At 37.3% G+C, this 144179-nt stretch overlaps 1 protein-coding gene and 1 long non-coding RNA gene across 4 annotated transcripts; both read left to right on the top strand.

Moving 5' to 3' along the window:
• Positions 1-93471: 93471 nt before the first annotated feature.
• Positions 93472-94758, top strand: LOC118248922 (uncharacterized). Its single transcript, XR_004778897.2, has 2 exons — positions 93472-93646; positions 93986-94758. It is a non-coding gene; the product is annotated as an uncharacterized LOC118248922 (long non-coding RNA).
• A 4553-nt stretch (positions 94759-99311) lies between these two features.
• Positions 99312-142972, top strand: INTU (inturned planar cell polarity protein). Of its 3 annotated transcripts, none has more exons than XM_035548366.2 (16): positions 99312-99512; positions 103629-104215; positions 112815-112900; positions 118291-118494; positions 123184-123302; positions 124154-124243; positions 124826-124903; positions 126008-126197; positions 131354-131407; positions 132839-132901; positions 133555-133776; positions 134346-134768; positions 135287-135384; positions 136060-136249; positions 140176-140327; positions 142097-142972. In XM_035548366.2, exons 1-16 carry the CDS (start codon positions 99334-99336, stop codon positions 142206-142208), a joined length of 2847 nt encoding a protein of 948 aa, XP_035404259.1. In that variant the 5' UTR covers positions 99312-99333; the 3' UTR covers positions 142209-142972. The 3 variants fall into 3 exon arrangements, with proteins under 3 accessions (XP_035404259.1, XP_035404268.1, XP_050566461.1); XM_050710504.1 differs by lacking the exon at positions 99312-99512 and adding an exon at positions 99806-99916; XM_035548375.2 differs by lacking the exon at positions 131354-131407.
• Positions 142973-144179: the final 1207 nt, after the last annotated feature.

The following is a 144179-nucleotide window of genomic DNA, read 5'->3' as shown; positions in this document are numbered from 1 at the left end:
TCTGAACTTAGACTGGGATTTGTGCAAGAGAAAAATGCTCCTGCCCATGCTTTATAATCACCACTATTGTTTTTAAAAGGCTGGCTGTATCCCGCCCAGAGAGCAGCACGCTGATGGTTCATGCAGCATATTTACAATGCCAAGACTTTTCAACTGATTATATTCCCCTTAATATGGTCAGAATTCAGAACACTACCCCTATAAAGCTCCCTTTACTCTCCCTCTGGGTTTGACAAATGAGAAAGCGCAGCAGCCCCTGCCTGTGTAGAGGTGGCAGGCCCAAACAGCTGCAGAGGAAAAGGGCTGGCACAGCTGCGAAAGGGCAAGGAGGGTCAGGGGAGCTAAAAGTGGTGTTAACCTAGGGGTTGCTAGGTTTCTCTAAACTACAGATTGTGTGATAGAAGGGCAGTTTGCTTGCTTTCTTCAAAGCAATGGCCAGTATCCAATCACTGTAATGTGCTCGCCTGTTTACAGCCCTACAACAAAGAAAATAATCTGTGAAGCCAAAAGTACAGAGAAAATGCATTGTGCTTCAACAGTTTGTGCGGTTCCCCAGCAAGACAACCATACATCTCAGGCTCATCTCATACTATTCAGCCTGGATGCTGCTTGGCCCCCTGTGGGCAGCTCCAACACATACAATTAATACTCAAGAAGACTGCTGCTGTCTTGCTTTCTTTTCTGTTTGACTTGCTTGCTATGTATACTGCACATCAGCAGAAATTTAAGAACAACCTCACTCAGTTTATTCCACATCACAACAATCTTCACCATTATTGTAATTATGTCACCTCCAAAGAAAGAAATCACATAGCATCTAAACTCAGCAGCACCCTGATATGGTTACTGTTGTGTAACAGTCAATAAAAAGATAATTGTGTGGACTTCAAAAAAAAAAAAAAACACTAACCAGAAGTATCCCAAATAAACACCGTAATTTGAGTGACTCACAAGCCCTTATGTTTTATAGAGTAAAGGGCAATCAAACCATTAAATTTCCCTTTTCATCTGTTTATCCCAAAGAGAAAATGCAACATATATATAACTTCTGTTCATTTCATTTTCTAATAAAAAAGGAATTGATGCACTGACTCTATAAGCTGGGAGGAAGGAGCATGCAGTATTGCAAATTCAGCGAAGCTTGAAAAGTTTAGGTTGGTGGAGGTTGTTCCGTACAACTGTATGTGGCTAAATTTTCCAAAAACTAACAAACAGCCAGTAAAATGAGTTTGTATCCAGATACACTTGGCTTAGCAGGCTGTGGTTTAGCCCCATAAGAAAACTCAGATTTGACGTGGGTTAAAATAAAATAGTCCTTGGCGACCAGTCATGGTAACTGAAATCTTGCTCTTAGAGGACTGGTTAAGAGGGTCCGGATCCAAGTCTTCCCCAGTCATTGCAGCTGGAACAGACCTGGTCTGTCAGTGCCGAGCTCCATCAATCCAACTTGTCTGATGTGTCTGAGTTTCACTAAGAAAGCAAAGTAAGGGAGCCCTGAGACACACAGACATAACATAAATAAAAAAATACATTCACATTTCCAACTGTCCACACATTCTCAAGAACGTTGCACCTATGTTATATTACTCAGCATGTGGTTTCAATTGTAACAACAATGCACATTTGTTCAACTGCATGCTGGCTGCTAACTACACTGCTAGCTGTGTTTAAACACAGCACAGCCTATGACTGCCTTTCAGGGGTCAACTGTCTGGCATGCTCCTGCTATGTTATGCTTGGTATAATCTTATAGATTACCTAGGCAACAGACCCAGACTCTTTGATGTCATGAAGGTGTATGTATATACAGTATGCATATACTGTGTATTTTTCACAAGGTAGAAGGTCCAAGAAAGAGGGTGCTGGGGAAAAAAGCAAGCAAGGAAAATAAAATTTGACATCTATACAGGTCTTTCCAGCACTTCTTATTCCCTTTGCATCAGATTTACTAAAATAAATAATGATTTCATGCTACTCTCCTAAAACTGTTTTTTTTTTTTAACATCGTGAATTCAGGATATTGCCAACAATTTCACTAATAGCTGCTGGATCTTTACGGCAGAGACAAGTAGAAATCAATAGACCTCACATAAAATGTATACCCAATTTACAACTTCAGTGTTGAACTTAGCAAGAAAGGAGTATGGCATCATTGACCTGCTAGGAAAATAATTTAGTCCATGTTTTCTAGGTGTACCCCAGTATAGGTGTACATACTTTCTAGGTGTACAGTTATTACAGACCTTTCTTAAACTAGTTGATGCTTTATAATGAAGTTTCTTGAGATGCTTCATTATACATCGAAATATCCGTATGTATATGGAAGCTTATACAACTTGTATTTTTAATAAAACCTTGCTGGTATGCATTTGTCTTCAAAAATCTCTTGACCTCACATTTTGGAATGGGGACATGAAATTAAACAAGATGGCCAACATATGTGACAGTATAATCAAAAGCTGCACTGTGATACCTGCCCAGAAATCGAAGCACTGCCATCTATGTTAAGTGTGATATTTTCTAACATTTCAATGTTATAATCTTAACAACATTATTTTTGCATGGCAAGGAGAGAGGGTTGTTTACAGAACTAAACAGTTTGAACTGATTATTCAGGACACTTTTTTTCTTTTTAACTCTTGCTCTGGAAAACAACTTTTGAGTGTATCATTCTCTGGTTGTTACATCACAAAAAGTTGGCATGGAAAAAGTTTCTAACACAATTAGACTTTTAATGAATGAAGCCATTAAAAGTTTCATAGAAAGAAAAAAAGAAAACTCAAAGCTATTTAAAGATTTTATGCCCATCTCAACTGTAAAATATTCCATCCTGTTCTTCCTACCCCACAGGCTTTGGGGCTTGACATGGCCACCACGACGGTGCCACACTTCACAACCACACCCCAAGCTCTCCTGGTGCCACTTAAGGAGCTGCACAGAGATGGTGACACAAGTGATGATCAGGGGCTCTGTTTATATTTAAATTTACACTAAATGTTTCCAGTGAAAGCCCCAGAACAGAAGGATATTTTAAAGGTTTATTCATCTCTGAAGAATGTTCTTTTGGTAACAAAGAGATTTTTTCTTCAAGAGCCTTGTATATAGAACCTGAATACAACAGGAGCTCTTGTTTTGCTAACACTTCTGTTCTCTTGGATTGAAAGAATATAAACTTGATGGATTTTATAGATGATGAAGTATAAACTCTACCAACATTTGAGATGGAAAAAAAAAATCAGGATTTTCTTACTTTCACACTTCTTAGGATATTCCCTCAGATTTACTCCATTTATCTTTTCTACCTCAGCCTGCCTTCCAGAAAGAAGCCCTTCAGTCTGTGAAAGTTTGCAGATCTCCTGTAGAGCAGGGGGCTAGGAGAGAGGAAAAAAAAAGGGGGGGGGGAAATAAGAACCAAGATGAGAGGTCATTAGTAAAGCAAACATGTCTGCTCATTGCTATTACATATTACAGATAAACCTCTGAGAAATAGACAGTTAGTGCATGCATATGGTGGCTGTTATTGTCATCTTCTCTGATAACTGATGATAACCGGGCACTCCAATTGCTCTGGCACTGGGTGAGGTGGCTGGTGGGGGGAATTAATATCCAGCCAGAGTGAAAAATTAATGACTAGCTATTAGAGGAATTTAACTCTGTTATTCCTATTGCTCTAAAAGGTGAATAGAGTAGTTATAAATTAGCAGGTCTTGGCATGTCCAGCAATACTGTCATTTAGCCAAGCAGACAGAGTTTTAAATAGCCCAGAGCTCTGTCCGCATTTTTTTCTTTCTAGGTGGCTCACTATGCACCCCAACCAGACACTGCTGCATCAGAGTTTAAACAGGAGCTGTGGCACATTCTGCATTTCTGAAAGTCAGGCTTGTTTTTACATATCCCAAAAAGGATTCAGGAGCCATAATTTGGACCTGTACGCTTTTTGAAACTGACCTAAATATCCATGCAGACAAACAAATGGGAAAAGATGGGGAAACCTTATGGAGAACCGTTACTGCTTTTGAAGTTCGAAGGGAAGTAGATGGCACAAGCACCTAAAGTTGTTCTGTATTACAAGTCTTTCAAGTGGCAAAGCCATTTTAATACACTTCCACCTCCAGGTACTCCAAGACACTCAAGAGAGATTACTGCTTCCTTAGTTGAAGCAAGTCAAACAGGTATATGACTGGTTAGGATGCCAGGTAATATACTTTTGGTTTTATTCTTCACAAAAAGTTTTCTGTCTTTTAAATCACCTTATTCCAAAGATAAGGATATGGATGGGGATTTGAAACAGCTTAAGATAACACAAGACAGTACAGCTTTCTCAGTGGGTCATCTGTTCATGCTACTCCTACCATATTCCCACATGCCCACTGTCACCCTTGCATTTTCACTAATAACACTGAAAAAAAAATATGTATCTGCAACAACAAGGAGTTTTCAGTCAGCCAGTGACTTTCACTGCAGCCACACTCGTGAGTCCTAACATATGGTATGGGCAACAAGAAGGAAGAAGACAATAAGTGTCATAGTGATGGTGAAATTACTCCTTCAGGCAGCAGAACATTTTCAGATCGCTTAAACTGATCTTAAATCTTTAGAAGACTAAAGACCAATTGGCAAAACTGAGGGGGCACATACAACCAGCAAGGGACAGAAATGAGTAGGGGCAGGGACTCTGAAAATAGCTGCACCACCAGTGAATTTGTAATGTGGAATCATAGCCTCACTATAGAAGTCCCATTTATGGGGACATACCCAGACAAAGAATAAAAACCACTGCTAGCTAATCTGAGGGGTTCAGACCAGCCCCAAGAGCTTTGATAGCACCACAGGGAGTCAGCAAGAGTCACGAAGTATGGAAATGGCAGAAATTGCACCATCATGTCACACAGCCAACATCATGTCACACAGTCCAGCCAACATGCAGAAAGATTTAAGAGAGGCAGAGAAGGCAAGGTAATAGAACAGAGAGGATAGATCAAAGGGAGGTGGGGAGGAAGAAAATGCAGGAAAACAAGAACAACCTTTTGCTTTAATCCAAATAAAAGTATACTACCAACATAGTAATGGTGGAGGAAGGGGGAGAGAAAGCTCAATTTTGCATATGCCTTAATTATAGGCAGGTATTAGAAACACCAAAAATCTTCTATACATCTCAAGGCTGGTGTTAGCAGCTCAGATATACAATAACTCTCTAGAGCCAAAATAAGACTCAGTTACATCAGGTCAACAAAATCAGGTTTACGTGGGTCTAATGGTTGACAAGGCTGGTTCAGAGCCTGTAAAACTGACATACATTTCCTACTGTGAGGGGTTTAGATCCTCTCCTTTAACAAATCAAGCACCTCTGGAAAGAAAATATTGTGATTTCTCTATTTACTTACTGCACTAGCCTGTGGGTAATTCTTTTCATGTGCATATCAGCACCACTAACAAAATATTTTACATCTTCTGTAGCAAAAACTGACAAAAAGCAACAAGGGCAGTGTGATCTGGCAGAGAGCAGTTACAGTGTTCCAACAAAGAGAAATGGGAGAATTTCAAGTGAACCTTGCATCTTTTTCCCCTTACAGTTTTATTCCTGAAAGATCAAAAGATGTATTTATCCTCTCCTACAGCCTCAACGATAAATCAACACACACGCAGTCATCTCCATCCCAGTGTAAATCCAGGACAACCACAAGGAACAACCAAAATCACTTCAAAACCCATACATGTTTCCAAACTAGAAGAGCTTGTTATACTTTTTTACCTCTATGATCTACCTCCTGACAGAATTGGTCAATAAAGTTTGAAAGAGATTTTGTTACTCAATATGTTGAATAGCAGCTCTACATTTAATTGGCCAGGCAGTTACAGAGGTTTTCATGGTTTGGGGTTTTCTCTTTTTACTTCCTGAGTAGTAAACTAGGAGTGATCTTTCTCAACAAATAGAATGTACATTAAAATTAAATCCGTCTGTTTCTAACAGAATAAGGAAAGAAGACAAGGGATCCAACAGAATAGTTCATTTGCTAAATACCAGTTATACCCAGCACCAGCAGCCTTCCAATGAAGTTCTGGTTCCAAGCAGGGGCTCAAAGAAAACCAACTGCCTTCCTGCTAGAAATCCCAATGTCCTGGCTGGCCAGCCCAATGGTTTCTTTTCCTTGGTCAGATGCTAGCTGACCTGCTGCATTTCGCAGCATGTGCTTTCAGCCTGCATGTGGCTCCTTGACATTTCCATTCTTTCAGTGAAGAACCAGACCAGTCATAAGTGTATTGATTCATGCCAAATTACATTTCTCTAAAATAGAAGTGCACTCTGATTTAGCTTTTAAATAGTAGTGCTGAGGTAGATACAAATGATACTTCATCAGTTCCTTTAAAAAACATCCCTTTTTTTTCTTTGACAATTCCAAAATATATCATACATCTCCATCTTTTCCACTGGATTTTTCTCACATTTATTCTCTGCTGATAAAAAGACTTTTCGGGCTGCACAGTGCGTTACGTGCTTACTCAATAGCCTCAGCTGATGGTACAGCTTCCCTCATTTAGGTTAGTCCAATGTCTTTCACAAGTAATAAATAAATCTTCTCACTTCTAGGGTCTCTGCTATTGAATTTCAACTATCTTTAAAATGTCACTGTTAATTTAGAGATGACAGCAGATACACCATCTGCCTCTGCTTGATGTCTCTGCTTCCCTTCAGTAAGATAAGAATAAAACTGCCTCAAGAGGATTTACAAAAACAATGATTTTATGTTTATTGTTACCTTCGTGACAACATTCAGCAATAGTCTTCCCCATCTTTGGCATGTGTCCTTCTAGATTAGATCAGACATTCCTGATAATTCAATCAAGAGTCTTCACTACATCAACTGTGGACCAGAACTATCCCCGTATCCCCTCCCTACTTTGACATCCTGGGGCTTTATTCCATAAAAATAATCAGAATTAGCCCAGAGATCTAAGGTTAATGGACATGCTGAGCACACAAAGCATGTAAAAGTCACATTTTTCATTAAGGAACATTTGGAGCATGATTGATTTTCTGCTTGAAAAACTGCAAGACAACCATTTACTCTTATCTTCTGGGGAAAAAAATATTACAACTTCATAGCTTTCTAAACTTAAAGCTTATTAGACAAGATAGTAAGTAAATAGAGTGTTTGAGCATCCTTTGTCTGAAAGAGATGATGGCAATTAATGTGAGAGGAAAAATATATTTTATTAGAATAAAACTTATCATATGTAATAAAACTTCACTGATCAAAATTTGCTATTTCAGAGAATGGCCAGTCTGTTTAAACACTGAATTAAGGATACTCAAATAAAAGCTGAACCAACCACACTAAGAGCCATCTCTAGAAGGAACATCCTATGATATTTCCAATAATGCAATGCGCTGTGCTAAGTACCATGCTACTGTTATATGCCCAGGTCCATCCTGTAATCAGGAAAATTCTTAATTCTCTATTTCATTGTTGACAGGGATCTTTTTAAATTATTTCATTTCTGCACCATGTTTATTTTTGTAGAAATGGTAGTTCAAGCACTAAAATTTTATAACACAGTGATTTTGTTCTTCCATTGTTGAAAATTAGAAGTAAATAAAAGTAAGCTTTTCAGAAGAGCTATTCTCACAAGATATTTGGGGTTTATAAACTCAGTTTTTAGAACCCTTGAGAAGTCACACTCCTATAGTATTTTGTGTTTTGCATACAATTTATAGAACATTTTTCCCCAAATATATTTTCAGAGAGTAATTTCGTTTGGTTTCTGTCTAAAAGCATAAGCCATCAACAGACAATGCAATATGAAAGGTGCTGTTCTATTTTCTACTATTTTCACTGATGTGCACAGTATATTTAAAAAAAATACTCAAGATTCACAGTCTATTTCTCAAAGCAGAGTCAAACATAACTATTCTCTGTATCATGGGAGAAGTGATTATGTGGCAAGTCTCAAGTGCTAACTCCCCTCGTTCTCCATGTCCCTACAAAAGTTAAAAGTAGTCATAAAATATCTGCTGCTGCTCAGCCTTTCCAACAAACACCTAAGAGGCTACACCACCTTATAACCGGTAGGAACAGGAGATTTTGAGAAGACCTCTGTTAAACAGGTTTGAAGAGATTTAAAACTCATTTGCTGCTTTATAGTTTTCTAGGCACATAGCATGAGGCAGTCATTTGACAGAGTTGCAATTCCTACATTTTGCATTTAAGTTAACTTTAAGCACCTGCACATGAAGCTATCTATTCTGAGCAACTGCAAATCTAACAAGTTCTAAAAATGTACACACACCTGTGACATTTAAGAACACAGCAGTGAGTCTCACACCTGATCTGTTTTTTTTTTCCTGCCATCGAAATCTTCCACCAGTCCTTCTGGACAAACTTGGAGAGTGGATTTACTTTCTGCTCAAGAAGAACGTAGTAGCACCCAGGCAGTCTTTAGAGCATTACACCACACCAAGAGAGAATCAAGCAGATTGGCATTTGAAATACACGGAAAATATAATGCTGACAAAACTGTTACTAGCAAAACTTTTTTCTCCCTTAGCAGAAGGTACGGGTGGTCTTAGCACAAAAAAAAAAAAAAATTAAAAAAAAAAGATTAAGAAAACCTTGGCTGCAGCTAACTCACTGGCAAATGCAAAACCAAATATCTGGCACCAGGTGTGAAAGTAGTGAGACACCCCAACCTCACAGTCATTACAATTTTGCAAGATTTCCAACTCAAGTAAGATTTCCCAGCTCACACCTCCTTCATCAGCCCTCATCACACTGGCTGAAATTATCTTGGCAGTAGGGATAATTATTCATAAGTTACAATAAGCGTTACGGACATTGCTGAATCAAATGCAACGCGCAGGCCGGATACATGGCTTCAAGAACTCCCACTGTGTCTGCTGAACACTCATGTGGGGCAGCTGGAAGCTGTGCCTGCAGTCAAAGGCCCAGCAAAAAATAAATAAATGAATAAATAAAAAATCTTCTTGCTTATCTTTGACTAGAATGGACACTACAGCCTTGCGACTTATCACCAAGTTAGATTATCTACTAGACAGTGAGGTGGACTCATGCAAATACTCCACTTAGGGTACTCATTTTCTTAAGAGAGAATCAAAACCAGAAATCCATAACTAACCCCTCATTGGTCCCTACCCAATAGATACAAGGTTGATCTCCAGCTCCCGTGTCAATAACTATTTGCTTGTCCAGCCAAGCTTTTCCATTCCTCCTTATATCAAATATTACTTCAGCCCTTCATCTAGGTCCCTGTCCTTCATACAGCCCTCCATCTAGGTCCCTGTCCTTCACACAGATAGAAAACAGGGAAACGTTTATCCTGCCATTTGCCATCGGGAGCTTGGGATGACATATCAAATGGCAGGCTTTCATCTGGATATCATTTATTCATTATATCACTACTTTACATTAAAGAAAATGTACCAGTGTGAAAGTATGAACAGAAAACACATTTTGGCTGTTGAATTACCTGGAAATTATTAAAGTTAAAAGCTCCTGAGTCAAACAGAGAAGCATCATATTATCAGAAAAATATGTTAATGTTTCAGTCTTGCAGCCTCTGTGGGTCTTTTGAAACACCTGTGGAAATAAGGTTTGTGCTATTACGATTCTAAGAAACACGCTGAACCTAGTCAGTTTAATTGTTCAAATTATCCATGTGACTGAGTTTTATGAGCTAATAAAGCACATCCTGCTATAAATATAATAAATACTTTGTACTTAATTCTACATCGAGTCTATTTTCAACAAGTTCTTCCTAACTTCTTTACTCTTCTCTGTTTTTCTGTTCCTCAGGTTTCATTCAGTACAACTGCTACTCAGAAGACCCCTGACGTTGCTTGCAGTGGGATGAAGCTGTGAGAGCACATCATCTACGGTACAGTGTGGAGTCTATCTTTAAAAAGAAAAGATGCTGCAGAGCAGATTTAACTCTTTCTGAGGAAACCATGTCAAAAGACTCCAGCTCTGTCTTTCACCACAGAGGATGAAGGACCTTTTCTTCCTATCCCCTTCTCCCTTTGTTATGCCAGATTCATATTCCCAAATATCATCACACCTCAGCATCACATACTCTCTCTTCTCTTTTACTGCCTCCTTTGAGTGTTTTGTCATTGATAATGGAGTCTGGCATACCATTTTCCTTACCTAGCATTAACATCCCTGCTTATTCAGAATTGTGTCATAAAAGTGAATGATGGCAAAGTTTTATGATGTCTAAAAATGGGCCTAAGTGGTGAAACCTGCACACTAAGAGAAAATTTTCCCAACTTGGGAGGTGTAGGGTTTCAAGTTCTTCACAGCTTTTCCCTGTTTTAAATGAATTACATATTCTGCTACTTTATTATGAATATACTAAAGCATTTTCATTTCTAGTTTCTGATCATAGAAAAAAGCGTAGCCATTAGAGGTAAGAAGCTTAAGATGTGATAGTTTATCATTTGGTTCAAAAACAGAGAAAATGTTAGAAAACAATTATTGTATTAATGAATTTGTTATGTATTTTTTCTACATATTTTCTATGTATTTTTTTCTAGATCTAAGTGTTGAAAAGAGAGAATTCATTCAAAATAAAATGTAAACACTAGCTAATTTAGCCACAGTTTCAGAAAGGATTTATGGCCCTCACAATATACAATTAAATCATTTTCTTCACACCCTGAAGTTAAAATTAACAACTACATGAATCTTTGTCTGTTAAAGTAGAAAAGTAGTCCATATATACAACATAAAATTGGCTGAGATTGTTCTTGCACTATGCAGGTGGTTACCCTTCAGCAGAGAAATGCAACAGACAGCTAGAGTCCTGTTTTAAGCACTGCAGCCAGATCTACTGGAGATGTTCTGTCCAAACACTATCCAAAAAAAAAAAGGGGCAGGGGGAGGGACCTTTTAATTCTAGCAGTGGATTATAATGCAAAATAAAATAATTACTCAATAAACAGCCCAGAGAGCATCTTTCCTAGTTTTAAACTAGCAACTATACTTGGAAGATACCATGTAGGTATCTAAGAGGAAAAAAAAAACATGCTCTCTTATGTAAGATGGTCATTAACATATATGACAAATTGGTGAGCTTGAACCACAGAAAAAAACATCTTCTTAATAGCATTGCCCAACAGTTTATGGAAAATACAGGGCACCTTTCTCAATTGCTAAGTCTTCAGCTAAGACCAACATGGCAGCCACAAAAAGAAGATGTCCTTGCTTAGGCAAACAAATAAAAGATGATGGAATCTTACAGTAGTTGTCCTACAGATAAGTTTTCCTCATGGGCCCTTGACTTCACAGAGAAAGAAGCAACTGCAAATATCATCTATGGCTGAAATTTTAAAACCTCTTACACTACTATGACCTGTATCACAATAGCTATACTGGAATATTAAGGAAAATTAGTTTCTGAGGTTTTCCCCAGAGCTTGGTGGCATGCTCAGGCAGCATAAGTGGCATTTTACAGCCATAATAATGATTTGCATCCAGTACTTTTGCATTCACCTAACAATGCCAAAACTGTTTCTAAACGGATTGCACAGCAAGCATAAAAAGGACTCTGCAGCATCCACAGCATCGAATTCATGGAAGTTTTGCACTCATTTCCACAGTGAATATAGTGATGCCATAGTCTCAGCAGGAATTTATCTTCAAAACGTTTACAGCAAGGAATTAAAACTATACAATAACTTACTAAACAAACAACTAGGAGAACCTTGGAAATGACCTAATGATAACAAGTAAGTGACAGACCATTTCTGAAGCCACACAAATTTCACTTCTTTCTCATATGATGCCTTCCTGTACAAAGAATACCTGGGGTGACAACAACATCGGATATCTTGAGCTCCAAGCCATTTCCCATTCTCATAAATTCATGTAACACATCCTGCTTTGTTTACTTAATAGAAACCTCTAAGGAGCTATGAACACCAAATCACTTTAATGAATATTAATATTATGAAGAGTAGCAAAATAAATAACTGGAACAAGACTGGAAATATATATTTGTATATCATAGGAGTATATATGTGTATATGCATATATATAGAGTGAGGTATAAAGATACTACATTTTGAGGTACGGGTTGTTTTCTTCCTATTGAGGAAACCAGGATGTCCATATGGGCAACCCAGGAGTAATGTTTATTGGAGAATGCTATAAAGTGGAAGTGATCCCACTTTGAAAACATCAACTCTACTTGACCCCCCCAGCCCCATACTAATTATATTATTTTGAGCATCTTAAAGCTATAAGCAAATTCAGCCACTTCTGCAAAAGATTTAAATGTAAACACATCATCAATTTAACAGAAATTACTTGCATCAGGCTGGTGTTAGTTCTCCTTCCTTTTACACATATGTTAAAATAATCATGTAAAAGCATTCCCGTACTGTGTCTTCAAATCTTTCAGAGGATGATTCATTCTCTGTATTCATTTTTGCTAGGCGCAGTACTAGGCACAGTGCTTAACTTTAACTGAACATACCTTTTATATATTTAATATGGATTCAGACCAAGGTGCAGAGACTGAATGACTCTTTGCTAATAATGCCAACAGACTGAAACAAAATACACGTGTAGGAAAGAAAGCATGGGTGAGAGGGAAGTGCTTGGCAGAAAGAAAGAAGCTTTTGGTGATTTGGTGGTATGTGAAAGGAACTGGGCAGCCTCCCACTGAATTACCTCTTTCCATCTGCCCTGTCTCCGCTCATCAGCATACTGGGCCTATACACTTCTCCCCTGAGTAAGTCATTTGGAAAGCAATAGGAAAAATGCAGTAGCTCAGTCAGTAACATTCAGGGATTTGGGGACTGGGAAGCAGGAAATTGGCCTGCTAAACCATGACTCCATCTGTAGGGAGGATACCTACATATATGGAAGGGATCTGCCCACCCCTGAACAAATCTCTCCCCAAACAGGGCAGGATTTAGGCAGCAAGCTACCCCTAACTACACCATGAAGGTACACAAGGTCTTTTGGTGGGAGCTAATTCTTCCACAGGTAGCATTCAGTCTTTGCCAGTCTTGCCTAAGGATTGATTTCCTGTCACTTTCATATTTTAAGAGGCTCACACGCAAGTTGCAATGAAAATCATAGAGCTTTGCATCACAAGGGTGTTCCAATCAGTCATTTTCCTCCTCTGAAGCTGTTTTACAGCTGTCAGCAGGCCTGTACAGTCACTGAAGCACGCTGAGACAAAGTGGGTGCAGAAGGAAAAGCTGAAATTTGAAAGTTAATTTGAAACTCAGATGCATCTGTGCCGGGGCTATTTTAGTTTATCTAATCTATACTAATTTCACATGATGAGGGCAAAGAAAATCTGTCCCGTAATTTATCACACTCCAAGATTACACGCAAGACTCTCATAGCAATTGAAAGAGATGCAGTGATAAGGTTGATGGAGGGAGAGACAAGTTATTCTGTGCATGAAAAGCACACCAAGACATCTTCACCAGCTGCCAGTTCCTAATTTTATGGTCCTTATAAACACAAACTTTGTCTTCCATGAAGATCATCCAACTGATTGTTGATGCCACATCCTCCTAGTATCACTTCAGCTGTATCAGGAACATAATACTATTTCTTGGCAAATAAAAACAGCTTTGAGGGGAACAAAAGGACAAATAAAACTCCAGACCAGCAGCAAGCTGGACAATGACAGAAATGTCTCAAATCTCTCAATGACAAACCCACTCCCTACTCACATACCTACTGTGGTCCATAACCAGCCCAGTCCAGGTTTTGGCTACGCAATATAAGGAACAGAACTGACAGCAGGTCCTCAGCTTCTTGCCAGCAAGGCTCAGTCTGACATTTCAAACTGAAGATGAAATTCAATATGTTACAAAGTCCTTTTCTAGAAAGCTTTCCTTCAGAACCAGTGCTCTCAATAAAAATCTCACATCCAGAGAAACTCAGGGAAGGAAAGAAGCTTCTCTGCTGTTAGTAAAACATTGCCTTTATTTTTTCCCCTGTAACAATGAGGCTACAGGCACCATGAAAGTCTATAATATAAAGAATATGCATTTGAATAGTTACTTCCCAGGTCACATCCTAGGGAATCAATGAGACTGGTTCATATCAGAAAAATCAAAGGATTTCCTTTTATTTCTCAGGATGTACAAACAAACTTAAACTGGAAACAGAGTAAAGGAAGGCTTTGCTTCTGCTAGGTATTAAGTCAGAGACGTCATGGATGGAAATGTCTCAAAATGCTCACTGATTTATTTTTGCAGTTCTCCCAACTGTCTTCACACGTTTATTTGTGATCCAGATACTTATGTAACACTCTGGATTTCATCAGAGACCAGTGAAATATTGTCACAGGGCAGCCAAACCACCTCAAGATGCCTCGCTAGAATTCTAACTTACATACTACATAGAAACTTCTTCTAGCAGGCTTTACAGGAGGGACTGGACAAAGCTGCCAAAGAAGATGGAATTTAACAGCCAAAAGTATGTGAAAATAACCCCCAGAATTGTGCACTTTATCTCTACTGGGGAAACGGTAAACATTTTATTTTTCTTTCCTTCTTAATTCAATTTACTTTTATTTCCATTGTACTTTAGAAAGTCATGTCGCACCAAATCATTATTATTTCTATCAAGTTTTAGACAGACTTATTTTTACTTCATTAAATCACGTAGCAATAGCACTAACATGAATCAAGGGACTTAGGCAATTTCATCTGTTAGTACAAGCAGGCAATGTCCCACTTCTTATAAAACACCCCAGCATCTCTTGGATTTATCACTGCTGTGATCAGTAAGAGTTACACCATACAGACTATTCCAGTACCAATGGACTGTGATTACTGTTGTTCCTGCTACTCAACAGTCACATTTAGGAAATGCTTAATGTCGTTGCAGCTACAGAGTCCACTGATCTGTCAGTTCAATGATGAACAAGTTTACTCTTCTACTTTACCTCCCCTGTGTTTAGGAAATGCTGAATGCCATTCCACCTTCTTGTCTTATCACTAACCCTACACCTAGAAACTCTTCTCCCCTTCTAATGGGGACCTCAAAGAAGAGAACAGCAATTTACAGACCTGCTTCATTTACCCTATCCTGCCATATTCTTTCCCCTCTATTGTAAAAAGAGTCCACTGTACCTGTCAGCTCAATAAAGAACCAACCTACTCTACTTTACCTCACATTCATTTACATAAATACCTAGACCCTCCTTGATTCACCTGTAATTGTCTTCTTTTTCCACAATCCTCATAAAGAAAGCCTCCATCCACTGATTGTTTATCCGTAACATGTTTATTTTATCCATAATATGGTTATAACATTCTTTTCCATCAGTAAATGTGAAGATTCACAGTGGACTCTACTCTTAGGCTCAGTTGCAGACTGGTTCTCCATGTTTTAAATGGACTAAAACCAACAGAAAACAGCTTCTCAGCCTAGAAGAAAAATTTATTAGAATGAAAAAAGTTGCCGTACACACACTGCTGTAGCATAATAGTTCTTGTAGTCATGCCCAAATGTCTGATAATTATGAACAAGCCTGTCAAAAGTACCTAACTATTTAATATTGCTGTCTTATTCTATTAGTAGTGAGGACTCTTACCTGGAGTCATAAATGTTTTTATGCCTTTAGAACCTGAGTTTCTCAAGTCACCTTCTTTTTGCTAGTAACACTTGCAAGCAAACTAAAAAGTAAAGTTCGGCTTTATTTTAGTGGGGCTGTACTCCTAGATGGCTAGAGGATGTCATAAAATCCCTCAGTACCTCAATCATCTATGCTTATCCCCGGCGCTTGGAAACACAGTCCTTGAAGAGCTTCCAGTGCCCACGACAGGCAATAAAGAGGAGTGAAGCACTGGCCCAGTGATGCACAGCCTTGGCTCACAACCACTAATCAGCTCTCAGAGACATAATCAAAATTTACAATGGAAACCACTACACCAACCAGACAGCCAAAAATCCCCATTAGCATTAAAAAACACCCCTGAAATGGCTATCCCTGGCTCCTGAAAATTAACCACAGCTGTTGCTAAAAACGAGTCCAGTTCCACAGGAAACCCACAGAACTGGCAACTTGAAAACAGTAACAAGCTTCCCTGAGCAACTTTTAATCATGATCCCTCAAGAGCTGTGGAGCCAGAACGGATGCATCATCCATTCTCCAAGCAAACCCCATCAGAGGTCTCTGTGCTGGCCTTCTCCACTGTCGCTCACAGGTCTCTCCAGCATGCAATGGTCAAAAAGGAGTCATTGAAACTTTCCAGTATGGTTTTCAAGAAAAACACATTTCAACATACTTAGGTACACAGTCCATGAACAAATGTACAGCAGTTTATATGCAAATACTTACTGTTTTCCCAGACATTTTGGGCCAAATTGTGAACTAATTGGAACCTTATGCAGCTTGACTCTAGTGAGAACAGGTGTTATATCAATTATCACAGATTATCTCAGTGAAATAGCCCTAGTTTGGGGTTGCATGATGACAACTTTGTACAGCTGACATAAAAGGTCTTATAACCAGGCACAAGAGGCTCATCAGTGTTACAGGGAGGAGTAGTATACAATCAAAGGAAAAGTAAAAAAGGCCAAGGTTTCCTCCAGTCCAGAAAATCCCAATGACTGTTATCTCTAAGGAATATTTAACAACTTGCACAAGTTAGAGCAGGCATAAGACTGCTCTAGTATATGCCAAGTAAATGCTTCAGTGCATGGCTGTGATAAAAATTGCCTAATGTAAACCACTCTTATCCAAGATGTTCTTTTATTTTAGGAGGGTTCACTCATTTTTTGCATAAATAGGAGAAACGATTGCTTCATGCCCAGAAAATCAATTGAAACTCCCTCTACTCTACAGAATTAGTGTGTCTTCCTCCAGCACTAAACAGGACTTTTGTCTAAATTCTACTCAAAGTCCTACACCGCACTTCATTTTCTAAAGGAAAAAATTACCTGCAGCAGCTCTTACACTGCTTGACCTGCCAATTACTGAAAAGTAGCCAGAACTCCTAGTTTTTTTTTCTATGCATGTACACCCTTTTATCCATTTAGTTGTCAAAAAAGCTGATGCCATGCTTGCTTCTCCTGACTACAAAGGAAGCATCAAGGAGTTCAGGATTTTCTAAGACACAGAGGATGCTGGCAGTTGAGGATTTCTAAGAGAGAGGACGCTGGCTCTCAATCAGTTATGTAGTGGTTTGGGGCTTTAAAAACCTGTCCAGGAATCCCAACTGTTTATATTTAAACTTAACTGGCTGTTTTGATTAAAGATGATGGAACATAAAAAACTTGATGGGACAGTAAGATGTAGGAAATACAATTTACATTACTTGTTTGAATACAAGGGTGATTTCTACACCCCTTAGCTTTAAAACATGAATCTTCAAAGGACAGAGGGAGTGGGAATTCAGCTTGATAGCCTATTTCCTGAGCACATACAAAGATAAGTCTTTAATATTGTTTCACCTGTTTATCAGTTTGCTGAAGACATTTTTAGAGCATTTCTCTTACCCGTAATTCAGAAAGAAAAGCTCCCTACTTACAGCTTGAAACCAGATCAAGCTTCTTGAAAATATTTAGGGAGATGTTCACATAGGCAGCACGAAATTCTGACATCATCCATAGTTATACCACCTCAGAAGACCACAGGAGCTTCAGAAATGGAGAGGTAGCATGCCAGTACCTGCCTTGACATATAACAAATGTGTAGCAAGCTGTATAACTTTGGCAGGTACATGAATGTTCAGTAAACAATTTAGCACTGGTAGCTGCTCCAGATACTTTCAAGGCTAGCAGCACAGAAATATGTTTATATGTGTATGACATAATCAGTCTCGGACAATATTTAAAACACAATCTTTACTTGTTCTTAAAACCAGACACTATAATATACAGCTGTATTTGCAGCCTTTGGACTCTGGCACATGTACTAGATGGACTTCCTGCATACAGATGAGTGCTGGAAATGTTGCCTCATTAGGAGAAACTCTTCCCACATGCACTGGGACTGTTTGGAATTCCAGTGCTTGAGAAATTACCTCACTGTTAGGCATCACCTAATTTGAAACACAATCATGCCAGACATCTTTCCATTATCACTTTAAGAAAATTTGCCAGCTCTTTATGGGATTAAGAGACAATAAAGGGAGTAGTTGCATCATGCCTCCCAAAGCCAAAAATATTAATCCATGAGTGAAACCCTCTGATGTTCCATTACTCAATGCTTGAGGTACCTGTACTAATCATCTTTCATGGGCATACAGAGAGATGAACATTAGAACAAGTTGATAACCAGAAGGCTCACAATATGGGGTTTCTTTGTATTTAAAAAATAAAATAATAAACAATCAACTTTTAATAAAAATATCTCTTTTCCACATTTCCATTAGTCTTTAAATATTTCCCCTCAACATCACAAAATAATAAGAAGAAGAAGCAGCAAAAAACATCTGGTGTAGTTACATTAAACATCCTGAAGAATTAAAATAGTGTCTAATTTAGTCCCCTGAGGAAAGATGGAAAAAAAAGTTAATACATGTAATGACTGTGTATATTGAGTCAGTGTATTTTAAGAATATGAATCTTCCCTGGAACCTATTCAATAACAAAAAAGAAACTCATTCTTCAAGCAATTCTGGTTAACCTAAGAGTTGCACTTGGGATGGTGTTGGTCCTGCATTTTTCTTAGAATCACTTAACATTGTTGTTATGCAATCATCCACAGAGCTATTTCCAGGTGGCTTAAAATAAATTGGACTCAAACATAGTGTATCAGATGTAAAAATGAAGGTAATTCTCTTGTCATTTCATTCATGAAGTCACATGCACAAAGTTTATGGTGGAAAAGTCAAGGGGAAATAGTTAAGGCAAATTAAAATACTTATCCTATGCCTTCTCCTACCACCACATATGCTGAATATAACTGGAATCTAAATTATTAGTTAGGACAATGTTCACCAAAATTTTCTCTTACATGTTAAATGTTTCCACATCACTATCAATTTCACTCAATAAAAAGATCAGACTTAGCAGACCTCAATTTTTTACTAGCTCAGCATCTGATCCATTACTCACAGCTTCTGAAAAAACAATCAGTAGATTAAAAATAGTTCCACAGATACATGTATCAAAAACACAGTCATCCACTAAAATGTTGGTTACATAAAAGCACATAGACATTTTATATGAATTATTATGCAACAATAAAAGGTCACTTATGAAAGATTTAGAAACAGATCCAAATGCAGTCAAACAAAACAAGAGTCTTTCTATTACTTTCAATAGTCTTTGGATCAGCTCCTGATTTATTTATCTGCATCTATTTATAAAGACCCTCGGGGTGCCAATTGACTCATTAGACCGAATATAGATCAGCAAAAAATATCCTTGTGATTCTCATTTCCTCCATATTAAGGAAACAGATTATCCTGAGTGAAGTGATTAGTTGGAGAGTATAACTATTGATTTCTAATGAATAATGTCTGGTTTTGAACATTTTTCTGCATCTCCTGCCAAGCCCCATGGAGATATTTTATGAGATATTATTCAAAAACTGTACGTCTGCTAAATTAAACACGGGGCTCTGGGGTATTTGAAAATTAAGTTTGGAAAAATCAAGGACTTTTACCTACACAACTTAGTGAAAATAAGCAGCTACAAAGCACACTGCACTTCATTGTTTTGAGTTCTTCATGCCATTACTAAAGTTAAAGCCAGCAGTTGGGTTTATAGCTTATTTCCACAGATTTCATATTTCTCATCTTTCTCATTTTTCAGTGCTGGTTAGAACTAGAACTTTTTTCTGTCCTTTTTGTAAATGAAAGCTAAGAATAGATTTCTTCATAGCATGTTATTAATATTGCTGCTTTGGTCTATGATACTCTTTGTTTTTCTATGTCACTTTGAAGTTAAACTCTGTTCATTATTTTTTGACATTTGCTTTATTCTGCTTTCACCTCAAAGAAACTCCAGACACTTGAAAGCTATTTGAGATAACGATATTTAGATGAATCATTTTGTTCACCCTAATATTCTTTTTTGGTCTTTAATATACACAGGGACATCTGCAGTTAGATTTGTTCAGAGTATAGTTCAGTGAGTCAGTCCACTTTTCTTACTTGTCAAAATAGTTCAGTCAGGCTCTACACTGATTTCAGAACCAATTACAGAGATAATTCCTAGCAAGTATCTCAGTCACCCTGTTTCCAACTAGTTAATATTTTATTTCAATTCTCTTTGAAGTTTTCTCTGGGTAAACTCTTACATTATTTACCAACAGAGATACTTTATAATAGTTGTAAAAGACATCAGCAAAGGACATCTTCATTGTGGCCTTTCTCATTTTCAAAGAAATGGTATCCTCTGTGCATTTAAAATAATGCTAATACATCACTTCTTTTGCTTTCGGGGGGGTGGGGGGGGAGGGGAGGAGGAGGAAGAGGGAAGGAAGAGGAGGAGACACCTCCTTTCCAGAATATCAGTGCAAGGCTCAGACAACACTTAAATCCCACTTATGGTCATGGCAATTTTCATGCTCAGACAGCTACACAGAGGGAACTGATTTCTTTCTTTGACTTTTTCTCCCACTTCGCGAACATTCTGTCTACTTTACTTCATTGTGTAGCTGGACTTTCTCCTCAAACGTGATCTGCAAATGACAGGTGCCCCCAAATTACAGCTGTGTGACAAACATGAACTCAACTATAAAACAACAAAAACCACTAGAGATCCACTGACTGAAAAAAAGAGTATTTGCTGGCACTTGGAATGTGATTATATGATGGATGGGCTGCAGGTTTGCGTTTACAGCACTGTTCTTTGGTACCATATGGATCATAACTTTGTTGCCTATGAAAATTTGGACAAATATCTGTAAATAGCAAGAGCCCTGGTCTTAGGTAGTAATGTGTCTCCAGCCCCTGTCCCAGCTTGCCTTAAAGACAATGTATCCATGTCTTAAAGACAAAAATATTTGTCCCAGATTTGCTCTTTCTAGAAACAGGAACAAGACAAATTCCTCCTTGCTTCTATTTTCTACAGTTGAGGAGGAAATTATCAAAGTCTGTCAAATAAACATTTAACCATTCCCTGTATTCTACTGTTTTCTGAATGATTACTTTTTCCCTGAACGAATACCAGCCAAAAGTATTATGCATTCCATAGGAAGACAAGTAATCAAGAAGAACAAGTTCTTGAGCTTGTCTCTAAAAAAAGCTACTAAGCCACTTTTGTAGTGCAACCTCACAATATAAGGCATGTTCACCTGTCCTCCAGTAATCTCCAGAGACCTTCATATTACTCGCAGAATCTTGTTATGGGCAAAAGAGAGCATACGTCATACATCATACATCGAGCTCATAAATTAGTTAGCATATGTGAAGTCTTAATGATTTAATCCAAACACAACCAATTATTATTAGTCCAGTTGCATTAATACACACATATAGTTACCATAGTAAAGACTGATACACCCAGACTTAGTATCTATCCTGTTTATTTACGTCTTCCTCTGGCTCAGCCTTCTTGGGGCAGCAGGCTTCATCCTCCAGAGCAGAGTAAGAGAACTTCATAGCAGCCCAAGTTCTCTTAGGAGCAATGCCAGTGGGAAGGGGAGAGCTATCTTAGGTATGGGGTCCACTTGGGGTTGTTCAAATGTTCTTTCTTTTCACTGCTTCCCAGCTGAAGTCTGAAAGCTGCATCAGAGCCTCCCCAAGCCAAGGGGACCCGAGGGCTGTTTCTTATGCAGGGATCACCCAGGGGCAAGTCATGACCAGCGTTTTCACAGAGTACCATACCAAAAGTACTGCCACTGTTTTGAAATTAGTTTAAAAGCACTCTTGCTATCAAACAGGCTTGATAATGAAGTCTTTTTATATTGTTAACCACACATTTTCTATGTTAACTGGACCATATTTTCAATATGATGTGTGGCTAATAGAATATGAAGAAAACCACACAGACAAGTATTTAACACAATAATCTAAACTGAGAAACTGAGAGGGTGGGGAGGGAAGTGCTGCTAATTAAAAGCTAAATCCATGCATTCGTGTTCTAGTGACAAGGAAAACATCTAATGGTGTAGCATAAGCTTATCCTAAACTAAATTCCATTTAAGTGGGTAACTTATACTAACACCAGAAAAGGCAAAGCTATAACATTCAGGATAGGAACATCAATTGTTTTAAAAGCAAGCATTTAGACTAATGAAAAATGTTTCCCATTATTAGACTCTTATAAATACTTACTGAGCAACATTAACAACATTGGTAAAAGAGTCATGTATAATATAACATATGCTGTGTATCATGTATTTGCCTCTGCTTATGTTATGTGAATGTTATTTATGAACAGTGAAGTTGTAAGTTTAAAGACCCATTTTGGGGAACAAAGTTAGATTAGGCACACTCAATATAGGCCACATTGTTTTTCATCAAGTCTTGTAACTTAGAATTACAGCACAGTGACTCATGTCACATACAGCCACATTTCAGCACTGTTTACTGCACTCTGCGGCCTCTCCCTGTCAAAGGTGAGAAACATGGTACCAAATTTACATGGGCTTTCAACTAGCTTTCAGACTCATATTTCAAAACATGTGGGACTAATTTTGAAGCCAAAGTCAACCTTTAAATCAAGTGACAACAAAGAATGAATCACTTTAAACAAGGTCTTTAACCATCACAATGGGAGAAGCCATCAAACAGTCCTTGCTTTGTTGGTGAAGTACAGCTTAGGTACATGGTGGGCCAATAAACTCTGAACCAACTTTACTGGTGATTAAATATGCTCCCTCTGGTTAAGTATGTGCTTTATTTAATTTCAGTAACTTTTCTTCACCTATCCATCCCCACACAAACACACAATCTCACTGAAATATCAAAAATAAAGCCTCACTCCAATATAAAATAAAGCCTGACTCCAATAATACCTACCCAAAAGTACCCTTGCCTGCACTAGGCTTACTGCTCTAAAGACATAAGTCTTTAGATACATGTATTCCAAATGCTCAGAGGCATAGTACAGTAAATATCAAAAAACAAGCATCTAAAATCCACTTTTATTTATTGGAACACTCCAACAGGAATGCTCGTTCTTTCAGGGAAAACATCAGAGGTATTTAAACCTCCTCCCCTAGAGCTATTTACTATAGTCAAAATTTATTACTATATCAGTCAAAATACACTGGAATGGGACATATAAAATGGGACATATAAATGCCCACATCTATACTAGGGTCACGCAAAGTGAAAGACCCCACTACTCTTGCTTTGCAGAGGCTAAATCAAGTAGTGCCACCTCAGAGCTAGAGGTGCAGTCTGTGCATGACACACCACGTGAGAGACACCAAAAAAAAAAAGAAAGACAGTAAACTCATTAGATGTTGCAGCCTAACACAATGCTACCAACAGAGCAGAAATTCCTAATTGGTAACATACCATTGCTTAAAACAAATTACCCACAAAACCTGATAATGGTGAATGCATGGAGATAATGATCAGTTTATGACAACGTAATAAGAACCAACTTAGTTTGCCCTGTTGCCTGTTCCTTTTTGAAGCCCATTTAAGAGTCCGGTTTATGTTTAGACCCTCATTTCAGAAGCTTTTCATTCTGAACCTTCAGCGTCAACTCAGCTAAAAGTAGTACACAAACCATAGGGCTACAGGGAACTGCAGATTTATCTATCCCTCTGTTACAAAATAAAGACATTAAGAGATGCTGAATATTTTGAGGAGAATCTACTTTAAAAGGCAGGTATACTGTGCCTATCAAGATATAATAGATTGCAAAATTAAAGTTGCAATAAATAGCTTAATGAATTGCCACTTTCTCTCTGGAACATACTACCCTGCAAAAAGAAAAGTCAGTCGTCTGTTTTCTGGGCTGACAAAAAATATTCCCCAGGATGTTTAAACTTCCATTTTCCATTCCCCTGTTGTGATTTGAGTCAGCTGAACTAATAGCTAATGGGTGGACAGCAATGAATAACTGACTCACAGCATGAGTTTCAGCAAATTAAACTTTCTGACTAATTTGCTGCATTTGCAGACTTGTGTTACCATTATCTACCTTGTGGGACACTGAAGGGATTAGATAGCTTGTTTAACACTTGAGAGCAGATTACCATGTTATCTGTGTAGCACGCAGATCATGGAAAGTTAAGGCCCATACAAGTATACTACCAGAGGGCAGTGGTTGGAAAGCTCTACCTGTTATGAACACAGAAGGTTCTCCAGTAGCAACAACTTTCAGAGCTTAACTGAAGTTCATGGTGCTAGGAGAACTTACACCAGCTGAGACCTGCCAAGATGCAGAGAGATTAAAACAGAAAAACTAGTTTTGTGCTTGGAAACCCATAAAGCAGCAAGAAGGCAACTTAAATCTATACCATTTCTGAGAGTGCTCCCGCTGAGATTCCTGCTGTGCCATGAATGAGGCCAGAGCTGAACAGGCCAACAGGTATTTCAGCACCAGCTTCAAAAGTTGCACAAATAGACTCAACGTTATCAAATGTAGGTCTAATATGCTTTATAAAAGACAAAGGTAGTTTGACAATTTTTTTCTGGGCTCAAAAATAAACATAGAAATGGTAAACAAAAAGATATACTTTAAATAAAAGCGTTGAACCTGCATAACAAGTAACACATCGAGCAAAACAAATGATGTGACGTTACCACCACCAGTATGAGTCATTCGTTTAGTTAAAATCCTAGTAAGGGCAGAAAAACTGAAAACTATTAAAACACAATAGTACAGAAAGTCCCATTCCAGTAAAGTCCACACAAATTTGAAAACCTGGAAGTAATTCTTCATCAGATTTGACAGAAGGAAAAAAAAATAAGCTAACCTGTTCAACAAATAAGTAAAATGCGATAATGTTATTGTCAAAATTTCATGAAAATGTGATAAATATGAATATATCTATATCGTTTCAATTTATTCTAAAATGATTTTTTGACACAGAACATTCAAGTTTTATTAATGACATGCAGCTAACAGCAATTGCTACACTTTTAGTTTTAACTACTTAGAATCAAGATGAAAAACTATTAGAATCAAGGGTATAAACTGCTGTATATTTTTTTCCATATAGGATATCATGACTTATTACAAATAATATATTCATCTTTTTCTGAGCTATTAGCTTTGCAAACATATAATGATGAGTTTTACAGTATACATACACACTTCATATTATTTAGTGTAGCTGCAGATATTTCTTAACCATAAGCTTTTTGGCATTGGTAAAATGTTTTAATTACAAATTGTATCAAAAAATGTCACTCTGTCACTTTTAACAGGAACAGAAGTTAAAACACAGCCAAATTTTACCAAAAGCAGGTGAGCACTGCAGTCAAGGAAAACCAGAAACCTGAAGGATAGTAACTAACATATCTTAGAAAATCCCCTGTAACTCTAAGTTTTCAGGATATCTGAAGTAGGGATGAACTGAAAAAATGTATATATATACTCTTCTCTGTTAGTTATTAATAGATGCACAGGGCATTCCTGAGACATCAAGAGGAACAGATTAAGTGAGTGCATTTCTATTTTGTGCAAACAAAGCAAAAAATCACTATTTTACTTTTTACCCTATGTATTGTTTTCCCAGACAAATCTGCTGTCTTTTGCATGGAAATAGCCTACTAGCAAAGCTGTTTGGAAGCAAATCTACATGCTACCTACCAACCATTTCAAGTAAATTATAATTATTTTCTTTGGCACTTCGTGAAATGTGACTGATTGTACATGGGGTTTGATGTCCTCAGGATTGGTGCTGTCATGCCCCGCTCACAGTACCGCTCCTATAAAAACACCCTCTGCCAAGACAAACAATGGCCTGAAATTTGGTGAATTTTTCTCAGCAGAGATAATGAGGTGTGGCTGACTCTCATCAAGCTCAACTGGGCAAGTGCAACTGGGTTATTCCAGAGGCAGTGGGAAGGGCTGGCTGAAAACCAAAAACCACTTTATTTGCAAAAGGGGGGGGAAGCGGAGGACATTATTAAAAAGAGCCTGAAGAGATCTCAGAGTACCCACTTCAACTGAAAATAAAGCAGAGAAGTCAGCAGCAACTCGCAGGGTTTATGAACTGGGATGGTCTTTCACAAGTCTTCTGCATCATTCATCCTACACAAGCTCTCAGAGACAACTGCTGGTGATGCTGAAACTTCTCATCCAATTATCTAAGTACTTAGGGAGGAATTCTATCACTCCCAGATGATCTGAAAATAACTGATTTGATTATCATTCGGCTCCTTTCTTTCTTTTACGCTGAGTACTTTTCCCTTTGCTGCTGATACTATGCGAGCTTTCTTATCCTCTTAGTGAAGGCTGAAGGAAAAAGACATCTAATATTTGAAAATTCTTGCTAGCATCTATCATTAGCTTTCCTTCCTTATTTGAACAGTGGACAAGCTCTGTCCTAGGTCTTCCTCTTAATATTAAAGTGTCTATAGAATGCCTGCTTGTTAGCTATTGTGCGCCTTCTTTCTATGTTATATCATGCCTTAGACTTTGATTGAATCCTTGTTTGTTCATCTGATCTCCCGTAGTACTCATTCCCATTCCTATTTCCTTACTAGTATTTTCACTAAGTCACTGTTGTTCTGTGAATAAAGGATTTCAGGTTCCCATTCACCAATTCAGATGATTTCATCAGAAAATCAGATCTGATATGCTACAAAAAGAATAGATTCCTTGCTGTTCATTATAACCATTTCCTTCATTCTCGTGATTTACAGTACTAATACAAGACTGTTGCTTTACCTAGATGTTTGTCTTTTGTTGTAGATAACTCAAATATACGTAAGTATTTCTTTTTGTGACCCATAACCTAGGAAGAGAAAAAATTTGGATTCAGCAACCATCAAGTATATAATTTGGACTAATAATAAAAGTAACTGAACTTCAGCTTTGAGGGTTGTGTTCAGTTCCCTAAAGGGACATGAAATGTATCTTTGTACTAATGGTATTTTGTCTGCAGTGTGTCATATTAAATTAGCAGTAAAACATTACCCATCTGTCCTGCTCAATTCCAAGTCAATATTCATTTAGCAAATGCTTTCACAAACAAGTGAATGATGAACAGGCAAAAATGATGAATAATAGTTAATAAAGAAATAGCAATAATAAGAAGTTCATACAACTTTACATCTACATAAAAATCCAGTTCTAATCATTCATAATTTTGGTAAAAGTTTTCCAGGGCAGAAGCTTTCTTTGTTTGGTCTCAGTCTGAAAAGATCTTTGCCAAGTATGACAAAATATGATTCAGACATCTTATACGTTACCAGATCACAACATTGTTGAAGATGCTTTTCGTTTTTCAGATAAAATAACATGTCTGGGAGTTTTTTTAACCTCAAACTTGGCAGGTGATGCTATCTTGAATTAAAAAAATATATATATATCATATTTTAATCTGTCATTCACACAATGTTGCCATTGACATCAAAACCTTATATCAATAAGAACATTCAGGTCAAAATGGCTGCCAAATATTATTTCAAAGAAGTCACGTTCATTTTTACATCTAAAAAAGCTTCTTCAAGTACTTGACAAATATTTCTTCAGCTCTTCAATTGCACAACACAATTTTTAAGCACTGAAACTAGTAAGGCAACCAAATAAGTGACTGAAAAAAGCTATATCTCCACATATGATTGTTTACATCACTCAGACATCTCTTTTTTTTTTTTTCCCTGGGTCAATATATTTGTACTGGATATCCATCTGGGAACTCAGAAATACAGTTTACCTTAGGATGCAAAGTATAAGCCAATACATGGCTTTGCTGTATTCTTCTCTAAATAATTGTTTCCATATTTTTGGCTTCCTTTGGAAATAGTGTCAAATTGTTTTGATTATTAGCTGATGAAAATGAGAAGACTTTCTTTTCATTATGCTGCCATGCACATCTCACCTAATTCAAACTATTTCCTTTTATGTCATGATGCACAAGTGCTGTTAGCCACTTCATTCAATAAATTTATTTTGTTTCCTTTCTTTATTCACTAGATTCTCAGGGTTATAAAGAACTTTGAAACTTACAAGCATACTGCTCACACATACATCCAGAACCTTACAGGCATAGAAGCATGAAATCGTCTCCAATGGTAACATAAAGCAGCAGATATTCCTCATACTTCAAACCTTTTTGAATCTATAAACTAAGCCTCCTTACTGTTCAGGGAACAACTGTGGTAGATGATCACCTCCTTTCCCAGAAGCTAAAATGTCATTCCGTTTGAAAGCATGGCTTGCCACTGTCGAAGTGTTTTGCTTTGTTTTTTGTCCAGGCAACTGTAACAAAGCTGTCATGACGGGTTTGTAATATACAGTTGAGTGCTGTTTTCTAAAGAATCTTAGTATTCAGTTTTGTTCTGCATTTATCGGATATTTTGTGCAGAAGCAATTCTCTTCTGATGTGAATGCAGCTAAATCAATTTGCAGCAGTTGAGAAGCTGGCTCTGATTTCTTTACTGTTCTATTAATTTAAAGGATTACTGACAAGAAAATTGAGTAAGAGTTGCACAGCGCTGACTTTCACTTTATTCTCTTTCTCCAAGTATTTGCTTCCTCTAAAGAAAGGGGTAATGAAAGACCTCTGAAGGGTTATGAAAAAATATACATAGCATTCCTCTTTTCTAATTAGGCCATTAGTGGTATATTTCAGAAAAAGTTATGTCTGGAAAGTTAGGGTATTTTTTGAGCACTGTGAAATGAATATATGCTGTACTCAAAAAACAGAATTTACATCCCTAATGATTCTATTCTATTGTCATGGGGAAAAAAAAAAAAGTGGATTATAGGAAGAAAATATATGAGAAATGATGAGATACAGAAAAGATATGGTTTTATTCTCCATTTGGCACATACATGTCCCAGCAAATGATTCTGAAAAGGCTTGGTCTATTTAGGTAAATTGCGCACAAAACCCTTAGACTAGAGCATTTGCCTAAGATATTGTGTAACTATATGCTCCTAAGCTTCTAATTTTTGGAGCAGAAAAACAGATTTAGAATGAAAATCAAAACAGCAAAGATTCAAAGTATTTTAATTACTGCCTATACCAAACTGTTAATTACCCAAATCTGCAAAAGGTTTTCAGTGTTTGACACCCACATACAAGTCTAAAGCACCTTCAATTCAGCTTTCGTCAGGTCTAAGTTTGACCTGTGTATACAGTGGCTCATGTATAAAAAGTACCAGTAACTGACAACAGACATTTGTCATACCTGTAAAAAGCAACTGGTTTGATACCAGTTTCAGTAGAGTACAAACAAGGCCTTTGGCTTACAGGTATAAACTGATATCCAGTTTGGGAGATCAAAACTGAGAATTAAAAATGAGTCAAGGAGACTGTCTTGAAAACAAGCCTTTAAGAGTCAGAAAGAACCCATGATATATGCTGATTCAAGTGATAGTTGCCCAACAGGAATTTCTGGAGTGATTTTCTACATTATATAGATTTCTGTGGATTTTTCTACAACTGAGAAGCAAATCCACATGTCAGGTTGGGCAGATGTACTCAAAATTCCCACCTCTAACTATTTTGGCCTTCTTCTTTTGTGGTTTTGTAATCCACAAATCGCCATAATACCTCACACAAATCATTTCAAGAGACACATGGTTTATGGAGAGATCTACAGCCAACTCAAGGAGACATTATTTTCATTTCATTATTCATTTTTTCTTTTTACATCTCTGGTAGAGCGGTTCAGATTCTGTATTCTATTGACGTCAATTGGAGTTACACGTATAATACTCAAAAACAGGATTTATGTTCCAGCATATTACGTCTGATTTTGAAAGGTTATATACACTATAGTTAGACTATAGTAGGAATCAGGGAACATATGTTCAACTTTCTAATTCTAAGGTATGACATTCCAGTGCATTCAAGACTATTTTTATTAAGAATTCCTCCCATTTCATTTCTCTATCTAAGCATAAAAAAGATTACCAAATTTCCAGCATTTTCTAAACTTACCACATCCAAAATATTCCGGATTTAGAAGAAGCCAAATACTATTGTTTGCACTTTGAACAGAAATTCTGAGCTATAAGCCATGAATACAAAAGATATGATCCTGCTTTTTGTATTTTTTGCTAGTCCACAGTCTAGTCCCCAGTGTATTTCAGAATGTATCAAAATAGCATCCGTAGTCTTCTGTCAATAAATAAAGCATAGTGTAGACTTCCCACCTAATGATGACAATGCCATTTGCTTTCATCTAGTGTTCAAAGCAGTAACAGTCTCCAGGCCTTGTCTGCTATCTTTGCCTTTGGCAGATCCTCTCTGATCTTCAGATTTTATAATGGTAAACCCCAATCAATTCATAAGCTTTTCACAAGGAAGAGAAGCAGACCAGTCATATTTTTCCAACCAAACACAGAAGACAAGGACATTGTGTGAAGAATCTAACACAGACTTTTCTCTCCTATGCTAGTCTTTCCTGCAAAGTCATTCACACCTCCTGTCCCAATGCCTGACAAATGGGATCCATCCATTCCTACAGATAATATGTAGAGGTGACAGCTATTTACCAGCAGCAGAATAATATAAGTGGAGCCAAAAAAAGTTCCCAATTTCCCAATCACTTACTGGACTGCACATATGATGCTCTAGTCTTCTGAAGAGAAAATACAGAAACAAATTCAACTTAGCAGAAGCAAAGCGAATATATCCCACAGTTCTTTTGCAACAAAGTCAAAAATGAAGGCTGGAATTTCCCAGTGTTTCTCCTTCGCTATCACTAGGAATTCAATAAAAGTAGAACATATTACTGATAGATTCATGGTCTTGCTTAACATAATACTTTTTGCCTAGCAGAGAAGGACCTGGGAGTATTGGTTGATAGTCAGCTGAATATGAGCCAGCAGTGTGCTCAGGTGGCCAAGAAGGCCAACAGCATCCTGGCTTGTATAAGAAACAGTGTGGCCAGAAGGACTAGGGAAGTGATTGTCCCCCTGTACTCGGCTCTGGTGAGGCTGCACCTTGAGTACTGTGTTCAGTTTTGGGCCCCTCGCTACAAGAAGGACATGGAGGTGCTCGAGAGAGTCCAGAGAAGGGCGACCAAGCTGGTGAGGGGTCTGGAGAACAAGTCTTACGAGGAGCAGCTGAGGGAGCTGGGATTGTTCAGCCTGGAGAAGAGGAGACTCAGGGGCGACCTTATCACTCTCTATAGGTACCTTAAAGGAGGCTGTAGAGAGGTGGGGGTTGGTCTGTTCTCCCACGTGCCTGGTGACAGGACAAGGGGGAATGGACTAAAGTTGTGCCAGGGGAGGTTTAGGTTGGATGTTAGGAAGAACTTCTCTACCGAAAGGGTTGTTAGGCATTGGAATGGGCTGCCCAGGGAAGTGGTTGAGTCACCATCCCTGGAGGTCTTTAAGAGACATTTAGATTTAGAGCTTAGTGATATGGTTTAGTGGAGGACTTGTTAGTGTTAGGTCAGAGGTTGGACTTGGTTATCTTGGAGGTCTCTTCCATCCTAGATGATTCTGTGATTCTGTGATTCTGTATCTAAATGACAGTCTTTATAAGAGCTTTGTTATTCATGTTCCTTGGTACATCACAGTGTGTGAGATCATTTAGTTACTGATGATTTCTCAGTAACTTCTTAAATTTTTTACCTGGAAAATATATTTGTCACCAAAATAACCCACTCACCAGACAATATGGCTGAGAGCTCTTTCCATTGCTTTGCCTGGAAATGGTAAATGGAATGGTAAAAAGTTATTTCTGATTACCTATCCACAAAAGGGGGTGATTTAAGGAGTCTTAAAGGATTACAGGAAACATCTAAAAAGAAAGGTCATAGAGGATTTTTATTTCCAGCTTCAGTTCTGGTAGCTCTTCTTCACCCCACTCCTCCCAATTGAATACCAATGTTTCCTTGGGTTTCAGCAGTCTGACAGGAGGGTTGAGTTCTGCCTTTTAGTCTCTGTGTAAATGTTTATGTCTAAATAGATACACCAGCCTATATTCTGGGCTGTGTTCCAGCACTTCTATTCAGTAGAAGCAAGCTGGATATCCCCAGTGGATAGTTCATTCCTGCAGATGACACAAGCTTAGTGGAATGGTTGTAGGCTTGTCTCCCCTGGTTCCTCTGGGGATGGTGAGAAGCAGTGGCAAAGAAAAAGACACGAACTCAAAAGAGAGACAAAAGAGACTTTTATGAGGGCGTAATGAGTTCTGGTTGATTCCACTGACTGTTCAGTTGTCCCTAAGACCACTGCAACGGTCACTCTCCTGGAAAGTGAGTCCCCAGAATTGTCTTGCATATGTTTGCAAAGATGAGCTAGTATGGACAGAATATTTGACTGATAGCCACTAAAAATTAATATTGATCAAATACCATGGAAAATATATTTTTTTCATCCATTTCCCTCTTTGATCCCTCCTTTTTTTATATCTATATCATTTTTCATAGCAACTGCAAAACAAAAGTTCAGGATTTAGGTTTAGCTTTGACTTTTATAGAAGCAGGATCTTTGTTAGACAGTCTTACTACATCACCTGTTAGCATCAGGAAGTGTTTTTCTTTTAATTCAGAGCCCTACACTTACAAAATGAGTTAGTATTTTTTTTATTCACTTTAGAATAGCCATTTACTGCAATAAGCTTACTTCCCAAACCGGAATCAGCAAGACAGAAGCCTATGAAGAGCAGCAGAGCAGAGAATCTATCCTAAATGCACATGAGTTAAGTATATCACCAGTTCCTGGAATCAGGCTACAAAACCATAATTGATAGAGCAGGCTTGTTCCACCTTCCACCCCCTTCTCCCCCCAGCACATACACTATACACTACTCAGAAAAGTTCAAGAATGAGGACTTCAGACACAACCATTTCTCAAATAGGTTAAGTCTTGGGAATTCACAGCAAGAGGAAAGGCTAAGGTGTCACTAGCCACCTGAGGGAAACGTTACATTATCAGAGTGACACATTTCAAGAGCTCTTTAATCATATGGTAGTCCCAGTAAGACTGAAAAGAAGCCTCATTGTGGAGTGAGGATAGCTTTAAAAAGTCAGCTCCCCCACTTCAGCACAGCACCGCAGAGTGCCCAATCAACAGCTGTAACACTTGCTCTGAACACCAGAGCACCCATGCTTTGGCCACATGTTCTCTGTTGCATCAAGAGATGATTGGGGTCTCCTAAGTATTAATTCACATGTGGAGAAATTGTAGGATTTGGCAGATTGGATGGAAAATGATCACATTTGCACCAGCCATAAAAAGAATTAAAAAAAATAAAAAATCTAAACTTTCTCATTTCTGGATCTGTCAGTAAAAAGCTGCATGTTTGACAAAGCACCCGACTGACTTCAGAAATTTGCAGCAATAGACCATTATATGCTAAGAACTAAAAGAACTTATTTCGAACCTGTTCGTGCTTCAGCAGGAAGCCTGGGAGGAATCTGTGTCCTTAGAGGACAACTGCCAGACTATTCACAACAGCCTCTGCATTGTTTACATATTAAGAATGTTTTTAAGACAAATAACGTGTTTCATTTTTTCTCTCTATCGTGTTTTATAGCTTTTCCTTTTGTTTTATTCCCAAGAGATTGTGTCTGGAGCTGCCTTGAATTCAGGGAGGTAATTAAATCATGCAATTTAACTTCCGCAAAGAAAGTGTTGCCCTGGGTTGATTTTGAAGGAAGGGGAAGGAGGCTATGTTCCATGCAGGGGCTCTAAGCCAAATAGATTTGAGATGGAGAAATGCCCAGCTTTCTTACAGCATGTATTCACTAACCATACTAACTCATTGTGCGCTGCAATACCACAGAATTTATCAGATGCCTTGAGAATAATGCTCTGTGAGTTTGAAGCCCTCTGACCCCCTCTGGCCCTGCTCTGTAGAATAGGGGGGTCAATGCTCCCATGGCAGCACAGGTTGGATGAGTTCCTCTTGATTGTCGGGGGGAAAATAAAATCCTGACTCCTGTACTCTAGTTCCAGCAGTGCTCATACTTCTTAAATACTATGCACATCAAAAAAAGCGTCATGCTGGCAGTTTTCAATAGCTCTCACCTCCATAACCACGGACTATTACTGGCATTTAAAACTCTCTGGACTGATGAACAAACCAGTCACTGAAATAGCTAGTCCATGCAGCTGCCTTTGCTTAGCTGTAACTCAGTATGACTACAATCTCATCATTCATTCATGGAGACACTCTTGAACAGGATTTTTCTCTGCCAGTGCTCACTCATTTTCAAGATGCTAAAATACAAGTCATACTCCTACAGAAAGACAAGGTTGACTTTGTTTGTAAATCTATTGGAATGTTGATCTGACCTTTTCTCTCTCATCCATATGCAACCATGTTCACAAAAGACCAACCAACACATCTATTTTCCATCACAAGGAAACTTCAATGTCACCTAGCAAGATCCTGATGATGTAATTTTTCAGATGCCTTTGATATGGTTGCATCAGAAATATGAATTAAGCTCTGTATACAATAAACATTAAACCCATTAAAGAAATAGTTTTCATCAAGCCATGCCCTTAACTGTCATATACGTGACTGACAAAGTTGCAAAAACACCATTACGTTGGTTGCAGGTAAATCAGATGACTTTTCCTATTATATCTGTAAGTGAGAATTTCTTCAAATCTGGCATGTATCTTTTATATCCCATTTTCCTGATTTAGGATCTTTTGTCACTAAGTTGTCAATATACAAATTCTTTGTGTTTTTTTTTTTCAAAATATTTGGGGAGCAAAAAAGGAGAGGAATCATATGTAATACAACAGACACAGCATTAACCAGTTATCCCAGAGTCATACATCAGATGTTCATCTAACAATAGGCAATAGGCAAAATTTATTCTCTGCATAGGGCCTTAATTTCAAAACTCAGGCAATGTTGACACCATACCGGCGAAGTCCTCTGATAGCTGGTATATCCAGATCTCAACGCTGACAGACTTGTATGGATTCCAGAATCTTTTTCTCTAAAAAATTCTTTAGAGAAACTTCTAATCTGTAAAATCAGTCAATTCCTTGATCTACAAAATATTATTTCTAACCAGGTCATTTTGAGAACATCATTTTAAGAACAAATTATAAACTAGAAAGAATTATGTATCACAAATTCACAAAATCAAAATACCAATATAATTGCCAATCATTGTGCTTTTAGCTATTATTCAAACTAAAAACTCTATCCAAAAGTTCAATTAAAAAAAAAAAAAGAAGTTTGGTCCTGTATCAAGAGTAATTTAATCCAGTTGAGTACTATAGAATAAAATCTAAAAAGAGGAACACTGGTGTCTTAATTTAAGACCAAATAAATACATGCATGTCTCTGCTGTAACTGTATGTCACCTCTTCATCTGTAGTGATTCTCAACAACAATGAACAGTTTCACATTGGTCTTACATTCAGGTTCATCGTTTGATACTACTACTTCCATTTTATCAAAAAAGAAATTATTTTTGGTTCAAAGAATAAAAACATTTAAAAGAAGAGTTAATCTTCAACATACATTTAAAGGAACACTTTGACTAGCTGAATAACAACAGGTGATTTTAAAGACTAAACTTGCATGAACCACCACAAAACACATGATACATCTCTTGGGAATCGAGAACACTGTTCGTTTCAAGCAAAGCTTTCTTTGCCAGTCTAGTCTCTTCTTCCATATATGTGGATTGTGTAAGAATCAATTCAAAGCTTTTTCTCCTTTGTTTCACAAACATCCTCTTCCATGGCACTGGCTCTAGCTTTTTATATATATTTCATACATACTAAAAGTAAATGATTAGATGATACAAACATTGATTATTCCGTATTGTACTGATGGATTAACCAATAAGGAGTGGGGAGACCATTTATATTGGCATTTCCAAACAATGTTTGGTGGCTGATTTCATATTATGATAAACTGCCACAGAAAAATCCAGGGATGCAGAAGAATGCCCATAACAGCAAAGTTGTAAGAGCAGTGTAACTTTTACTAAGAAAGGAAACTATGAAGTAATGGAGGAGTGGAAGAAAAAAGGAGAGAACATAGATGTTCTGTCCTTGTCTGCTTTGTAGAGCCTTTAAAAGTTTAAATTCAACATTTTATTTTCCACACACAACACACAAAACTCTAAAAAACTGTAACTTCTTACCAGAAAAATCACTTTAATAATTTTCACCTTAGAAATACAATCTGACATATAAAAATATAAAAGTAATTTAGCTTGGTCTTGCATGGCGCCTAAAGCTCTCCCTCCCTTACTTCTTCACCAGATTTCAATACAATTAATAGTTAAAGAACCCAAAGCTCAAAATTCCTCTATCTGTATTTTCTGGGAGCAAATCTTTCAGGTGATGTTTATGGCTGAAGCTATGCTCAAAAGAGAAACAAGACTAGGTGGTCAAGAACAGAGACAGGAATCAGCAACAGATTAGTAACTGGGCATCATCTCAACAGAAAGGGAGCCCAGACCACATCCATAAATTAATCCAGAGATTTGATGAGATATGAAAGTATCAGAGTATTCAGGTTTTAGTTACACTGACAACTGTGCCAGTATTCTCTTTTGAAACTTATGATCAACATGTAGTGTTTTGCACATAGCCATTGCTTCTGGAACTGAGGGAAACTGACATCAAAGGGAACTGACATCAAACTGAGGGAACGGACATCAAAGTCTTACGGGATTTTAAAATAACTTTCTAGACCTTGATAAGCTTTGTAAGAGGAACAACCTCGAACTGCAGAAATCAGAAAGCAACATATTAACATACAAAATCATTATTAATACTTATCCCATATCATGATTTGGGGAATCTATGAATTGTTAAAAAAATGTTTGGGGAATGATAAATTGCAAAACAGCCCATTTCAGCTTTACAGCTGCAAGAAGACAACAGCAAAGGGGAGAAAGAAAGGTCTGAAGATGCCTTCTGTAATCATGTACACGGATACAGAGTAGAATGTCAAAAAATAACTTTGACCTCAAAGGAAAATAAATTGCTAGGTGACAAAAAAAAAATTCAAACATGATCTGGAAAAGCTGCCTTTGTTTGTTGAGTTTTAGTGTCCCTAGGTATCTAGGGGCAGCAACTAGGTAAGTTCTTATGCTTCACAATAAGGACAGTTACAAAAGTCTGGGAATTAGAACTACCAGAACATTTGATTAGGTTTCAATATAAAAGCATTGTGAATGAGCATCTCTTACAGGAATCAAGGGATGAGAGAGAACTTCAGGAGGCTCCATCAGGAACAAGAGCCACCAAACAGGCCATGAGGGCAGAGAGACAGTCTGGTCAGTGTTCCCATTCAGACTAGCTTGACTAGTTGGTGGGCTGTGCTAAGCCAGCTTCTTTTTCTGCTAGCACCTCTCTTTTTCAACAGCAGTTTTAAAAGTTATGAAAACTGAGTATTTTGTTAAGCCATTTAATAAAAATCCTAATTTATTAAACAGTGGCCTTTAAAAAGTGTCACTTAAAAAGTGTCAAAACTTGCTTTGTAGAAAAATAAGAACCAACACTGGCTGGAGCCGTGGGAGCCTTCCACTTGCTTGAGTGAATAAAATAAAAAATGTGGTTCTAACAATTAAAAAGAGGTTTTATTTTTATTGAAGGTGATTGATGCTCAGAGAATAATTCATAGGCTTGAAAAGAAACTGTTCATGATCTTGGCTACTGGAAAAGTAATTTTTTTTATAACTGATCCTCAAAACAGTTAACCAGCTGGTAAATCAACCATTTTTATATATTTTATTTTAAATACCATGAAATTTTCTTTAAAAAAAATAACTTTTACTTATAAAACTAACAACGGGTTTTATTCTTTGAGGTGAAAATATGAATATACAGAAGATATTTTAGTCTTCTTTTGTAAGAGAAGTTCAAAGCTTCTGGAATATTGATAAGAATGTTGATAAGAATGTCGATAAGAATGTCTCAGCATTAGAGTCAAGGTGGGAAGCATCCAAGGAAGTGTTCACTAGGGCAAGCTTGCTCTAAAGCAGAAGATGACCACTGTTTTTGCAGACCTAAGCCCATGTTCTTGCTAGGTTGAACATAAAAATTTAAATGAAATACTGCATACTTCTAGGACGTTATCCTGGCACCTCTGGAAAGCATGTATTAACAGAGAAACCACGTATTAACACAGAAACCACAGTTCAAAACTTTTGTATTAGGATGAAATAGCCCTGTTGTCAGGGCACTAAGCAGCAAATCTGTGTATTTTTATTAGGTAAACTTTCTGTGTCTGATCTGTTTTGTGTACATAGGTAATTTCAGATGGACACAGGAAAAAGTTGCACACGATGAGCAATAATACATCTCAGGAAATGGTCAAACTGTGATTTATATGCAATGTGAGACATACATCAGTAGCAGCATAACAAACAAAACATAGGGGTAAAAACTTAGGTTTTCAAAGATTCTTAAAAGTCTTAGGCATCATTTTCCTATTGATATTCAATTTCCAGCTGAGAAGTCTGCTTCATTCCAAATATACATGAATAACTGGGAAGTATCACAAATTATAAAATAAAGCACGGTCAAATAATTTAACAAACCATTATAAAACAAGTATAACTACACTGTTACACTGTAGAAGCTCATTTTTGTGGAAATCTACATGCCAAAGAGGACATGAAGCAGACTAATTTAATGTTTCCCTGGATGTAAGCTATCTTCTTTTCAATGTCTTCGCTTCAAAAGGGGGGCTCGCCGAGTTTAAAAGCAATGCATCACAGGCAGACGTAGGCAGGACAACAAGTGGTGAGGCTGCAGGACCACAAATTTTGACAATGCCAGCTGATGATGCCTCCCTTCTCCCGCCCAAGGCTGAGTATCCCCGTCCCCTCACGAGCACCTCTGAAGGCATGTGGTGGTCTCTGCACCTCTCCCATGGAGAACAGCTACTAGAAAGGGATGTAAAATATAAATGTATCCAACTAGATAGTTTTAAAGCCCTGGAAGACTAACTGCACTACTAGGAAGAGAGAAGATAATTGTTTGCTAAATTTGGATTCAACTTGGAAAAAAATAGTGTGGTTCTAAAACATTTTTGAAGGTTTTAGGTCCTGGTTCTCTTTTGCTCTCATAAGACGAGAGTTCTTAAAAAGTAATTCCTCCACTAATGCCAGAACCAGAGAAGCACTGGCTTTAGAAAACCTCCACTGTTTTTGCAGTACAGGCTTCCATTTAGTAAGAAATACATGTTTTTTAATTAAATTTCCCATGAAAAACAGTGGTCTAAATTGAAGGAAACTGTGCCTCACAAAAACTCAATAATATTGTTAAAACCAAAAGCTTATTTAAGAAGACAGGAGTTTTCATAAAAATCCTAAACACATTCATTTCTCTATTTCTGAAGGTAAATAAATCAGTTATAAACCCTTCATTAATTCTTCCTCAGGCTTACCCATTTGGATTTTGCCGAATGAAGGATCAGGACAGATGAACAATACTATATAGAGCTTCGGGGTTGCTTTCTACAGCTGTGTACTTGGTAGCAGTGGGGCAGCCCTGGTCCCTGTCACATATATATATATACACATATATACATATGACACCAAGTTAGGTGCATGTGTCGGTCTGGGTAGGGTAGGAAGGCTCTGCAGGAGGATCTGGATAGGCTGGAGCGATAGGCTGAGGTCAACTGTATGAGGTTCAACAAGGCCAAGTGCCGGGTCCTGCACCTGGGGTGCAACAACCCCAAGCAGCGCTACAGGCTGGGAGATGAGTGGTTGGAAAGCTGCCTGGCCGAGAAGGACCTGGGAGTACTGGTTGATAGTCGGCTGAATATGAGCCAGCAGTGTGCTCAGGTGGCCAAGAAGGCCAACAGCATCCTGGCTTGTATAAGAAACAGCGTGGCCAGCAGGTCTAGGGAAGTGATTGTCCCCCTGTACTCAGCTCTGGTGAGGCTGCACCTTGAGTACTGTGTTCAGTTTTGGGCCCCTCGCTACAAGAAGGACATGGAGGTGCTCGAGAGAGTCCAGAGGAGGGCAACAAAGCTGGTGAGGGGTCTGGAGAACAAGTCTTACGAGGAGCAGCTGAGGGAGCTGGGATTGTTCAGCCTGGAGAAGAGAAGACTCAGTGGAGACCTTATTGCTCTCTATAGGTACCTTAAAGGAGGCTGTAGAGAGGTAGGGGTTGGTCTGTTCTCCCATGTGTCTGGTGTCAGGATGAGGGGGAATGGGCTAAAGTTGTGCCAGGGGAGGTTTAGGTTGGATGTTAGGAAGAACTTCTTTACCGAAAGGGTTGTTAGGCATTGGAATGGGCTGCCCAGGGAAGTGGTTGAGTCGCCATCCCTGGAGGTCTTTAAGAGACATTTAGATTAGAGCTTAATGATATGGTTTAGTGGAGGACTTGTTAGTGTTAGGTCAGAGGTTGGACTAGATGATCTTGGAGGTCTCTTCCAACCTAGATGATTCTGTGATATATGCAGCAGTACAACATGCATTCACACAAACAGTAGGCAGGTTTACTTGACTGCTTAAAAAGTAAATAAGTGTTTTTTTCTTGGTAGCATGTTCCAAGTACATATGCTATATATCTTGAATCAGTGATGTCTTATAAACAATCAACTCCAAAATTTCAAGCAGCAAATCATCATTAACTGAACCTGTTACAGGAAAAGGCAATCTTGTCCTCTTCTGCACTGCTCCACCGCTAGTGACAGCACAAGGATTAACTGGATTAATCACATTTATCCATGATCCAGGTTAAACCCCCAGAGTTATTTGCTGGGTTCATTTTAACCCAGTTCAAAATTACATCTTATCAAAAGTTTACATAAAACTATGGTAAAGTGCAAGTCATCTGTTGACATAAAATCCAGATGTCCTTTGGTCTCTCAGCCATCACCATCTAAAAAGCAGTGCAGCTCTCTTGGCACGAGATTGAACAGGCCCTGCAGGGCTAACTGCCTCTCTCCTCAGATTACTGCATCTAGCACAGCTCCACGTTAATTAGGCTACTCTTCTACGTGCAGGCATTTTTTTCTCCCAGTTTTGGAGCTAATGGTTTAATTTGTACTTTTCTGTTGCGTATCCCAAGTATCTGTAAAGGGCTCAAAAGACAAGCACTTAGTGTTGAATATTGTTGGTGCTTTTTATTCAAAACGAGAGGAAAATCTGTTTTCCACATTGCTTTTTTTATTTATATCGACTTCTTTAAGTTATGGTGTCAGTAGCAGAATCCATGTTTTGGAAGTGAGGGATTGGGAAATCAGGGCTTACTATCATTTTATCAGAAAAAAATTGCTTCATTAGCCTCAAATGGAAGAGATGATAGCAAGGACAAAACTGCCAACTCATGTTCCAGAATATTAAATGGCAAGTCATCAGATATGGAAAGGGTGAGGGTGGGAAGAGAAAAGAATAGAACTGTTTACTCCCTTATGGCTTTAACTGAATAACAAAAAATGTAGTTATAACAAGAAAAAAATAATCTTGGCTTACTCCTGCAACAGCCCTAGGTTTTGGACAGAAGCAATGTTATAATGTATAATTATATAACTTGCTTCAACAGTTGCTTTCCGTATGGGAAGCAACAGATTTGCCCAGCTGCATTTTGGCAAAGCACAAATCTATCATTATTCAGGGTATAACAATTTTGCTGAAATTTGGAAGTCTTACAGAGGAATCTACACATTTCAGTGATGTTCCTTGACTCTGCTTCTCCTTCTAAGACTAATGTAAAGGAGTTGAAGCTCTGCAAGAGGACCTAAGCAATATTTATCTCACAGGATTGTCAGTACAATCGTGTTCTGACTATAGATGACTAAGATTACATTTTTCTTCCTGTGATAAAAAAAACCTTCAGGAAGCATGGGAAGGATGCCTCTGAAAGTCTCATTTAAACATTTTGATCTTGTATAATCCTCTGAATATACAGATTTAATTCAGCTGCTTTGTGACCTTCATTCCAGGTTATTCTGTCTTCTGTATCAGTAACTGAAAAGAGAAAAACCATCTTCAGCAGTCTCAAAGCAGCAGAAAGCATTTGCCATCAGACAGTTGTTTATTTCAGTAACTTTGCTATAACCAGAAGATTGATTATATTTGTTAGTATTTTGAAAAATACAGTATTTATGAACCTGAACTAGCATTGATCAGGGCTATTTCTGTGTCAAGAATTGTCACATTACTCTAACAATGGTTAGGGTACTAATTGATCTCACCAGATTCCCTGCTGCTATGCCAGTGTCAAGAACTGCAAGATTTTCAAAATAACACAAAGAAAAATAATAGGGACAGATGTTTGGCATAGATATACAGGATATAAGTTGTGCGAGACTGTACAGAGGAGCCACAAAAACAGTCAGTTTCAGAAGATTGATGCCAAAGTGACCTAGTTACCAGAATGTCTGAGTCCTCAAATGTGAGTTAAACATATCAATTGGAACTTCTCTCGCAGCCAACCTTTCAAACATTTTACAAGACATTACTCTTCTAAGAATACTTTGCAAGTATATTTCACCTCGTGCTGGAATAAAAAGAAAGGGGTCCAACACCAAAAAAATGATAATGCACTGTGAACTGAGAGAGCACCAAGAAGTGGCTCCACGAATGCCACTGTAGCCTCCTGGGAAAAGCTGCAGCCACATAGCCCATAACATTTTCAGTATCCCAAAGGGAAATTACCTCAGATTTCCTGTGTTCTCATTTGTCTGACACATGTTTTTATTACATTTTATATCTTTAAGTATTCTGCAGTCCATGAAATCACTCCAAAAAGCAATTTACCATATTATATTACTTTCTGCTATCTTTATTTATCATCAGAATTTTGAGAACTAAAACTACTGTGGTTTGGAGAATCCATGGAAGGCATCTGGCACAATTAGCAGAGCTCAAGAAGAGACTGCATTTGTTGCCAGATGGTCTTCTGCATTTTGCACGAAACAGTGCTTGGATAAAACACAGAAACAGGACCAGGGCAGGGGGAAGAACTGAGGCATGAGAGTGAGAATTTTCAACCCTCACACGCAGACAAATGAACCAAACCAGTCTTCTTACATCCTGGCCAGGTGCTTCAGGCACAGAAAAAGCCTAAATGTCAACCCTGAAGATAGCAGTCCAGACTGAACTTCACAAGTGGGTCAAGAAACCTTCCTGAAGCCCACACTGAACCATATGATGGTCCAAATTTAAGATTCACTTTTTTCCTTCATTTCCCTATTAGCACTATGCAGCTATGTGCTTAGCACAGTAGGTGTTTTGGATCTCAGTGACTTGCTCAGTGCTTTGGATGCCAATTTAGATGCCAGCTCTAGGTTGGCTCCGATCTCTTAATTTGAAGAGAGTTGTGAATCCAAGTCTTCACCATGACTCCTGGCTGCTAGTGAATATTGAGAAGGAAGCTGTATTTGAGGCCGCATGCTTTTTCCTAAAAGGTAAAAACACCACATCACCCTGTGAAATAACAGTGTTCCCCACACCGTGGATGAATCAGCTGTGACAATAAAGAAAGCAGCTCAGAACACAGGTTCCTCTTTGAGGAAGGAAAAGAAAGTAAGGAAATACACCACAGTTCTTGCCTTAAGGAGCACCACCAAAGCAACTAAATCATTGAACATATTGTTCTGCTGAGGCACAAAATACTTCCTCTACAGGGGTCACACTGTACAATCATTTTCTAAAGCGCAGAATTTTGCTGACTTTACATTCCAGTAAGTGATCTGGAGTAGCTTACAAATGTTACCATATTTATGCAGAGGGAGTAACTTCAAATTGCCAGCCCTCCACAGACCATGAAAACACTCCTTCCCCCCAACCCCACAGTTCCTACTCAGTGCTTTTGTAAACTTAAGGCACTGACAATATTTTAACTAGTTCCTTAATCCAACAAGTGCTCTTCTAACTTCCTGCCCCTATCAGAAATAGGGATTCGCTGTGCTTTCAAAACTGCTTAAAGAAAATTTGTTAGTTGGCTGTATATGTTTGATAACTGTGAAGATGAAGGTGCGCATACTCCTAATCACAAGCTTTGAAAGAAAATAAACCAAAGCATTGGAATATGCAAACCATACTCTGGCCAAGGATGGGTTAATGAAGTGCTCTGGGCTCTGCCCCCCTACACTGGTAATAGGAATCAGGCTTGTAGGGAAGGATTTCTTCGTGACTGGCCAGGAAGAGAGCCTATAATCTGCAAGAGATGGGATTCAGGGCTGAGTCAGAAACTGCCTGAGAGTCTTATGCCTGTCAGAGCCTCACTAAGAGAAGCTAAGCCTGCATGCAACAACTGGAGATTTGTTACTGCGATCTTGTTTGTTTGTCGTGTAGGCAATGCTCTGCTTAAAGGGAGCAACAGCCAAATAAAATCTGTCATACACTTCAACTTTGCTACTTTTGGCTATGAGATTGTGGTGATCCTATTACAGTCACTTCTTAAGTTACAGTTGTCAAAGGCACATGAAATGGGGACCTTTCTTTATCATTTAGTCAACAATCAGCTGCCTTCACTTAAATGACAGAGCAGTTCTGGAATTGCAAAGCAATGGGGGAAAAAGTCAAAAGTTTTATTACTGGGGAATCTGGTATGGTTTAAGTCACAGAAGGAAAGACCAGAGCACTATTAGAACAATCTCTTCAGAAGGGTCCAGACCAAGTTTAAAAAACAGATGAAAATCTGGCTGAGATAAATTGAGAAAGACTATAAAAGATTCATTAGTACATGAATTTTCTGATGAGCAGAAAATAATTGTGATCAGCGTTCAGCACATCACTAGCTCAGACAAAAAAATCACCCCTACTTACACAAAAGAAAGCTCAAGGAAGAACATTTTTTGTATTCATTTCTGATCTCTCAGCTAATATACTACTCCTATAAAAATGATAAATTGACAAATATGTATGGAGGCAAATCCAAACACCCTTCTCTTTCAAATCAGATGGGCTGCTTTTGGAGTGAAATAATCATAAGACCCTACTGGCAGATGTTTTTAAACAAAAAAAAAAAAGTGTATTTTACTTGGTAGATTTATCAGGCTTACGATGTCAGGAAAAACATCAGATATACTGGGAAAGTTCTTTGCTTTCAAGTCAACCCCAAAAACTGTGTTAACAAACATGCACAGTACACCTTTAACATTCCATAAATACTTTCCAAAAAAACAATATAATCTTTGTGCATAGTGGATACCAAGATTGTGATAAGACTATTGATAAGCAAGGAAAGAGATAAATATTCGTGATTTCTTCCATAAGAAATAAATTAGTACTTTTCCCCTTAAGGATTCAATATTTTTAGTCCTTTAAAAGCGAATAAAGATCAATCAAAGAGCCAGAGTGCCCTCTGGTGGTAGTCGGTCATTAGTATTCATTTTAGAATATTCTTGTTCATACCAAACAAGGCCAATTATTTTCTTTCCCGATTGTTCTACAGAGAAATCTTATAGCTACTAAGCTATCATACCTAAAAATGTCTTTTTAAGAGAGCATTTAGATCTAGACAATTAAGCACGTGGATCCAGACTACCAAAGGTCACCCAAGTATAATGAAGTCCAGAAAAATGAAGCCCATGCTTTATCACTACCAATTCAAAACATCACAAAAAAAAATGAAATGCAAACCACAACTTGAATAAGCTTCTCAGTGACTAACTTGGTTTGATGACCTAAGCACCACATTGGCTCAACACAGAACGAAGGAGAGGAAATTAACCCTCTTTGCTGATGAGTATAACCATGTGGGTAAGGAAGGTGAAGGGAGACTTCCCAAATTACTCCTGTTGTGGCCAGGGAGGGGACTAATACCTTCCAGGAGCCGCTGGTCCCGGAGTTTAATGTACATATCTCTCTTCAGAGGCAGATACCAGGGTCTGCTGTGCACAGACCTTCAGTCACTATTACCATGTTAGCATCATCTTAGATGAACTCCTGCAGCAGGTCCTGCAGCAGTGCGACTACGAGAAAGAAGCTCTGCAGTGAAGCTAAAGCAGGCAGGCCTGAGTTAACTTCCAGGGGATTTTCACCCTCTGTTGCTAGGAGAAGGAAGGGATTCAATTTGTCCATCCCCCATCTGTTTCTTGGTTCCTCATGGGCTGACTCCAGTTTTCACTCAGGGATGGCAGCTTCCCCTACAGCAATAAAGGGACAGTTCAAAACTAAAAATGAGATATATTATACCCCAGTTCAAATGAAGAACATCCTGCAAGCAATCAAAAGCACATGGCTATTTTAAAGCCTTGCTCTAGTGAGTTGCCAGTCATGTCATGACTGCCAGTCATGACCAGACCAATGTCTGCTTTGTAACTGATGCCACTGCGCATAGAGTGGCAAAAAATTCTGATAAAGGCTATATGCTGACCTGCAGAGACACCGCTGTTAGGTCACCACTGGCACACTGATACGAGAAGGAAACCTAAACTTGCAGAACTGATTGAAGGGTGAAGGGACAATACCAACATCAAAAGACAACTAATTCGGTGTCCACACCCAGAAACAGAGCAACAGAAATACTCAAAGGAAATACTTCAGATCTTTTTCCTCATGATCTCAAGTGTTTTATACTAAAGCACCTATAAACATTCAATTCATTTTTTCTAACATGCCTGAAAGGAACAAAACTAATACTGACATTCATTTCTCAATTTCATTAAATAAGAGCATTTTAAAACAAAGCAGAACCGGAGTTAAGCATATACATTTTCTGAATATCAGACTTTTCAGTTCCAGGAGACTTATATCCTCGAACAATAAACTGATGATTTAATATATTATCTACTGCCAAAGTTTCCCAAAGAGGGTAAAAATACCCTCTCTGGGCAATCTGTGTGCAAATGGAACAGCTTATTAAGGATTCCTTAATTGAGAACACGTAAACAAGGGTCTTAGCCACATCGAAACAATTTCTTGAGGCAAACTTCATAGTCTGATTTCCCAGAAACGCACTGGAAAATTAGCAAAAGGGAATGTCTCTTGCTGCTTTGTTTTAAGCCACAGAAAACAATGCTGGGCCACACCCAAAGGGTCAGCTTGAATGCCCTGGCATTAACACAGCTGCAACAAGTAACACAGCTACAGGGGAAAACAATATCAGGTAAAAGTATCTGCTCAGCAGATATTCCAGACTGTAACGTGTGACAGAAAGGCATCATTCCACTTTCTATCCTGAAAGCCTGGTGGTGGTGGTTTTCACATTCTTTCTGGTAGTTGTTGATTATCAGCATCAAAATTAACCAAAATTTCTCAGCTGAAAGTCATCATCTTAATGGTGACTGATCAGCACAACTCAGCCAATACATCCAGCCACATTTGCCAATGTCAACTGAAGCAAAAACGTGTATTGCTAAATCAAATGAAGTGTGGTTCCTCTCTGAAAAGTAGTTCTGTAAAATAAATAAGACTTGTTTCTTGCTTAATAGGAACTGTTTTCAGCTGCTGAAGTTGGATCTAGCCACTTGACCAACATACTCATCTTTACTGCTTCCCCCCTTTACTAAAACAGATGCTCTGATCTGGAAATTGTACATGGTAAGGTGCAAAGCTATGATTTCAGTGCTTGCTAATTTTGAATATTCGTTTTGGATTGTTGGGAGTATTAGATACTGTATTCCATAACTCTTACTTCCATTGCTCAAAGAGAAGACTTAGAGAAGTTTAGCACACTGCTTCCATGTAGGCAAGTTTTGCTAAGGAAAGTTGAGGCAGTACACAACAGATTCTGCTGTTTTCCAACTGATGCCTTCAAATAACCAAGTCTGATCCTAGTCATAGACATATAGGAAATTGCTGACTAAGATGCGCAGCAAAATAGCTCTGACTCCTCTCTCTTCTTCAAAAAACTAGCTTGATTGCTGGTGGCCTGACAGGGGGTTGGATGAAAGCATGCACAAAAGTCCGTACGGCAAAGAGGGAGGAATAGATCAAGGAAGGAAGTCACCTCACTGTTGAGCATTCTTAAGAGTTCAGCCTAGATCAAAAATATTACAGCAACTGAGAAAGGACAGATTAAGGAGTACCTCCCAGTCCAGACTTGTTCCTAAAATATTCTATCTAAATCAAATCCAATCAACACTGTTAAAAGAACTTCATTTTCTTAGCCGATCAGTTAAATCCCAGATTCTGCAAGTGCTTCTCTCTCCTCAGATTATAAAAATATATTAAGGGGACTACATCTTGAACACACATACTCAGCTCCCTCCCATAAGGTTAGTTCTAGGCTTGTTTGCATTCCAATACCACTGAAGTCTTCCTTGGTATTGCAATGAAATACGAGGACAATGTGCCTGAAACTGTTTTGCATCCTCTCTCATTCTATTGCATAGCCCATTTGAAGAGATTTAAACTTTCCTGCAGCATTATGAAGATACTTGCACAACTTAGAACAAGATCAGTAGTGTGTGCTTCAGAACTGTGAAAGGATTAGCAAACCAAGTTACTGACAAATTCTAAACCAACATTCCAATATTTTATTTTTTGATTCAAACATTAGTTACCAAAAAAATTAAAAACATTTGATGGACTATCTTATTTCATGAGGTATTTCTACACATTTCTGAATCATCAGTAAACTTTTCCATATGACCTTGCATCAAGTTATTTGACCTACCTAAGCGTCAGTAAAACCGGCTGGAAAATTTTGTAAGAGTGAGTTCAGCCTAAGTGAATTGCAAAAGCAATGAAAAGGTCTGACTGCCGCCTGGAGGCAGACCCATGCTGCGTTACACTTGGGAGGCCCAAAATGTGAAGGGTGCAGCTGGACTCATGAGTCTGGGTGTTAGGGAGATGGAAATTCCTTAATGCCTGGCTATGTCAGAAAGCACAGTAGCAGTAGAGACCCATTTTTCTGCAGCAGTTCTAAATTGAATCAGAAAGCTGAAATTATTTTGCAAAACAACTTCATTGGTCTTTACCTACTGTAGGCCAAGAGCTGATGTAGAAAATACAAAACGTTGCTTTTATGTTCCAAGGATAGCAAACTTCCTTCTCAGTTGAGGTTCACAATTACTGACCTCTTGGGAAAGTGTTCTGTTCAACCATGATTTACAAAAGAAGTTTTAAAATTACTTCATCTTTAGGATGTCCCAGAGCATTTTAGATTGGTTCAGTGAGTTTTTCAACTATACGTATTTCTGGGCAACACAGACTTTTAGTTTAAATTTATAGAGCTGAACACCCTGTTTTGGCTGTGTAGCACAGGATACTCACCCCATTAGTTTTCCAGACTTCTAGAAATATAGAACAAGCCTTTCAGAGGATCCTAGCTCTTTTGAGTGCAAAGAAGGAGAACAAGAGTACACAGATGTGTACACGCGGGAAAGGGGCAATTACCCCTCTAATGCAAGTAAAACAGCCTCGTGCAAGCTCTACTTCCAAAAGCCTTGACTCAAAGTTTTCTGACCTTCTGTTGTTGAGTCCAAATAGGTATAAGCTCTGTTATAAGGTACAGTTTAATTCCTTTATTTACTTGTTAACAGAATAGCACCTCACCAAGTTTTCTGTGGGCATGCATGAGTGTTCCTCCCCAGATCCCTTCCAATGCAAAGAGAAACAGGTTATGAGCTATTATAAGCTATTATCATTATATATCAAGCTATATGTGCTTTAATTTGATGTATCTGAGGTGAAAGAGCAAGAACCAGGCATTGTTCTCAGACTTTTTGTCCAGTTCACCAGTCATTCTGCAGATAGAATTGTTCAGGTTTCCCTGAGACTGCCATCCCTAACATGGCCCTCATGGGTTGAGGCACAGAGCCAAAACGTTTGTCTGAATGATACACAAGTTCAATTTCAAGCTCAAAAATGAGGTCTGAGGATGCTTTATGTATTGTGACCTTATGTGTAAGACAAACTTGTTGGAGGATAAAGGTTTTTTTGTTTTGTTTTGTTTTTTTGATGTGGACATCAGTTCACTCAGCTTGAGTATATTACTACTGAACTCAAGAGAAGGATGATGGCCCTAGTGGACAAGAGCGTTAGTAGTGATTTTGTTAGTTTAGTCTCTATTCTAGACTTAGTCTTAAAAAATTTCAAAGTACAACTTTAATGTGGTTTGAATTTATTCTACTTTTAATTTCTTTTACTTGCATCAAAAATGGGAGGATTACCATGGAATACATTTTATCATGCTATCATAATATATAATGTTTACTAGGGCATTGTGGTCCTCTTTTAGCATGTATAATTTGCAAATTTAAAACAAATTTTCCATCTCATAATACAAAAAAAAAAGAAAGTACAAATTGTTAGTTATGTTTGGCCACCCTGCAGAAACTTCTCTAAGTTTCTAGGTTCATTTTTAAGTTTATATTTTCACCAACAGGTGGAGCCATAAATTCTGAATTCATTATCTATTGGTCATCTAAACCAACCTACATCTTTACTAAGTAGTAGCAGAAAATGTATTTCACATCCTATCTGATGCGAAAGAAAAAAATTACAGAGTAGAAGTTTACAGAGTAGAAAGGTCTTGCTGTTAAGGCAAGATATAAAGATTAGATTAAATAGGGTAGTGTGAAAAATGAAATAGTGTTTCAGTATCACAACTGCTTTGAAATACAGACTATTTTTAGTCTAAGCTGCACTAGAAGACTTTCTAATTGATTTTCTAATGCAACACTTTCTGTAGTCTATAACAGCAGCTTCTAAAAAAGGCTAAAGGAGCATAAAGTTTAATTACAGAAAAGGTAAACAACAAAAATGTTTCAGAAGTTTAGAGAACATAGGGATCACACCAGAAGAAGTGTTTGCTTCCTCCTGTGTAAGTTCTCAACTACAGCACTACGATTTCTAAAGTTAAGTTATTAAATTTTACAGCTGAAATCTACTTCTGGATAAGCATATGCAACTTCCATTAACTTGTTAAAATAACCTTTCCCCAGAAGTTACAGAAAATAAAATTCCCAAGGAACATCAAATTTATCATGCCATTATTTTCAGTCTACTTAATAATTAACTTGCTCTCTGCTGAAATGAGCAGACTCATTAAGTCATTAAGACTTCCATGCTAAAACACATTGAACTTAAATAGTATTTCACATACAAATAAGCAGAAACCACCTACTTGCTGAGGTTTTGGCTTTATTGCTGTTTATACATTGTGTAAAACAACAACTCTTGAGGAAACATTTGAGGGAAAAATATTGAGTAATTATTCCTTACAGTATTGCATATTTCAAAATACTAGCTCACCATTTATGGTGCTCACAGAAGTAAAATAGTGAAGTTTCTTCCCGGTACAACACAACTAGCAGATTCATAGACATTCTGGTTCACAGCAAATAGCCCTCTGTCTGGCAGGAATCAAAAGAAGGGGGGGTACAAGGACAAAGGAGCATTTTAGCAAGTACAGGAATTTAGTTAGAAACTCAAAAAAGGGGGAAAATAAAGGGATCATATCTTCATTTTAAGTAAATCAGCATAGTCCTATTGATATTCAGTTGATGTCAATGGACCAGGACTGAGAATTTAGAAATATACAGGGAAAGCACATACTGGCTGTGTTCCAGGAACACAGCTCACAAATCAAATTTACCTTCTTCATTAAATTTCAAAAATGATGACCAAAATTCTGATCCAGTAGTACAGTCTTTTATTCCTATAATTTCTGGAATAAAGTCAGAAGACCTTTACTTATTGAAGTGTTCCTTATTCTTATGAGCTATCCCAATTTGTTTCGACAAATATTTTCATGAGTGAGAACTGAAGGTTCTGGCCACACAAGAGAAATATTTTCTTTTTGCACCTTGAAAACTCAGTTTTGTGAGTTTTTTTTTTTTTACTCCCTCTGTTCGAGATGTCAGCATTTTCCTATTGCAAAGGATTTTTCACGTTTTCTGAATAGGCTCAGGTGAATTGACTGGATAAGTGATACACCCATATAGAAAAAAATAGCACAACAAAAAATGGCTCTGTTCTAGACAAGCTTCAATCCCAGAAGCTCCACAAACTGGTGGCATAGCTGCAGTAAGATATACCCACATACCTTATGACTGGAAAATGCAAGTGAGAGAGTATAAATACTCATTGACTCCAGAAGGTAAAAGTGTGTGCTAGAGCATGCAACTTTCCCTTGAGTAAGCTATCAAACTTCTGTTCAAACAGCTCCATTTTATTACTAGTAATTTTAACACATTCTACCATGAGTGCTCCATTTCAGAAACAAAACAAAAGTCTCTGGAAAAATCTCACTGGTACCTCTAGAACTGGTCTGTCCTCTAGCTAAGATATTGTGCTGGTTTCATCATTTAACTTTAACCTTTAAAAAGGGAAATATAAATAAGATGCTTTTCATGCTGCTGATCAAGAAAAGCATCACAATGGTATGGAGACAACCTTGATTTTAACTGTTTTATTGTTGTTTGTGCAATATCGGTAAGTGTTCACTAGGAAACTATTTATACAATCCATCTACAGTCCAACACAACCAACTGTACATAAGTCCATTTTTTCATCCTGAAAATTCAGTCAAAATGGCATCAGTGACTGTTTCTTTTAATGTCTGCTGAGTGGGGAAAAAAAAAACACCCTGAAAAATCCAAATACAGCAAAAGCACTTTGCAGTTAGTGACACATGAGCCATAGGTTTTCATGAATCTGCTGTTGTTGTTGATGTTCTTACCTAACAGATGCCAGGGGAAAAAAACAGAGCTGAGATGGCAAAGTTAAATTTAAGTGAAAAAATCAACTGGCCAAACTTTTTACTGACACATGATTCATAACAATGTAATTTATTTTACTTTGTTAATTATTCCGACATATTCATGTTATCTGCCTCTATTATACGTTCCTGAAGATAAACAAATTTTTTGAAAGACATCTTTGAAATTAATTGCTTTTGCTCATAAGCCCTATTTCAATTCTGGTGATATAATATTTATTAAATTTCAGGAGTACAATAATATATGTTTCATGATATGAGCAAAAAAAGGAATGGATTTCTGAAGGTCACACATACAAAAGCTTGGGAGGAGATTAAAGTCATGCTGCTGATATTTTGTTGGTTCTTAAGCTGAATCCTCTACAAACATTTAATTAATAGTACTTTCAACGTGTTGTGAGCATGCTGCACATAGATTACTGGGGAAAATGACTATTTAAAAGAGGAGAGTTGAAATCAAAGTGAAATCCAACTAACCCCATCAGGGCTGTTATGTTTGAAATCCAAGATGCTATCTTTAGTGGTACACAGACTGACCTGGGGAATACACTTTTATTCTCTTTGAGTTCAACAGACAGAAAGAGCTGTAGTACAAATTAATATTAATTAATGCTGTTATAATTTATGATAAAAATGTGGATAACATACCAATACATTTTCAGTAGGCTACTTAAAGCAAAATGACCAAACTTGCTAGATTACAGCTGAGCAGCTCCTTAGGAACATAGCTACCCATTTCCTACTGAAATTCCCTCTAGAATTGTAGTTGTAAACTAGTTGCTAATGTCACTGCATGAGATCCAAACTGGGTACCCATGGCATCAGAACCTGTTCAGTATAGAGGACCACTGCCTGCTTGGCCAGACTATTGAGAAGCATAGTTTAAAGGAACTCTCCCTCTAGTTCTAAGACACAAACTGAATTAAAAATGATCTCCGTGAATGATATTTTGCAGTTACGCATTATTTTGGCGAATAACCCTCACAATTTGGCTGACAGTAACCATTCCATACCAGTAGATGCTACTTCTGTCACTTGGTTTGTAGCTTTATTTTACCAGCTGTGTTTATCAGCATCCTTCAATATCCAAACATTTTCTCTGCATTTCAGCTCGTTACTGAAAATAATCCCCCATCAAGACGTGGACAGGCTCAGGCCTGGGACAAATTATTCTCACAGACACTTGACCAAAGCAATCAGTTTTTATACAAGTGCTGCAACAATTTTGTCAAATATTTAATTATCTGATTTGCATTCTGTAGACCAGGAAAGACAGACTGTGGCACAGTCACAGCCTCCAAAGTGTTCCAGAGGCTGCAAATAGTTGCTGGAGTAGAGTTTTGGTCTGTGCCATGTACTCTACTGCCTAATTAGAAACAGTTTTATTGTTGGGTTCATGTGCTCTTTGGGATATCTGTTCTATCACAGACATTTCACTGGCTTCTATTTCACATATCTATATTTTATATTTATATACAAATATATATACACATGAATAACTGTTGAGAAACAATGCTGTTTAAAACAAATGGAACAAATTTCTCCCATAAGAAAACCATTTTTTTCTGTAACCTAATATGGAATACTCTGATGTAAAATTTCTACAGAAGTAAACATAACTACTTAGTTTCAAAGCAGTTTATATATTAAAAAAGTTATACTTGGCCTGCAGACTGAGATTTAAAATGCAGAAGCTACTACATTACTCTGGAGTACAATGAATGAGCATTACTGGCTCTGCTGTCAGTTTAAGTGTCTGTATATCTTGGATGTACCACATGGCATGGAGCTTGTTCTGGCTATTACCTGTGGAGGCAGGAAACCTGACCCATCAACTGGAAATAACCGTAATTGTGATCCACCTTGGCAGTCAGCCTGGAGCCATATATTGTACCTCTGTGGGCTCATGTCCACTCCCACAGGTGCCATAGAGGTTTGTCAATACAGACAAGAAAGGAAGAATGAGACTATAAAATTAGAGTCAGTCTGAGAAGGGTACTTATAAAATAAATGACACGCTCAGTCCCTTATGCATGGCTATAAGCCAATAATCAGCACTTGGGTGTAAACTGAGTGCAAATTCAAGTTCTCTAGTTACACTTCCTTATGCTTGTTTGCTTACACACTTAGCTACTTCATTACCTCCTGAAGACGACTGTCTTTCACAAAGACAGCTTAAAAGGCAGAAACGTATTTAAAATGTGAAGAGGATACTGCTACTTGGTATTACTACTAACTTGAGTCAGTTCTCTGCATTACCTATTCATTTTGTGCAACTCAACTTTTTCAAACTGCATAAAAGTGTTAGAAACATTGATAAAGAGAGTTCTCTGGTAGAAGGGAATCTTGGAGAGAAAGACCTCCCTACCTCTGGTTTCACACCAGTTCAAGCACATATCAAAAGGAGAACGGAAACCATTGATCTTTGGAAAAACATTACTGCAGCACAAGAACATAAACGAAATAGCTGCAAGTGACATTAAGTAATATTGAAAAACTGTGAAAAGGCAAGGATACAGAAATAAAAGAGTATGCTGCTTTCCAGCGTCAGCCTAATTTATTCTTAAAAAAAAATAGCACGATAGCAATTCCCTGATTGTTCATGGGGCCTGGCATTTCTGTGCTTCTTTTCACTAAGTGGAGCCCACTGATAACCAAATACACACACACACACATATTTACCTTTCCATTCTAACACTACCTATTTTTCTACAGAAACATAACTTATTTACTAATTCCACATAGAAATGCATTAATTCTTTAAGGACTCCCTAAGAGTATTATTTTAAATAAAAAGTCTTTCGTGCCTCTCAAGCAACATAATTTTTAGGGTTTTTTTGATTTTGTTGTTGAAGTTTTTAACAACTAAATATAGTGATGAAAAACAACCAGAAAAATCACAACTCATAATAGGGCAGGCAGATACTTTAAACTGTGCAAAGTGAGGATAAATGTATTAAAATTTGCTGCAGCAACGATAAAACTAAAAATGCTTTAATCTTTCCCAGTATTATAATTATAATATACACTTCATCTAAATTGAGAGGTTTATCTTGAAAGAGTCTGAGTACATGCTACAGAAGTCTAGATTTTTTTTTTATATTTGGATTCTTCAACACAAGTGCAAACTGTTCACACAAACAACTAAAGCTGAATACGTAACACTTTTCAAGTCCTACCAATTCAACTGAAAGAACATGTAAGCAAAGAGGGTAATTTTTGTTAAGATGAAGCTATGGAAAAAAAAACAGGAAAGCATGACCTCTTCATTGAACAGTCGAGAATCCATGCAGACTACTGTACAAGAACCTCTAAATTAATGCACAAATAATACTACTCTTTAAAGATAAATCTGTCTTTGATGGACACCTGTTTAACTCCAGTGAAGTTACACATTCTTACGACAAATCTGTCCCAGTGATATCAGTGCAAATAACAGTGAAGAACAACTCATTAACTACTATTAACTACTGCTATTAGTTTGGAGAAGGAAACAAGGGTAATGGAGCTGTCAGATGATAATACATGTTTAGTGTTTAAGTAGTCAACTGAACTGAAGATTTGTAGCAGTACAAAAACACTTTATGGCTCACTGCAGCTATAAAGTTTGCAGAAAAAAAGAAAGAATAGTTAATTATACAATTTGTAATAAATACTAAGTAATAAAGTAACCTAAATTTTATCAGCATTAACTTTTAAGAGCTAAATTCTTCCTGCTTACCTAAATTCTACAGTAATTCCAAAGAAACTGAATTATTCTTCACTTGCATTGCTCTGTATCAAAGGACAAATTGGTTTCTAACTTGTGATCTCATCCTTCGACAACTCAAAAATGTATGGGGATGTTACCACACTTAAGTGAGATGCCATGGATACAAACCAACAAAGCCTCTTCTTCATCAATATTCTTCAGTAAAGCAATTGATTTAATGAACTCTTTTATGGTGTCATTCTTGTAAGAGGTATATTCAACACAATAACAATCTTTCAAGACTAATAGGCACTTGCCATTCATCATTCTGGGCTCCTCAACACCTTAAAGCTTTTCTTCTTCTGGCTTGGTCAGAACCACTTACAATGATTTATTTATTCATGCAGACACAGCCCCCACAGCCCTCTGTGGCAGCATCTTTGCCCACTCTTTGACTTCTTTACCAGTCCAGATTCACCCTGGACACATACATACTCATACACACTCACCCCTTCTCTCTTTGGCGCTCTTCCCCTTCACACCCTCTTTATCTGCTCCAACTTCATCAATCCCATCCAACTCAGTTTCATCCAACTGCTTTTCACCGCTCTTGTCAGAACCACATCACCACAAAACTGCCCTTTGCCTGCACCATTGAGAAGCCCCGATCCAGTACTCAGTTTCCCAAATTTGGGGCATTTAACTAGTCTTCAATTTCACAAGGTCTAGACCGTAATCACTCTACTTCATGTAAGAATCTCTCTGCCCAAGAAGTATAAAGCCAGGCATTAGGATAGAAATTCACCCTAACAGAAAGCAGGTGAAGTTATAGATACCAGCTGGCTCTGTAAGTCTTTCATTCCTTTTTTCATTCTATGTTTTTAAATTTCATCTTTGACCTCTTTAATTTCTTTCTCACATGGACACAAAATCAGCCAAACAGCTTTATGTTCTACTTGATTAAATAAAGAAAGATAATAAATTACTTGTAATCTAAGCAAACTGCAGAAAGTTGACGCAGCTTCTCTTTTTACCAGTGTTCACACTACATGTGAAATTATGCATCTTACACTTTCCCAGTGACAATGCTGGAAAGGAAACTTAATTTGCATTATTGTTTTCGTAAATGTGTATGCAGATATTTAGACATTGATCAAACCTAGTGTTGTACAACAGATGTTGTAAAGAATGAAAGCCAAAACACTGAAACTCCTGCATTCCTAATGAACAAGCTGTTCCTTTTTTATTGTCTTAGTTATGGTGTATTGCTAGATTCAGATAGCTCTGATAAATGTAATAATACAGATATCTGTGTAATAGTTAAACATTGAGCAGGTGTACCTCGTTAATGTCAGATATGGAAAGATGGTTCCTTGGAGACTAGAGATTTATATAGCTGAATGTTTTACATATTCCATACTGAAGCAAGCTAGATGCCATGACTCTAGGCCAAAACAAAGCCAAAGTTCACAGCTAGACTCTACAACATAACCAGCAATCAACTATTTTAAAATGTAAAGCAGAACATTTGCTTTAAAACTACCACGAGACATAAACTTACATTTAACTTTAAGTTCTTCTGAAGCTTGAGTCAGAATCATTTTTTCCCCCATCAAGTTTCTCCCAGAAAAAGGTAGTAATATTATTGTAAGAGTAAGAAATGTAGTACTTTTCTCAGAGAAGGAGACAGAACCTCTCCTCATGCTCATTTGTACACCAGTTCATTGGGAGAGGCCAATAGGAGCTTTTGCCTCTCATTAGTGCTAACTGGTACAGCCTGCAATTCCACATCGTCTGGTATATGCATGAGCTCATGGTTGTATACTCTACTCCCTTATACACAGAGGCTGTGGGTCTTAGTATATGTGTACTTACTTCTGCTTCTTCCCACTTAAATGGTAAATGAAACTTTAGAACAAATTGTACTTTTGAACTCAGGCAGCATGACCATTCCTCCTAATGTGGACTAGAATATGCTGGTCTTATTCCCTAAATTTTCTCATATGCTTCAATAGGATGACTTCTGTATCAAGTGAATAGGTACGATCATGTTTTAATAAAAATTTCTTCATATGTCATATTTCATCCCAATTTCTCACTCAATAGCTCTTTCATAATAAAATTCTCTCATCTTTTCAAACAACAAACTCTCTACTCTATTTCACTTTAAAAATAACATTTCCCCTAAAAGCAAATATCAGCTACTGCAAAAAAATTGATCCGTGTACTAAAAATATTCCTGATTTATTTTTACTTCCAATTTTTCAGCTTCTTACTGAACTTCCTCTTCTATTTGTGGGCAGCAACCTAAGTCCCATTGGACTGGGTGTTTCAGTAAGACGTAAGTCAGGAAGATCTTCCATGGGCTCTCTGTACACAGAAATATCAGCATATATCCGTGTATTCTCCGTTGAAGCAAGTGGGACACAATAGAAAGGGAATGTGAGCAGGTGTTGTGTACCACTTAATATGATACCGAGTGCTAGGGAACCTGTGAAAAGGTGGTATTAATCTGCAGCTGCTGCCCATCAAGTTACCGCTTGTCTAGTGTTACAGGGGGAATATAGGATTCTTATGTACCTCTGTGCAATTCTTCCCCTTCCCCATCACAGGATATGACTTTTGACATAATCTAACTCTTAATATGTACTGAATTAATGTTGCTTGTATTTTAATGCAAGCATCTGTAAGTACTCCTGTAAATATTAGAATATTCACTGTGCACATGCTCTAAAGTCTAACCTCTTCAAGAAGGAAAAAGGGGAGGTTAGATTCCAAATATAGAAAGTGTTTGTCTTATAAATTCTTAATAAGAAAGGCTGCATTCAAGTTTTTCACTTGAATGCATATGCATATGCATCCAGTTTGGCTGTTTCAAGACACACAGCAATGTGAATCACATGTCCAACTTCAGGAGTGGACTGCAAGGGTGAAATGTGATTGGTAATACACCATGAATCTTTCCCACTTAAAGAACAAAGTCCAGCAGTTTGCTCTCTGCATATGGTTATGGAAGTCACATTCATGGTAAATCAACCAATTTAAGAAAGATGCCAGAGTCACCTTTAAATTCTGGATCCACTGTAGTCCTGTCCCAGCCTCTCCTCCTCTGCTTTGCTGTTTGTATGAGCAGCTAATGCAGTAACTGAACATTTGTACAAGAGTGCTGGCTCTAGGGCAATCCAAGAACCTAAACTTTGTAATTATTTTCTGTTCACTCTAAGTCCAGGAACATTTTGAGTGTATTGCCATCAGACAGTCTTTTTAACACACATCAAGAAACATGCAGCTTTGAAGTGAGAAGGAAGTGGAAGCAGCTCAGCTAAAGGAAGAAAACTAGCAGAACAAAGTACAAGAGGAAGAAGAAACCATGAGGAAAAGCAGTGGATAAGAGAAAAAAATAACAGGCAAAAGAGAATGACCTGGATGTGCCATTAAACAAAGAAAATGATGGAGAGGATTTTTTTTATTTTTTTATTTTTTGTCAATACCCTTCAGAACAAAAAGAGTAGCTAGCAGTATCATGAAGAAAAATGCAAGTCTTCCCTCCTACTGCTGGTACCAACACCCAGTCATGGATGTGGAAACTATGGGGTGTTGATATATTCAGCAATGTGGAACTATCAATTAAATAGAAATTAATCTGATAAATACAGAGTGAGATTTGCAAAAGTGTTAATCACAAGACACAGTAACTTCAGTGGGCATTTTACTACTTGTGTTCAGAGCAAATTAGATAGATGCAGAGATTTTCTGAAAGTCCTACACATAGAGCTTAACTGGTAGCTCAGTTATACTCATGTAAACCAGACATCCACTCAAGAAAGCTAAAGGACATTAGAACAAATTCAGACCCTTATGGCTTTGACTCCTGCCCATTATGTCAGTTTCATTTGGTAATGGAATCCATGGTACATTGGGAACTTGGCAGGTTATTTGATCCACCCCATAACTGGTAGGCAGAATCATATATATATAAACCATCGTTAATCTGTGTTTTTCAAATCTGTTCTTAAATACTGCAGTCAGGCTTTCTCTGAGACCTGCTCCATGATTATGTATCTTAGATAGAGATTGCCACTAAATATTTCGTCTCATAAAAGCATGGCCTCAGATAATTCCTACGTAAATACAGTGGGGTTTATGTATTGTTGCTGAATTGTATTTTAAATACTTCAAAACTTTGTCCAAGATACTTTATAATGCTAGTGTTATCAGCTAATTCTAATATGAATTATTAAATCTGAGATTCATTTCTCCATAGGAACTGTAATGAAATACTCTATTCCATCATTCATGTTATTAATAAAACTATGAACAATAATGGACACAGGAGAAACCTCCTGTGAACACCACTTGGCATATTTTTCCATTTTCTTGGGAACCTTTGATACTTATGTTGAGTATGACTTCCCAGAAGATTATATATTCATGTGGCAGTAATTTAATCTACATCATCTTGTACTCATTTGCTTAAGAGAATGTAATCTGAGACAGTGTCAAAAGCTCTATTAAGGTGCACGTGACACTTACTGCTTCTAATCTATTCAAGGAATCCTGCCAGAGAGAAAATTAGGTTGCTTTAATATCATTTATCTTGAAAATTCTATATTTGTTCTTTCTTAAGGAAGTCACTGAATTACCAGTTAGGTAACTACAAATAAATTAGTTGATTATTTGTCCTTTTACTTTTCTGAGAGTTTTAAATTGGTATGACCTCTATATAATTTTCTTTTTATACTTTTATTCTGAAGACAGACATGTTTACCTTCCATAAATCTCATCCCTTCTTCTTGAGTCCACAAAGACACCAAAAGTTTAATATTGCATTGATATTATATTTCCAAAACATGAAGAGCTTAGGTACAGCTATATGAATAGCAAAAGACATGAGCTGTCACTCCTTGGCATAAAACCATATCTGTCAGTATATAGCACAACTTGAGCCCCTTTTAAATGTTCACTTTTATATTTCAGAAGACCTGTCGGGTAGGATAGTTATTTTTATGATTAGGATATATAAGTTGCTCATTTCTAATCTTTAGTATTATACACTGAAAGTGTCATACATAAAACAATTCTGTGTAACGCTGTTTTACTCAGAGGATATACTAGAGAATGACTGACAAGCAGAATCTACCTCAGTACAGCTCAATACAAAAGTGGGTTTTAATCTTCTTTGCAAGTCAGCATGTAGCTATTAGCCAATTCACACAGCCTTTTCAGAAAACATGAAAAAGAAGTGTTCCATGTTAAAATCTCTCCACATCTTTGAATTCTCACTCTTCTATTTCTAAAGCTATTTCTACAATAAGCTGTAAATCAAAACACACTAACTCAAACTGGTGGGCTATAGCTGCTTTCCAGGTTTTGGCACTAAGGAGAACCATGGGTCATTTCACTGCAAGCCCCGGATCCAACAGAACATTTGCTACTGCAAGGGCAAGTGCCAGATTCCCAATTCTTCTTCCATGCCTTTTTGTATTTTGCACTAGACAAATGATTTGCCTAAAACTTAATAAAATGGCTTTTTTCTCCATTGGCTGGTAGATCAAACTCTGAAACTGCATTGCTCTTAATTTCAATTAAACAAATAAGAGCAACAACCATGAGCACAAAAGTACTGCTAGCATTTTATAAAAGATTATCTTGCACAGCTTTTTGTGGGAACACAACAAAAAAGTGTGGCTATTCTCTCTCAATGAAATAACTTTGATCAAGAAAGTTAATGAATTATTTATAATTGCAAAATCCTGTGCATTTTATAATCTAATCTTTTAATAAAGGGTTGGGATATGAACAATGGAGTTAAGAGTGCTTACAGACAAACTTTGCCATTCTCAGTGTGTGGAAAGCCTGGTTAAATTGCACTTGCTTTTAGCTTTCATAACTAGTGAAAAGCCATTCCACCAAAGGATTCTTACAAAGTATATTAGAAAACCCCATGGGAAATCTGAAGGAACCAACCTCATGTAGCGCAACAGTAAGTAGCTCTACTGCTTCAGACATTCAGAGAAACTGATATGAAAACTGTGTCCATAACCTAGGCGGAGAGAATTAATATCTATTTTATAAAAATGCCCCTCCTGGCAATTATTGAGAAAAAGTACTATTAAAAAGTTGAAATAAAAAGCATTAGAGCAGCAATTTCAAATTAAACTATAGAGCAGATTTCAGAGATTATATGACCTGAGTCCATCATGAGAAGACATCATGAACATGTCATTGTATCTTTTGCATGGCGATATCATAGGCGCGATATAAGGGTAGCTGGCTACCAGACAAATAAACCTACAGACCTGCTAAGACAGTCTGTGTGGAACTGTGTTAAAGAAAGGAAACATGCCAAAGCAAGCATCAGCACTTCAAAAACACTTTTCGAGATGGCTTTTTTCCTGGATAAAAAGCAGAAAAAAAAACTTTATAAAACAAAGGACGGGGCAGTAAAAAATAGAGGTAAAAAGGCAAGAGGAAGTATGTGGATAATACTGCCAAAGATGTTGAAGTGGTTGCTGAAAGAAGTAATAGTAAATCACTTTATCAGCTCAAAAAGGTCCCAGCTAGCCAGTTTACACTATCTGGAAAAGCTGTCAAGGATAAACAGAAAAAACTTTAACAGAGAAAAAAACAAAAACTGACACTTTTCAAGGACTAAATCAACTAGCACCACGAGACACTGCAACAAAGAAATGACATTCCCAGAACTAAACACTAAACATGTCACATCACAAAGTGAGGACTGGAAGGCCTACAGAGAGTTAAAATTTGTGAAAGTGAGTGCAGTGGGGGAATGATATGGGACCAAGAAAAAACTTTAAAATAACAACAGTTGAAATTGAGATACCAAAAAATGTGTCTTACATGAGTATGACTTAGTGTAACGGTCATTGAGATGAGCACAAGTATGGATATAAGTCATCTGCAGTGTCATTTAAGCACTTTTTTTTTCTTTAGCTAAAGTATGTACGAGCAAGCTGCATTTCATGTGTTGGCCAGATTTTTACCCTAAATATAATAAAAGGAGCATCAAATACCATTTACCACTCAGCACAAACTCCATAGATTTCCCCAGCACACGGAGAGCTTCTATCACAAACCACTACAGAACATCTTGAATTGCTATTATATTCTAACAAAAATAATTGCCATCATTACAGTAGAGCTTGCATGGTAAAACATAGGCTTGAACAAATGGCTAATCATATAGACTGATATTAAATAGTGATGTATTCTCTAAGCTATCATATTTGGCGTTACCATTAACTTCAATGTAAGACAATAAAGACGTAAAAGATAGACATTCCATTCCACAGCAACAAGAGATTCTGAAGACCTAGACTCTGTCAATGAGATAGCTTTAAGTGCTAGCTCAACAAAAAAGCAAAACCAAAAGCAGTCTATCAGTATCAAAAAAATAAAGGGATTTTTCTATTATGAGAAAGAAGCAAAATCTAATGAAATCCATAGTGAACTGCAACTCATTCACTTCATTATAAACTCAAAGTACAACACAAAATGAGTCAATTTCCATACACCAACAGTGAAGAAAAAATTTACTGGATTTTCAGAATGAAATCATTAATAAATGGGCAAGGTGGCAGATGTATTTGCCAATTTAGGTAAGATTTGATCACTAAAAATCTACAGCTTCAAGATCAATCTGTGAAATGGTAACATGCTATTTTCATCATACCAGATGGATCCAACAATTAAAAATCAATCAGAAATAAAGTTTTATACACCTCATTTTAAAGTTAGCAAAAAAGAAAATGGAAATATTGAGGACATATTAAAAGATGGTCTATCAAAATTATCAGAATTACTTTTTCTTAAGACTCCTTGGAAGAAATACTGCATCAGAACTAAGAGTCTCTTTACATTTTAAGACATAATGGTGAAGCCCTTTCATATCCTAACAGAACTGTGATGTTACAAAAAGAATTCAGACTTTGAACGATCAAAAAACGGCATGAAACAGCCATATTTGAACAATATTTGCTTGTATTACATGCTATTTATAGTTCTTGCAACAGCATCACTTACTGAGAATTCAATATAATAATAAAGTGCAAAAGTACAATGTACTATATCGTAAGTTACAAAAGAACAGGAGTCCATCTGGCAACAATGTAACAGATAGTAAAAACTATAAATGGAACTTCAATGTAAAGTGTTTCTCAGATTTGATCCTTAAAAAGTTTTCAGTTTATTTAAACTGGGCCAAGTCAGTTTTATACCCTGTATCAAAATATGTAGGACTGTTTTAGGTTATTGCCCAGATATGCCTGTAAAGCAATGCATACTGTAGTTGGGATTATGCTTTCCAATCACAGTAGGAAGTTCAACTAACAAAAAAATCTTCACTTTTAATCCATTTCTAGAGAGTCTCACTTGCTAACGAGCGCTGCCTGCAGGAGAAACTGGAATAACCCAAATGCCTTAACAGCAACCAGCGGCATTTTGGATGCCCTAGAGCATCCAAAACATTGCCCGGCCGGGGCTGACAAAAGACAAATGGAAGAGCTGGAGGAGCTGCCCTTCTATGGCACCAGCTGGAATCCAGATGGGATATCTCAAAGCACCTAAAGTAACGCTGGATACACTTGAGAGATCTGACTCAGACCCATTGTTTTATTATTATCTCTTTTATTAAAGTACCAAAAAAAAATGAATCTCAGTCTGATGAGAATATCTGCACAGGAATGTGGTACAACAAATACACATAATTTGGTAACTTATTATGAGTTTGGCCCATGCACACACGTCAAACAAACTGATGAAGGGAGATAGTTTCATGTTCATATTGTTGTTGTTAATCAGTGTACCTTACTAATATTAGTTTATCTGCATTCATGGCACATACAATTGTCTAGATAAAAATATTTAATTCAGATAAAGATGGCTTTGAATAATTTTATCCAGATGTTGGCCTGAAGATTCCAAAATAAGAGAGTTTACACATGCCAGATCTAATGCACCTTATTTATTATCACAGCTGAGAAGCAGGATACTGTCATCCAAATACTCGGTGTAGGACCACCTAGTTTGACATAGGGACATGTGGAAGCAACAACTTCTGTTACTGAAGGAGTACACCAAAATGGGACTTAAAGTACAGTTCATCGTGTAGCCAAGTTAGTATTAGGCAAAGAATGAGTATTGGGAAGTGAATGATGACACAAGCAAAGCACGAGGGCAAAGAATCGCATCATTTCCTCTGACTCTGACCTCTGTTAATACCCACGGACAACCCATTCATTCTTCAAGAATCTGCTATCTACCCTGGAAAGTCCAATCTGTGTTTTAGTCAACAACCAACACGAAAGACTTCACAAAATTTCATCGTGCAATGTCTGATCACTAGTTTTGAAACAGACTAAACAAGATGCTAGCAGGAAACAGTGTCCATCTCTTCCCATTTCCAGTACCCTCTCAGTCCTGTTGGCACTGTGCTGCAATAACTCTCTCTGACAGTTTTGCATCAGTGGGTAATCTGTATTTGGTCCATGGACTTTCCTATAGCAGTTTATGCTGTCAATTGGAAACTAATCTTGACGAATCTAAGCAGTCACAGGAGTTAAGGAACATGTGCTTTTGCAGTCCAAGCCTTTCCTCTTCTGCCAAATCTAACAGTTTTTTATAGAAAAACTGCCTTTCCACATTTGTGCCATTTTGTCCTACAACTTCAGAAGGCTTATTCCCATACTGTGAAATCCTCAAAAAAAAAAAAAAAAAACACAGAATCAGCTACATTTATTGTTCTTAGCACAAATGGATGTTGACCTGGGGATCTGGGCAAACATAAACACTGCTTGAGTCGCTCTCCCACTATCAAATCAGAAAACACTCTTACCATATGACATGAGGTAAAACTCTCATTCATGGGGAATGTATAAAAGTCGGTTAGTCCCTTAAGCCAGTATATACCAATATATCGCAATGCTGTTTTAATAATAGGTATTCTTTTTATCAGTTCCATTTACACCAACTTTGAAAATATTGTATAGTAAATGATATACCATCCCAAGTAAACAAATGGAAAAAATGCTCTTTTGCAATTCCTTTCTCTTATAGCTCTGTAACTCTTCTAAGGAGGGATATTCCCTAAATGTTTGAAATCATGAAGACAAAGTCTCCATTTCTGAACTGAATTGGCCCCCATCCTGTCTGGTGACAGGTGATGGGGTTTTCAGAGTATTTAGTAATGGGAAATCTGCTGGTATTCTAAGCATCACATGTGTAATTTATTTTAAATATCCAAGTTATCAATGGAGTCATCACAGGAATCTTAGCTGAAATATTAATTTCCAGCCTCCAAATAAAAACTTTGCATCAAAATCACCTCTAGATAGCAGTTACTCAGTTCATATCATAGTTTCACCAAAGGAATCGCTAACAAAAGCTAAAAGTAATAAAAGCATTTCCTCGAAGGCTGAAATTCAAAGAAAATTAGTTTAATGAATGGAAAAACATACATAGTCCCAAACACTGGCCAACTAAACCTATGCTATTATTTTGCTGCCTGTCCAAATCTTTGGATTTTATATTTTAATTTAGCCATTTTGTTTCCATTTTCTTACTGATACTTCTGTAATAGAAACATAATTTTATTCTTATCATAAGTTTAGCTGAATCAACTTGCACTGATAATGATAATCTCTTTCTGATACCCAGTAAGAAAGCTAAACAACTTTTTTGTTTCTTTTAGCAACAAAACTTTCAAAGATACATGCTTCAAGTCCACTCCATCATCACACTGTGCGTATCAATCGTTCTGAACAAATTTAATACAATTTTCATATGAAAAATATAATTCTTATATACAATAGTCTTCCTCCACGAGATATGAAAACAGTGATAGAATAAAAACAAGGGGGAGCAGCAGTCAACAGATGAGTAATAACTGGGAAGTTTGTGTAAGAAACTTACGGATGCCTGCTAATAACAAGCAAAGAAAATGTGGGGAAAAGTAACTATGCAGTATGATCACATTAGTTGGGTGATCCTTCATATTGCATCCCAGACTATCTTCAGTGCACTATGTGAGTCAAACCTTCTATTCCTTAGGAGGACAGTAGCTATATAAAATCACAAATATGCATCACTCAGATTTTTCTTCTTATTCCCTTAGTGTAAACATAATCTTAAATATGATGATGTGAAAAAAAAAAAAAGGCTCATGTATCACCTGAAAGTTTTCAGTAGAAACCATGCTGCAAACCAAGACCAAGGTATATGAAGGATGAGGAGAGAGATGTGAACAGCATTGAAAAAAAAAATTACATTGCAGATTATAAAATAACTGTTTGCACTCTTCTGACTCTTCTGTCTCTGAAATTAGATCTCACGTATTTGTGCCTGCCAGACAAGATTAAGTCATAAGGTATACAATTATAATAATCAGCTGATGTTGAAGAATTCTGTGAAGATGTGTCATTTGCTCCTACAAAACAAGTTTACTTCTGAATGTCTTTACCAATTCAATTTAAGACACTGTGTTCTCATTACTATTGCTTTAAATATCCTTGAATATTGCTTCAACAATGATGAAATTACAGCCCTGGGGTAAATGATGAATTCTCATTATTTTCCCATTAAAATGTACCGTGATTTCTTTAGTGTTAAATGAATCACTCTATACCTTCACATTAGTTCTTCCTGCATCTTGCTGGAGGTATTGCTGCTTATTTCACATGTATGTAGGAACAGTGTGGACTGGTAGACATTGGTGCCACATAAGCTGAACTATATGAGCACTCCGGTGTCCTCTCTGTGTTACGTGAAACAAAACCAGATACAAGACCAATGAAAGCTTTTTACGGGAAATTATTTCCAAATCTGCATGACAGCAGACCCACAAAAGAGACAGTCATACATATATGTGTTACAGAAAAATCCTCAAAAATATTTGCTCTCTGAGATCATTTTTTGTTTTATCTTAATGACAAAAGGTCGTCTTCCCCTCAGTTACACACATGTAGTCCCACAGAAAGCACTGGTGTTAAAAAGCAGAGCCTCCGACCCACTCTAGAGAGAGAAATGGTTAGCATGATTGTTATAAGAGAAAGTGGACTAGCTGAAGGTGGGAAATGGGAAAGAGAAGAACTGTTGAACACTGGAATCAGCAGAGGGAGAGGCAGTGACTGAGGTGAGCCAGCTATGCTGTTACACTGAAAGAGCAGCAAATGAACTTAAAAACAACAGGTGCCCTGTGTCACGTTCAGAGACACTCTAGACATGCAGAAAATGGTGAGTTTTAAGATAAATTATCAAACATGATATAAATATATAAGTCAAGATGGCAACTTTAATGAAAACTTGTTAAATGTGCTTTTTTCTAATTACTTCTGCAACTGCATAAAGATTTTTCTTCAAAAAACAAATTCAAAGGTTGCCACTCTTATACTTAATTCATGTCAAACAAAAATGACAGTTACTGACATTCCTATTCTGTGTGCAGCAATGATGATGCAAATAGGCCTGTGTATAAATGATTCGTTTTTATTATATTTTCATTATTAGAAGGTATATCTCCAACAAAGCCATTCAAAAAAAAAAATCCCCTGTTTTTGCAATTCAAATAGTTATAAAACCTGGTAAAGTAAATACCTTGGAGGCTCTCATTTTGTCTCAATCTGAAACAGAATAGCTGATTTTTAAATAGTTGCTTTCAGCTGCTTGTTCAGAATCCCTTATAGAATTGAATATTCCAGCTTGTCTCTTACTAATCTGCTTGAGGCAGATTGCTATGTTTTCAGAACAAATAAATATTAAAATACACGTAGAATTCAACTGAATGTTAACAATAAGGCCATGGAGCATGTTCACATGTCACTGCAAAGTTTTCACAACACTCTGGACATTTTATGAAATTAATTTAAGCCTCTGTTAATCAGAATGCTTCTATTATTTTTGCTTTCTATCCTGAAGACCAAATCAGACCATCCTTAACTGATGCAATGAGGCTGTATTAAGTCATATTTTAGTACTAACTACTCCAGATATAAGCAATCAGAGTTTCTGATATAAGCAATCTAATGTTTCTGGACTATGAAGGGAGATGTAGTACCATTCATTGTATTTGCAGGACAGAGAATTTTGAGTGTTTGACATAAAAAAAATGTGGTCTAGTGATCTTATCTTTTGTAAGTAAATATAGCTAGGGATAAAGTGAGTATCTTGAAAAGAGGAATATGTAATGTTGATAATATTTTTTTCCTGCTGTCTATTTGAGCTCTTGTCTACTAACCATTCTCAAGTTTTACTTTATTTTTTGAAAAATAGTTAAAATCCTGAATTAATATATATATAAATACAAATATAATACATTTAACAGTTGTCCTGCTCAGATTTGATAGGGTATTTATTGCAGTATTGATTGTAGGGAAGTTTGGAAGTCACATTAAAATTTGTAGTGCATGACACTCTCTTCACTGGTAATTACTCAGTGATTATTCATGTGACTATTCATCAAAAGTAAAGCTTTGGTCAACTTCAATTTGCCTACTGCCTATTCTGCAAGAACACCTCACCTGTGAGATTTTCAGGGGATTTCACTTCTCTGAAACAGGCAACTCTTCCAGGGTCAACTGAAGTGGCAGGTTTCTTCTGAAGAACAGTACATGATCTCCACAGATCATGGCCAGCACAGGCCAAGCTAATTTTCAGGGCTATCCCCTTGGCAACAGTTAGTAACAGCACTGTCATGCTGGGCTTGTTGGTGAAGAAATACTTGAATGAGGAAAAGATGAAAACCTCTGATTTCATCTTCTCCACAAGGGCACAGTACACTGTTACTTGACCGGCGAAAGAATAAGCCCCAAGGCTTGCAGCTCTGAAGAGGATAATGAGTTACAGCAGCTGGCATTTAAAAGTGAGTACAATTTTAGAGGCATACTTAAAATATTTTTTAATCACTTTTTTAAAATGATCGGTTCATCTTTTGATGACTTGACCAACTTTGGGGTTGATTTGAAGTTGATCTCAAGATTGGCACAGTCTCTTCAAACTTTTTTTGTTGCCTCGAGACACGTTTGATAGACTTTTATGCACCATTGCATAACAAAACTAAGACGTGCTGAAAATATTTTCCCAAAGAGCACAACTGAAAAGCACTTATCCTAATTTCCACTTTCCAGAGTCATTCTGAGTGAGCACTTTGTCTTCAGTCAGTTAACCATAAAGGTCTATTGTTGCCATCACCCATCAGGGATGCAGCATGGTATTTAAAGCCCAGCAAGTTACAATACTTTTATTTCTGGGTACCAACACAATCTAGTGGTGATAGTATGGAGCTTCAAACAAGTTTTAAAATTTGCTTCCCAGGAGGTCCAGTTCAGTGTGGTTATTTTACGTCTTCTGTGTATTGCAAAAAAGTGTGCAGACATACCTTTATGAAAAATAGGATTTTAGTAGTTTGTGTCAAAAGGGGTTCATAACCACTCTGAAATGCTCTAAGAGGACTAATGAAAGCATTTTTTTTCAAAATTGTGTGTCCTTTGCCCTGCAGCTTCTTAAAAAATAACTATAATTAATGTAAATGATTATTTACATATATGTAAGTAATCAGGACATTAGAGCATAGGATCTCTTGAATATTATTTGTGGTATCTAGGTGCTCCTGTCTGACTGGTCTAATGCAGCTCTGTAAGAACTTGTAGGACCCAGGACAGGCTTTATTCAAGACTTGCTGTATCTGAGCAAGCACTTAGAATTTGTTAGCTATACCGTGTACAAACATGATAGCCTGATATGATTTGATTGTGAAATCACTCATATACTTTGCAACAATACCTAGCCTTAGCATGTTAATTCAAGATTGTCAAATATCTAACACAAGTTGCATTTTCCTTAAACTTCCTTCTCGACCTTTTCACTGGCATATCCTTTTGCTTGCACTCTTTTCCAAATAATCTCAACTTTTTCTTGACTCACATCCTAAATATTCTTTTTGAACTCTCTCAGCAACAAACCCTCCTCTGCACAGTTTTGTACTATCTGCTCAGTTTTTCTTGTTTTCCTTGACATTCAGCAATCAGCAGGCCTGGCCCGTGATCAAATAAGTGTTAGCACTGAGTACCCCTGAACACATGGAGTGGCTGCTGACATCATAGGGTCAACTGCAGGATAGATTTTCCTGGAGTCTTTGGTATACGGTATAAAACAGACTGTTAATTGCTGTTGTTCTGATAAGTTATATCCATTTTTTCCCTAGTAAATTTTCACAAGGCCCTGGAAAACTTTGCAGGCTGAAATTGATGGAGCAAATACATGTATTAATGGAAGAAGTCACATTACTGAAGATTTTAATTCACTGTTTATAGCTGGCCAGATTGTGCATCGCATTAAAACTATTCACAATACAGGGTCTTGCCCCCTTATCCTCCATACTTGGCAACACCTGCACAGGCATAGTATTTACCTTATAAATCTATTGTTCACATTTAAGACTATCATGTCCCATTCCAATTTTAAACATTCAATAACCAGAAAGTATGATTACTTCTAATTATGAATAACTTGTATTTTAAAATTATTTAAGGCCTCATTACTATCCATATGCAAAATCAATCGCTCTCTGTGGTCAGGTTAGGAACATCCAGAAAACCATCCAACCCAAACATTTTAAGAGCCCAAAAATTTGTGAGCTAATGCTTTTTTCCTTTGTTTATCAGGAAACTAGGCTTATTTATATAATTTAGGTTCAGGCATGATCAGCCTTTCTGTATGCATAAAGAACTAGATCTGATATCCTAGTGGAGCCAAAAGAGATCACACACCTTTTTGGAAATAAATACACGGCCATTACATTTCCCTAATAATACAATTATGCTAAGATCTTCCTTTTACATACATAATAAATGCTCTCAGAGCTGCTTTCATAACAGTTGTATCATAAAAACAGCCTGACAAAATGAGAGCTTAGGATATTGCCTTACAAGGGACATCACTCGGAGACACTAAAAACAAAAGTACTAAAAACAGTTTTTCTAGTTTGGACAGATGTCTATGCACCCATATTAGATGCTGTAAACATCAAGGAGGGATAGGAATAGTTTAGCTTAAAACAGGGCACTATAAATCAGGGTAATGGGATTATTATTCTTTGTTTTATGTAATAGCACCTACTGCCCTAAACTATAGGAAGCTGAATTGCTACACACTATCCAAACACAGCAGGTCCTTGCCCTGTTGAATCAGATTGGAAATTGAAGAGGAGATATAGCAAGTGAGAAAAGTATGTGGTGGAGGATGGCAAAGAAAGACATGGAAAATGTTACAGTAATGCATACTGCTGTACTGGCTATTTAGGTACAGACATTCTTCCAAATGACATAAAAGTTACTGAAATACTGTCCCTATTGTTCATAAATCTGTATGTTAGCAACCCACGCTGACTCCAGCATCTTTTAAAATCAAAGAATAGGAACAGGAATGGCACAGAGGAAACATTTTCCAACAGTGAGTTCTGTTGAGAGATGAAATGCTCATGCACAACTGAGATTTTTATACCTCAGGTCACTTGAAGTAAAAAGAAACTCAGTAAAATATGTAGCAGTGGACAATGGGGAAGAATACAGAACAAAATATTTAACAGGGCCTGTAAATAGCCTGAATCTCCAATGAGTCATCTTGATGTGCAAGAAAGGGGAGCTCTAATGAAAGACAGAATGAGAAATGGGAAGATCAAATGCTGAGTGTCAGGGCAACAATGGGAAATGAACATATGCCGGTTGTATAGTACAGGAAGGGAAGAGAATAGATGGAGAAGAGCTGTTAAAAATAAGGGAAGCAAAGCAAAAAATAGGAATCCTAGAAGAATGCTTAAAAGAGAAAAAAAAAATTTTTTGTTGTTTGTTTGTTTGTTTTTTTGTTTTAAGGAAGAAATATGTTTAAGGTCTGGGGAGGAGGGGATAAACTAGAATATAAAGCTATAAAGTTATGAGTAATGGACTGGAATTTCATCTGAAGTTCTGCGACTTGAGTTTCACTGTTAATAAATTAACTTAACAGACCCACCCACTACTCTGATAGAAAAATAACCCTTCAGTTTATACTGAACTGTTTATTCTATATTTAATGCTCCCTGTAGGTGATGGAACTCTTGAGACTGCCAACTGTCAATGCAGCAATCTGACATTTAGTATTAATGTGTCAATAAATATGCCCTTTTTGTTATGTATAAAGGCCCAAGATGTTCTTTTGTCTTTGATTTTTCTTATTCATTAAAAATATACAGCCTTTCAAAGCATTCCCTGTCAAACAGAGATAATGGAGATTTCATTGGCTATTGCCTTGCACATGCTGATATATCTTTTAAACAAAAGCATGCGAATGTTTACACAGGAGGAATCTAGCCAGCTGGTGGGCTTTACTGAATAATAAAATATAAAATTAAAGCATTTGTAACTGTTGCATTTAATGTAAAACTCTACAGAAAGTCATGAGTGAATGGGTAATTCCGAACAAAAGCACCAGCAGAGAAATATAACTAAAAGTTGGCCTTGGAAATTCCTGTTCCAGATCTCTGGAGAACATAGTTGGAATATAGCATGTATTTTTTTCAATACAAAGCAATTATGGGCATCTCCAAATAATAAAAATTCATAAAATGTTCTAGTGTTCTGGTTCAATTTTTTTCATTGGATAATGTTGAAAAGTTACAAGATCCCATTGCATGTTGACAGCTCACTACATCTGATAGAACACTGGGGAGACATAAATGCTTATGTAATCAATGCTGCATAATTGTTTTTAAATGTACCCACTATGTTTAGTACAGCATCATGAAAATGAATATATGAACTTGTTAAAATTGAGAACTGTATTTGCCCCTTAAAGAGTCAAATTCAGTGCCTGTGGACATGCAGACACAACTCAGAGTGCAGCCAGTACAACACAAAATAAATTTGCAACACAAAATAAAATTTGTCCTGTAATAAAACATCTAAATCGACTTTTTTAACCTGCTATTGATGGTGATCATAATATCACCCACAGTGGGAAATTGAGCAACCTTTTGTTTGCATTCTGATGTAAACTTTAAATACTCAAAAGTAAAAAGGATTTCTAGTTATTTTGAAAACTGGGATGTCCCACTTCCAGACTCACAATAAAGGCTAATCCACAGGAAAGGAAATTTTTAAATTTTAAAGAATTTCTTCCTGTTCAATTTGATCAAGATGGGCTAAGATGTTCCTATTTTATTTTGTTGCCACTGCAATTAAAATTTCATATTCTCTTCAAATAAATTCTCCATGAAGCCAAAGTAAACATTAAATATTGAAATGTTCTGAAATGTTAATATTGATATCTTCTACATACTGAAGAAAGTGCGTTGTTAAAGTATTTTCTAGCTAGAAAGATTCTCAAAAAGCATCAGTAAAAGTGATCAATGTTAAATCAAGAGACCTGAAGAAGTTCTGCAGAATGCTGACCTCACAGACACTGGAGGAAAATAGTTGTTTCATAATTCTGCATAGATGTTTCAAATATTGTAAACAGTCCTGGACAAGGAAAAGAGCTATCACTCTACTAGTACTTGAAAAAGGCAAGCAGTTTGACTCAAAAAACTTTAAACATAAAGTTGATATCATATTCCACTAATAAAAAAATCAAGTTATGAAGAGTAATATAATAAAGAAACTTCCATTGTTTTCTACTTGGCTTTGAACCACGTTATAAATTTAATGAAAATATGTTCAGATTTTTTCAACTGTAACTGAAAAAATAGTTCATTGAAATATTAGTAAAGTACATGTAAAGTAGCTTAAAAATTAGTTTATTTATAGATCTAAAAGTAGATAGCCATTAGAAATCATCATTCAGTAAGGCAGCATCTGATAGGGTTTTCCTGGCATGAGTACTAAGGTTATTAATATTCAACATTTTTAATCAAAAATCTGAAAGGAAATATGAAAATACATTTTTTTTTTGCAAGCTTGGATTGTTAAAAATGTATTTTACCACTGCCAAATTCAGAATTATAACCAGGAGTAAAGAATGCAAATTTTATTTATAGACTAGAGGCTGCATCCTCCAGAGTAATGACTGAAAAAGATTTAGAGTCAAAAAAGAGGAAACACTTGCATTCTTTCTGCTGTCAAGCTATGGCTAACAGGTTGATTATGACCTTTACATCTATGAATGGGTGAGGACTGAACAGAAGTAAATGGATGTTTTTGTGTAACATTAACTTTGTGTTACATTACACAACTTTGTGTAACATTAGAGAGATCACTCCGGCAATGCTGCATACATTTCTGATGCCGGTATTTCACTGCGCTTGCAAAGCTGGAGAAGGTACAGTGACAGACATTAAAATGATACAAGGGAAGGAGAACACACCTTAGAGTGATACTTTAAGTACGTCAGTCTGTTTATTAAAAAAAAAAAAAAAAAAAAAGACTGAGAATTTGATGTCTTCAGCAAAGACAAAAGATACTAAAGATAGACTCCATGTAACAAAAAGATATGGTGTCAGCAAAGCTGAATGAAGACAAATTTAAACTGGAAAAAGGGCACAGATTATTAACTGTGATTAACTGCTTAAACTGATTATCCAGGGAAATGGTGGATTTTCTACCTCCTGATATATTCACATTAAGGCTGAAAGTGATGCTTTGGACAAAACAATGGAGTGTCAGTAAAAGAGAGAAATGAAAAGTGATACATGGAACAGACTGAATAATTCAGGGACTTCTTCTTGGATTTAGAAAAAATATATATATATCTATTAATCTGTCCATACTATTATTGAGAACGACTAAAACAATGAAACATCATAACCAACAAAGGGTAACACAACTGCAGTCACCATCAAGCCCAAGCTACCCAAGGTTCTCCAGGGTCTCAGCAGGTATGGAGCTACAAGAAATGCAGAGCTAAGGGGATCCCCTCTCTGGCACAGCCATGGGAATTCACAGCATGGCTCTCTCAGTTCCATTAGCTTACATGGAAGTTGTAGAAATCATTGCTGCACATTCAGAGATCTGTCTTTCCCCTCTTTGGCTGCTCCCCGTGCCAGTAAATAACCCAAGGAGGAAATGGCTTAGCTCGCCCTCACTTCAAAAAAGAACCGTATCTGACCCTCTCTGCCTTTCATCAGTTTTATTTCAGTGTTTTAATTTCGAATGGCTTCAGTAGTAAGTGCCAACATACTTTTGAAAATTAGCTTTTACTGACTATCTCTGATCAGAAAGATACCTAGAGCAGGACAGGCAGAACTTTTACAATTCCTTCGAAAAAAAAAATAGGGGGAAAGTGGAGCATCTTAAAACAGCTATAAAATCCTCACTGCAGGGAGGAGTTAAAACAAATGGCATAATATAGGAGTTTGTTATTCAATATCACTGCTGTATTTTTAATTTTTAATTTTATTTTTTAGGCTAATAGTATCCTATGTCTTGATTGCAATATTTTGATTCTAACAGCTAAAAGAAATATTTTATTACAGTCATATGATACTGAGTGAGCTGAATGTAAAGGGTGTCTGGAAGCAGTGAGATGCCATTCCATAAACTTACTTGCTACATAAGACGCAATCACTTCTTCAGCTGTACAATTTCTGTGATTTGTTTTGCTTCAGTCGGCTAGTATCTCATGAGTTCAAAGAACTCAGATATAACTTGTTCCCACTGGAAAAAAAATAATAATAATTATTTAGTGGTATAAAATTTCATGGTTTATATTTCCTTTAGTGGAGATGATATAGAAATTTTTATATACGTCTGAGTACTTCTGCAATTATTTCATAAACACCTGACAGTACTCTTGCAACTTTCCAGTTTAAGATAAAGTATACATATTATTCTTTGACAGAGATGCCTGAAAAGAGAAGTGTGAAAACAAATTAAACAATCTATAATGGAAGAACAACCACACACATAAAATGCTCATATTGATTGGAACTGATAGTCCACTGACACCCAAAATATGTTCTGTATACTTAACATGATTAAAAATTCATAACATTAATTCTCTACATATGCTTTAGAGTTTTAATAGCAATAGACTCATAAACTAGAATACATACCGGAGAATACTGAGTTTATTATTCTTAACCATATTAAGACAGGACAATAAAAGTATTGTTCCCTTTATCTTTTTAGGCGTTCTGAAACTGCCCATTTTTGAGATCTGTGGTCAGCAATTAAATGGACGCCAAATTAGGAAGGGAAACTTCCTTTTTTCTTATTTCCATTATACCTGCAAACTAGCTGACTATATTTGCCCAAGTGCAGTCTTACATACACTATTCAGCAAACATAAGCAAGCTTCTCATTCCTAAAAAGACCTGTAAAGCAAATTCTTACAGGTACTAAACACCTGAATCTTCAATATACATTTTTGCATGCTAATTGATCACTCCCCTCTGATTATACTACCAAGTAAAACTTTTTTTTCTTCCTTTCAGTTCCTGGGGAGTTTTCTCACTGAGTTTAAATGAAAAGATATATTCTTTTACTATCCTCAAAAAGCAATATGCTAATATTAATGCAACTAGATCAGTATCTTAATTTCACTACATCTGTATTTTTATCTCATAAGAAACTCTTTTATCTTTTTGTGACACAGGATGGAGATTTATTTTTGGGCAGCCAAAATGGAGCCAGACCTCAGAAATGCATTTGGGAAGACTGATTTTTTTTTCTTTTGCATCTTAAGGAGCCTGTAACACAACCAAAAAGCTACATGCACTACCTGATTGGAGGTATGCATTTTACATCTTAAGAAAAAAGACAGCACCTTAGTCTATTACTTAATGGAGAAAGAGAACAAATTAAGAGGAGGCCAACGTATATATTGCTCTCTCTAGTTATATTTTTATAAAACTAATTTTACAACGTTATAGGTATGCATGTCAGTAGGCAAAGAAACGGGTGTGCAAGCACTTGAAAGCATAGATACAGAATCAAAAATTACCTTGGGCAACTTGCGATATGATTCAGAATGATAGTAACAAATAAAGGTAAATGTCAAGTGTCACAAATGAAACTAAATCAACAAAAAGGTGGGAAATAACTAATAGACAGCAGATCAGGAAGTGAAATGAATCCCAAATGGCCCAAGTCAATAGTGCAATGCTACTGCAAAAAAAGATTTGACCAGAATAGAATATATAAACATAATTGTCATGTCAAAATCATGTAAAGAATTGCTCTGTTACAGAACTTCAACCGAGCACTCGCACAGTTTCAAGCTGTCCTGTAGGAAGGAAATAAACATGTGGGAAAGCATTTGAGGAGAACAGGAAGGAAACATTTAGTAAACATGACATATCAGAGAAACTTAAAGGAATTTATTTTCTCTATTTTAGAAAAGAGAAAAGTGAGAGTAAGACATCTTTCAGACTGCAAATAGCGTTTATAAAGGGGATATCAATTGATTTTTCTCCACGGTAATGGGGGGGGGAAGGAAAGGAAACTTCAATTTGCCAAATAAAAGTAAATAAAAATCCAGTTGAATATTAAGAAAACACTTCCAAAACTGCCAGCATGGGGAAATTCTGGAGCAGCCTAGTACAAGACATTGTGTTCAGTTCATTAAGACCTGGTTAGACCCGCTGCTCCCTGATGAGGAGCCATGACCCCAGCTGGAGTCAGAGCTTTTCTGTTCTGGGAGGAACAAGCCCATTGGACACTCAGCTGCTGGGGGCACAGGCAAGGCAGAAGTCCCAGAGGGAAGCAGGTCTGCAAGCACAGAGGTCTGAGAACTGCTGGATTAGGCAAACATCTGTATTTCTGAAGATCCATCTGATTGCCTAAGTAAACTCTAGACTGCTTCAGTGAAGGGAGTTAGATTACATCTGCAATATCTCCAAGCAGATGCTCCTTGAAACAGATGTTCTTGAGGCCCCTGCTCACCCTACAGGTCTCAGATTTTAAAGGTCTGTGTGCATCAATTAGACTGGATTAGACAATAAAGGTAACCCTGCCACCCTTTGCAATAATGGTAGATTATATTTTTACATAATTGTGCAGAAAGTTCTCTGTTCTGAACATTCATACCCGATAAGACAAAGAAGAAAGAAGGATATTTTAACAAATAAATATCCAACAGTATGCACAGTACCACTGTGGTACTGGTAAATACGATAAAAGGTGCGAGAGCCAGTATGATCAGTGAGCTTTTAAAGTGGTCGTATGTTAAATGACTTATTTTTATTTTAGAAGTATTGTTGAAAATAATGTGCACATGTAATACAAGCTGGAACATTCTAAATGTTTCAAATAATACTGCAGGAAAAAGAAGAAAAAAAAAGAAAAAAAAAGGTGTACTTTATAGTTTACTATAAGCTGGAAACTAGTGCATAATATAAACAATATGATTACACCTTACCCTTCCAGCAATCTCCAGTAAATTCATAGTATGACTTCATCAGTTACCAATCAGAAAACATAACCCTAAGCTACAGTATGAGTTTTATTGCATACCTTGTCATTGATTTATTATAATCGTGAAGGCCTGTTATACATCTTGACATATCTGGGTATTAATAAAAACAGAGCTGTATTAGCTCTGCCTTTATAGATGTTTCTGGAATGCATCGGTATTATTTAGGCATGCTCTTTTAAATTGAAAATATGTGCTCTGCTGTAACACACTTGAATTTTTCTTCATATAAACCACTTGTGATTAAGAGAGCTAATGGTTAAAGATAAGTTGAAGCCGTTTGTGCAGTAGCTACTAGATATGACAAACAATTTAAAGTTAGCCTCTTTTCTGTTCCAAACTAACCGATGAAGATTTGTCTTTTTTACTGTATAGGTCACACCAGTCTCCTTGAACCGAATGTGAAGCATTTGCATTGCTTTACTGGTTGGCAATACACGGATGTAGTTTCTCTTCTTAAAAGCTTCCCAGATGAATCCTGCTTTTCTTTCTCAAGAAAGTACTGAATGTTACTAGGCAATCAGCCAGGCATTTTGTGCACATTAAAGACACAAATAATTGCAGATTTCACCATTAAAGGCCCCATCTAAAAGTGTAATTACATCTACCTTAAGTACACTATGATTTTAACATTAAACTCATTATACACCTTTTCCTGGTGAAGACAAAGCTGTTATACTCAGGTTAGACAGCAGCAAGAATCACTATAAAATGATTCACGCTCATTCATTTTGGCTAGCTTCTGGGTCAATCTGCAGATGACTCCTTAACCTGGCCACAAATACTTCTGTGTTTTACTAACTACGATTAAAACAGCATATATAGGATAGACGTTAGAAAGAGCAGCACATAATGAAAAGCAGCACACTTGTGAAGAATTATCCTTTAAACTGCTAAAAACTGAGCTCTAACAAAAATTAGTGGGGAGGGTGTAAAAATCTGCCACTAAGTGAGGTTTCAGGCACATTAGGCAGCAAAAAACAGGAGGCCAGCATCCCTGAGAGCAGAAATGCAGTGCTGTTAACTGACCCCATTAATACTCAAAGCAAAAACTGTTAATGTCTTTACTGCAAGGCTTAACTGTGATCTTCGTTGCACCGGTTAAGAGTCAGATTCAAAGTCTGGAGCTTTTATGTTATTCTTGTTCTTATTTTTAAGGCTTATTTTGAGAGAAGATACCCTTTTAACAAGGCTGTGTCATTCATGCCACGTTGTGAAGCCTCTTCAAGTCTAAACACCGTCATGCCGTGAGCCACCGTGTGTCTCACTTTGACCATTAATGTCCTTTTATCTGCAAAGATGTGGGGTATAGCAACAGGTAGAGTACTTCATGATTTCAATCTATTTTACACAATACTTTTTCCTGTAGCACTTCAGCTATTCAGCTATGACAAATATGAGGCGTTACATATCCTGTTCTCTTCAGCTAAAGAGCAATGATATGATATGAATGTTGTCCCATCCTGATAAAGCCAGATCCAATTCATTCAATTCTACTGTGCTTTGGTGCTTATGAAGATAAGGTCCACACAAAAAAAGAAATTCCCGCCCTACTCATTTCCAACTGATTTGCAAGGTCTGGGTAATATTCCAGAAACAGCCAGCAAAAGCAACCCAACCCCACTGAATTCAGAGCCCAGCACCTTGCTTTGTGCCAGTAACGTGCTAGAAAGCCCACTGCAGTGTGGCTCAGAGAGAACGATATGTCTCGACTTACAACACAGATCATGAGCAATAGTTGCACTGTCTCTGGGTTTGCAGTGTTACACTTGTTATTAACATTCATGTAGTTTGGAACCTGAAAGGTGTGGATTAAGGCATAGATTATTGTGGCAAGTCCACTGCCAAAAAACTGCTGAAATGATTTTCTAATTATCCATAGATTAAAAAAAAAAAAATGTATCATTCACCACTGCCTAAGGTGGGCAACAATTAAGGACTGATCAGCTGCACAAGTTGTTAGCTACAACTGACTATGAAAGGAAAGGATTTGGATTTGTAAAGAAAACAAGGTTTTAAGATAAAAATAATGACAAGACACAAGGTATTTCCAGTGCAGCAGGGGCAGATACTGTGTTTCAGTTCCTCAACACCTCTCATTTAGTAATTTTCATCTTGTCAGTGTTAACCTTTAGCTCATCTGCCTGCATCTAAGTTCCCAACCATAACAGCCACTTGCAAAAAGCAGAATCCACAGCATCTGAGACTCTGAATGGAAACGTTTTCAAATCACATGGTGCAATTGTTCTGTTGGAAACTGTAGTGGCAACTCCCAGCAGTGTGCCATAACAATAAAAAAGCTATTCACAGAAGCCTAAACTGGTGAACATGAATCTGATGCTGCTACACTGGGAAAAACTATGGGAGTTCAGGTCTTTCTGAACCTTAAAATTTTTATTGACAACTTGCGATGGGTGCAATAAGATTTCTGTTATTTTTGTAGCCCTCAGGGCTTATGACAGCAAGAGAAAGTCCGTTTGATGTTTTCCCTTGCCAAAAGCTGTTCTTTATGCTTGTTACTACCAGATAAATATACAATGTAGTATAACCTTGCCCCTAGTATTCTCAGAAGTGGTTATATTTTACCTTTTGCTTATCTTTATTTTGGTCAAATATTTTGAAAGTGAATTTGAAACAGTAATCCAATGAGGGGGAAAATAATAATACCTTGGTTTTGCTTTTTTTCTTGCAAAACATACTTTTTCCAAAACCACATCTGTATTGTGGCCATGACATGTAATTTAGATCGTCAAATAATTTATTTTCTATTTGTAAAGTCAGTATTACTTCATGTGTGCAAGTTTAACACTGATTCTAATGCTAGCATTCTACACTGGATTTTGTACAAAAGCTTTAAAGTAACAATGAACAATGATTCCCCTTTGGAAAATCACTGTTGTCTGCTTGTTTTCTTATTTCAAAACATACTTTGTAGGATTTCTGTCTACTACGTGTCTTAATTCTCTAATGGGAATATGTCTGTTGAAACTGGTTTACAGTCATGGGACACGATGTTTTCATTGGGAGTTGGTTTTCTAATTCTCTGCATCACTGCAGTGATATCCCTGATAATGACATCAATGTGTGTATGTATCCTAGTTTCATATAATGTGTGCCTTATTTCCTCTGATTTTTCCAAAAGAAACTCAGAGACATAAATATGAGTAATGACTTTTTCTTGATATGCAATCTCTAAGACCCCTAAGCACAGTTCAGATGTGACAGATGGTGCTAAAATAGCTATATGGGCTGGGTAGTGTAGAAATATGTAAAATGACTAAGGAAAAAAACAGCCAGATTTCATCATTTTTGGACACAAAAGTATTTTAATATAAAATACCACAGATCAGCTTACAGATAAAACAGCAATAAAAGCCAGAATTTGGGACCCTTGGCCTGTGATGGTGCATAACTCTGCACAGGTTTGCAAAACTGGGAGGAATCAGAGAAGCAGCAGGAGTTTCCTTGCACCACTTCGCATCCATCTGGCACTATGGCAGCATTTGCACTTTTCCAGAGAATACCCCTTCTATGTCTGCTAAGTGCACATGTAAACAGACATGTAAAACAAATAAGGGGCTAGGGGAGGGTAAGAAATTTTTCTCCTCAAAGGCTCTCCTCTGTTATATCCCATGTGCACAGTTGTGTTTCAGGAATACTTTGCATCCCTGGAATCTTTCCTGCACTGTTCTTTCCAAGAAGAAAGATCAGCAGTGACACGTATTATCAGACCCAGAAGTTTCTGAAGAGCCTATATTTTTTGCAGGGAAATCAATGAACCGTCTTGCAGGTTCTCCTATCGCTGACAAATTACTTCCAAACTACTTCTAAAATCCTCTCTTTGTGTATACTCACTCTGTCTTTACTTTCCTTCTCTCTTTATGATGAATACACACAGCTTAAAACTCACTTAAATTAGATGCTAGTGATATTAACAGTATTTTTGTTAAGCTTTGGATGGAATTTGTACAATGCATGGGGGAAAAAAGTATTCCATTTCTCAGCCCAGACAGAGGCTAGAATATACCAGCCCAGACCCAAATTATGCAATTCCACTTTCAGAAATGGCTGTACCTAATATTGTTTTGCTTCCATTTTGAGAGAAATCCATGTGCAACTTCAATCATGGTTTGTATTGTGTGTGTTGCATGTACTTGCTGACCAAAACAATCACTGTACTCGTACTTTAAATGCCAGAAGTCTTTTCTCAATCTGCACATGGCCTTCACAGCTTTTTCCGTCATTTTAGTAATCTTTTATTTGCTAATCACATTGTGAAGACTGCTGTTAAAGTAGAGCACTGCAGTTACCAGATATACGTGCACAGAACTTTTAATGCCCTCTAGTGTTTCTTACTTGGAAATTAGAATTTATAGTCAGGGAAAAATTGTTAGCATGGCTGGGTACTTGGATTTTTAAGTCCCTGTGCGGATACTGAAAACAAACCCATTGTAAGCATAGCCATATTATGAAGCACAAAGATTAAGTAATGCTGTCCTCAAATGAGACAGCCTGTGGGATGACTTCAGTGTTTGAAATTAAAACAGTGAGTAGCAGGCCTCTCAACGTCTTTTTCAAACTATAGGACCCTATTTATTGGTAAACCCTTGCATTCAGCACATGCCTGCACAAGGAACATGAGGAATACGCACTTGTACCTACAGTCACATGGTGAGAAAGAAGCTGTGACACTACCTGCAGCTAAGGAATGAACCTTCCAGAGGTTTTGGGTACGGGATTAGGTAGCTCTGTCCCTGCAGTGCCGCTGTCTCCCTTCAGCTGTATAATCCTAGGGAATTTCTACATGGAAGGAATCAAGGAGGTAGAAAGAGGCCATGTCAGATCAGAATTCCTTGATAAGATGGAAGACCAAAGAAGAGGTGAGATTCCAGAGACTGGAAGAAACTGAAGTTGCATTACAGTTCGATTAGAACTGCATTACCACAGTAAGAGAGAGCATTCTGTCCCAAACTCCATGGCTGGATGGATTTTTAATTCCATTGGTGAGAAGAGATGGGGATGCAAGAGACTGACATTAAATGTTGTTAGATGGAGCACAAAGAAACAGAGAGAACAAGCTCCAGAAAGGCAGAATCTCAGAACTCCCTGGGCTCTCTGTATAGAGCAAGTTTTCACATTACATCAGTAAATATAAATTTACTTCTTCACTACTTTTTTACTTCTTTACTGCTTTTTGTCACCAGAAAAAGAAAATGCCCCAATGGCATCAGTGGGAGAAATTCTGACAGAGAATGGATAGGAGGGGCAAAAAGAGTAAGAGGGGAAAGTCTTGAGTCCAAAAGACAGGATATCCATAAAGTTCCCCGTACTGTTACTACACCATTCTTTGCAGAAGTAGCCTCCGGATTGCAGGCACAATACCAGAAATCTCCCTCAGCATCCTCAAATGCAATAAGATGGCCTGCACTTCTTGGCTTTGGGGGTGTCAGAGGTTTATGCTGTGGCTTTCTTCGGGCACCAGTATCAATTATGGCAGTAGCCAACAACAGCAGTTAGCACGCACTGCCCACTGGCCTAACCCTTCAGCTGAAGGCTGGGAGGACACCAAATGCAAAACACAGTACTGGAAGTTGCTCCTAGCCAGTAAGGAGAAGCTTCTGCGCTCAGAGAACCTTATCCGCTGGGGAGGCAGCAAACTATCCTCCGACGTCAGGACAAAGCTTCAAAAAAAAATCAAGCAGAAAAAAACTTTGTTCTTTCATGCTTTTCATAGCAAATAACAGTCAAAACCACTTAACCTTTTTGCCAGCATACCAAGTTTTATGGAAGTTTGTCATCTAATAATTTCAGCAGGAACAAAATTATGCTCGGTGTTTTTCCTAAGTGGTTTTATTTACTGTTTAAGGGCAAGGTAGGATAGAAAAGATGCAGCTAATTTTTGTGGGAGAGGGTTTGTTTTTGATTTTAATAGTAAGATGTTGGTTTCCTTTCATTATTTGTGCAATCTTCAGTACTAGAAAGTCTTAAAAGTGACAGCACAGTTGGAGACTGAAACCTAAGCTATAATTTTATGTAGCTAGAAGATGTAGCTTAAACTTAGGGTTCCTGCTGGGCTGTCACATTCAAAGGTGGTTTTTGGTTTTTTTTTCACTTTTTATCAGGAAGGTCACTGAGGACTGTATAAATAACAAGCAGGAAATAGATGACCTAGATGCTATCTCTAATTCTCTCATTTGGAAAAATAAATATATAATGGCTAGAAATTGAATCACTAATTTAATTCTTAGGGATACATCCTCAGGCAACTTCCCGTTGATTTTGACAGTTTTTAGGCATCTCAAGTCCATTCAGTATGCATGTCTTAACCTCAGTTGTGCTTTTACTTCCCAGAACCACAAGAAAGCCCAGAAATAATTGAAAACAAAGAAAAGGAGTGGTGAAGTTCACTTTTTACTGTAGTTCCTCATCTTCCTCATACATACACTAGATGAAAAAAAGACTAGAAATCAGGTTTTAATCTGTAACTTTAAACATGTCTAGAACGTTTAAGCTACAAGAACTTTTTTGTAAGTCCCTAAACAGTGGCAAATAACAGATAAAAAATTAGGAAAAAGTACCTATAAGAAAAAAGGGACAGGAAGCATTAATAATAGAGATAGCAATAATGTAATGTCCTTAATCTTTGACCTGAAATCATGATAGTGGAAGGCAGTAGTTTATCTATACAGCAGTAATCTCAAAAAAAAAGTGATTTGATCGTAAAAACTTTGCTCAGCACCAGGTGGTGCTATTCTGCTTTTTTTAAAAAATCTTATGAACTATTAAATATTTACATTTTAAAGAATAACCTATGATTAAAACTAAATAGCGAGAAAATTATCTATTTTCTCATGTTATAAGCCAATGGTGTGACTGCTCTTTGTCTTATGCATTCATGTATTTAAGAAGCAGAGGACTGTCAGCACACCTGATGAGAAAATGTAAAGTGTTTTTAGCTTTAATAATAATCCTACTTAGCTCATGATTAAACCAGCTATACAAATTGTTTAGTCCAAAAAAAATGCTACGTATTGCTCTCTTTGAGAGTCTCACATGAACAAGAAAATTCAGCTTAATCCAAAAGCACTGTTTGTGAAATGCCATACAAGTACATACATTTGCTAGCAAATTTTTGAATTACAAACAGGGTGTTGAACTTGTGCTCCATAATTTTCTTTTCCTTCAGAGTTAAATCAGATTAATACACAATCTCAACATTACCATTACAAGAATATCGGACAATGTTCTTTGTCATGGGCTACTGTGAGTGACTGTGACATACCCCGCACTGCCAAACCCAAATATTAATTACCAAAAGTCAAATAACTATTAGATATTTTTAAGTATGAAATCTGAAAATAATTAAGGTAAGCTTTTGCCTTCTTACTTACCACCTATAAGGTTGTCATTTTCACAATCTACTTTGAAAGTACTCAGATTAGGTGTACGAATAATGATCTTCAAAGTAAAATGAAATTTTCACATGATTCTATAAGCTGGACTTGGAAGGAAGATACTGATTTTTATGAAAAAAAAAATCAAGAACAAACATTCAAGTAAAGTATTTGCAAACAAAACCATAATGTAACACCATCAGGATGCTTGCCTTGGCTGGGACAGGCAAGTAGAATTACTTGCTGCTTAAAGAAAAAGATGGAAAGAGTGTGCTAGCCAAACACCAAGAGTCTTTGCCACAAGAAACTCAGACAAATGCAGAAGGTGGGGATAAAAGGGAAAGAGAGCAAAATCAATTTTAGGAAAGGAGAAATCTGTGAAAGAAAATAAATCTGGGGTGAAAGTTCTGGGATTTTTCTTGCATTTATCATGTTCACCATAGATTCTTATATTTTGCCCAGATGTTCACATTCAGCATAAGTTGCCCCTTTTCATGGTTCTCATCTATTTCTCAGAATACCAGATAGTTACAAACTACATTTAGAGACAAACTTATGAAAACTTAACAAAATCTTGTTTTATCAGTCTTTTCAATCCATCAATATCATATTAATTTTTCAGACCACTTTTCCAAGTAGATTTAGACTCCTTAGTAGTACAAAAAATTATCTTGGAGGAAGTAATGGGAACCCAGCAAATTATTTTAAAGGCCATAAGTAGCCACATGTTGATGCCCTATTCTCTCTTTTCTGCAAACTGAAAAGCCTTTCAGGAGGTAACTGATAGATTGACATGAAGTGAGTGATGCCATCCAACACTGCTCTTCAGTTTATCACTTACTCTTCTGACTAGTGGTTCATTTGTGGAATATTAAGTCTTATTTCCACGTCTTCTTTTATTGCTGACTGAGCCAGTTTAACTAAAGCAGTGCCCTTGTGGCTGGTTTTGAAGAGATCCCAGAATTAGAGGAAATTTGTCCAACCAAAACAATGGATTTTCCCTCTTGCTGCTGGAAGGCTGAACAGAAGGCAGACATGGGAACCGCACAGTGCCCAGACAACCCTGCACTCTGAGAAGGACAGATTGTTAAACTCAGCATAGCAGAACTGGGATTTCTGCTCTCTGCAGCGCTGGAATAACACAAGCAAGTTAAGAGGACAACAGTTCAGGGAACCTAGCTTTCTCCATGCAAACAGATAAGGAGTTATGTAAATGATGCAATAACTCCAAAAGCTGTGTTTTTTTGTTTGTTTGTTTGTTTGTTTTTAATAAGCATCTACCCTCAATTACAATAAAAGCAAATCCAGAGGTGTAGTCCACAATTGATCCTGTCAGAAGTGAAAGGTGTAGTATCACTTCCGCCTCTTATCACCTTGATAGCTGGTTGTGGAATGCAGGCAGAGCCTAGAAATCTTTAGACTGCTCCTTGGTAAAACCCACCCACCCCACAGCTCAGTCTTGTAAGTATGGTAACAAACAGGCAGTAACAGCCTAAGTACACAACTTCTGGTGAGCAAGAGCCTATCCTGTTGTCTGAAAACAAATATCCACTCCACAAAATTGCCATCATTATCCACCACTAATCAGCAGAAGATCCAGTAATACTTGAAAAAAAAACATTGGAGGCTTGAAGAATGTTGCTGTACAGAATGGCAGAACTTACACATATTATTTCTTTATGGGTCACAACTTTGAAAAACTGCATTCAAAATTATCTGTGGTTTTAATACAGTGGAAGCAAATTTGGCAATGAACCTGCTTACTAGAAAAGGCAGTATAACACAACATTGAACAACCAAGTGCTAACTGACCAGTTTCATCATGGGTTTTTATCCTTTGTGGTAATGTAGAGCCCCTGCTTGCCTACTACAACCAAATATAAACAATTTGCTATTTAAAAGTAAAACGTAAACTACAAAAAAAAAAAAAAAAAAACAGAGGAAAGAAATGTGTAGGCTGTCAAACCTCTGTTTTCAGATGAGCAGAAAACGTGGTCTCTGGTTCATCATTCCTGGATCCCTTCAGTTGCCACAGCTTAATGCAATAGATATGTGAGCTTGATACTGAGCTGCCACAGCTTACAGTTTGGCATAACAAAATAAATGGAAGTAGACAGGGGCTTAAGTTAATATGCTGGACTATGAATTGCAGCTGGTAAAATACATTCACAGTGCGTGTTCTGCTGTCTCTGTTACAGGGTAGTTTCATAAGTGAAGAGGTGAGGAAGGATGGAATAGCCAAGAAAGTAAACTTGTGCTCAGTCAACAATTTGCCACAGCCCTTAGCTTCCGTACTGAGTACAGTAAGGTATAATCTACTTCACTCACAGGTATATAACTCAGCTGAAAAAAAAAAATAGCTTTTCCTATGAATTTATCACCAGGACAAAAAAAATGTGAAGGGCAAAAATAAACTAAGAGAGACTGATCCTTTTTGCTTAGCACTCCTAATTTCCATTAAATCCCTACAATCTTGTCACATCTTCTGTCTTAACCAAATGGAGTTACAGTTGACAGCTGACTCACTCCCATGCAAGCCTCATACTTATCCCATCCTGGGTCTGCAGCCAACAATAGCCCAGAGTTGGCTACGTCCAGTATATTGGACTAAAGAAGTACGTGCTGCCTCAAGAGGAGTGCAAGAATAGCTAGGACATTTTGGGGACTGATTAGTAATTGTCTAGTATTTCCCTCTCCAAATTCAGTGGAAGGAATGAATAGAGACTTTTCTAAAAGATTTCAACTGTCTTCACAGTGCTAACATCTCAAAGCTAATGATATAAACGGCAAATGACAAATATAACCTAATGATAAGCTGACCTTAATCTTTTGCAGCCAATGAAAGCAGATTACTCTTGGATCCCCGGGCACACTAAAACTCACAAGCCAGCTCAAGGAAGTCAAAGGTCTTCAAATATAGCAAAAGTAGCTTTAATACCATCTAGCTTTTTCCGAAAGAGGATGATGATCCAAAAACTTCTGAGACTGTCAGTATAGGGAATTGTTTCATAATCAAGAGCATAACAACTGTTTCTTTAAGGAAAAAAAAAAAAAAAAAAAAAACCTACAATCTCTGAAAGAGATCTCTGCCATAAGCATAGCATCATAATACTTTGCTATTTCTTTTACATCAGAAGCACGAGAATTGCTCTTAAACAAAGCAAAAGGGCTCTCATAAGGCAGTTCAACTGGCAGTAAAAGTACCACAAATGGAAGGGAAGCCTAGGCACACTACAATTATTTTATATGCAGGATGCCTGTTAAAATTCTTGTCTGTTGTCATTGCTGTGTTTTTAACATGGTTAAATTTGTTTCTTTCCCAGTCCCTACTGCTTTTGTTTCTTTGCATTGCAGAACTTTTTAATCTTCCTCCTGTTGCATGTATTTCATTGGACAAGAAATACGCTGTACTGCCATAATCTTAATACATAGTTAAATACAAGAGCTGATAGACTTCAAATGTAATGATGGCCTTCCTTTTTCTGTATCATACTGTACACATGCTAAAATCTTGCACAAAATACAATGGAATGGCACTTCATATAGCAGTGAAACTTCAGTCTGTAAGACTCATCTAAAATAATTCTTTTAACCGTCAAAGGTTTCTGAGTTTGCATAAGCTGCTTTTGAGAATGAATCCTTCTAGCTCAGAACTCTCTCTTTTAACTTAAGAAACTCGTGTGCAGCTAAAGGAACATAAATTTATCCAGGGGAAAAAACTACGCAGCTCTGAATGTATACACCATATCACTTTGGAATTTCTGCTCCCTTTTCCTTTTTCCAGTTGTCATCTGTAAATATCAAGCTTAGCCACACTAAATGTGACAAAGTTGTAATTCATATCTAGAAAAACTTTCTATTTCATTTTTAAATGAGTAATTTTTAATTAACTGTTTATCACCAGCAAGGTGCTGATGAATTTGTCATTTCATATGCTACATAAAACCTAAATCCCCCTTTTTCATTTTGGCATATTTTGAGGCACCCTTGATTTATACTTACATGCTTTTTTGCTGAGTTGTAAGCAATTCTAATCAAGATTTTCACTATCAATTTTAGGTCAATGTGAAAATATAATATTAGTAGCAGATGATGTTATCATTAAGCTCAGCATTAGGTGAGTAGCTGTAAGAAACTCACAAAAAATGGTCTCCTGTAAGAAGGAACACAGGGACAAAGAAAAGTTGACGAATATCTTGGAAAGGCCTTCTGGCAATGCCATGTGATTTTGATGGTAATCTTTGGTTTTATTGTTCTCTCCAAGCAAATGCCAGCCCTAGAAGTGAGTTTTGTGTTGTTCTAAGCAAATGGGGAAAACACAACCCCATTGTGTACTAAATTAAACATCTCTGCTCCCTCGGGGCATTAAAAAAAAAAAAGAATTAAAAAATATATACTAAAGTTAATCTCTGCAGCATATTGCTCTGCTGCTGTTACATAAGGCTGTTCTCATTACACAGGACTGATGGGAATCCAGTGGTCCAGATAATCTGTTGAAGTCCCAGATTGATGTTAAATTCTAGACTAAACTTTACTGCCTCAATATGCAGATGTGGGGAATTTGCTCTCATTTGCCCAGGGAAATTACATGCAGTGCTATCAGCTCTAGCTCCTAATCATGCTGCTGTCAGATTCTAAGCTGCTGAAAGCTGATTGCTTCAAGAAAAGTTACATAATATTTCTGGATTCATCAATGCTACTTTCAGCAGCATCAGCTAATTTTTGCCTTTTTTTTTCACCCCCAATTCAGGATATACACAGGAGTGGACAGCTTAAAATGAGCTCCACTACCTCCTTCCCACCTTCATAGGGCTCATTTACCATAGCAGACATGCTGTGAAGACATGAAAGTAGCCCTATTTATGAACAGGAGGAAAAATTTTAACCTTGCCATCTGATCCATACTTCCAGGAACATTTGTATGTGGAACACACTAAGTTTCGCATCACACATTGCCCACTGATGTTGTCACCTAGAAACCTGGATTGTGCCTAAGTGGAGTCTTAGAGTAATGGGGACAGGACCACCATGCTATTCGCATCAACTTTCTGAAATTAGGATGTAATATTGTAAAAGGTTCTTCTCACAGTGCCTCCTGCAGAAGCGTTGTGCTTATTTTGATACTGTACATCCAGAGCTCCTTCAGCCACTGCTACTTAGACCCAAAATTCTGATAGATCCTCAGCTTCCCTACATAGCCTTGGTGTTAAATATCACGACAGAGGTTTTATGGTCACAATCCTAGAAAGTACTGCTGCTGTTGCTCACCTCAGCGGATGTTGGTTCTTAAATCTTTGACAGTAGCATTATTTTGAGAATACTGCCCTTCTCTTATAATTTCCAGCTGGTATCAAATAAAGGAACTTTGGAAAAAAAAAAAAAAAGAAAATAGACTGAAAGATACCTAGAGAATTCTAGACATAGACTTATGGTGATCCTGCATTCACCCTCTCCATTGACTTGTTGCCACTGTCTCCTCAAGGCACAGTCTTCAAGAAAGCTGAAGCTTGTGCTCAGTGAGATGGCCAAAATCCCATGGACTTGGGTGACAAAACATTCAACGGCTTCCAGATTGTTATTCATTTTGTATCACGCTAATGGTTCTCCTCTTAACAGTCTTTCCAGGAAACAACGTCATTTTTATGTTATTGTAATTATCTCAGACACAATGACTGAGAGAAACTAAAACCAGCATTGTTAATAACTGATTGCAAGGTCTTACTTGCTAGCGATCTTAAATCACATACAGAAAAAAACTGAAGGGGATGACCAAGTTTTATCAAATTCAAAACATTACAGAAAACTGACCTCTCTGTGAAAGGGAGCAGAGAGCATAAAGGATGGCTATTTATAAGTAAGAAATAAAAATGGCAAAGATTTGGGTCACGCCACTTTTATACTTTCAGATCTCTGTTCATTCAGTGCATGGTGTCAGAGTTTCACAGCTGGGAAATCAGTGAGGAGCCCTGCAACTCTCGAATCACCTAGAAGCGCTTGTAATTTCTATTTTGTGAAGGAGGGAAACAAAGGCTGGATTATTTCTCTGGGGTCGTCATTTTTAGCACCGACGCCTAAGGAAAGTGAGTCCACGGAGCAACTCCATTATTTGAACCAAGAGGAACATGAGTGGGGAAAAGCGGTTTTCTGCCATCGCGGGAGAAAACAAGCCCCGGGGCCGCCTCTTGGGAGCTCGCTCGCCGGCTTCCCGAGGGAGTGGCGTGCGGGGCTCCGCCAGCTGCGAGGGCAGCGGCCCCCGGGCGGCAGGTAGGCGCCCCAGGCCGGGCCGGGCGACGGGAGGCCGCCAGCTCCTCGCCGGCAGCCGCGGCCGCCCGGACGCGCCCCTGGGCCGCGCTTCCTGGGGCTCCCCGCGGCGCGGCGCCGGCGGACGGAGCGGGTGGGTGGGCGGGCGGAGCGGCGGAGGCGGGCGGAGGGGCGCCCACCTGCCCCCGGCCGGCCGCAGTCCCCGGTGCGGCGGGGCGGGCGGCGGCGATGAAGGGCCCGCGGGCGGCCGGGATGTTCGGGGCGGGCCGGTACAGCATCCCGCGGCCCGTCACGAGGAACCTGGAGGACCTGGACTCGGTGCAGAGCGTCCTGCTGCACAGGTCGGTACCGGGGGCGGGGGCGGGGACGGGGACGGGGACGGGGACGGGGACGGGGAGGGAGGTCACGTCCCGGGCTCGGCAGGCTCCGGAGCCCCTCGCCCTCGCCTTTTGTTGCCAAGGCAGGCAGCAGCACGGGCCGCGGCACCTTCCCCTCAGGCTCTCCGGGCTCGGGCCGCCCCGGTGCTCGGGCCGCCCCGGTGCTCGGCTCTCCCCCGTGGGGCCGCCGCCGTGGCCGCACGCAGGTGAGGGGAGCCCGCCTAAGGTGCCTCGGAGAGGTGCTGGCACCCCGCCAGGGCTCCACCGAGCTGCGGCACTGAGTAGGGGTTTTCACGCGGGTAGGAGAGCGACTTGACAGAAACTCTGCTGGACCGGTTCCACGGGCGCTTTGAGTCCTCCTTTAAGGAGAGAAGAAAAAGATCTGCACTCGCACGCAAATCCCAGATGGGCGATCCTTAAGTGAGTGTGCAGGAGAAGCGCTGCCTGAGAAGAAACTTCCTTTTTCCCTGCCTTCACCATCCCTAACAGGCAATTCTCCGCGGAACCTCACCACAGAGAAACCTTGCCAGTAAGACCGTGTCCAGGAGGCCAGAACAGGACTTTCCAAGCCACCCTCGCTGCCATCTTTGCGCTGGCTGAGGGCTGCTTAGCTGCACACGGCAAGCACCGTCCCATTCAGCAGTGCCCAACATCAGCTCATCTGCAGTTGTGCCCCTTTCCTTAAGTATTCTCTCTGCTGCATTGATTGATTTCCTACTGAAAAGGAAAAGTGCACTTTCTCTCAGTGCCAGCTCCAAAGAGATATTGCTATGGGAACTAACAGCTAATTCAGAGCTCAACTTCTCCCCAGCTGAAAGCACCAAACTGAATAGTTGCTTAAAAGCCGTTTCTGTGAGCGCTCAGGATGAAAACTGATTGCAGCAAGTAGGGCACTCTGGGACCAGCCTGTGTAGCAGCCCATGCTGCTCTCTGAAGTTGCTTTATCTATAAGCAAAAAATGTGCCTGTGTGTTACCAGGGGGTCCTCTGGTATTTGAAATACTGGGAATGCGTTTGTTAGTGACTTAACAAAAAATGTTTTGCTTCAAAGTCGGATTAAAAACATGCTGCCCCCTGGTACTGCTTGCATGTATACTTTCAGTGTAATGAGGTACATTTTTGTACTTGAAACAATTTGATGTAGTCTGATTGCAAATAAGTTTCTTCCATGCTTGACATGCCTGCTATGTGTAGCAGGTGATCCTAAAAAAGCCCGTGGATTTGATGCGAAGCAAAAACAGTAGGAAAAATCTTATTTGAAATTACAGCTGCATTTCGTGTTGGTGGGAACTCTTAGCCCTCTAAGATTCTTTTCTGGAAGAATGAGATAGGTTAGGTTGAACTGGTGTTCCTGAATTCTTCGTGGCCATCTTCTGTTGTTTCTACGTTCTTCTTCTGAAATACTATTTACAATCCATTTTGACAATTGCACAGAGGGAAGCTGATAGAGGGGCTTTAAAAAGATAAAGAACAGTCAATTTTATTTATTCAGCACTAGTTTGTTTTCCTATAAAATGTAAATTCTTTTGGTCACAAAGATAGCCTTCACTCTCCATGTAGTCTGTTGAAATGTAAATATCCCAATTAAATGACAGTCCAGTATCCCCGTTCAATTCATGCCGCCTTGCTGTGGATGGTCTCTGTGTACTAATGTCAGAAAAGCTGTGAACAGAAGATTTTGTAATCACAGTCTTATTCCTGTAATCTTGTGTAAACCTTACTGTAATCACAAAACCTTATTTGTTAAGAAAAGCCTTTGAAAAGTGCCTTTGCCTCTGAAGTAAAGAAAGATTTTGTTGGTGGAGGGGAAAGCTGTACTCTTGTCATTAATCTTGAACAAAGAGGAATTTATTCCTGTCTCATTTTTGCTGATGCTGTGCACTGAGGAAATAAAAAGTCAATAGGACTCAATAACTATAAGAACTGGAATGGGCAATCCAGTTTTACCGTCAGTTTTTCTTCAGATGTTTGAGTAAAGGAGGCATTAACCTCAAGAAACTTAAACAAAGATGAAAATGTTGTCCTCTTAGTATTGTCCATCTTATCTATAATACATCATGGTATGTCTGTCCAGTTGTCAATAGAGTCTTCTCGGAAATATTAACTGATTTGAAAACTAGCAGAAAGGAAAGAATTAAGCCACAGTAAGTTATTTAGGCCTTATTTATTTATCGATAAAGAAGAGCTGTAATTGAAGTGTGGAAAAGGAGGGGGGAAAGCCAAGGGACACTTAAAATGCCGTTGATAAAACCGGCAATTGGAAGAAAGATTCAGCTGTGTGGTCCAGGCACATCCAGTGGAATTTTTCTCACTGTATTACTATGAACTGGTTTAGCCTGCACTGTACAAAAAACAAAACCAAAAACCAGACAGCTGTGAGATGCAGTCGCCAGAGAATTCTCCCAGTGTGCAGCGCTGTTCAGGTAGTACAACTGTCAGTTCTGTTCCTCACCCCCACAGGCATTTAGCGGGGAAAGTGCCCCTGAAGAGGAAGGGGAGGTTGCTGACAAAGCAGTGACCTGGATAGTAATACCCAGTAATTCCTGGACAGTGCATTGGTACCTCACAGGCATAAACCGGACGCTCCTAAGTATCAGGCAGTGTTTCCTTATAGCAGAGGGAGCTGTAATTTGCTCCTGTATACCAGAGGCATAACGCTGTCCCTGTTTTCAGCCCTCTGTTGAAGACAGCATGGCCACATCCATGATTCAGGCCCAGCACGCCTTCTGAATGCGAATCAGTGAAGTCAATGTGACATTGACAGTGAATTGTGGGTCCTGGTAAAACTGCGAAAATTGAACCTAACTATACAAAACTAAACAGGGCAAGTTAGAGTAATCATAAACACAAATCCTGACTTTCCCTGTGCTCTTACAGCTAACTGCTAAAAGAGACTACAACTCCAGCCTCATTTCTTCATCAGGTTGAAAAAATCAGTTGCCAATGTGTAAAAATGTTAGTAGCTTAAATTTTCAGGTACATGGAAAGTGGTTGGGGAGGAGTCGAGAAGTAACCATGCAGCAGTACCAGAATTGAGTTGCATGCTCATTGTTTCTCTCCTTTATTAGAAAGGAGTATATCTCCTTGGTATGTCCTATGCACTGTCCTCTTTTACTGTCTACAGCCAAGCATATGTGTAGATATCAAGATAGACTTATTTTTAAAGCACAATACCTCCTGAAGCAGGTTAAGCCAAAAAGAAACAAGGAACTCTTGTTCTGAAATGAATTTCTACACATGGAGTTAGTTCCTTGCAGGAACAGCGAATCAGAAAAACCTTTAGGCAAAAATGTTTTTTAATTATCCACTTTTAAATGTTCATTGACCAGCTGTCCAGTAAGGGTGAGTAGTAGTATTGGTGCCAATGACGGCCATGGCAAATTTTTACCATTTGCTTATTAATATCAGCGTAGGAGGCTCAGGGGTTCCTTAGTGAGAAGTATCAGCTCAACTACTTGGACTAAGTGTAAAGGGTCTTCAGAAGACAAAGTATTTCAAATCTTTTCCTAATATTTATGCACAAGAAATTATGAGAAGCTTTCTTCTTACGGATCGTGTGGGAAAATCTGTGTCTCTGCTAAAATAAAATCCTGCTGTGTGTGATAACGTCCTTCAATCTTTAATTGTTCCCACAGCAGCAAAATTCCACATTGATTTCAGAAAAATACTGAGGTGATTCCCAACTAGCAGTAGACTTAAATCTTCCATTATCCTTTCCTTCATGATATGGTTATCCCTATAAAATAGCAAGCGGTGTAAGACTGCCTCCTCATTTTTGGAGAGCCTGTATTTCTCACTTATTGAGCAAACAACTGGAAACAATTAACCAACTCTTGAACTCAGTGAAATTTAACATAACTAACAGGACCATCTGGCATAGACTATCACTTCGCTCCAGAAACACTTCAGTGTGCTGCCATTCATTGTATTAAAAGTGCTTGCAAATATACATGGAATTAGGGTGGGTGGGACTGTGTACTTCACCTACCTCTATTAAAATTTTAACTCCTGCAGTATTCCTTTTAGAAAATACCAACTCATCAGGTGCTTTGGGAAATGCTGCTTATGCAGACAATTTTGTTTTTACAAAGTAAATTGTTTGGGAAATTGGGTAGTTTTAAAATATTTTTTCCACCTGTTTTTCTAAAAGCAATAGAAAGTATGAAAGTTGATGCATAGCTTGCATTTTGGCAATTGGAAACAAATACGTGAATTTTTAAGAATCATCTACCATGCATGGATTATATTCTTTGTGTAGAGTGTTTTGTGCCAGTTCAGATAGAGGAAAAAAATTATCTACCATATCTTATCCTAAACTGAATGAAACTGTACTGGAACAAATTTACTTTTTTTTTTTCTTTAGGTAGGGAATATTTCCATCTCTTCCTTCGGATAGATATGCATTGTTAAAATCCACACAACAGTGATATATCTTTGAAATAAGCTCTTGTACAGGCACTTTGTGAGGTGCCACAAGATTTAAGATACGTGTCTCCAGCTGCTCTGGTTGAAGCCTTAATCGTGGGGATACAAGTCCAAAACACTCTTTGTCTGTTAATTCACTTGAAATCACATTTATTAATGAACACTTCCCTAAGATAGTTTCAAACGCAGGAATTTCATACCAGAATTCTGCGACTCTTGCAAAATGATCCAGCACTATAAAACCTCACTGCTGAAGCTGTGCAAATATCCCACTGAGCAAAGATTAAATCCAACACGTTTAAAATGTTTCAACAATTATTCTCCATCCCTTTACTTATTTACCATGTGCATCCTGATAGGTTTACTGACATAGCTACACAGCAAGTTGTCTGCAGGGCTGCCGCAGGTCTTGCTTCTCATGCATGTGAATAATCTAAGTTCTGAAAATTGAGTAGGGTTTGGGTTTTTGGGGGGGTTCCTCTTTTTACTGTGTATGATTTTGCATTTATGGCCTGCATTGACTGCACTAAGGGGCCAAACCACCTAGCTTGTTTGGCTCTGCCTCATGTCCTTGCCCTTCCTCCCTAATTTACCCACTGTCCTGACTAGCCTACAGAGAAGTAATCTTAGTTTCTCATGACTCTTTAAGGGAGTGTAATAGAGCATAACATAGCGCATGGGGGCATTCTGCTGCTAGCCCCTTGATGAAAATTACAATCTAATTCAGGTTTCTTTCCCCAAATCAGGTTTTGATTATAAGCAGTGCTTCGGGGCTCACCCCAGGACCATGAGTTCCATCAATAGCCTCTTTTATGGGACCATGGCTGGGGCCATCTGAGGGCTGAGCAGTCTGTTCTCCATTATGTTTTCCACACTTACCCGCCGAAAGACTTTCAAGAGACTACTGAGACTCAGATGGTGCTTTCGAGGAAGCGGGGCGGGGGGAGATTGGGCACTCCAACGAGCTGCTCCCCTGGCAAGCCGTAGAGGGCAGGGGAAGAGGTCTCTGTGCCGGGACCTACGCTACGGCCGCCCTTAACTCGCGGCGCTTCAGAGCGCTGCGGGGCCGCCGGCGGCTCCCCGCCGCCTCAGAGGCGGCGCCGCGACCGTTAAAGCTCCGCGCGCGCTGCCAGCTTCCCGCGTCTCCATGGGGACATTGGGGCCACGGGCCGCCAATAGGAGGGCGCGGTGCTCGTCACGTGTGGGAGAGGGGTTGCTGCGGCTGTCATGGCGTCCGGGGGGAACGGCGGGAGCGGAGCCGCCGCTGCTGCTGCTGCTGTTGCTGCTGCGGGCGCGGAGCCGCTGCAGGGTGAAGGCGTTGGGCGCGCGGAGGGCGGCGGCGGCTCCGGCTCCGGCTCGGGCTCGGGCTCGGGCTCGTGCGCCTCCTCCCTGTCCGCGAGCTCCGAGTAAGGGCGGGTTGGCGGCGGCGGCTCGGGGCTCGGAGGGTGGCGGGTTCGAGACCCGGCCGCTGCAGGGCTTTTGAAGCGGGTCTTGCTGTAGGGTGTCGCTGATCGCGGGGCGGCGCTTTGCCTGGCGATAAAGTTTTTTTGTTTGTTTGGGTTTCGTTTTTGGTATTCTTGCTTCGTTTTTAAAGCGACGGTTCCTTGGCTTAAAACGAGGGGCCTTCCTGGCCCCTCAGTTCAGACGCGTATTTCCAGTTCTAATTTACGGTGCCCTGTCTGGGATGTTGTTTTCATTATGCGAGAAGGAAAAAAGAAAGTTTTAGTGGGAGAGCTTTGAAGTGTGTTTAAATATACTTTGTTTTGTGATTATCCCACCCATCTAGCTCAGAGAAACAAAGCTGTTGGAGGTACAGCCGTGTAACTCTGTGCCTCTGTTTATGAGCCACAGCTCAATGGTGACGCGTTTCTGCCTGAAGCCGTGCGTTTTTTTGGTTTTGTGTGCTTTTCTTTTCCAAGGATTTCACCTAAAATATCATCTTCCTGTCATTCTTAACATGTTCTGAAGATGAAGCTGTGGTCCAGTTCTCCACGCCGAACACAGCATACAATATTCCAGTATACGTTGAAATGCGTTGTTTCTGTCACTGCACCATAGAAATGTGAGGCCTTAATTTTAGGTCCAGCATTACCTCCAGTTGGCATATAAACACCTGTAATACTCCAGCCTTCTGCGTTCAGAAACAAGAGGGGGTTAGGATGGGATCTGTAGTGAAAAAGGAGTATGGTTTTGCCAAGTTGTAGGTACAAAGGTAGGTTTGGGAGGTATTTTGAGGTAATGGCATTCCTTCCTCTACAGATGAGCTGTATGTGGTTTTATAATCAGCCAGATTTGGTTAAATTAAAGAAAGAAAAGTTGTTAAAAGTTAGTAATGTCCAGAATAAACTTCTGATGGTTGAACTGATAGTGCTCAATAGTACCACAAATGTGGACAAAACTAAAGTATGCTGAGGAACACCGATGAGAGGGCAGAAATAAGGATGATAGGAGTGCCTGACATACGCAGTTGTGAAGGCAGTGTGTTGGTTTTTTTTTAATAATTTTGTCTATTTTAAGAATTTAACGTTTGCTGTCATTTTTGCTACTTACTTGTGATGGACCAGAGCCCCTCTAGGCAGCTGTAGCTGTGAAGAGGATGGCAGCTTTGTGTATGCCACACTGGTGCCTCAGTCCAAGGCTCTGCTTTGTCCTTGCTTAGCCAAATTCTGGGGAAACTAAAGATAATGATCTTCTGCAGAGTATCATATGGGTGGATTTTAATCATGCAGTGCAGTAAAATATTTAAACCTTTATTTGTTATCTTCATTAATTGCTTTAAAACAAGGCTCATAGATGTTACTGCATATGAGTTTATTTGGGTGAAGTCTTCTCTTGCTTCAAAATCAGAACTCAGTTCCTTCATTTCTAGTAAATATGTATTTCTTGCTACGCGTGTGTGACTTCAATTTGCATAGCTGTTCAGACATTCATTCCAAAGAAGAAATGTCTGTGTGGGACTATTGAAACTGTTCTTAGAGGTACGCAGGTCTTCCAGGTTGTTAGATCTCAAATGGAAGCTTTCAGACCTGTACAGAAGCTCAGTTTATTGTGTGCTTGTTCTGGCACAAGGCAAGAGTGCTGGAAATGAGATTTTATTTGTTTGTTTGTTTGTTTGTTGCTTGTTTAAAGTAATTGTGTAATTGTAACATTAGGTAAAATAAATAAATAAACCTGTTATCCTACGTACACGTTTCTTGTTTCAGACTTTCCTATTTTTAGGTGCCTGTAGGGATCTCTATTTGGAAAGTTATAGTTCCTTTTTAGTGTGCCTTAGTGACAGTGTCTTGAAGGAAAATAGTTCGTGTCCTTACAACGCCTTCTCTATTCCCTTTGGGCTTATTCCCATGGAACAACTTTACTCTATGTTTTCTTCCTTGACAAGCCTTCGATCTGCTTCTGTTTGAGTGGACCAAGTGTGACTCTCCTACACATCCCTTTCTTTTTTTTTTTTTTTTTTTGTCTTGGACCATCAAATAAAATAGATGACAAAGGTAGAGAATGTCAGTGTATGAACTGATATCCAAGTTGAAATTTTGATGTCTACCCCAAAGAAATGCTGTCACGGGTGTTTCTGCTTTGTTGATTTCTGATGTTCCCTTCATGAACATTGTGTTTCCCAGTTTTGCTTACGTGTGCCAGAATGCACTAGTACTTTTTAAGAAACAAAACAAATGAAATGCTGTCATGTTATTTCTTAAATAGCACCTTTTGCAATGTAGATCAGATAAGGGTCTGTCCACAAAAGCCGTTAGGTGTTGCTATCATTCTGATACTGCCATGAGTATTTTACTCAAGACTTGAAGTAAGAGCTTGCAGACAATACAAGCTTTGATTTACTCAAGGCTATAATGGCATCAGGAGTAGCCAAATTATCACAGGAGGTGGCTTTTCTTCAAGAGAAAGTGCATGATGAGTATTCCTGTCTGCAGCATCCTTACACATCTTTAAGTCTCTGGAGTTCCAGACAGAGAGCGTGGGTTTTTTGTATTCTTTTTTTCCGGCAAGATCTTCCCTCTGAGCCCCTAAAGGCGCTGTGATGCAGTGTCCATGTGTAATGTTCTCTGCTCAGCTAAGTTTTGAAGCTGTATCGTTAATCCATGTGTTCAAATTAATGCTGTATTCAAATTATGCGGTAATACTAGTTTTGAACCAAGCTTGCTTCCTTTATTCGGTAAAATTAGCTAGTTCTAGTACAGAATGTATGAATGTACATTAACTTTACACAATGAATAGTATTAATTATTATGTGGGTCTCAATTCCAGTTTTTCCTTGTTTGATTTTTATCAGTGCAGTCTCAGATTTGTAGAAGGGGAGATGTGGCTGTCGTCAAGTCAGTCCGTGCTGTTTTCCAGGGGCAGGGAGATTGAGCTGGTCTTGTCTGTTGGTGAAAATCTTCCATGCAGAATATCCCAGATGTTCTTACACTGACTGCTAATGCTGATTCTTTGTGTGTCTGTGAGATCAAAAAGCTCTCTAATATTTAGCTTTAACGTTTTGGTAAATTAAAACAGTGATTGCTCTCCCCATTTTGACTGTTGTGATCCTCACGCTCCTCATGTACTAGTGCTCTGTGGTTCATCTTGGAGTGGGGGAGTTGACAATTTGGCCTGTTGCCTCTTCAGCTATCTTTTTTTCCTCAACCAAAAGAGCATGATTTCCTCCAGTCTCCTTCCATTTAAAACATGTTTATAAACTACTTGTTACTTGTTTCTGTGCTCTTGTTGCAGTTATTACATCTTTCTTAAACTGTTTGATCCAAAACTGGACGCGATTCTGGATCTGGACTGGACTGGATCGCCATTGCCAAATTAGGACAAAAATTTTCTCTGCCTTGTCGATGGCGCTCCTGCTAATACATCCTGCACTTGCCTTGCCTTGCCTTTGCAGCAGCTTGATGCTGGTGGCTTAGTGATCCGCTTTAGCTGCCAGAACTTTCTGTAGCAGCGCAGCCTATTTACTTTTTTGTTCTGTGTTTTTGTGTGTGAGTTTGAGTATGATATGTTAAACACGTCTTAAAAAGTGTTCTCTGGGTTTCATCTTTTTTTTTTTGTTATATTAAGATTTTAAAACGTTGTTATTTTCTTTCAGTGACCTTGCAGTACAAGTCTTTTAAGTGTGTAAGGGGAAAAATAACGGGAGAGAACTAATCTTTTTCTCAAAGACAAAGTCCCATCATGCCCATGAATATAACTACTAATTAAAACTTGTAAAAGTTTTGCTTGCTTGCTTTCAGAAAAGACAGCGCTTTTTGCAATGACGATTTTACTGTAAGGCATTTGCAGAATCAATTTTAGTATCTGGGAGGAATGTCTTTCCTTCCTATATCCATCATTTGTCCTGGAAGAGCTCCTATCTTCATGGCAAACTTCAAGTTGCTAAGCTTTCAATACTCAAGAGGCAACATAGTTTTTTTGCCTTGCACTCTCTGTATTCCCCTCCCCACTTGGAAGTAAGCAGATGTCACTTGCATAGCAGTCATCCTTATCAGAGCTATCACTGATCGTTCTTCTTTCTTTCCCAGTGACCTTGAGCCTGAATGGTTGGATGGTGTCCAGAAAAATGGGGAATTATTTTATTTAGAAATGAGTGAAAGTGAAGAAGAAACTTTACTTCAGAACACCTGTCCAGAAATTCCAGCAGTGAATCATGTCAGGTTTCGTGAAAATGAAGCTGAAGTTATTCAGGAAGGATCACGAAAAGAAAGAAAGTATGAACTGAAGAAATTGACAAAAATATTAAAAAAGAAGAATCTTTTACCAAAGCATTCTGGTAAGAAAGGGAGTGGAAGCTGTAACGTGCACTCCACTGGTCCTACTTCCATACTGAAACACCAATCCACGCAGAAAACGGGTGTCACTGTTCAGCAAAAATACAAAGATATATATGTTTATGTAAATCCCAGAAAACTGTACGGTGCTGGAGAAGATGAGCAGCACAGGCTTCTGGAGGCCTTGGTAGGGATAGTACATCAGACATCATGGAGCAGCAGACGAGCAGAAAAACAAGGCAAGAAGGATAAAGTCATCAGAGGAATCAGTGAAGAGAAGCTTGTAGTGCATGGCTTGGTGCCAGGTAGTTCAGCAATGAAAACGGGTCAAATACTGATTGGTAAGTAATCAAATAAATGCACTCTTCTTTAAAATAAAGTTTGTTTGTTTTTTGAGAGGCAGCTGACTTGAATATTCCCAAGATGTAAGTATAATTACAACAATTATTTTGTTAATTCTTGTTAATTCTTTAAATAAATATCACTGCATTGGATGTTTTATTACCTATTCAATTTTAGTATATTAGTGGTTTCAAGAATATGTGACGTAAACCAGGAGGTGTTAATACAGCAAGGTGATGGCCGTCCTTTTAGCCTACAAGGAGTGAGCAGCTTGAACTTAAGAAAAACAAATCCTTCTGCCCGCCTTTAATTTAATGCAGAATTTACTCAGTAGGTAAGTGGGACTGTGGAAAAACTTTAGTACGCCAAATACTGGATTTTGTATTTATTCTTTTCTACCACCCCTCTTAGATAAGATGCTTTACTGAATATCCGTTAGGTGGATTTTGAGACACAAAAATGAGGAAAAAATGTCGAGTAAAATATATTTATATGTTATAGTCTTTCTTTGTGCAAAGCATTGTGTGCGTGTTCTTCAGTTTAGCAACAATAACAGCTTCTTCAGCAATTGCAATCAGATGACCTCCAAATATTTGGAGAGTGGAGCCTGAGCAGGCAGTGAACCAGTGTAGCAGCTCTCCTGTGTGCAGGGTTGGCTCCTCAGATGCTTCCACAAGCTGGTACAACTAAGTAACCTGGCAGAAAACTAACCCAGAAGAAAAATCACCTGTCTAGTTTTTGGTGGTAAATTAAACTGCGTCACAGACGGTCTGACAAGCACCAGGGCTTGAATGACACAAAGGAATGAACTTCTGTGGCCAGCAGTGGAGGAGCAGAAGCAAGTACTCCCACCTCTAGCATCAGGAGGACGTATAAAGGACTTAGCACTCATGAGCCCCCAGTGTCTGGGATGGTAAATGTGAGACAGCTAGCCTGCATCTCCAAAGGGCAGGAGATGGTTAATTGCCCCTGAAGCTCCTCCCTAGTAAGGGGAGAGCAAAGATGTGATACTGGGTAGAAGATCATGAAAATCTTAATACTGTAGTAGCACAAATCCCACAAAGTCAGCATGAGTGCGTTTGAAATTCCAGTGTTGTGTGCATAAAAAGGCAAATCGTGCTTTGACTAGCTGATTCCCCTAGCACGTGTTTTCAGTAGGGATGCTAAGGAATGCTCCAGAGGGAAAATTGGATAACTTTCAAATTTAACCAGAAAGAACTGATTAGTCAAGAAGTGGGGGATGCAGAATCAGTGGAGGAGGGAGGGAGTTTCAGCTTCATCTGCTGTGCTTAATATAATGGTATTTAATCTAATTAGAGTAATGGTGGGTATTTATAACCTGCAAGTTAATTTGGGTAGACAAATTTTTCTGTAACTACCTGTTCGTAAGAGCAGCCATGAAGTCAGGATGGTGTAGGCAAACGTGAGATCCAGGAGGTAAGGCTAGCCTTCTCAGTGGTTCATCTTCATCTGCAGCATTTGATGTTTCCCAGAGCTAATGAGCACATTAGCACAATTGTTTGATGTATTTTTTTTGTTTTGTTTTAAATAGAAGAACATTTGAATTAATCTAAGGACTCTAGCAGTGTAATGTGCTAGATTGGTTGTCAACCAATATTGCCTTGGTTTTGCATGTTGGAAAGAAATATTTTCAACCATACTATAGTTATTCAGCTTGCAGTTGGGAAAATGAGCTGTATTCTGTGCCAATGGTATCAAATATATAATTTGAAAGTATTTTTATATGAAAATTATACATCTATAGTGAACACTGAGTACTCTAAAATTTTTATGTGGTGCCTAGAAGCAGAGAAGTTTTGCATAAATTAGATGCTTAGGTTTCAGTGCTGTCAGCATAAAGAATACACAGTAAAAATAATTTTTTTTCCTGGGGAAAAAAAACTATCTGGTTTACTGTCTCTGCACTGCACATCAGAGGATGAGAGAGTTACAATATACACCCAAAGCATGATTTAGAAGCAGTTCTAGTTCAGTAGATGGCCTCTTCAGATCCTCTCAGATCCTCAGAGGATCTGAAGTTGGACAGGAAATTTAAGAAAAATATGGGAGAACTTTGCTTGTAAGTTTTAGGAATTCTGTTCTGAATTTTGGAAACATTCAGTAAAGAAAGCTGTGGTCAGTCTAAAATGAAAGTATTTGCATAAATGTTAGTAGTTTCTTGAGCCATTGCAAATGAGAAATACCTGATCAGTGCAGCATGATGCCTGCTGGCTGGCTTAGGTTATAACTTTGTTCATCTTCGTTGACCTGCATCTGTTCTTGCTTTATTTTTAGCAACCTGTGAGGGATGGTGCAGACCACTTTTTTGTATTTTTCTTTTCTTAAAGTGGATACCAAGTATATTTTCCTCTGCAGGAAGGTGGGATTGTGCGTATGGTGGCTTCCTTCTGCTGCTCCTTGCTTCTGACTGCTTGTTTTCCTCTGCTGCATCACGACTCCTCCACAGACCGTAGTCCTTCAGGGAATGGATCTTCTGTGGGCCACAACCCTTCCCCTAGTGACTGCTCCACTTTCTTAAATAGACTTGGGTAGAAGTGCCATGGGCTCCCCTCGCTGGGCTGTGTTTTGGGTGCATAATGAGTTGCTTCAAAACTGGCTGTGAGCAGTGACACTGAGCTCCTTCCAAATAGGTCACTCCTGCAGCACCCTGCTCCCAAAATCCTGGCAGGTGTGCCCAGGAGAGTGTTCTAACTCCCCAGTCTTAACATTTGAGCTCTCTAGGTTTCCTCCCCAGGACTTGTGTTTGTGATATATAAATAATCAAGTTACTGATTACTTGGTATTTTCGTTAGGAATTCAGTTAACTTAGCAGCAGTAAGTATGTTAGCTACTTTAGTGGCTGCTAAGGTTGAATCATGAGAGAGACAAAGCGCTCTTGTTTTTTAACTTTGAATGAACAAAGTGGTTATTGCTCTAACATTTTTAGTAGAAATAACGGCATTTTTTTCCCCAGTAAATAATCACTTTCCTCAGGTGGCTTCTTCAATTTATTCTGAAATGTGTGTCCCATACAGCATCGAACACTCAGCAAATGAAACATCTGTTTATTATTTGTGCGGTACACTTTAATTTTTTTAAGTTTGCATATGGAAGTCGTAAGTCTTGTTGCTGTAATTTATTAACCAAGTAGAATGCAGCCGCTGACCGTATGAAAGTAAATAAAAGTTTTGTAAGCTAAAAAAACTGACGCTTTAACTCCGTAAAAAGATGACACTCTGTGTCATTTTTTAGTTCATTTATTTATTCATTTACTTTAACAGCCCAGCGTCCATCTTAATTTTATGAATCAAACAAGTCCTCATAGTTTTTCGTATTCCTGCTGTCACTTCCATTTGGGTTATGAAATACAATTGCTTTTTATCTCATGTTCCTTCAGTGTCTTTAGTATTTTTGGAGGAATTTTTCTTTCATTAATTCATTATTAACAATATGTCAAGCCTCATCTGCTATGTAAAACTTTCTAGTTTCATCTGTAAGTGTGTTTTCAAAGATAAAAGCTCCACTCACTCTTAGATCCAGTCAAATAAGTGTTGTAATAGGAAATGCCATTATAATTTGATTTCCTCCCCCCACTCAACATCATGTTGAAACCTATCCAGTTTACAGCAGGGGATACTTTCTGTAAATGTGAATTATGGCCATCTTTAGTGTGGTATAAATGGAAAACTAATTCCAACAACACTGAAAATACAGAAAAGTTCTTTCATTATCAGAGTGTGATCATGGCCCTCTTTGCTATTATCTTTTTGTTCTTATTGCATTCATCACTGAGGATCTGAATGCTTTGCATGAATTCTCGCATCTGGTCAGTAGGCTCGACTGTCAAAAAGATGTGAGAACCACCTAGAGAGAGGGATTATTCCTGAAGGATAGTAAAGATGGACTATAATAATCCAGCTTTGAACAACTATCTAAAAGATGCAGGCTGCTGTTGCAAGCTTCAGTTGAAAGATCCAGATCCCAACCCCATTTACTGATGGATGGCTTTCTGTGGGGTTTTACTGTTGATGTTAGGTGGGAGGGTTATTTATTTCGACTGAATAAAGAAATGTTTAAGTAGTAATATTTGCTCGTTTCATTTGAATAGTACAAACAGTTTTTACTCCTTTGGAGTATGTCTGCTGTTGGAGGTCCAAAGTTCAAGTCCTCTGCATAATATCTTAATTTAGCAATCGGACACAGATTGTTAAAACAGGCCATTGTCACTGGAAAGTGGTGTGTATCTTTTAAATTTGTATAGTATGGACAAGTTTCAAACAGTAATCCATTTACAAAAGAAACCTGCGGTCATCCTCAGACAGTCAAGGTAAATACTGTTTTTTGTCATTTGCAGAGGATGGAGCTAAGAGTTCTGTCAGAAAAAAAGTTCCTGAAAGGACCCCAATACTGTGAGAGTTTGAGATTTTCCATGAGAAATTGCCATATATGGTGTACTTGTTGAAAAGGCTCTCCAAGGCGGAGATGTTGGGCACACAAGACAGAAATACAGAGCTTGTGTAAGCTTTGCTGTGCTCTCACTGTGGAGTTTGGGAAGTCGTTTATGTTCTTTTAATCTCCTCTTGAAGCATAACAGCGTTGATAAAAGCAGCCTGTTAACATATAAAATAAGTAATTGATCTGGCTTTCTTCAGGAGAATGTGTTCCACACTTTGCCTTTTTTGGAGAGAAGTATGTGAAGATTTATAAGTACTTCCACTAAGCCGTTACCAAGAACAGAAAAAACTAAATATCAGGATTTTATGGAAAAAAAAAATGTTCCCAGTCCTCTCCCATGTGAACAGCATGCTTCTGCTTTTTAATTCAGCTTAAAATGTTCACTTCCCATCACAGTGTGGAAGTGGTATTCATTCATCAACCCATGCCCCCTGGTTAATGGGAAGGAGTTCTGCTTTAAGAAATGATGCAAGAGGGTTTAACTCTATGGAATGGATATTTAATCTGTGCCTCATGGGGGAAAGTGATAGGCAGTCCTGAAATAAACGTTTTAGGGATGCCATGCTTTTCTGAACTTCATCTTTTTCAGATGGAGAAAAATATAATTTTTAAACCAGGTGTTTGAGATCAATATATGTTGTTCTTAGGTAATAATGGGTGGATGTGAGACATCATTCTCTGTTGAGAAGAAAATGAAGAGCGAATAATGAATACAGGAGCAAATTCCTGACTCTCTTCTATATGTTCCGTCACTCTAATAAAATTCAGTTATGTTTGGCTTTGTGTAGAGGACATGTAGAGATATCTAATAGTTTTTGTGGACTGAGAACAATCTTTTTATAAAAAAAAAATGATAAAATGCAAAAACTTGATTATTCATTCTTTAATACTCAACAATAACAAAAACTTTATTCTTTTAAGAGAAGGATATATATTTTCTATAGAAAAGAGCAGGTCAAGTGCTATTTCACAGAAAGTTTTATTATACAGTATAATTTTTGTATACAATGGTTAATGAAAAAGCTAAAACAAAAAAAAAGTTTTACGTTTTTGTATAACAAGTTTGAAAATAACGTTTCATGGAAATGTCTGCTTCTTGTCTATGTAAGTATATATGTCTACTTCAACAAAAAGGATAAAGTTCACTTTGATTTCTGTACTTACAAAAGTTATTTTTTATTTTTTTTACGAAGTTAATAGAGCACAGAAATGATGGGACAATGTGTTTGCAGTACCATCTGTACAAACTTTTTATCTCTAGTGAAATGTCTTTGTGCATCTGAAATTCTGTTATATTTTAGTCTGGGAAAATTTGACTCAACTCTGCAAGCTATAAAGTTTTTTTAAAAAAATGTGATTCTTTTTTGATCAACTGAAACAATTGTGAATATCATTTAGCCTTTTATTTCATTTAACCTGAATTGCTTAAATGTGAGTGAAGTTAAACTTTGTATATTCATGCAGTCTTTTTAATCGGTTTATCTGAGAGCCTAATTCACTTGCACTTTGAAGTTTTTCGTACTGATAAAGGGGAGTAAACATTTGTCAGTGAAAATGTAGAAGCAAAACTAACAGAGGAACACTTGCATATATAAACTTTCACTGGCGTTGATTATCGCACTGGGTAGATCTTGTGGTCATGCTCTGCTTTAAGATGCTCTGTGTTTGAGTATTTACATACTTCCTATTGTGCCAGCGGTGTCTTTTCATTTCTATTCTTTGAATTCTGTTGTGTTTGGTGAAAAGAAAAGGCAAACATCCCCACTCCAATTCTGGAAGGACATACTGAAAAATGTAGCTTTTCTTAGTTCTCTGTCAAGTTGCAGTTCTGTAATACTGATACAGCATTTTCTGGCAAAATGAAGACAGCCTTATGGGATTACCTTGGCTGTGTCTTCTGGAAGGCTATTCCATTTATCGTACATGATCACATTTTTACACATTGAATGGAATAAATATTTACTGTTCCAATGAAAGTTTTACATATACACATTAGGTGTCAAATGAATAAAAACCATTTTGAGTGTATAACATGTAAATATTGACGGATCGTCTTCTTTCAAAGTGTATTTGTATATTCCACTCTGTGAGATGTGGTACAAAAATATTCCTTAAGTGCTAAGGTATATGTGTGTTCACTAAGTGTATGCAGCTGGTTTGAATGCTGTTTTGGAGCAGAGGATTAGATGCTTAGACTGTTGTCTTTGCAGTAGAATTCATAATTTCCATAATGAAACAAGCGGAATACAAACAACTTTTTTAAAACAGTGCTTCAGATTTCCAGATTAGTACATATGTTTTCTCTTGTATTTGCAAGCGATGATCTTAAATATATATGGTTCTGCGCTGCTCTTCAACAAAGAACTTAGTTGTGTTTATAATTTCTTGTTGTATTAGTGCAGCCTGAATGTTCCACTCTTGACTGCTAACTTTCAAGTCCTGGGGTTCTGGCGTGGGCTCCCCTAGTTGCTCTTCAATGCTGTTTAACTTTAAATTTTCCTATCTTGGAGTTGCCCTTGTGTTGAAGATTCACTAGGCAAAAACGTTACTGTGTTGTACATCTAGAAACACAGAGGTTAAGGAGAGAGATACTGTTATTGAAATAGGGGGAAAAAAAAAAAGTCCTTCCCAATAGGATTTGCCTATTGCAGGTATAGCTGACTGCTGTTATTAATGCTAACTCTGACAGTTTTTCACATGTCCTGGCACTTGAGAAAAGGATAGGTGTCATGATAGCAGCTTCTAGCCTGCTCAGTATGTTTTGGAATTCCTATACTAAATGGACTGAGTATAAATGGTATAAATGTAGGTATAAATAATAATAATACTGTGAACTGAGGAAATACATGATATGGAAAATGATATGGAAAATACATACATGAAATATCTTTAATATGTATCCTTTTCTTACCGGAGCTTCCGTTTGCTTTGAAAGTAGATGAATGTCCAAAAAAAAATGTTTTACTTCTTACTTTCTATTCCTTTTGTCAGGTCTAACTACTTCTATCCTTTGAGATTCTTTCTTAGCTTTATATTTTGTAATTTTTTTTTTCTCATTGATCTCTCTTTTCTTCCATACACACCCCATGGTTAAACCATCTGTATTTTTGAGGGGGATGAGGCAGAGGTTATCAACTAACAATTATCATGATATTTCTCTAAAATATTTTCCCTTACTTGAGGTAAAAAATCTATTTGATTTTTGTACTTTCAGCGTCAGGGCGGTTTTTAAGTTTTTAAGCTTTAATTCAGTTCTGTTGGCTTTTATTACTGTGCCTTTAATTTTTCAAGCCCTTTCTACTTGCACTTGAAGAATTTCTCTGGGATCCTGTTTTTAGATGCATTTTCAGTAACGCGAGATGTCATTAGGCAGGAAGAACTGGCAGCTAAAAGCATGAAGAGGGCTGACTAAGATGCCACAGAAGAGGGGAAGGCATGGAAAGGAAGAGAGCACTAAACTGTCATGTGGCTTGAGAGGCAAAGGAGGTGTAGGCATGAAATGAGGTAGCTGTGATTAAAAAGTCAAGAAGATGAGTGACGTTTTCACAAGACAATCAGCCAAACCAACTGCTCACCACCACAAAACAAGGGTGGCCAAAGTCTATCATATCTTGCCTCTGCAGTCTTTGTTTCTCTTTTGTTAACTCTAGTGCTTTTAAGAGCATCTGGGTTACAAAAATTACCTACCAGGGGAGTGAATAGCATTCTGCCAGTTCAGGGAACTGAGCTGAGTTACTTAGATGCATAGGAAATACCAGGAATGCTTCGAAGAGAAGGGCTATGGGATGGTGAGATCCTCTCTTAGCTAACCCTTGAAACCTCTTCTGTAAGTAATGGCCTGGAGCTTGTCAACTGCACAGAGGAAGAGGGAGTCAACAGGAGTGACAGAAGCCTGGATAGAGGGAAAAGGCTGTGACAGTTGTTTTTGTAAAACGATCCAAGTGTGGCAGCTAGGAATTAGGAACATTCAGTTAACAGACTTGTTTCTAAGTACAGTAAATGTTGCAAGTAGATGCAATCGGCTTACATGCAGTGGGTCATTTATAATTGGATGCCTTATTCATTTTTAAAACAAAACTCTGTTTGGCTTTGTACTGTGGTGTAATACCCTCTAATTTATGCTTTTGTCTGTTTTATCTCCAGGAGATGCTCTAGTTGCTGTAAATGATGTTGATGTGAATTCTGAAAACATAGAAAGGGTTTTGTCTTGCATTCCAGGTCCTATGCAGGTACAGTAGTTGAACACTTATTGCAAATGTCCTTTGTAAAAATGAATACTATTTATAGCCTTTTTTCCTTAGGAAAAAGAACTTAGGCAGTCTTGCTCTTAGATGGGGAAGTTCTAATTTTTCGCTGACGTCAGTGAGATGTGCAATCTGGCAGTAGTGTATATGAAGCAAGATATTCATGTCTAGCTTTCAAATAAATAAAAGTCAGATGGAGAGTAGTAGTGGTATTGAATGGATAGATAATGTATACAGTGCTATTTTCATCTACCTTGGATAGACAAAGAGTCAAAAAATGTCTGAATGGCATTTTTTTGTCTATTACTGTGTTCTTAAAATATTAGTAATTGCTATGCCAATACTTAAAACTCTTTATCAATATAAGAGAATCACAAGAGTAAACTTAAAATTGACAATGCTATTAAAAATATCTAAGAGCATTTAAATGGAGAAAATGATAGTTTTCACATTTAAATAGAAAAAAATGAGTATTTAAAAGCCTTGAGATTAAATGTGTTTGAGAACGTTCAAAATTGAATAGTGATTGAAATGGATATTAAACAAAAAAAAAGATGAAGAATGTCCTTTCCTTCAAGACCTACTGCATGTATCTTGTCTTCTAGATGAACAGTTATTTTGAAGCTATAATAATTAAGTAATAAAGTATTCAATAGCTATTAAAGAATTAAAACAGGAGAGTGTTAATTACCTAGGATGTTAGTAGCATCAAATTAAGAGGTTTTGAGTTACTCTGCTTAAATCTAGTTCCTGGTGAACAGGAAGACAAGGTAAAAGCTATAACTAGATAAGAGAGAGAACAGGTTAAAATTAGTGTTTCTTACAGTAGGTTTGTAACCCCTTGGTAATTTTTCTTCAGAGATAATATATGAGATGATGATAATTAAAGTGTTTTTCTGTCCCGAGATAAAAAGAGGTGGGAATTTTAGGTTTTGTTAAACGTGCCTCTGTTGACAATTTGCTGTAAGTGCGTGTAGAACTGCATCTGCAATTGCAGTGAGATTGAGTACTAGTATGTCAGTTTAGGAAGCTTTCCAAGATACTTGACAGTAAGAAGCTTGCCTAAGCTACCAGAGTTGCGGTCAGGTATTGGCAGAGCTCCACGGCAGACAAACCTTGTCTTGCCAGTCTTTGACCAAATATGGAGCTGGTGTAAGTATTGTTAAATACAGAATGATTAAAGAAAAACAGAGATGATATAGTTAACTTAATTGTATCCTTGCTAGATTAGAGGATACATGTTACTTGTTGCTAAAATGCAATGCAACCCTTTGTTTAGTAGTTATTTTTAATGCACAATTAACATTTACATTGTCAGTAGATTTGTCAAGTAGACTGATTACTTGAAACGTATAACTTTGTCATGTTGGCTTTCCAAAACCTTCTATTAAAGTGCAATTATTCCTTTTTTTTACTGTGCAATTTCAGTCAAGCCAGAAGAGTGATTGCTGAAATAGACCAATGGAGAATTTAAATACATGGTTCTGGTTTTTTGCAGTGTAGAGCACTGCGTTCATACTGCTGAAGAAGCAGAGGGTTGTTATTTCTGAGATTTAGTAATGAAGACAGCTGTTACACAAGCAAAATTGTTAATGTATTGTCATTCATCATACACTGCAAAAAATAATTTCTCATTTATTGTACATTGGATACATCTAAAAAAAGATGCGCTTTAAAGCAGTTTTAACATAGTTATAAGTTAACTAAATAATTAGCTGTGTCACTGTTCTTTGGGTTTAATGTTAAAAATTACTGGAAGTAATTTAGAAAATTAAATACCTGGCTTCTCTCAGTTGCAGCAGGTGGTATAACTTCTCTCCTTATTGTGTCACTTTTTCCAGATTTTGTCTTCCTTACATGAGTTTAGTCAAACTTGCTTCTGGGCTAGTTCAGTGTATTTATTGAGCAACAGCAGTCAACTGCTGTATCAATCCTGCCCCCCTCGCATGGCAGAACGGTTTCTGGTGAAATTACTAAAATACACATGGGTGACAATTTACCTTAGTCACTGGGATCTTTTTTTTTTTTTTTTTTTTTTTTTTTTTAAATCATAGTGATCTCTTTCAATCAGGTAACTTATAAATATCCCAAAACGTAACGTACCTGACAGTTTTGGTGAGCTTTGTAGTCCAAGTTCCGAAAGAAGCTGGTATATTTCAGAGAAACTAAATATTCCTCACAACAACAGAGTTGTTTTTGTAATTTAAGGATCAAAAAAGGTGCTTCTTCAACATCATTGCTGCTGTTTTTATTGTGTAAGGATTACAGTGACATTCTGTGCTGTCTGTGAGTGGTAGCAGAGATGTTACCGCTTGTCTGCCCAGCCACCAATTCTTCAAGGCCAGGCTTGGAAGCAGCAGAACCTTTGAGATGTTTTCCTAGCACAAGAGAGAGGAGACCAAATAGGAAGAAGATGTGCATTAAGGAATATACTTATCTTTAACCTGATACTTGGAAGTTGCAGAATTGTATTACCTGAAACTTTCTAAAAATATTCAGCCTGAGGCAAATAGTCAGAATCAGAGATCTCAGCTTGAAATTTTGAGTAATGGTTTGGCAAATCATAAGCACATGGAAAACAGAGACTTAAACAGGAAATGGCAGGCAACCTTGAAAAGCAGGCAATGCCACCAGTTCTCCCTATAATAAAATCCATATTCTCGAGTATACAGCTTTCTTGCAGATAAACACAAAACATGCCTTTCTGGGTCAGACCGAAGGGGCAACAGCAATATTTTCTGTTTCTTACACTGACAAACGTTTAAGCAAAGAGCGTTAAGAAGAAAATCAAGTGTAGGGTGACCATTGCATTGTATTTTTCCAGATTCCAGCAGTCCACCAGACTGCATAGAGACTTGTTGGATCACCTATGGGTTTGTAGCTTATTTTAGTCTAGTGCGTCAAATTCCCTTGACTTCCACAGCATCGTAGAGCAGTGATTTACATAACTGAGTTATATGTTCTGTTCATTTCTGTTGGTTTTCAAACTGCTACCTAAAAAGTGCTTTCGGTACCTCCAGGCTCCTGTGTTACGAGTAGTAATTAGCTGTCCATGCCTTATTCCTCCTATCATTCTACGATTTTGGAGAGCTCTGTCATGTTCCACTTCTGTCCTGTCTTTCCTAAGCAGACAAATCCCTATCTATGTACCTCATAGTTTTTTGTTATTGTCACCTTCATCAGTTCCTTCCTGCAGTTGGATTAAATCTTTTGAGAACTAAGTATTGAGAATATACCTGTGCTTTATAGAGTGGAATATTAATGTTTTCTGTGCCTTTCCAATTCTCCATTTTGAAACAGTTTCATTTTCTTATCTGTTTTCTGCTGTGCATTGACTTGGTTTTCTTTAAGAGAACTGGAATTAAAGCTGTGAAAGATTTCATAGTCAGTATTCACAGAAGAGTTCTTCAATTGTCACGTATTTAATCAGATCCTGTGCATTCTTGAGGATGAAGATTGGTTTCTTCTCTACAAAAAAAAAAAAGAGATCTAGTGTGTTAGGCTATGTAGAAATGTAGCCTCTTGGTCGTTCTCTGTTACAACATTTTCTAGCCTAGATGATCTTTTTCACAGTAGGTTCTTTAAAGACGAAAAGTAGATTAAAACTTGAATGAGAGCGGAGAGGATATGCTTCTGGCTGCTAGACTGTAGATTTGGAAAGGAACTGGAAGCCACATTAGGAATAGAGACCTTCCAAATTCAGTGTCTTCACATCTGAGTGGTGCGACATTGCACACAGTGATGGGGGAGCCAGCATGGAGCCCTGCAGGAGGAAGGAGAGTTGAGGTTCTGTTTGGCCCGATTTAGTTTGAGCTTTTGCTTGGGGGGCCATATGGTTATGTCTCTAAGACAAGACAGACTGAGATTTTTTTAGTTTGTGAGACCAAAAGATAGACTACAGCAAGAATTACATCTGTGCATCATTAGTGTAGGAACTGTAGCCTAAGTGTTATAAGTTTCCACAGACAAGATGTAGTAGAAGTTAAGAGAAATAGCTCTTGAGCCTTGAGGAAATCTGCAAGAAGTTAAACAGGGTATGAGCAAAATCCTCTGAAATACATGCAGATGGAGTGACAAAGAAAGAGAACTGGGTCACAGAATGCTGCAGAAGGAAACGTGCATCTCTACAACTGTGAGTGATCAAGTTACTGGGTCTTAAAAAGCCACTGCTGCTTAGCTGGATGTTGCTACTCCTTGAGTCCCGTTAATATGCAGTGTAATGAGTTGAAACTGAAATGATGAGGAGAGAGCGAGGGATGAGTTGCAGTCAGAAAAGAAAGTGGTAGCACGTGGCAGGAGAGCATGATGGAGTGCAGTGCCATTCCGAAGAACGGGAATAGAAAAAAGGAGGAGGCTGATAGCAGCCAAAATAGGCGAGGAAAGATTAATGGGTAGTGTCAGGAGGGAGTAGACTGGAACGGGAAGAAGGCAGCCAGTGACACAAATGTTGTAGCTTGAAGAGCTGATGATGGCACTGCTCTCAGATCCAGTGACAGGCAGTGGGTGTTTTAAAGCATCCCAATTCCTTGCTGGCACTCCTCTCAAAGTGTGTACGTACACACAATTATGAAAATATAAAAGTATCTATATTTAAATGTATAAATTGCCTTTGCTTAGGCTTTTCAGATTGATTGCAACTGGGGAACAAAGAAACCTTTGCACTAATCATTAGGCTAAATTCACTGGCTTCAAAGACGAGCAGGATTTGGTGTGACGCATGATGCTGAGAACTTCCCAGTCCACAAGCTTTTTAAGGATACTTTAAAGCAGACAAACCATCTTGGATAAAAACATGAAATGAGGAACTGAGAGTGGGCCTACTTGGTTTTTGCTGTCCAATGTAAATGGATTTTTCTGTGCAGTTGTATCTGTCAGTGTGCTCATAACAGCAAAGCAATGGTTGTGAAGGAGCCTTGATATATATTTATGGAAGGGCTGATATTTTGAAAGAAGTCAAATATTGTGTATGCTTAAAGATAGTGATAATAGGTTTTGTGTTCAAACAAACCCAGAGCAGTAAGTATATTTTTCCATTCTCAAAACCGTAAAATTTGAGTATGAAAACACCCCAAACCACATGCTTACTCGCATCTTTCAGAGAGCATGTAATAGCTAGCTTTGTTGTTAATAATAAATGGTTATGTAACACTGCGTGTATAATTGTTTTTCCTCAGACAGCAGCAATTTTTGAATGCTTTTATCTTGAATGTATGCTTACAAAAACTTACCACTGTGCCAGAGAAGTTTGCCTTTAGAAAAGCCATGAAAACACCTTCTAAATGGCTAAAACTACATCTCTTTCATCTGATATTAGAATGTAATTGTAAGTACATCAATGTAAGCATCATTTTCACACAGATTAATTATCTTCATAGGTAAAACTCACATTCGAAACATCAATATTTGAGGCTGAAGGAACATCTCAGCAAAGGAGTAAGCGGGCACAGTCAAGTATGAACAACCTGGTTCGGCTTTTGTGGGGGGAAGACAGCGCGGACCTTCAACAGGTGACACGAGATGTGCCTCATATTGTTATGTTCCTCTCGCTGAAACTGGACTCGGAAACATCTAAGGATGAGGTATGTAGCAAACTAAGAAAACTGATAAGGTGAGGGATAAAAACTGACAACAGCAAATGTTATGTCTATTGGTATTAAAAAAAATTTAATCCTGCTAATCATTTTGAATAGTCTGCCAGATATCTTTTTTTTGACAAAAACAAGGCCTGAAATTCCAGGGGGGCAGCATCACTGCTGGCAAATCCTAATTACGCTTGAAATCGCTTCAGCACTACTGAATGTCTTGATAGAAAGAACAACAGACCAGGTGTTAACAGAGAAGGCAGAGGCAAATTCAGAAGTTCATTGTTGTCTCCCAAATGCTCACTGTGATGTTTCAATGCACCTCTCAAACTTGAAGTATGAAATCCTCCTAATCAAAAAAAGCTTTTCCCCAGCAGGAGCAGTTGGCAGCCTCCATACATAATCTGTCTAGTGCCTCCTGTTTTGAAATGCTAATGTGCCTTTTCTTAGAAGACTCTTGCTTGCATGTCTGCTGCTTGCAGCCAACTGTTGATTCTTGCATGGGCAACATTTTTTGAGCTACCCAAGTACTCTTTCTTTGTCCCATAATGTTCCATTTCACTTCTCTTTCCTTTCATGCTCCTCAGAAAACTTGTGCCAGTGTATGTATAACCCTTTGTAAGTTTGTGTGGATGTTGTTCCTGGTGTAGCCATAGCTACAAAGGCTCTAGTTGGAATGCAGGGTAGATACAGAACAGTGAGGAGGGCTGAGCTTGGCCTCTCGCCTGACCTGAAAATCACAAATGGCCAAAGTGGACTCCTCAGAAACAGACATTGGAAAAGACTCTTGTGCCCATCTGTAGATTCTCCTCAGATTTAATATAGGCCCCAGTGACTTACATTATCTGTGCTGTGGAGGTATCAAATGAAGCAGATTTTTTTCCAGTCTCTGGTGACTGGTGGGATAGTGACAGAGTGGGGAGCAGAAGACAGACAGTTTTGTTTCCCTCCCCTAACTAGTCAGATCCAGGCAGCGCTCCATCCCTTCTCTGGGATGTTTTTATCTTTTTAATACTATTTTTCAACTGATAGAAGTCTGTATTGCTTTGATCTACAATTGAGAAAGTGTGTTGCAGTTGCACATAATGGAGTTTACTTTCTAGAGACAGGGCTAGGGAGGGCTAGAAAATTGCATGATATTACGATACCATTAAAAATGTTGTATAGTTTGCAGAGTCAGTTGTGTGAAAGTTAGGAAATGACAGATTTATGGCTACTTGTGCAACTTTAATTGAGCCATTTTGTATATATGCCACATCTGTAAGTATTATTTTTTTCTGAAAGATGCCAGTCTTGTGTAGAGCAGAAGATGATGGACAGATGAGTGTGTATAAATAAGGCTTAATAGGCAGCCATAAATCCAGTACTTCATAACTCTGGAGTACTCGACTTTGTAATATAAATCATGTTCTTTTTAACTCTAGTATTTTTAAGGTAACGTATGCTTCATTATGTATTGCAGCTACATACTGACACTGTAAGCTTTGGTTTGCAGTTCTTTTCAATCTTGTGTAAGAGACTATAGGTTTTCATAGGAGGTACCTTCAGTAGAAATTAATTTATATCAATCTCTTGCAAATTTTATAGAACCTTCCTTCTGTGATTTCCCCACACACGCACCCTGAGACTGCTCCCATTAAAACATACAATGCCACGGTATTTTTCTGCTTTGGTATTTCCCTATAATAAAAATTAACAAAAAAGCTCATTTAGCTGTGAACTAAATAAATTTAAGATGCTTTATCAAAATTGACTTGCATGTAACAAATAATTCTTTTATCTTCAATTCTAATTTTGTAGTCCATGACTCTTATATTACATGTATGGAACAGCTATGGGCAATTGTTGTAGACTTTAGTAACCAAGAAAACATTGGTTTTTAGATAAATTTTATGAAATATTAAAAAATAAAGAAATCAAGGTCTCTGTCTCCCCTGTTGCAAGGTAAATAGATATGCAAATGCCTAATGGTAACACCTGCACTTCAGAGTAAATGGAACAGTGCTTTCTTGCCCCATTCTTTCTCTACTTTCTCCCAAGAAACAGGATTAAGTCAGAATGTTGAGCTGAGGTAAAAGAAGGATTGGATTGGATTGTACTTCTTCTCCCTTCACACCATGGAAGAATTGTTTCCCGATAAGTATTGGCGGTTATGCAGCCCCAGATAGTCTCTGATGTGCAGATATGCTTTGCTGGTGTAATCGAGCTCTTTAAAACATACATTAACAAAAGACTGCTGGCTTCTTCAAGGCATTTGTCTTTAGTTTCATTTGGTAAGCAGTAAGTGACATTTATCCTGTAGATTTACTTTTCCAGACTTAGTTTACAGTACTTCAAATTAGCAGTGAATTATTATACACCCACGCCATCTCGCACAATAGAAAAACATAATGGTCCTTTACTAAATTTCTTTACCCATATCCAAAGGAAGCATCGTATGCAGATCACATCCTTGCAAACAATGGCAACTAGGGCTAGTTACTAATTCTTCCACTTGTGAGCCTTTGGCACCCAAAGATCAAATTAATGATCTCTAAGACTTGCAAGCTCAATCTGACAGTCACAAAGGAAAGTATTTAGGATGTGTGCATGTGTGTGGTGAGAAAGTTTGACCTTGTCTTTTATGCTTTAATTCCAGGTAGGTGTTATGATTATAGCATACATCATTTGTACCAACATACGTTATTTGCACCAGCAGATGTTATAACATCTGTATGCGTTTGAACTGTTTTTGATGATACCATGTTTTAAAAGAAATAGCCTTTGTATTCCTTCTACATGACAGTTTTACTGGTAGCACGTGGTTACTATACATGCAAAGTAGGTATTACTGAGCAGGCTGTTAAGATATCTTGATTCTTACAGACACTTGGGCTTCCTGTAGAATTTCACTCCATTTTTATTATTTCCAAATAAATCTTTAAGAATTTGTAGTGTTCTTTTAATCTGTTACTTATTTTTTACTCTCATATAAGGTGCAATTTAAAGCATCTGTTGTCAGTGCACTGTGAGGACAGTAGGAATTTTTTAGCTGGTCAGCATCGATATGACACAATTCCTTTTATCCATTTTGTTTGTTGTCAAGACTGCACTGAGTGAAAAAAAAAAAAGCAATTTAGGCTGAGTTTGAGAAATAAATAGAAATAAATAAAAGGGCAGCTGATAAGTTAAAGGCTAAGCCTTCAGTTTAGATACTCTGTCCAGGTTTTGGGTGTTTGGTTTAGGGGAGGGTTCACATTAAAAACAAACAAACAAACAAACAAAAAAAAAACTGCTTCTAAACTTCTGGATAAAATGGTACCCTTCATCTTACTGTGAAGACAGCTGATCTTGTATGGTAGTATGTGCTGAACCTTGCTAACAATTCATTACTGTGTATGTATATGATGCATCTAAGACCTTTTGTTACAGTTGTCTTTTCTTTCCCTGGGAAAGTGTTCGGAGAATTCTCAAATGAATTTTGTATAAAGGCCTCAGTTCATAGTAAGGAGTGGAAAAGACAGAATGTTCTCTTTCTAGCCCTTTGTAATGCTGTAATTAGAAAATGGCATTTTTTTCTCCTGCTGAGGGATTGATTTAAGAAAAAAAAAATCTGTGTTACTAATGAGTATTTGAAAATAGAGCTAATTAAATTGGATAAGAATGAAGAGTTTGCCAGGTCCTTCTACAATGAAACTTTATATACTTTTAATCTTGATGAAGGAAAATTTTGTAACGGATATTGGCAATGAGCAATAAAATAGCAAAGTTATTCATATCGGTGTTTCTTTTGCTTGTGTAGAAAGATAATTTAGTGTCCCCTTTGCATTGGATAGGCTTAGTATTATACAGACTATTTCTGACCATCGTGATTTAGTAGAAAGCAAAAGTAGTTTACTTATTACTACTTTATCGTTACAGTTCCTGAAATAATTAGTATAAAAATTTGGAGCATACTTAAAAGTATTTTAATACAATAGCATTATATTAAAGAACTAATTAATAAAAATTGTTATATATAATTATATATGTATAATTATATATAATTAATAAAAATCTAGTTAATAAAAAAATAAATAACTGTTACAAATATTTCTCTTTATTGATCTTCAGTTTAAGGTTGACCTTTTTAAGCATATGATGGTAAATAGTTTGTGTTTTCGTGATAGAATTGTTAATGGTGTATACATTGTTTGAATGTATACCTCAGTTTTATTTTTTTGCTGTAGATGTAGGGTGATTAGGTAGGGATACAGCAAGAGGTGAGAGTTCTCATATTCTTACATGTTGGTTTTCAAGAGCTGTCCGCTTGATGGGCTCTTAAATCACAATTTAAATAAATCACAATTTAAATACTGAAAGAACTATACAAATGTTAGCAATCTCATGGAATCTGATTTGTTAACAATGTATTTAAAACTGTACAATTCAGTGGCCATACTGTGTGTCATTTTATATTTCTCCATATAATAGTGATTCAAAATAAGTCCTATCTTTCTATAAAGCAGAAGTTAAATTGTTGTAAACATGCATTTGTGTTTTAGAACTTTCCAGTATGCCCATGCAGACCGCTGCTTGTTTTGATACCAAAACAAATGTTCAAAAATGTTCAAAAAAATTGATACCAGTAAAAGAAAAAGTCAGCTTGTTTTTTGTTTTGTTTATTTGTCTTTGCTTTGCTTAATTAGCAGTTAATTTCATTCACAGCAAGAAATTCTTTATCAGTACCCCATATCGGAAGCATCCCAGAAACTCAAAAATGTGAGGGGAATATTTCTCACGCTCTCTGACATACTGGAAAGTGTTACTGGTACCCAGATTATCAGGTAAAAGTATTTTGAAATTTTATGTATTACTACTTCTAATATTTTATATGTATGCATACAGAAGAATGTGCATGGGTCATTTGCTGATATCTTGCTATTTTGGCTGAGAAGTTTAAAGCACTAGCACAGTGCTTTAACCGTGCTTAAAAATTTCTATTTAATAAAAGCGTGTTACTAATTTAGTGATCGCTACAATGCAGATTGACTCTTAACAGCACCTACTAAGCTGCTGATCATTTGCATGTACCAGTATTAAACTGCAATGTCACATTAATTAGCACTGAGGTGTGTTTACCACTTTTAAATGCTTGTGCATTATTATGGGGAATTCTCTCCTATAGAAGCATTCTTGACATGTCAAGATTTTCAAACATCTGAAAAAACAAGTCAACCAATTTGTGGGTGATCTGTACATGTGGTATCATCAGAAAGACAGCACAGAAATCCACGACGACTTAGAATCACATTTCCTATTAAGGTTCTCCATTCCCCATTTATAGATGAATTCTCAAAATACGAAAGCACCTCTGCCGGTCTCTATGGACTGTCTCATCTTTTCAAGAAATATAATAGAAAATCCCCAGCTCTTCTATGAGGCTTTTTCTGTCAGAAGAGTAAATTATGATCGGCGTGTGTGTATTAGTGCTGGTGTGACCTTTTACTTGGAAGGGAAATAAAAGGGTCTTTGAGTTCTCTAATAATTAATGTAATTACCTAGCCAAATTGCGTGCATGTTATTTTGCATGAGCATAAGACTGTATATAACATACATATAAATCATTCCAACTTTAATGGTGATCTTTTATAACTGCGTAGTGTTAATGGAAATACTCCTGGCTTAATTTTTCTAGTTCCTCCCTTTTCGTATGTGGAAAACTGGTTCAAGTTGTTTACTGGAAAGAATGTGACAAGTTGCTTGTAATTGGCCTTCCTGAAGAAAAGTGAGTTCCAAATATAATACTTTTTCCTATTTTGCTCAAGTATAGTCCTAAAATTGTAGTGTTCTCCTATCAAAAAGCAAGAAAGGGAGGTTTTACAATGTACTCTTCTTACTATACATAGATTTTATAGCTGCTATCCCACTTTTTGGATCAACTTTGTACACATCTTTTATATACCCCTTGTTACAATTTCTTTTTCACACCTTATGAAGGGAGTGAGTTCTCATAAAATCTCAGAAATATGTATAAGCTGTAAAACAGTAATTTTCAGTGTTTGGTGAAGTCATGTCCTAATTAGAGACTACTGAATAACAGCAGTAGTATTATGTATTTATGTGTTCTAGGAGGCAAGAAGTACAGATTTTTTTTCCAGCTGTACTACTATGTCTGTGTGGTCATGGGCAAATCACTCAAAGGAAATTTCTTATACAGTACGATGAAGTATATTTTGTTTGCAATATATCACTAGTTACGAATGCATCTCTCTTCAGAAGATGCCGATGTGTATTGACGGTAGTTAAAGATGTTACAAACATAGATGTATGTTTGATTTTTTTTTTTTTTTTTTTTTTTTTTTTTTAGTGTGCCACTTACCCAGTTAAGGACCATGTTGGAAAATGTTGTCAGGACCTTAAAATTTATGTACAGCTCTTTAGACAGGTGAGTTATTTCAAAAGTATTTTCTTTTCAGTCACTAGTTTTTAATTGATGCTCACTGAAAAAGCATTCATTTTTTATATTTGTGGATTTTCTTTGCATGTTCTTTCACCTTTGCACAAAACCAGGATTCTGTTCTTGACTTTTTGTTTCAGTCTTAACACTAGTAAGACTCTTTTTAAAAAGTCTTTGTTATTTCAGAAAATTTGGTCCTTGATTAGGTTAAATCATTCACATAACCAATGTCACTCTAGATGTCAACAGCACTCTGCAAATGTGTTAAAGCACTGTCTGTAAAACACACATATGAATCAGTGTTATATTTTTAATAAAATAAACACTTCAGACTTCTCAACTTTATTTGGCAGAGCTCTCTGCATTTGGAAATCACCCAGAAAATTTTCAGTCTGACTGTAACCTAAATAAAATTGCCAAGGTAGGCTATTCATATGCTTGCATTCAATTCAGGGTTTAAGTATGTATGCCATGGAGAAAATCCTAGCATTTATATTACTTTTGTGCTGTTCAACACAGAAAAATATTCTAGGTAGAGCAATCACATGTAATGTCAAGCCGTATCTTTTTCTTACAGCATTTTTAATGTCACTTCACAGGAAGCAACTTACCCTTGTTATACCTGCAGCTATTTAAATGCATCTCAGAAAAAGTTTAGCTTTGAATGTGAAGGGTAAAGTAATTCATTTTTATGTTAAGTATAGCAGACTATTTAGAACTGTAGATTTTTTTAATCTTCTGAAGGAAAGTCATACTAAACAGTGATGTCTAACCCACCAAAATAATTTATTAAATTTTTAAAATAAAGGCAAGGAATGATCTGAATTTCTGAAGGGATGAATCTGATCATTGCTTCATCTTATGTTGCTCCAGATATCCACTATAACACTATAGTGCTTTCAGCTACACAGGCAGTGTCATCTTTGTATGTATGTACTGTCTGCCTATTAGCCTGGTGTTTGTTTAAAGTGAATGTTAAAAAAATTCAAATGTATTATTATGCTGTAAAGAGACTTATATAGAATAGAGGGTTATATAAACAAGCTACGTGTTTCTTGATGATATTCTAACTTGGAGTTCATGTTTGTTCAGTGCTTTTTGCCAGGTGGAAAATGTTTCTCGTCTGGATCATTTTTTCAACCTCTTCTTCCAGCGAGCACTTCAGCCTGCAAGACTCAGCTCAAACGCCAGCTCCAGTGCTCAACACTATGATACCTTCAGTGCCTTATTCTTAGATAATCTCCCAGGCTTGCGCTGGCTGACACTGCCTCAGGAAATCAAGGTAATGTTGTTTTCAGATCTCTTCAGAAAAACTTGTATATGAAAGGCCAGAAAATTGACTCAGGTCTTGCATATATCGTTTGGTGTCATTGTGTAATTTACATGTGCTTTACCCATCCAAAGACACCATTTTTCCTATAGGATCCTTTATTTAAGTTTAGAACTATGCAGTCAATTCCATAGGAAACAGAATGCTATTGTGGGTGTAGTTTGGTGATTTCTGAGTTCTCTTGGAAGAGAACACGATGATAAAGGAATTAAGGTTACATGAAAAAAATACATTTCTAACTACTAGCATATGCAGTAGGGAAAGCAAGTCATGGTATGTAGCTTTATGCTTAATTTTGACCAAGTATTTCTACAGGTAGAAAATATTACTCTGGAAGCCCATGTGTAACTTGTGATTTAGGAGAGTTGCCAAGACTGTTGCGGAATCAAAATAAATATCTACACGTTATTTGTTTGAAACCATATAATCTGATTACTTTTCTATTAGAAATAGTTGTGCATTTAGTAGTAGTAAGAGGAAAGCTAGATCACAGCAAGCAGTATATACAGTCTCAGGGCTCGTTTGCATGAAATAACTTTGAGTTAAAATGGGGATCATGGATAATAATTAGTGAAGACGTATTTTTAAACAAAAATAACCAATTTTATAGATGAGATCCACAATCTCTGCCAAGTCTTCTCTGAAGTGATTTTTCATATGAACTCTACAATTAACTTTGTTAGACCAAAGGTATGCATACAGGTGGTATCCCTCCAGTCTGAAAAGATTATAACAATTTTGGTATTAGAGAAAACAATCCTAAGGAAGTTTCAGCAGTGGAGTTTTAAGTCCAACGCATATTTAATCAGAAATGTATGGTGTTATTTTGAATTACATATTCATTTGAATTTAGTGAAAGGAAAATGGAATTCCCTTTGAAATGTACAAAATGCAAAGTTTGCAAGAGGGGTTGTAACTAGAAAACTTTGTCTTCCTGGATGGCAGATTCCAGCACAGATAAGCAAGTCATAGCTGTGTTGTACGCTAGTTGGCAGACAAACATATACGGTTTTTAATCAATGTATTAACTAATGCAAAGGGTACAGGATGCAATCATCAGAAAATGTAGGGGAAAGCTTATGTGAAATTACATTTAAGGACAAAAGGCGAAAATTGTGGCTTACGTACAGAAAATTTCTTTGAATTTTTTTCTTTGTATATTTTTTTTCCTGTTTTATATCCAGATCATTTTTCATTGTCTGTCATTGTCTTTTTTTTTTTTTTTCCTAAACCCCGTGGATATTTTTTGTTAATTCTAATGTCAAGTGTTTTATTAACAGTAATGGTATATGTATTTGTTTAGGAACAAACCAAAAGATTTCTGGTACCTCCTTTTAAGGGCTTCCAGTTTCCTTTTTTTTTTTTTCCCTGTTCCCATGCTACAGTTTGTTACGAAGTGAGTTAGTATCACTAAATAAGGGTTATGTTTTCCATGGATCACATTGCTAGAACATATTTTGATCTGATAGTAGGTTCAGCTGTAGGTAACAAGGTCTCATTAGGTGCAGTTGGCTGCTATATTTTCAGTTAATACTGGAAGTACAGAAGTTAATCTGCACGTCCAAAACATGCAGGTCATGGAATGATTGCTTTTATGTTTGTCATTTCCTGTTTGAGAACTGTTCTGTTTAGTGTTTCCCCAGTCAAAAATAGAAACGTATTATTTAAAAAATAGCTGATAATAAAATCCCAAAACAGTCATCTTGTTGAACCACGTGGTCAGTGTATGAATTAATCTCAGTGCTGTCCCTTTTACGGGGTTAGTTGGTTACAGGGGAAGAGAGACTCGCATATTTCAACTGTACCTCAGGAAGCAGGCCTGTAGATGTTCTTTGCAGTATGCTACTGCTAAAGTGCAGCTTATAACTTCTCACATCACTATTTTATTAACATTACGAGTGACTGCTGTGATACTTTCTAGTATTCAAACCTATTTAATGTGTACTAGCTCTTAAGAAATTGAGGATTGTACCTACATCATGTGTAGCTTCAGTACGGTTCCTCTTCTGTTGTTCCTAATGTGACATTTCTTAACTGTTTGCGGGGTTTCTTAGAATCAGTTTAAACATTTGGATATTCCCTGCACCTACTTTTTATTTCAATAGTGTGACTTGGGGTAGCAATCATCTCACCTTCTCTTCAGCCTATGATATAAATGACTTCATTTGAGGTGCTAATCCTGATCTCTTCCTACTACTGAATGGGGAAAATCCAGCAATTCACCTGTTCTACTCCAGCTTTTTGCATTAGTGTTAGATGAATCATGCCTCAGGACTCTAACTGTGAAGACAGCCTGAAATGAAGGGACCATCTCAAACAGGCATGTCAATACTGTAGGTATTTAATGAAATGCAGCCTCATTCAAGGAACTAAACACGTGACTAAGTAGCTAAAATCTGTTGGTCTTCAATGAGACAGACACATTTTAAAATTTTCCTCTTTTCTATTTAAAGCAGTCATATTAACATATAAAACTCTAATATCTAGTCAGGTTCCTGTTGAGAAGGTTACTTTCCATACAATGCACATACTGTAATGACAATTTGCTAATATTTTATATGTTACCCTTTATTCCGGAAGTCTCAGGTATTGTAGTAAGGCAAGGTGGACCCCTTAGATTTTCAGATTTGACTTCTGGGCTTAAAGTGGATGAAAGAAAGATTCACTGCATTTTCATTTTCCATCCTTCAGTGAATATTAGTGAATCTAGGGAATCATTTTTACCTTCATGATTTTTAAGTATTTTCAACCCTTCAGTTAGGAAGTTATTTTCCATATCATGTGAAGAGTTGTTTGCATGTCATATTTATGTCATATGTTATGGCATATGTTTTTACTAAATTTCACAGCAGAAAAAAAATGAAGCTGGAAAGATGTTAAGGGTATGTTAGTGCCGTCCTTGTAGAGTTTGTTGTTTTCTTTAGTAACTATTTGCCGTGATTTAATGCAGATGAAACAGTTGGAAAATTTTAAGCTGGGAGTTTTCTTCCATGGAAAGATACAAAATATTTGTATGCTTGTGGGTAACAAAGTTAAGGATAACACTAATTATTAGACAATGATTGTGATCTGAGCTGACCAGAAGCTGTTACCTAAACTTATTTAATGAGTAACAGGAAAGAAACTTTGCAACAATCTTCACTGTTGTCCATGAAAGTAAAGACACCATGCAATGGAAAATTACAAGTTCTTCTCAGAATGGCTCTGCAAGAGGACTGAGTTTGGATGCTCAAATGACCTTACTTCTGCAGTGGCATGCTCAAATAAAGAGCCTAAAAAGAGCAAAATATTAACTAAGACTTTCCTGGCTTTATGAATTGCATGTTTAATGAGAAGACCTCATGTATGATTTTTGTAAGTCTGTTTGCTGGGGAGGGAATAAGTGGTAAGTCTTTCAACTTGAATATTGACAGGGTTTGCAGACTAATTTCAGGCTTGCTACTGTTCATTAATAAAAGTTGCCACGGACATTGCAAGCTATGCATCACTGAGAGCTATTCATTACTAAACAAATTCCTGTTTGCTAGTGCAGACTTCTCTCTCCTTTCTACATAATATGAATTGTCTTCTCTGCCTTGGTTAGCAGACCCATAATGATTTAGTTCTCTACCTTGCCCCACGGTATCTGTTTAGACACACTTTTGTTAAACGCGCTGGATGCATTGGGGAGAATTTAGTCCAACTGCTGCATTTATACTACATGTTATATATGTTTTAGCTGCAGAAGCATGTATTCCCCGAGTGTCTCAAGAAAGTTACTTGTATATCAGAACTCCAGAGTTAAATCTGCTATCCAAGTGAAAAATCTAGGAGGGTGCACATAGTCCCGTAACATACACATCCACTCACTTGCAAAATCCATGCTCCATAACCAAGGGGAATAAAATGCTTATGCAATACATAATTGTAGAATATGGCCAATCTGCAATCTAATATACGTTAGAAATGTAACTCAGTGTATCTCCGTTGTCACACATTCTTATACAGGAAATGACATGTTTATTTTCTTGTGCTATTTGGTGACAAATCTTTTTTTCCTCCATGCTTTTTTTCCTCCGTGCTTTTTTTCTTCTCTCTTATGTTTCTGCAGGGAGAGACTGTAACAGCTTGTTTTCTGTCTTAGCTTTCAGGTTGCTTTCTTTCTTGTAAAATTACAGGAATTTAGAAAACAATTTATTTTACATGTATGATATGAACAGGGGTTTCCAAAATTATCTTAGATCATCCACATCTGCAAGTTTTTTTTCCTGGAAAAAAAGAGGAAATTTCTGCTATGTAAGTTTTAGTGAAGATCTTTTTATTTGTGTATTCTTTGGAGAATACAAATGTCAGTTGCTTGTTGGGCAGAAAGCCATTTATTTCTTAACTGGGGAAAAAGCTGAAAGGTTGGTTAGTTTGTTGACTGCCAACAGCGTAGCTGACATTTCTGTTTGCAAAACTGGCTGTATTTCAATTAGAGTCAGCTTGTTTATATAGCCCAAGGAGTTTGTCATGGTGGGTTTAGGTTCTTTTCATTAGTAACACATTTATGAGGTGAACTTCAGTGGCTAGTACAATATTCTTTAAGGCAAAGTATTTTTAGTAAAACTTGAGTTAACTAACACCTCCTGAAGTAAGAGAAATGCAAAAGCATAAAGCAGTTTCAGCAGAACAGAGATAATGTATGAGAAAGTGCTGAAGAATTCCATAGAAACAAAAACCAAATGTATTGTGAAAAAGATTTGTCTAATAACTCAGTTGGATATAGTAGCTTGCCAGATTTCTGTGTTGTCTCTAGCCTTTGAGGAGTAGTCACTAGGCCTCATGTTTTAAACCACGCTGGAATAAGTGACATCTCCTTTATATACAGAACAGTGGGTTCAGGAGGCAGGCAAGCAGAGAAATTTTAGTCTCAAAGAAGATGGAAATGCAGAACAATTGAAGAATATTTCTTTAATGAATTGAGGTGTTCCTGATACCTGATACTGCAATTTTTCTCCATTCACTTTGTACATGTGAATCCTAATCTCCTCAGATTAGCAAGATAAAGTGAACTATCTATTAGTGAATATGCTGATATTGTAAATTAATGTGTTGGAGGAGTCTATTAAGAAGTTTAAATATTTCAGATGGAAATTGACACAGCACTGAGTGATCTTGAAGCAGCTGACTTTGCAGAACTGGTAAACATTTATCTTTGTTATTTGCATTGCACCGTATCTCTTTACCTTGCCCATATTCAGTAGCTTAAAAAAGCACGAACTACAAACTCATCCATGTTTTGTAATCAAGTGGGAGTCAAAGTATACTGCATTATTCTTGTTTTAAGACAGATCAATTTTACCCATTTTTATCCTGAATTTTTCTCTATGGTTAATGTTACAATATTGTAATCCACTAGGACTAGTCACTGAAAAAACATGATTTACTATAATTTAAGCCCATGGGATGCTTACAAGAACACTCTAATTTCAACATAACTGTTGTTTGTTGTTCCTTTTTTTTTTTTTTGTATAGAAACTGTCTCCTTCCCAAGCAATCGAGAATAAAACTCAAAGCTTCTATGGAGCTCAGAGAACTTGAGTTACCAGTTTCAATAAAACAATTACAAGTTATGCATACTTCTAACATTCATAAAGAAGAAGATAGTAATTTACTTGAGTGTATGCTCTTTAATTCCTCTATAGTTTGGTGAGATGTAAACAGACTGAATTTTCAATTTTACTTTTGAAAGAGCTTTCTTAAAATCACATTCCAGAATAATTATTTGTATTTTAAAATTATGATATACCTAATAAAGAATATAATTGTAAAATATCAGGTGTGAAGAACAGTTGCTTGATCATAAATATGTGTGTATATATGTATGTATAAATATATGTATATAATATAAATATATGGGTATATGTATAAATATAAATAACAATTAGGGACATACATATTCTTCGTTACTGAAGATAGCTAAAGATGCTTAAAGCTTAAAATACAAGTTAGGCAAATGTACAGTCAATCTTTCAAAAAAATAAAAAACAAAATCTGGATGAATGTTTACAGAAAAGGATGTTTAGGTTCTATTTTATTGCAAAGAAACTGATTGCACCCAATAATTTAAAATACTCTTGACTCCATATAAAGTTAGTCTTATTTCTCTGAGACCAATGGGCATCTAAACTAAAAGATTAATGAATAGGTGTATTTGGGGTAAAATTGCAAATACTGGATAAAAAATGCTTTGACTTGGAAGTTTTGCTCTAGGAGGGCCTCTGGTGTCAGTAGCTATGCTTCAGTTACTTTGCTGTTAAGAATTGTGAGAATTAGCATATCCTACAAAAATACTTTATGAAAAGATAAACAATGGATAGGAAACCTGAGCATCTTACCTTGAGCTGAAAATTGTTAGAGAAAACTGTAGTGACATGAAAATATATAATGGAGGCTAAAAACTTTGTATTTCTCTTAACTGTTCAAAATACTGTTATTAATGCCTTTCTGATGCCCTAATGATATAAGCGGTCAAAATACTAAATAAGACTGATTACAGTTGATTGGAATTAAATGTTTTACTTGTATTCACTCAAAAATTCTGAACTAAAAATCCATGCCTTTGTTCACAGTCTGAAGATTACTACGACATGAGAAGATTATATGTGATTATGGGCTCTTGTCTCTTCTACAAGGTAGTATTACTGATTAAGGCCTAGAGATTAAGAAAATACAACTTCTAGAAATCTAACCCAGTCACGGAGTAACTCTTTTCAGAACCTTACAAATAGGAGAAATATATGATTACTTTAAGTGTAACTTTAATGACACAAAACTCAAACACCATAACAACAAAAAAAGATTTCATGAAGTGAAATGTACTATATGATCGATAAGAACAAAATATTTGTTTGAAGTTGTCTTACGTAAATTCTGTCATATGACCCGTGGATTGAAGAAAGGCAGTAATATGAGATGAAAATAGCACTTGAATTGATTCAGTATGATATTCTAACCGGATCTTTTTGTGGGGGCATTGCCGTTATTTAATAGAGACAACAGCTCCTCTATTTTTAATGGGTCTTCAAATTAAAGACTTGAAAATTTGGATCAACAGCTTTTTTAACTTCAACCTTATTTAGAAATTTATTTTACTAAATATAGATAATGTATTTGACAATATAAACAAAGAGAAAGATAACAGCTGTTTCTTTAAGGAAACTTATCGTCATGCAATTGATCTTTATGCCAGTAGCATTACGAGAGTAAACTGTCAGCATAATTTTTTTGCATAGTTTTGTCAGCACATTTCTTACTGAATACACTTCCTTTTCTGTGTTTAATTAAGGGTTACTTGATCGGTAATCACTTGCCAAAGGAAGATCTTATTGATATAGGTTTATATAGCCGGCACTATTGTCTGTTACCCTTGGCAGCAGAACAGAAGATTGGTCAGTTAGTGATATGGCGGGAGGTATTTCCACAGCATCACATCCAGCCATGCGAAGTGTCAAGTTTTACAGGATACAGAGAACCTGAAGCAAGATACTTCTTATTGATAGTTGGCTTGGTAAGTTAACACCTGCAGTATGCCCCTTCTCCTGTGCTCTGTGTTGGTGTTGTGTATTGTCTGTTGTTTAGTAAGACCATAAACTTACATGTGTTAATTTAGTAATTTTAGAAAATACTCATACTATAGCTGTTCATGGGATAGAATTTCTCAGGTAGTACAATTATTTGTACGTTTGTAAAGCTTGCAAGTTCTAATAATTCTCGTTACCTTTTCTACTTTCTCACTTCAGTTGAAAATGTTTTTACTTTTATGATCTTGTATTTTCAGATAACTCACTTCAGAATTTTTTATAATGTGTTGTGGGTTCTTTTTGCCTTTTTTTAAAGGCAAGTATCTAATGAGTGTATAAATCATACATTTTTTTTTTGTTTGCATGTTAACTTAGATAACATGTAAGGAGAAGGATCTCCTTGGACGTGATTTGATTAGAGAAAAAAAACTCCTCTGGGGAGGAGGAAGGACTGCTGAATATTGTGCTGGTTTTTGTCCAAGTGTCTGATAAGATATAATGCAGTACATGCTATATTTGAAATCAGAGGCTAATGTTGCTACCTCCATGTTTACAGAGACACTTCATGCTGTGTGTTCTGCTAGAGGCAGGAGGCTGTGCATCAAAAGCCATTGGGAATCCAGGACCAGACTGTATATATGTAGATCAGGTCAAAGCCACTATACTTCAGCTGGAAGGAATAGATGCCAGCATAGAGGAAAGGCTAGATTCTCCTTCCATTCCACCTTTATCTTGTGCAGACTGGTTCCTTCCTGCAACACGTGACAAACTGGAGAGCTTGACCACCTCACCCATCCTAAGCAAGATACAAAATGCTTCCAAAACAGTAACTACTCCAGCAAGCAAAAGGACCCTGTTTGGTGACTCTTCCTTAACAACACGTAAGCCGAGCCCTACGAGAAGCAGTGGAGGACCTGACCATGGCAATGAAGGTCCTGCAGAAGATGAAAGCAGTAATCCACAAGCTGTAGCCGATCAGGTCTGAGAACAGGGACAAAGCAAATTGTTTAAGGTTCTGCTGGGCTTTGGGGAGGTGGCAATTCTTACAAAAACTCACTAACTTAAGACAAACAAACGAGGAAAAAAAAATTCAAGAGTTCCTAAATTAAGTAGAAAATACTGCTGTCTTGGGAAGCTTTGTGTCAGCCTCACAGCCATCACGTTTTTTATTTTGATCATTATCACTTCTAAATATTTGGGTTTTGGATGACTAAATTGATTCCAACACAGCTGTGCCCAGCAGAAGTAATTGGAGAATATCCCCGAAATAATAATGGTGTAAACAAAAGTGATTATGACAACTTGCTGTACAGTTGTACAACTGTTTCTAATCAATTTCAGCCTAAAATAGACTAAAATACATTTATGTTAGTTGATGCAACTGAGCCTTTTAAAAAGCACTATTTTTTTCTTTTAAATAGGTGATTTCCTGGTTTGATTTTGTTCTTTCCTTACCTTTATTTTGTCTGTTAGTTCATCTATCTATTTGTTTTTCAGGTCACTAGAAAAAAGCATACACTACCAAATCCATTTAATTTAGGAAACCCTAAAAAGAACTTGTCAGAGAAGGATATAGAACTCTTTAACTCTATCAAGTAAGTAATTGTTTTCTATTAAATATTTGATTTTTAAGGTCATACATGCATGGATTTTTGAAGATGCACAGATCACAGAAGTTCTTGCATAATTTTATTCTAACTAAAATTTTGCTATGGAAGCTCTTAATGGAGTATAAATTAGAAGAGAAGACTTTCTCAAGAATATTTCAGTAAAATGTATCCATTTCACATAATTGTATAACCTTAGAAGTTCAAATAAATGAGTTTTTGGCACACATACACCTTGTGTGTCCCTGGTGCCACTAAGCACAAAGGACATAGAAGCCATGACCTTCCTTGTTTCTAGCTGTTGGTTGTGACGATGCAGTCTGATCTGGTGTTTTGTTTGAGTGCTAAAGAAATCTTTCCTTTTCTTCAAAGCTTTTATTTCTCCTTTCCCTTTTCTTTTTTGATGAGAAGCTTTGAGATTGCAAGCAGAATATCTAACTAGTACCATACTTGCTTGAAAAATACGTATTTGAGTATAAACAGTCCAAATTAGCAGATGTCCTTGGTATAAAAATAAGCACCTTTCAAATGTCTCCTTTTTTGTACTCCATTGTAGTTACCAGAAAAGACAGATCTGTTTAAAGGGAAAAAAAGTGTACGTTGTTTAACTGAAATTTCATACAAATTTATTTGAATATTAAGTGAATTCTCCTATTTTTTAAGGTTGACATCTGGTCCTGAGAATACCCTCTTCCACTATTTATCTTTGGAAACAATGCAAGGAATCTTTATTACTCCAACTCACAAGGAAGTAGCACAGCTTGGTGGCTCCATCCACCCGCAGTTAATCGAGAATTTTCATCGTTGCTGCCTTTCAATTCGCTCAGTTTTTCAGCAGTCCATGAAAAAAGAAGTATGAAAGCTTTACCTTACTTCAGTTTTACTCTGTTTCACTTCATTATTTTAAAAAACTTCACTGGCAGGTGACTCTTTGTGTGCTAGTTTATAATGCACCTGACACTTTCACTGTTATGGGCGGGTTCTTTCTCAGAGCATCCAACCATGTGTGCATGTAATTATGGTGTGTCCCCCCAGCCATGCCCCCGAAGTAAATACTCCATGTATCCAGTATAGTATTTTCTTTTTCTGTTTGGTGTTAGAACTCTAACTTAGCAAAAAGTTTCAAATAGTGGGTTTAAGAGCTGTAAGAAGTAGAGTGAAAAGGGTCTTTTTTTAGTCATACTAATTCTATAAGGAAACTTCACCCTGGCAGGAAAAGGAGATGTAGGCCCTCTGTTTTTGACAGAAAATGTTTGATATGAACAGTGATAGTGCAGCCTCCCCTCAGTGCACAGTCAGTGTGTCTTAGCACTGACCTGAAGAGGTCCTCTCTGAAGCTGAGAGGGTGTTCATTCTGGGTTTTTGGTCTCTGTGCTACCTGAGATCGCTTAGACACTTGCCAGACACTAACGTCTCTAGTAGTTTGCCCACACTGACATCTGCCTAGAAGATGACTGGCCATAATGATCAATTCCTCTTAATTATGCTGATAAGTCATCTCTTGGATTTTAGATCATGTGGGATGGCAGAATAGGTGAGGGTTTTTTTCTCTCTACAAAGATACCAATTCAGGCTTTGTTCTAGACTTAGGCTGAAGCCCAGTGGCAGCTGCCAGAGCTTTATGTGGGTACTTGGAAAAAAAAAAATAGATATGATGCCAGCAGCTGTCCTGCCTTGATTTTGGTTGCAACTTTCTGTTTTCTTCAAATGATCCATCCAAAGTAAAACAGTTATAGTAATGCAGAAATCTAAATAATAGGTGTAAGAATCAATTTGAGACACTCAGAACAGACATTTTGTGTTCAATGCACTTTTTGTTTTTCTAGAAGTCTGGTTTGTTAATTGTGCAGTTGATTTTTACTGGCATGAGCCAAATCAGGATAACGTTTCATCCCTGATAATTTTGCCATCTATTTAATCCATATGAAAAAGAGAAATAATTAAATACGAGTGGAATGACGTATACCAGTTGCAACTTCTTAGGTCCTAAAGTGACAATCCAAGTGTGTTAAATGAGAAGTGGGGAATAACAGTACAAATTGAATGAATGCCATTTGGAAATATCAGTATAATTTCTCTTCATGTTTTCTTTAAGTTACTGAAGAAGTCAGTTCTGGTTAGACTGTGTCTCGTAAATCATCTGGGATTTTTTATTTATTTTTAAGTGTTAGAAAAACGGATTAATTTGGATTGTTCTGTCAACTTCCTATGACACTGAGGTTTGGCTGAATGGGACATTGGCAACGGGTCTTGTGTTTTTGGGCGCTTCTGTCAGGAGATCTGGAAACCCTAAAGGAAGCAGAGAGAATACACAAATATGTCTTATGATCAAATTGCCTTCGTTTACAACTGTTACAAATGTTAAATGGACAGTTTACAATTCAAACCAAAAATACAAATGAAATATGAAAAATAAATAAACAAACCATTCAGCTGTTAGGTATAGCTCATAAAAACTGAAGAACTCATGCTTAAAAGTGAAAACTTGTGTTTTGGCAACAGGTATCTCAGCATACGCTTTTCTGGGTTCTTTGGGGCAGCTGTGTTCATTCTGCCCTGAAAGTCAAAAATAATTAAACACATGCTGCAGAACAAAGTTTCTCTTAGAGAAAAATCTAAGAATCTCCTGTAAGCCAGCTTGGTAACAAAAAGAATTAAGAGTATTTTGACTCTACAAATTGGGAGTAGTTTTTGTTGGTTTCAACAATTAAGGCTGAAATTGCCCAGTTGCATTAGAGCATGAGGAAAATGTAAAAGAATGAATAGAAGTTTTCTGTGTTCATAGGGCATGACAAAAAAAAAAAAAAAGGACAAAAAATACGCTATCATACTGTTTATTCTTTGATATCACATCAGGTAAATATTGTTATGGTTTAGGATTTAGAAAATTGCAGCAATTATGCAAAATTATTGTAATTAGTAATAAGTTTTAGTAACTTTTTGAGAACTGAAAATTTACCATTTCTAAATATGCACAAAAATGTTGAGGAAGAAAAAAGTTGAAATTGAGCAAAAATAAGTTCTGTAGTTTTAAACCGTATAATATATATGCCTGGATCTAACAGACAGCTCTGGCCTAATTTTCTTCATCATTATCGTATTTTCTTACATTTAAAATCACAAGGAAAGAATTCTTTATGCACATAAAAGTACAGAAGTAAATCATGCCCACACTTCTATCCAGTATCCCATCTTATTATTTTTCTTTAGTATTTTCACTATGCATGTAAGACATGCAAAAATTTAAACGAATGTCCACTTGGAAATTGCATGATAGCAACCCCATTTTTTTGTTGAGGAAAAATCATTAGACTGCATTCTAACATATTCTTTAAATCTCTTCAGTAGCACCATTAGCAAGAACAGGTTTTACATTTTATAATATTACGTACTAAAGATGCAGTATTGTCATCTATTGTGAAATTTCTTCTACTGTGTGTAGTAATTTAGAATATACTTTATGAATTTAATCCAAAGCATGCTTAGGGAAATTTAAAAGACATTTGCTCAGGCAAATATTAGCCATTTTGTTTTCCAAGTGCTAAGGTTCATTTTTCTTCAACATTTTGAGAGAGACAGCATAGTTGTGGTACCGTGATCATCTTTTCTCTTCTAGACACTCCCCACATTTTCAATATTATAGGCAGATTCAGATATGTTGGTTTACGTTTCTGCATATGGCAGACAAGTTCCCTATGTATGTTTTGTTGTTTTTTTTTTACCCTCCAAGAAAACCTTTTCTTTCCTCTCAGAAGCTACTGATTGGAACAGAATTTTATTGGCATGGTTGCAATGGAACCAGAGATGCCTCCTCTTAACAGTTCTCTTAAAACAGATTTGTTTTGAAGGGATTTTCACGCATTTCCATAATCTCATCTCACTTCTCATGCTTCAAAAGGAAAAAAGATACAAAGCTTGATTTTTCATTATGTGGACATATACAAAAGAGTAATAAATATCCTTTGACTTCAGGGGGAGAAGAGTTGGACAAGTGACAAACCCTTTCAGAATTTCTCCTCTGCTTATCTCAGTGTTTGTTCTGGTCTTTTTCCCTTCCCATTTCTGGTAAAAAGAAAAGTAGCTTTATTGGACTTACGGAACTGTTGAGCACCAAGACAGAGCAAAGTAGGTTTGTGCATGCAACTTGATCCTTACTAAATGGGTACCAGGGGTTCAGTTCCGCACCTGGAACTTTTACAAGTTTTGTTCAAAAGCTCTACATAAAGCATAGCCCTCAAAAAAATAAAATCAACAAAACAAAAAAAAATGTACATCTTACGCACTTACACTAAGTATAAGCAAGAAAATGCTCTGCACAAAGTACTTCAACTGTTTGTTTAAAAAAAAAAAACCTCCTGCCTGACCAAGTTTATTGAATAGGCTTTTACTATCGCAATTCTTAATTAGGAAGGCAAACAAAGAAAGGGAGACGAGAGGTTTAACTATCTAACACACTGTTTTTAATGAAGCTGTATTATCTCAAATGTCTTTGAGAGAATGTTTTTCAGATAGAGAAAAGGAAAAAAAAAGGATTGTGCTATACAACCTCCTAATTGTATAACAATGAGGAAAAAAAAAAGCCTGTTTATGCCAAAGTAACAAAACTGTGGAGAAAAGAATCATATAATCAAAATAGTTCTCTTCTAAATCTGGCTTTTTGAAAGCAATATCATTCAGCAGCTTCCTGAGGAAAGCATGTTATAGTTATATTTGCTAGTAATTTACGTAAAAAATTAATTCTTTACTAACACTTCACTTTTTTTTTTTTTTTTTTTACAGAAGAAGAAGAAAGGCAGCAAGATTTCAGAATTTAGTACAGCAGATGAAGACCTAGATCTGATAAGAGAACATGGAGTCTTGTTTGAATGCTCTCCTGACAACTGGACTGATCAAAAGAAACCACCACCAACAATGAGTTACTGGGTTGTGGGGTAAGTTTAAAGACAAATATATCTATTTCTCCCCAGATTTTCCATTTTGAATGTGCCCCTGTACTCTTTAGGAAAAAATTTACCTGTAGCAAATCACAGAAATACTCAAGCGGACTCTGATGAGGTAGCTTTGATTTGGGATCTAGGAAGCTGCATTACTGTGATGTTCCACCTGGTGTTAAACGTAAATGTTGTTAACCTGGGAGCAGCATGATAGTGTGTTAACACCACAGAGCTGGCACAAGGCACAGAACTGTACCGTGTTGCTCTGTGCTCTGCAAACATACTAAAGTGCTGTAATCATACTCTGAGTTTGCTTTCAAAGTTCTGCCATTACCACAAATCACAATCCATTTGCTATGATGTCACTTAAGTGATTTTCGTAATGACATACATGGTTATTGCTACATAGCTAAGCCTTATTTGCCTGACAGAACAGCATTTTGCCCTAGGTATTAAATAGTAATAGTAAGATTTTTTTAAAAAATAATTAAGTGTAATGAGAAAATAGCATGTATCATCACTTGACAATTAAGAACATAGCAACTCTTATAATTGTTTAAAGCCTAGGCCAGTAAGCCAGTAGCCACCACTTCTTATGTGTTGTTCTGTCCTCTACTGACCGATTTTGTGATGTCTACTTTGTATCCGCATTAAGCAGACAGTCATGTCAAGATTAGTCAGTCAGCAGGATTTTGCCGCCTTTTCTGGATTTATCTTCTGTCTTCGGTATTCCTACTAGAAAATAGAAAGAAAAATGCAAATGATGAAGTGGAAGCTATACTTTTACCATATGAAATAATAACTCAGTATGGCTAGGGTGTGAAAGGAAGGTAAATGATTATGATTCATTAAATTATGATTATTGGTTAGTTCAACTATTGCACAAATAGGAAAGTCTTTGAAATCAGCAAAATATATTTTGAATGTGGCATAAGAACTTTTTTCTACTATAATGAGAAGAAACGTCATTCACAGGTAATGATTTTGGCCAGGAATAACAATGTAGAAATTCTCTACCAGAGCTTTTTTTGAACCTGTTTGCCTTCGAGTCAGATGTTTAAAAGCAAAACAAAACGACTGAATCACACAGTGGATTGTACATAACTACAGTTCATTTGCTAATAAGCGCTATCCTGTGGCTGGAAAAATTAAGAACCTGGCAAATGTTGAGGCTGCTGTTGATATCTTTTAAGTAATAACAATAATCTTTCAGTCTCTGCACTATCAGATAATGTGTTACATCTGGGACAATGTATTAATATTTATAGAGCTTTATGCTACATTATAATGCTACGCAGAGTTATGCACAAGTATATTAAGAGCTTTCCTATTTAGTTCTTTCCCGTGAAGACTGTGTTGGAGTGACATGTAGGAATGTACAGGCCAGGCTGTGTTAAGTTTAAAAATGAGTAAATATGTAAATACTGGAGCTTGTTCCCAAGTAACCTGGTTGCAGCTTGTAGTCCTGAAAGTTGGATTACTGCAAACACAACAGCACCATTGACATACGTACTAAAAACCTGAAGACTGGTTTTCAGATAGTCTTGAGAAAACTGAACAGAAATTGTTGCTTTAAGAATCTAATATATGAAATCAGTAAGATAATGCAGGAGAGCCACAGCAATTTGCTGGCAGTTTTACACAGCAATTGTTCTTAACGTCATACTGAAACGGTAAGATTACAACCATAATGTATTGAACAGTCAAAAAGAAAAAGCTCACACCCATGATTTCTTATTTTTATGTGTTTTGTTGTTGTTTTTCAGGAGACTCTTCCTGCATCCAAAACCTCAGGAGTTTTATGTCTGTTTTCATGACTCAGTCACGGAAGTTGCTGTTGAACTGGCCTTTAAACTGTCCTTTGGTTTAGCTACATAGACGAGCTTCATGAATATTCAGCCATCCTTGTTGTCTCTTTAAAGTACTTAAGTATAACGAGAAAATAACTCAACTGTGGTATCCACCTATAGCATATCTTTGAAATGCTTTTAAGAAAGTAAATCGACATCGTGGTATGACACAGGTGAAACTTCAGAGATGATTCCAATGACCTCATCAATTGAATACTTAAAAAGTTTTCAGAGAACCAAAGTTCTTATTTTTATATAGTGCCAAATTATTTATCCCAATTGTAACTTTATTATATGAAAACCTCACATAATTTGTACGTTCACTGCTGTTCAGTGTACAGTATTCAGTGTAAAATGAGTTGATATCCTCAAAGTGCTCTGTGAATATTTGGCACTCACCGATGGGGAAAAATATATTTACCTATTAATGAAGATTTTGTACCTCTAAGGGCATAAAAAATACTGAAATGTATTTAGTAACATTATGTTAATCAACACAGAAAAATCTTTTAGCAGATTAATGGCATTTAGCCACACAAAACTGATGTCTTACATTTTTTGCCAGTATAGTCTGCTGCACACCCAAGGCCTATAGCGTGAGTGATGTTTTACTTGATTTCATGATTTTTATTGTAAATAACACATTTGTTAAAAAAACAGTTTTGAAGGCACAAAAAAGAGGTGCAGAGGGTGATATTTTTGTGTATGCATGCATAGCTACTTTGTATTATAATCATAATTTCTTAATAAAAATGTTTATTTTTCAAAGACCAGTACAGTGCTACTCTATTTTTTTAACATATTTTCTCTTTTGTTCATTTGAACAGTGTTTGTTTAGCTAAGTCTTCTACAACTTACCACTGGATATTAAAAAAATAATTTAGCTTACATCAGTACAAGGCAAGAGAAGGCAAAATACTTGCAAAATCAGAAGTCTTCTGCAGAATTCAGCTTTCCTACAAATTGTTGAAAGGTTTGTAGTTTATAGACTAGCTGCTCCTAAAGCTTTCTGTACTAATGGTTTAGTTTAAAATGTATGATTTTGGGCCATTTTTACCCCTAGTCAGCACACTTAGATTTGGCCATCTGCATAGTGTTTCATCACATTCCATGTCAACGGTGCATTTTTTTTTCCTTTCTGCTGCTTCTACTTGCTTTTCCTAAGTGTTTTTCATAAAATGCATGACTAAAATTGCATTTTAAACAATGGGATCAAAAAAATAAAATTAAGTCTTTAGAAAAGTAAATTCAGTTCCATAGGCTCTCATGATCAAATCCTTTGATCTTGTTTTAACAAGTAAATTGCACTGTTTAGACTAATTCTAAAATAATCAATCAAACGCTTTTGACTGTTCACTCCCTACAAGTGATTCACAGCTTGGCTTGAATCATTCAACAGTTGCTTTAATTCCAAGCAGTAGAAGTCTTAGGCCTGAAGTTTAAGCATGTGATGGAAGGTTTTATAAATCAGCCTTCTCCAGAATCTATGGTCCCTTGATGAGAAATAGTGTAGCAGTTTGAGATGTACAGAGCTGAATTGCATAAATAGTGCTTTTACATTTGTGTTCCCCATGTGTAAATTAAGTGATACGAGCTTTACTGTTTGGGAAAGGAAAAAAAAAAGAGGAAAAAAAGGAACAGTATGGACAATACTTTAAAAAAACACCACTAAAAAGCCTAAAATAGGAAGGCTTTGAATATTGTGTTTCTTCGTAGATGGTAAAAGGAATACAGAAAAGCAGGCCATCATTATAAACAATGGAAACAAAGACTTAGGCCTAATTAATTTTGCTAACTTATGAAAAGATTTTTTTCTAGGTTACTTGGCTGCCAGAGTAGTGGGCTAACTTAGTTGGGCTAAGTCAATGCAAAAAAAGACAGTGTGAATATGTAGGTATGTGTGGAGAAAAGGGGAACTGAAGGAAAGAGACTACTTCAGCAGCAACCAGCTATTTAGATTAGCTTGCTCCTTCACAAGAAACCCCATCTTAAAAAGAAT

The sequence above is a fragment of the Cygnus atratus genome, chromosome 4 (genome assembly GCF_013377495.2).
Source record: "Cygnus atratus isolate AKBS03 ecotype Queensland, Australia chromosome 4, CAtr_DNAZoo_HiC_assembly, whole genome shotgun sequence".
Taxonomy (NCBI): Eukaryota; Metazoa; Chordata; class Aves; order Anseriformes; family Anatidae; genus Cygnus; species Cygnus atratus.
The sequence above is the reverse complement of the archived record's forward strand: the minus strand, read 5'-3'. Positions and strand labels throughout refer to the sequence as shown.

What these genes read in the sequence shown, in the direction of transcription:
- INTU (XM_035548366.2), top strand. Translation starts at nt 99,334, where the DNA reads ATGGCGTCCGGGGGGAACGGCGGGAGCGGAGCCGCCGCTGCTGCTGCT. An exon ending in CGGAAACATCTAAGGATGAG is followed by an intron (nt 118,495 to 123,183) that starts GTATGTAGCAAA and finishes TTTCATTCACAG; the next exon opens with CAAGAAATTCTTTATCAGTA. An exon ending in CAGCTGACTTTGCAGAACTG is followed by an intron (nt 131,408 to 132,838) that starts GTAAACATTTAT and finishes CTTTGTTCACAG; the next exon opens with TCTGAAGATTACTACGACAT.